Source organism: Cajanus cajan, chromosome 8 (assembly GCF_000230855.2).
Source record: "Cajanus cajan strain Asha chromosome 8, NIPB_CcT2T_4, whole genome shotgun sequence".
NCBI classification, from domain to species: Eukaryota; Viridiplantae; Streptophyta; class Magnoliopsida; order Fabales; family Fabaceae; genus Cajanus; species Cajanus cajan.
The window spans coordinates 590,033-734,211 of record NC_138524.1 but is presented as its reverse complement, the minus strand read 5'-3'; the positions used below and the strand labels follow the sequence as shown (position 1 = coordinate 734,211).

General features: G+C 30.1%; 15 protein-coding genes and 1 pseudogene across 26 annotated transcripts in view; 8 read left to right on the top strand and 8 right to left on the bottom strand.

Annotated features, from left to right (window-relative positions):
* Positions 1-7,427, bottom strand: part of LOC109799155 (lipid transporter) — an 8,603-nt gene extending 1,176 nt beyond the window's left edge. Inside the window, exons 1-12 of one of the 5 annotated variants that reach the window (XM_083062217.1) lie at positions 7,193-7,427; positions 7,003-7,062; positions 6,737-6,816; positions 6,367-6,461; positions 5,419-5,576; positions 5,061-5,212; positions 4,358-4,476; positions 3,545-3,708; positions 3,338-3,412; positions 2,679-2,750; positions 1,627-1,764; positions 625-780 (exon numbers count right to left, since the gene is read on the bottom strand). In XM_083062217.1, coding sequence (XP_082918343.1) covers positions 625-780; positions 1,627-1,764; positions 2,679-2,750; positions 3,338-3,412; positions 3,545-3,708; positions 4,358-4,476; positions 5,061-5,212; positions 5,419-5,576; positions 6,367-6,461; positions 6,737-6,816; positions 7,003-7,057 — 1,264 coding nt within the window. In that variant the 5' untranslated portion in view covers positions 7,058-7,062; positions 7,193-7,427. Of the gene's footprint in view, positions 1-624; positions 781-1,626; positions 1,765-2,678; positions 2,751-3,337; positions 3,413-3,544; positions 3,709-4,357; positions 4,477-5,060; positions 5,213-5,418; positions 5,577-6,335; positions 6,462-6,736; positions 6,817-7,002; positions 7,081-7,170 lie in introns of those variants that run through there. The other 4 variants (XM_083062215.1, XM_020359684.3, XM_083062216.1 and 1 more) reach the window with 4 other exon arrangements.
* Positions 7,428-9,701: 2,274 nt separating this feature from the next.
* Positions 9,702-14,809, bottom strand: LOC109798338 (DNA photolyase). 2 transcript variants are annotated; one of them, XM_020358559.3, is made up of 14 exons: positions 14,361-14,809; positions 14,145-14,278; positions 13,900-14,049; positions 13,628-13,745; positions 13,183-13,486; positions 12,473-12,686; positions 12,215-12,304; positions 11,779-12,034; positions 11,510-11,622; positions 10,681-10,785; positions 10,538-10,585; positions 10,328-10,438; positions 10,156-10,246; positions 9,702-10,065 (listed from the first exon to the last, which is right to left on the bottom strand). In XM_020358559.3, the coding sequence occupies exons 1-14, from the start codon at positions 14,581-14,583 to the stop codon at positions 9,965-9,967; spliced, it is 2,058 nt and encodes a 685-aa protein (XP_020214148.1). In that variant the 5' UTR covers positions 14,584-14,809; the 3' UTR covers positions 9,702-9,964. The 2 variants fall into 2 exon arrangements, with proteins under 2 accessions (XP_020214148.1, XP_020214150.1); XM_020358561.3 differs by having other exon boundaries at positions 13,900-14,059; positions 14,361-14,499.
* A 7,570-nt stretch (positions 14,810-22,379) lies between these two features.
* Positions 22,380-23,048, bottom strand: LOC109798513 (uncharacterized). The gene is made up of 2 exons (XM_020358831.2): positions 23,024-23,048; positions 22,380-22,735 (listed from the first exon to the last, which is right to left on the bottom strand). The coding sequence occupies exons 1-2, from the start codon at positions 23,046-23,048 to the stop codon at positions 22,380-22,382; spliced, it is 381 nt and encodes a 126-aa protein (XP_020214420.2).
* A 134-nt stretch (positions 23,049-23,182) lies between these two features.
* LOC109798848 (uncharacterized) lies at positions 23,183-26,098 on the bottom strand. The gene is made up of 9 exons (XM_020359253.3): positions 25,938-26,098; positions 25,805-25,857; positions 25,659-25,719; positions 25,154-25,193; positions 24,670-24,911; positions 24,521-24,584; positions 24,255-24,346; positions 23,939-24,166; positions 23,183-23,501 (listed from the first exon to the last, which is right to left on the bottom strand). The coding sequence occupies exons 1-9, from the start codon at positions 25,971-25,973 to the stop codon at positions 23,367-23,369; spliced, it is 951 nt and encodes a 316-aa protein (XP_020214842.1). The 5' UTR covers positions 25,974-26,098; the 3' UTR covers positions 23,183-23,366.
* Positions 26,099-31,110: 5,012 nt separating this feature from the next.
* Positions 31,111-35,900, bottom strand: LOC109798351 (splicing factor-like protein). Its single transcript, XM_020358581.3, has 2 exons — positions 33,373-35,900; positions 31,111-32,217 (listed from the first exon to the last, which is right to left on the bottom strand). The coding sequence occupies exon 1, from the start codon at positions 35,787-35,789 to the stop codon at positions 33,405-33,407; it is 2,385 nt and encodes a 794-aa protein (XP_020214170.2). The 5' UTR covers positions 35,790-35,900; the 3' UTR covers positions 31,111-32,217; positions 33,373-33,404.
* A 1,121-nt stretch (positions 35,901-37,021) lies between these two features.
* Positions 37,022-41,592, bottom strand: ATG3 (autophagy 3 (APG3)). Of its 3 annotated transcripts, XR_003804093.2 has the most exons (11): positions 41,269-41,592; positions 41,062-41,132; positions 40,860-40,976; positions 40,539-40,705; positions 39,548-39,633; positions 38,938-38,989; positions 38,487-38,552; positions 38,103-38,230; positions 37,722-37,823; positions 37,560-37,641; positions 37,022-37,286 (listed from the first exon to the last, which is right to left on the bottom strand). XR_003804093.2 is itself a non-coding variant. In XM_020359727.3 (10 exons), the coding sequence occupies exons 1-9, from the start codon at positions 41,427-41,429 to the stop codon at positions 37,727-37,729; spliced, it is 945 nt and encodes a 314-aa protein (XP_020215316.1). In that variant the 5' UTR covers positions 41,430-41,591; the 3' UTR covers positions 37,022-37,286; positions 37,722-37,726. The 3 variants fall into 3 exon arrangements, 2 of the variants coding, with proteins under 2 accessions (XP_020215316.1, XP_020215317.1); XM_020359727.3 differs by lacking the exon at positions 37,560-37,641 and having other exon boundaries at positions 41,269-41,591; XM_020359728.3 differs by lacking the exon at positions 37,560-37,641 and having other exon boundaries at positions 39,548-39,621; positions 41,269-41,588.
* Positions 41,593-45,405: 3,813 nt separating this feature from the next.
* Positions 45,406-51,325, bottom strand: COP8 (Proteasome component (PCI) domain protein). 2 transcript variants are annotated; one of them, XM_020359731.2, is made up of 15 exons: positions 51,145-51,325; positions 50,816-50,996; positions 50,576-50,727; positions 49,731-49,834; positions 49,557-49,617; positions 49,195-49,287; positions 49,011-49,111; positions 47,775-47,883; positions 47,630-47,674; positions 47,481-47,549; positions 47,311-47,402; positions 47,166-47,208; positions 46,602-46,661; positions 46,335-46,394; positions 45,406-45,702 (listed from the first exon to the last, which is right to left on the bottom strand). In XM_020359731.2, the coding sequence occupies exons 2-15, from the start codon at positions 50,943-50,945 to the stop codon at positions 45,628-45,630; spliced, it is 1,194 nt and encodes a 397-aa protein (XP_020215320.1). In that variant the 5' UTR covers positions 50,946-50,996; positions 51,145-51,325; the 3' UTR covers positions 45,406-45,627. The 2 variants fall into 2 exon arrangements, with proteins under 2 accessions (XP_020215320.1, XP_020215319.1); XM_020359730.2 differs by having other exon boundaries at positions 50,816-50,947; positions 51,145-51,324.
* A 4,140-nt stretch (positions 51,326-55,465) lies between these two features.
* Positions 55,466-58,494, top strand: BAG7 (BCL-2-associated athanogene 7). The gene is made up of 3 exons (XM_020359259.3): positions 55,466-56,290; positions 57,154-57,444; positions 57,976-58,494. Exons 1-3 carry the CDS (start codon positions 55,697-55,699, stop codon positions 58,210-58,212), a joined length of 1,122 nt encoding a protein of 373 aa, XP_020214848.1. The 5' UTR covers positions 55,466-55,696; the 3' UTR covers positions 58,213-58,494.
* Positions 58,495-69,821: 11,327 nt separating this feature from the next.
* Positions 69,822-75,561, top strand: LOC109799021 (trehalose-phosphate phosphatase A). Of its 3 annotated transcripts, XM_020359494.3 has the most exons (13): positions 69,822-69,960; positions 70,270-70,351; positions 72,711-73,195; positions 73,288-73,428; positions 73,529-73,600; positions 73,750-73,875; positions 73,983-74,039; positions 74,116-74,217; positions 74,333-74,410; positions 74,524-74,593; positions 74,677-74,747; positions 74,864-74,956; positions 75,100-75,561. In XM_020359494.3, the coding sequence occupies exons 3-13, from the start codon at positions 72,899-72,901 to the stop codon at positions 75,160-75,162; spliced, it is 1,170 nt and encodes a 389-aa protein (XP_020215083.1). In that variant the 5' UTR covers positions 69,822-69,960; positions 70,270-70,351; positions 72,711-72,898; the 3' UTR covers positions 75,163-75,561. The 3 variants fall into 3 exon arrangements, with proteins under 3 accessions (XP_020215083.1, XP_082918209.1, XP_020215084.1); XM_083062083.1 differs by lacking the exon at positions 69,822-69,960 and having other exon boundaries at positions 69,967-70,351; XM_020359495.3 differs by lacking the exons at positions 69,822-69,960; positions 70,270-70,351 and adding an exon at positions 71,292-72,396.
* Positions 75,562-79,956: 4,395 nt separating this feature from the next.
* On the top strand, positions 79,957-84,474 carry LOC109798845 (beta-fructofuranosidase, soluble isoenzyme I). Its single transcript, XM_020359248.3, has 7 exons — positions 79,957-80,534; positions 80,836-80,844; positions 81,719-82,575; positions 83,191-83,352; positions 83,437-83,663; positions 83,754-83,841; positions 84,013-84,474. Exons 1-7 carry the CDS (start codon positions 80,183-80,185, stop codon positions 84,205-84,207), a joined length of 1,890 nt encoding a protein of 629 aa, XP_020214837.1. The 5' UTR covers positions 79,957-80,182; the 3' UTR covers positions 84,208-84,474.
* Positions 84,475-86,121: 1,647 nt separating this feature from the next.
* AGL12 (AGAMOUS-like 12) lies at positions 86,122-92,733 on the top strand. Its single transcript, XM_020359679.3, has 7 exons — positions 86,122-86,464; positions 86,582-86,663; positions 88,837-88,898; positions 89,392-89,491; positions 89,596-89,637; positions 92,263-92,304; positions 92,411-92,733. Exons 1-7 carry the CDS (start codon positions 86,283-86,285, stop codon positions 92,504-92,506), a joined length of 606 nt encoding a protein of 201 aa, XP_020215268.1. The 5' UTR covers positions 86,122-86,282; the 3' UTR covers positions 92,507-92,733.
* Positions 92,734-100,610: 7,877 nt separating this feature from the next.
* Positions 100,611-105,281, bottom strand: LOC109799040 (NAC domain-containing protein 7). The gene is made up of 4 exons (XM_083062578.1): positions 104,541-105,281; positions 102,645-102,819; positions 102,249-102,524; positions 100,611-101,673 (listed from the first exon to the last, which is right to left on the bottom strand). Exons 2-4 carry the CDS (start codon positions 102,802-102,804, stop codon positions 101,057-101,059), a joined length of 1,053 nt encoding a protein of 350 aa, XP_082918704.1. The 5' UTR covers positions 102,805-102,819; positions 104,541-105,281; the 3' UTR covers positions 100,611-101,056.
* Positions 105,282-113,361: 8,080 nt separating this feature from the next.
* On the top strand, positions 113,362-117,992 carry LOC109799133 (endoglucanase 8). The gene is made up of 7 exons (XM_029271417.2): positions 113,362-114,203; positions 115,048-115,455; positions 115,674-115,766; positions 115,858-116,010; positions 116,115-116,223; positions 116,355-116,521; positions 116,622-117,992. Exons 1-7 carry the CDS (start codon positions 113,973-113,975, stop codon positions 116,946-116,948), a joined length of 1,488 nt encoding a protein of 495 aa, XP_029127250.1. The 5' UTR covers positions 113,362-113,972; the 3' UTR covers positions 116,949-117,992.
* Positions 117,993-123,723: 5,731 nt separating this feature from the next.
* Positions 123,724-125,808, top strand: LOC109794420 (cytochrome P450 87A3-like; annotated as a pseudogene). The gene is made up of 3 exons (XR_014428635.1): positions 123,724-124,439; positions 124,544-124,633; positions 124,743-125,808. The product of XR_014428635.1 is annotated as a cytochrome P450 87A3-like (transcript).
* Positions 125,809-135,248: 9,440 nt separating this feature from the next.
* Positions 135,249-138,830, top strand: LOC109799230 (endoglucanase 4). Its single transcript, XM_083062852.1, has 2 exons — positions 135,249-135,634; positions 137,313-138,830. The coding sequence occupies exons 1-2, from the start codon at positions 135,413-135,415 to the stop codon at positions 137,649-137,651; spliced, it is 561 nt and encodes a 186-aa protein (XP_082918978.1). The 5' UTR covers positions 135,249-135,412; the 3' UTR covers positions 137,652-138,830.
* A 3,444-nt stretch (positions 138,831-142,274) lies between these two features.
* Positions 142,275-144,179, top strand: part of LOC109794472 (endoglucanase 8) — a 4,287-nt gene continuing 2,382 nt past the window's right edge. The window contains exon 1 of the mRNA XM_083062765.1: positions 142,275-142,916. Coding sequence (XP_082918891.1) covers positions 142,695-142,916 — 222 coding nt within the window. The 5' untranslated portion in view covers positions 142,275-142,694. The remainder of the gene's footprint in view (positions 142,917-144,179) is intronic.

Here is a 144,179-nt window from a genome sequence, read left to right as displayed (position 1 = left end):
GTCAGCATTACTTGTCTAGGCAAAACATAAGACTCGGGAGCAAGCTATCGGACAATACAGCAGCCATTTGATTTAACGTGTCTATGTCTCCATTATAGAACATAGAGATCATATAAATATGTAGCAACCATAAATTTTCTCATTACCTAGGCACAGTTTTCAAATTTCAATCACCATAATCAAGAGCTGGAAAGCCAATGACAATAACAGAATACACAAATTCCTAATCATTGCTCCTCACAGTCACAAAATCTTCATAGTGATGCTATTGAGCTGCATTTAGATGCAAGATTCAAAAAAGAAAAGGAATTCAATCCAGCACGTTGATAAATATCAATAATTACAGTAGTAAAATACACAATTAAACCAAGAGATAGAATATTTCCTTTATTTGATTCTCCCTTTCAATTTTTTTTTCATCTATTTGGTGATGAATGCCCTTCAATTTCCCTCATAATCTCTTTCGCATTTAGATCATAATTTTCTTTGAACTTTCATTTGGATCAATAGGTTATAAATAATAACTGAAATGTTTGAGCATCCACATGGCTTTCCATAAGGAAAAAACAAATGTAAATTGTGAAACAGCATGAAATAAATAACTGTGAGGGATAGAAAGGATACTGAGAGAATTTGCCATAATCAAGCCAACTGCCCCAGCTAACCTTATTAACAGGACATTCAAAACTATATAGATCAAAGAGAATATAAGTAGTGAATCATTTGAACGCTTGAGTTGGCTCTCTGATGCAACTGCATGCATAAAGGATTCAGAGGTACCTGAAGCAAGGAAAGAAACATTATCATAATGAAAATTTGATCCACTAGCTAGCTAGTCAAGGAAAGCAAGTAAATGTAAAATGAGTATTGGATTAAAACTACTTATTTCAGTCAGACTCTAATGGTTCAGAGAACTTTGCTATCAACAGGTATTAGACATTCAAGTAAATCACACCTACAAGCTGCAGCACTACTAATTGAACAATTTGACTTGGAATAAAAAAATTATAATGCATTATATTGGCTAACTAACGGTCTTCCTTAGTGTATAACATATGTAAGTAGGTTTCTCACTTCACTCCAGCCATACCCACCCAAATTTAAACATACCCCCTAACCCCCTCAAAAAAAAAAAAAAAAACAAAAAGAAACCCCTCTTCCTACATCATGACCCACTTCTCTCCAAGTAACCCACTAATTGACTAAGTAAGGCTTTGTTGATAAATTTCTCCTTAAACACTAATAGGAGAAGAAAATAATAAAGTAAAATAAATTGACCTTCCCACATAAGTTAAAATCAACTTGTGCATTATTTTAACTTCTCCAAAAACTAAGGTGCATAAGTTGATTTTAGTTGGAGAAGTTCAATGAATTTTACCTTTTTATTTTCTTCTCTTACAAGCTTTACGGAGAAATTTATCCAAATAGGATCTGACTACTAATAAAGCTTATCTAACGCATTTACCAATTCCTATTAAATTTTGAAAATAGTGCCCCCATAAAACATTGTATGTAAAATATTTAGATTTTATGAAGAATAATAAACATGAGATGTTATGATTGTAACTGCAAATGATCAATGTACTTATGGAATAAAAAAAATGAGCAAGACGCAAGGTAAATTACCATTCATGGCCAAAACAATGACATAAAAGCAATAATAGCGGAGGGCAGTTGATGCTTCTCCATCACTCCATTTTTCACCATATAACAATCTAATGAGTGAATAAGAATAACTTGGACCAAATGCCATAAAAACCAGGCCTGCAAAACATTAAGTTGGATATGATATCTCAAAAGAAACAATAAAATATACAATTTAAGGCAAAACATGTCCAAAACATCTCTTCCTGAGTGGAAAAAATAAAGCTATTTACACAAAGTCTTGTAGCCACATCTCTTTACAACTGCATAAGTGGCTCAATTTGTGTTCGAGAGGAAACATTATGCAGGCCACCTAAACTCAGATGGAGTCATGAAGCTGAAAATAATTGTTGCTCGTGACTAAAAAAGTGTAGTTGTCATTAAAATTCTCAAAATTGTGCAAACTAGATATATGCCTGGAATAACATCCTCATTATGGGATCATCATCACTGTTTGTATCAAGTTATATGTCCACAAATGTCATTCACCAAGAAGACCACATTTTTTTTCAGTTTCTCATGAAAAGGCTTTAATGCACATTCCGATTCTATCTTGTTAGGTGTGTTCACTCAATACTCATCCAAGGAAAAGGATAACAATCTCATAAAGAGTTAGATTCTAGCTTTCTTTTATTCTTGTTTCTCACTTTTCAAAAAAGAAATTCATACATGGAAAAAAGAGGAACACACAGGTTTAAGTTTTCTTATTTCTGCAGAAGAGAAAAGAATGGTTCAGTACAGCATTTTACACCAAACTGAATATTAGGCAACGACACAACATAGCATCAAATATGGTTATTAAGTAATTTATGTCTAGATACAACTTAAGTGAACAATGCCGAGGAAGATTCAACACCGACATTTCTTAATTTTGCAACCTTTGCAGAACCATTGATCATACATAGTCAAACTAAGATAAAGGTAAATTTCCATCTTTCTTCATATAAGGACCAGAAATAATTTCTTGACTAAATAATAGGAACTAACAAATATGTATCCAGAAAAAAAAAATGAAATTAAATGAAAAGACATACCAATCAACAAAACTAACTTAAGGGATTCTGTCAAGTAGTTTCCCAATTTCTTGCTTTTTCCTGGATATTCTCCTGTCAGGAATGACCAAAACATATTTCAGTTTGTGATATTGAAAACCATTTCTCTATGGTTGTATGCCCAACAAAAAATATTAAATTTATTATTATATGAACAGAACTCTGCATGATATGCTTAGGACAGAAATTAGAAGTCTAGATAAAATATTCTTAACATAGTCATGAAATCATGACCAAGACCTTAATGTGTGTATCTAAAAGAATGTCATACATATGGAAATAGCTATATTTTGCCATGGTATATGATATAAGTTATATACTGCTAGCATATGTTGAGCCCGTCCCACTCTATTGTTTCATTAAGAAATTGACTTTGGTTGATCAATTTCTTAAAGCATTATAATTTATATATCTAAAAATATGAGAGGATTCATAGTTAAACCTAATAGACAAACACAACTACCCTGGCAAATGACGGAGAGAGAAATGGGGCAAATTAAGAATTACACCCTAAAAAGCAATATGCATTATGCAATATGAGGAAACAAAAGGAAGAAGCACAAGTAAAGTAGAAGCAAATAATAGTTAAGACATTCAGGTTTTCTGGTCCAAACATCAAGTAAACAAGAGAGAAATAGAACCTGAAGCAGACCTTGCAAATGTTGCATATGAACTTTCTTCAAAAGGTAAAAAGACAAGTCTCACCACTAAGCTACCTGAAAGGTGGTGATTTTTTACAAAAGACAAATGTGTTTAGGTAAGAAACATTTATCATGTTTCTAATGCAATTATATTTAGGACATAATAATTAAGCTTTCTGACACAAATTACCCAAACCAAATACCAACCTAATTTGTCCACCAGGCCATATACTGCTTGATTATATGGTGTATCCAACCATACAAGTACTATCTTTTCTCCTTCCTGAAGGATCAATTTTCGAAAGGATTGAAAGGTAAACAGTATACACATCTTGGACAGCTGCTGGTCAAAATCAATCACTTTTCCTTCTCTGCAAAATTTGTTACTTATAAATCGTACATTGATGATAAATGAGGAGACATCTAACAAAATTAAGTTGGGATATGATTTCCAGTTTCCAGTTTTCATAGCAAAGCACATTTAATATATCATGTATTACATCAGGAGAAAAACACAGCATCTTAACATGTAAAACAATCAGATGACAAGGTCAGTTGAGAATAGCATTATCTCAGCCGTAACAAAATAGAGGTAATATTATAAACATGAAATTAGACATGGGTCAACCTACAGCAAACTAGAGGCATATATCCACAAGAGAAACAAAAAAAACTTACCATGATCAATAAATTTTACAGGGTGTAGCATCTGGCAAACATTATCCCTCTGCAATTACCTCAGAAGATCAAGCCTATCATATTTCTAATTCTAAGCAAGCTTGTCAAATAACTGCTTAGAGTATCTTAGAGCAGAAAATTAATTTCCATGAAGTTAGCTAGAGCATAACCAACATAACTCCTAAAATATTAATCCTCTCCTTATGTGACTCTACCTAGTTCTAGTTTCATGGACAGTCAGAGTATTTATAATTTGCTTTGTCTTCTTTTGGAAGAGAAAATGATAAAAGTAACAGGTAACAACCATGTAGAGATATTTATGACAAAATAAAATAACTATACCTTAATGGAAAAAGGTATGAAGCCCTAAATTTTTGGAAAAGCAAAAGATAGCCCCAGTAACCGAAAAATATGCAGGCTCCATATGCAGACTGTGACAATGCAAATATGATTGATTTTTCCTGGAAATGGTCAATAAACTCTGAATCAGTTGCATTTACAAGGAGACATCTGTTAGAAATATAAAATATTTTTGGGTCTCCACCTAATAGCATAAGCTTATACACTATTGTCAAGAATCCAAAACATGTGTACATAACAGTCCCTTAGAAATTCTAGAAAAGAAGAAAACATCTATATCCAGACTGATTAATATTTTTAGTTTAGCAGTCTATTTCTCTATTTTCTACAACTTTTACTTTCTGTGATTTTTGTTGGTCATTGTATTACATGTCTGATTCATCTAAACAACCTTCAATTCACGAGATTCAAGAATGTAACAAATTATTTAATCAGCAAAAAAGAATATAGCCCTTGGTCTGATAGTCTCAATGTTCTGATATGTATTAACAAATGTTGGTAAACAAAAAAGAAAATCAACAGTCAACGGTAATTTGCTGAAACCACAAAAACTAGCAACATAGAAGTCAGTCCAAGAATTAATCTGTCATTAGCATGCTACAAGAATAACAGAGAATGCACTGACTATATGCTTGACGAAAAGGAAAGTAAAGATCAAAATCTATTGCTATGACTAAGCACTTACAATTCCAATTTGCTTCACAATTAGAAAATACATTGTCAAGCACCGCGACAAAGTAGCTACAGTCTCAACCATCAGCCGCAATTCAAGCAAGACCAAGTTCTGTGAAAGAATATACGCAGGCTCAGCTAAGAGCTCCAGAATGCATGCAAAACCTGGCATAACAAGTGAACTTCACTTGTAAAATCCCAAATTTTATGTCATCTGATATTTTGAGGAGTTATTTAAGGATATTTGGTTTTATATGTTTAGAAGGGAGATAAGATTATGGAAAAAATACTGAACCCATACAAGAAGAAGAAGAAGAAGAAGAAGAAGAAAAAAAAATGTATATAGATGACAAAAAGCTACATTAAATTACCATTTATCAAGATAGCTTGTCCATGTGGACTACAATAACTTATTTGTTGCCACCAGAAGACAAAAAGGCATACTACAATTGTAATAAATATTCCAAGTGGGAAACTCATCCACACTACTTTCATTAGCTTCACAACATCTCCCATTGAAGTGCCATCACTATAAAAAAAAAATGCATATAACAAATGAAGCTCGCTTGAGTGTAGGAACATCGAATTAAAAAAATCAATGAAAGAAATAAACCCTTTATTCACATTATTTGAATTATAATATTTTTGAAATACATAATATTCTAAACTATCAAAGAATTGAGAGACTCAATTCAACATTTTACTAGATCTTTCAACCAAACTATAAACAGATATGGCACTCACCTATTAAGCTGTAGCTTTAAATCTAACACAAGTCATTTTCTTATTTCTTTTGAAGCATGTTACAAAAAAGTAGCCCACAAACATAGAGCATACAAGCATAATCAAAGGGTGGCCAAAGAACTAGCAAACCCATCTTTATCAAGCACGGAAGAAGCCCAATTATTAAGAAGGATTTGAACGAAGAATTCAAATTAAACCAAAATAACTGTATGATAGGATCAAAAGATAAGAGGATATTATATAGAAAGAATCAAAAGAATAGAACAATATTATTGAAAACAGAACGGAAAATGGAGAGTAGAATTCTCTCCAAAGTTTTCCCCTTCACAAAGGATCTCTCCATTCACTCACAAACATGTCAAATACACTGAATGCCATCTCCCCAATCTGATTTCCCCTATTTATGTGACCAATACCTTCTAACTAACAAACCAGTCTAACTAATGCACTAACTGATAAACTGCTGTCCTTATTCGGTTCTCATTGTATATCTAACACTTGACAAAAAGTGTGGAGCACAATTTCTTTAATTTCTTATTCCTACCTAATAAAATTAGAAAAGCATAAGGGATCACCATTTCAGGTCCATCCGCAAGCATGCTCGTCGAAAGCCCTCCCGGCTAAGAAATAAAATGCATGTGACAAACAGTTGAAACTGCACTGCATAAAGCTGCATCAAAGAAAGGTGTCATGATGGTAAATCAATTTTTATCATAAGGCTTACAATGCAGCTTATAATGACACGAAAAACATAATGTACAAAAACTGACGCCCAAATAAAAAAATTTAAAACTAAAGCAGGAGGCAAAAGAGTAAATCAATTCCAAAAAAAATGAAAGGAGACAACACAACTATAAAACACATCTCTTAAGTTTGAAGTTGCAATTATGCACAGGGAAATAGAGCTAGCAATCAACATTAATCAGAGTCTAGAAAAACAGTTACCGCGTAGTCCTCTTCTGTAAGATGCCTCACAATCCATGTATTGAATATAAATGGAATCCCTCGTGACAAGAACTGAGTAGCTGGATTCATGATATTTGAAAAAACGCAAAATGGAAAGGGAAAATATCAAATCAGCTAACTCACATTGCAGGATATAAAGCTTTCTTAGTGAAAACCCAAATAAATAAACTTAAATTCAACTCCAGCGTAACTGAATTTTGAACGACATGTCAAATATATTTTAAACACGAAAATAATAACCTGACCTAATAGGTATTTGAAGGTGCGTGACAGATTAGTAGCCTCTTTGCCTTTAGACATCGGAACTGCGGAGATGAAAACGATTCTTCGATCAATTAGTCAGACACGTCATACGAGAGATTTGGCAATGTACGCATATTTTGACACTGAATGAAACAGAGTCAAATAAATACCTAGCTGGTTTGGTTTACTTACCGAGAACGCTGATCGTTCGTTCGCCAGACGGTGGAGGATGAAGAAGCGATTCAGTTGAATTCCAGCCACCGTGAGAGCGATAATTTGAACTGCACCTTCGGAACTCCCAAGCGTTTGATTATGGATCAAGTTTTGAGGAATAATATTAAATACTCAAGGTTTTAAAATAATTCAAGCGGCTTCATAGACTAATGCAGGATGAACCTTTTTTTTATTTTTTTTTAGAGAAACCTGCAGGATGAACTTGATTTATTCAGTTCATTATAAAATATCTTCTTATTTTTTTTCATTTTTTAGGAACATTAATATATAATATGATTTAATTTTATATGTCCTTGCCAATAATGAAATTCAAATATTATTATATATATGGAACTTAATTTGAAAAGTTGAGGCAAGGGAAGTGCCATAGAAAAGTTGCATTTCTCTCGTCAAGATGTATCAAAAACTAGAAAGAGAAAAATAAAAATCGTTGCAACTCACAATAGTATTGTTAAAAATAAAATAGTATTTTTCTTATCTTTTTCTTATATACATGAATTTATATAGAGATAGAAATGCTTTATTTTAAATTATTTTTACCTCTCTTTTTTTCTTTTTTCAATTTAAATAAATTATTAAAAAATTATCTATTTTTACTTTTTTTCTTATTTCCTCCTATTCACGTTCTTAGAAATGCTTTATTTTAAATTATTTTTACCTCTCCTTTCTTCCTTTTTCAATCTAAATAAACTATAAAAAAAATCATCATATTTTTACTTTTTTCTTATTTCCTCCTATTCATGTTCTTTTTATGTCTAAACATAACGTAAAAAAAATTACTATGATACTTTCAAAGATCGAGAGGTTTCAGGACATTTCCTTATGTAAACTCATAAAATCTAAAAAAATAACACTAATTTAATTATAAAATAAATAATTCAAATTATATTTATAAAATAAAAAGTAAGACAAAATTATAATGATTAAAATTATAAAATTTCAATAATGCTATAAAACATTAAAAAATTTTTTTAATAAATAATAGAAATAAAAAATTATTATAATATAGAAATTAAAAAATTTAAGGTAAAAAAACAAAAAATATACTTAAAAATTATTAAAATTAAACTATTTAAATATATAATAATATTATTACAAAAAAAAATTAAAACATATAAAATAAAAATAAAATAATTAAATAATTTAAAATAATGAAAGAATAAAATATCATAAATATTATATAAATTAATCTTAAAGTCTAAACATTTCTTGCCATATACTTAAAAAAATTATTAAAATTACAATATAGAAATTCAAAAATTTAAACTGAAAAAGACAAAAATATACTTAAAAAGTTATTAAAATTAAACTATTTAATATATAATAATATTATTACAAGTAAAATTAAAATATATAAAATAAAATGATTAAATAATTTAAAAAATAAAAGAATAAAATATCATAAATATTATTTAAATAAATTATTAAAAATATAAAATATAAAATAAAATTATAATTATAACTATACTGGTACTCCCTCAAATAATATGAATACCATAGATTTTCTCGACCTAAAATGCTATGTAACATTTACATGGACTTCGCAAATAAGTATCGAGTTAACTAATACGTAGTTACGTACAATCGAACAAGTTAAACAGAGGCATTGGATTCAATTTTTATTGGAAACATTCCATTGGTAGTTCGTTTTCGTTTTGAAATAATAGTCATCCCCTTGCTAGTATTGCTAAAGAATGCATAATATCGCATGATCTTCTAACTTTCCGTTTTTTGTAAGCAACGAGTGAACGCAACCTGATAATATAATTCAATTCAATTTATTTGCTTCCAGAGTGCATCTCAATTCTCATGCGGGTTAATTTTAAGTCCATCTTCAATTATATATTTAATCTTTCATTTTAAAAAGTAAAAATCTTTTTATGTATAAAACAGAATAATCTTTTCAGGCAGCTAGAGGTTTTTTATTATTTTATGATGCATATCTTATAAAATTTTAAAAAAATATATTTTCTTTAATTATTTATTCAATAAATAATGATTTTCTTAACTATTTCAATAATATTTATATTTCTTAAATTAACATGGATTATAATATAATATTTAGAAATCGACATTAAAATAATATTTCATTATTTAAACTAATTTTAAATTTTGTTGAACTTACTAATATTTTTTACAACCATTTTATTGGAACGAGTCATCTCTTTCATGAACCTCGCTAGCCAGCTCCCAGCCACATTTGTCTTATAAATTTGGTTATATTGCTGAGTACCCCCAAAAAAGAAATCTATGAAAAGTATATGCAACGGCAGCCCCAGGAAAAAATGAAATCCCAGAAGGAACTAATGTTGAAGGTGTGGGTAGAACGACTGGTTTAGGAGGCAGTGGTGAACATCAGCTTCGTCTGCGAAGACTTGCACTTCATGGCTAATCTGGATATTCACCCCATAATAATAACAGAAGATTATACACAAGGAGGAAACGGCAGGGATGAAGACGACAGAAAGGCACAGAACCAAAAATAAATAAATAAATGGGAGGATCACATAACAAAAATCCAGGAAGGCTAAATCTACAAATTTATAGTGCAACATGTACAGGTACCATGCCTTGTTTACAGTTATATCGACTGTGGGATTAACTTTGTGCAGGATCCGATTACCCATAAATTGCCGAGTAGTATTGCTGTATTAATATGCATTGGACAATTTACCATGCTGGAATGTTTACTATGTGCAGTTGGCGGTTGCTAGATACCAATAAATTTTACTACACTGGACACTCTGCCAAAATGTTACTTTCCACACCAAGTATCCACTCACTAATGATAGTATTCACTCGTTCTGGAACCTCATCGTGCGGACAATGACCTGTAATGTCAAGGAAATAATAGGTCAATTTGAAACAAAGCCAAACGCACCTTGTTATACAAAAGTACAAATATATAAAACTCCAGCTACCAGCATCTAACTCCTTAATCATAACTCCATCACAATGTTCTTTAAGCATAGCCACCTTGGAATTGGAGTCAGAAATTGGATCTTTCATCCCCTGGCAATGAAAATATCAATAATAATAATGAGTATCAGAGTATCTCTTTTTTTCCATAATATTTCATATCCACATTGTTACCTGTATAACTAGGACCTTTTCTTTGACATCTTCAAGGAGAAAGTTAATAGGTAAGGAGAGATTAAAGCTAAAGATGCTTTCCAACACCACAAGCACGCCAGGATCATATGACTTTTAATATGTAAAGGAGATGTCAAAAGGAATTGTGTATCAGAATGTGAAACATGCTGATGAAATACAAATAATTTAGATTCTAAAAGTAGAGGATACAGCTCTTAGTATTTCATTTATGAGCGAACCATCTACTCTTTCAACTCTCTGTAAAGCAAACAAAATCAGCCACCATCAAACCAAATGTATAACAAATATATGAGATTTGAAAATTACTAATTAGCAACAAAAATTACACTTACAGTTGGATAACATTTCTTAAGTATTTCTTGAGTTCTTAGCCTCAAGTAGAATAGAAGAATGCGAGAACCCAACCAGGAAGCCCCTGAAGTTTGTCTATCCTGAATCTTTATAAGTACACAAAAAACAAATTTTAAAATAGAATAAACTAATTAGGTTGTACTCACACAAACAATGCCAAATTATGGCAAGAAATGTTTGAAGAAATTAACAAAATCCCAACCTTTAATATACATTTACCACTATATTATGCATTTTTGGGTGAAGACTAAGATTTTAAGATCTAGGGATCCAATTTCTATTGTAGGGAATGAACAAATTATACATTATTAAAAGGATTTGTAAAAATATAACTATTGCAAAAAATCTAACTGATCCACTTTGTAAAAATGATTTGGTTAACTATAGCAAACTGAATCGGATTTGTAAAAATATAACTATTGCAAAAAATCTAACTGATCCACTTTGTAAAAATGATTTGGTTAACTATAGCAAACTGAATCGGTTCAGTTTTTTGAAAAAGTCGGGTCATGTATGAGTAAAAAAATCTGATCTATTTTTTAAAAAATCAAACCAATCTACTTTATATAAACAATTCGATTAATCAATCCATAATTCGGTTTGAAATTTTCAAAAATCCGTCTCCTGAATAGCCCTACTTATAATGGACACATTTGTTCGGTTCTAACGAGCAGATATTACAAGTCAATAGCAGCAAAACTTTACAATAGCAAGAAGAAGCAAATTTCAGTTTTTCAGGCAAACCCAAAAGAAAAAACACATTATCTTGCAAATGTTGTATGAACTTGAGTTGCTCTCGGTTATACTTACTCCAGACAATGGTATGTAAGAATAACTTGGGATGACATTGCCCGCACTATTGATCAAGACAATGGATTTGATCAAAACACTCCAAATACTAGCAACAATAGCAACAAGATAACCTGGAGTACAGAAAAGTAATAATTAAATGATCGACTCATCAACATGAGCAAGAATAAACAGTTAAAAAGAATTATATACAGGAACCAAGTTACTGCAGTAATGTGTGAAAAGGACAGATTTTTTAGGCAAGGTACCCAATTATGTCTAAATCATACCGCCAATTGAGTTGCCAACAAGGTGGACTGGTTCACCCACAACATCAACAATAAAATCTCTCAATAGTTCAGCCCACAAGAGTTCGGTATAAACAACATTTGGCTTTTCTGATTTGCCAAATCCTAACATAGTAATAGCCCAAACTCTATTTCCAGATTCAGCTAAACCACGTATGTTGTCACGGTAATGCTCCCAGAAGGCACCAAAACCATGCACAAGAAGAACAGCAGGACCATCTTCACCAGCAACTGTATACTGAGAAAATCAATGTAAATGAGAAATTAGTAAGAAAATTTTAAATATTTTACTCGAGTTGTATTACTAAGTATTTCAGGTTCTTAACTCATTTCACTGAGAACAGAAAGCCGAGTGGGCTCTTGAAAAGCGGACTTAATAAGAAATCAAGCATTGACCATCAGTCAATCAATTGAGTACCTGGATAAGAAATCCTTTCCATTTCCATATCCGCGTTGAGTGTATTCCCTCATTATTTATCTGATTTCTCAAGGCCACAAGCCAATACCACTATGACACCAAAAGAATTTATAAATAAATCATTTGATTAAAAAAAAAAAGAATAAGAAAAAGGTTACGACAATTCGGCAAGTACCCTGGTATTACAGATAAGACAACCAAATCAATAAGGTACACAACAATTTTTTATCCATACAGCATAACAATTATAACTAGCACCTCCATTGAGCACACAGCGTCAACTGCTGCTGCAATTGTAGCAGCTGAATATCCAAAGGGTGATAAGAAACCCGCATTTCGTTCTTTCTCATATTTGATAGCTTCATAATGTACTCTTCTTCTAGATATAAGGCCAAGAGATAGGGCAGGACCAAATAGTTCATTGAATGATGCTCCACTCCGACTTTCAGAAGCACGCACTTTTTCGTGTACCCTGCACAAATTTAAGGTGAATCCGTGAAGGTACATTTCATGACATTAATTTTTATTTTTACTTCAATGACAATTTTAGAAACTTAGCCAACAAAACAAAGATTAAACAAGTATTATAGAGAATAATGAGAAAGAACACGTTGTAAGTGTTAATGAATTAATCACTTAGGAGAAACAGACCAAACAGTAGACAAAAAACACTGCTGCATGTGACGTAAACAGAAGCAATGCGTAACACTTCCTATCCCTACTTGCTATACGGAGAAACAGAACGTAATAAAAGAAAGGAGGAAATGTTTACAAAGCAGAAACAGAAAACCAAAAAGGGAAATATTATGAAACTATTTTTTTATATTTGAGAACATTTTTTTTCCTTAAAATGAAGAGAATAATGAGAATCCAACTATAGAAAATAACTTCCAATGACCAAACTTCAAAGAAATTTACCGAAAAACAAAAATAATACAAAATTTTCAAAACGTAAGTTGTCTACATACTCTTGCCAGTCATCACGAGCTGTTCCCTCCAAATATCTTAGATATGCAGCCAATGCATTCAGTACATTGTTTGTACTACCTCCTACAACACTTCCTTTTTGTGTCACAAAAACAGATCCATTACGTTCCCTTGATTGTGTTTGCCTAAAGCCAGAACTTCTTTCAATGCTATCGCCAGACTTCAATACTTTTCTGCGTAAAACAGTTTCAGCTGATGTCTCCTTAATTAAACTCCAATTCTCTCCTGATTTCCGCTGGTTGCTAGTCATAAAGCCCTTTACATCATCATACGAGGGAAGAACACCTAATTCAATGACCAATTATTACATAACCTTTGGCAACATTGTAAAGTACAGGAAATTAATTTGATTAGAGAAAAAAGTAATATATCCAATATCAAAACAAAACATCCTGATAAGAAAAGCCATCCACCACGGGAACTCACCCCAGTCCAGTTCCATTTCTGCACCAGGTAAAGTTGACTCTGACAGCTGAAGTGGTGTAGTCACGGGGAATCGAAGTTTCTTAAACTCGTCATATGAAAGAGGAAGATCTTGTAGATCCTATGTAGCAGTAATAGTAACAATAACAATAATTCAATCAAATTCAAACATGGCAGAATTACTCAAAAATCAAAACAATCACCTGAGTGACACGAGTTCGACATTTTACATAATCAACATAGCAAACACGATTAATCAGTCGCTAACAACCTACCTTTACATCATAAAATGGAGTTTGCCATAATTCAATCCTTGGAGTGCCTTGAGAAACTGTGACGGATTTCAAACGCTGCCTGACCACATCAATAATGAAACGTAGCTCGTACTCGACCTCTTGTTCGGCAAACACGCAAGTGGCTTTGACCTGTTCCGTCCTGGGCGATGAACTAATTTAAGAATAGGAACGGCACGAATGCATTGTAAAGTAAGCAAGCAAATGCTAACTAACAAAGTAACAACCTCCGTCGCAAGCTGCTGAATGACGCTCTCCGCATTGCCGAATCTGATCATCAAATCGGAGCCGCGATCCCTCAACGACTTCCTCAAATCTTGCACGGCAAGCAGAACCAGCTCCAGCGTTTCGTCGGAAAAACCTGCAACGCCAAAAAACCTTCGTCGTTAATATTAAAGTGCGACATAAACGCAAGTCACGGCGCGTTGAGGTTCGTGACTGACGCGAAAGAATGCGGCGATCGAAGACGTAAAGAGGAAGCAGCGATCGAAAAGTGGAGGAGGCAGCGAGAAGCGCAGGGTGATCGTCGGTTCGGAGATCGTGCTTGAACCACAGAATGGCGGTTCCGGTGGCCTTCATGGAACAGTAACGCCGAGTTCGAGAGAAAGAGCGCGTGCTTGGGAAGGAAGAAAGTGAAGGAAAATGAGGGAAAGTGAGAAGAGCCATGAGGCAAAGCAAACCAGAGATGCACAAACCGAGTGCACTTGAGCAAATAGTATTAGTTTTATATTTGTGATATTAAACTCAGAAAAAAAAGGGGAGGAAAAAAAACAGACTATCATGTGGAGACTGGAGAGCTTGGGTTCATAAATTGGAAGCTCTGCGTATTTTGGTTGTGGCGGAAAATTTTGGATAGAAAATTTGTTGACCTGAATACCCCAAAACCAAAAGGGTGCTTGCCACCACTATTTGTTGCAGGGAATTAAAAATCTCGGTATTAACCACTCATACTTCTCTACAACAGTTTTGTGGGACCAGCAAATCTGTCGTATTAAAATTAAAAATAAAATAAATATATATATATATATATATATATATATAAAGGCTTCGATGTGTTTAGTTAAAATAAATAAATATATGGCAAAAATAAATTTAAGTAATTAAAAAAAAATTATACAATGTTATGTGTAGTAAGTTGTTTCGAGATGTGAAAAATATGGTTGTGGAAATGATATCATTCCTCTAGTCAATAAAAGAGTATTAGCTTCAAACTTTTCAAAAATAATTTGTTCGGTTCGAGAAGATTTTAAACCTTTTATTGCTTGAAACATTGGTGATGTTAGAACAATGAAGTTTTAGATTGATTGTTGATTACCCTTTCATCAAATACTTGTTAATGTGACAATAGGTTTGGTTCCCTTATTTGAAAAGAATAAAGTAATGGTTAATTATCTAAATGGGAATGGAGGTTGAAACTTGGATTTAATCCGTGAGCTACTTCTGGACAAACTTTTGCTTGAGATTAAAGGTGTTGGATCTCTTTCCTCTGATAACAATAGAGATATTATGGTATTGGGAGGGTTTCCAGATGGTCGCTTCTCAATTAAATCTGCTTATGAAGGGGCTTGGTCTCAATCAGTCTCTAGACCACGTAATCTTTTTATTTTGATCTGGAATGGAAAGGCCTGAGCATATTAGAAGTTTGTTATAGCGAATTGTTCATGATAGTTTAGTTTCAAATGCATGGAGACTTTCAAGAGGTTTAACGACAAATGCTAGCTGTCCTTTATGCAGTGTAGCTTGTAAAACTTCTCTTCACATCCTTCGTGATTGTACTTTCATTAGTACAATTTGGAATTGGTTATCAAGTGGAACTCTATATAGTGATTTCTATAATATGAACTTGCAATAGTGGCTCGAGGTAAATTTGAATGTTTCAAACCAGGTATGGATTACCATGTTTGCAGTGGCCTTGGATTCAATCTGGAAGGCTAGGAATATGGTTGTTTTTAGTCAAATCCAGTTTAATCCTTGCTAGGTGGTGTATGAGATCTAAGGTCGGGTTAGTACAATTCGTAGGGGAGAAGATTTTAATGTTACAACAATCTATGCTAATAAGCTAGATGCACCTTATATCAGCTGGATTCGGCCAAAGAATGAAGCTTTAAATCTCAATTGTGATGGAGTTGTGTCCACATCTTGTTTGGCAGCTTGTGGAGGTGTACTTAGAGATTATCTTGGTAATTTTATCTTTGCATATTATGAGTGATTAGAGTTTGCTCTGTTCTTCAAGCAAAATTATGGGTTATTTTTCATGGCATTCGGTTAATTAAGGAACACGGAATCAAGACTGGTCTTATTATTGAATTGGATTCAGCTGTAGCGGTCAAATTTTTGAATGATGGGTGCTCTCGAGATAATCCTTGTTATTCCTTAGAGCATCTGCAATATAAGCAACCCCCATTATAGATGCTCTTAGTAAAACATATTGTTAAAATGGTGGGTGACATTCATAATTTAGTTTTTGTTCATATTCTTAGATAAACTAACCACTTGCTAAATTTGGTCTTTCACTATCTAATTGTGTTGTTTGTTTCGACTTTCCACCTAGTTGAATTTATTTTTCTTTGTTTGTAGATAAATTTGCTGTAACTTTTCTTCGTGATTCTTAGTAATTTCATTGGGCTTTAAGCCCCCTATTTAAAAAAAAAAAACTCATTAGTCAAGTTACTGTTTAAGATAGTTACTTGATTATAATCAACATTAAATTTTGAGAAAAAAACATATTAAAAATTTTTAATATGAAAAAATAAATATATTTATTTAATTGTCATTTTAAACAAAATATAAATATTTTTCTTGTGAATAGAATAAAAGGAAATTTTACTAAAATATTTTTAATACACTTTTGATCTTTTTATTCAAAACTTACTTATACTATAATGTAAATTTGCATCTTAAACAACAATATGTCTCGGAATTACATGAAATTACATACTATCTTCGTACTTTTTTAACATTTACAATAAACTTTGTTATAGGGTTTAGTATAATGTATATAGGGTGTGAGTATAGTATTTTCAAACAATATTATGGGGTTAGTATTGTGATGGAAAAAAGAGGGATATGGGGAGAAGTTTCACAAAATCTGAATTGTGTCGGTCCAATTTACTATATATTTACTTACCTTTTAAAAACTTTAAGCATGTTGACGTACATGCAAAGCCTATAAACTTATTGAATTATAAATGAAAAATGATACATCCCCCAAAAGTAATCTCTGAATTATATTTCGATCTAAATGTATTAGATAATAATTTAAATATAAATAAAAAATTTATTATGTACTCGGAGAAACTATTATTTAATCATAAATTATCATGTATGAGAATTTTTAAATTTTTATGATAATTATCTTAAAAATCATACTAGTAATAATTTTTATTAGTTAATAATATATAAATTTTTAAATTGATGGTGTATAATCATTAAACTTTAAACTTATTTTAAAAATCTTATTTCAAAATAAAATTTAAAATAAATTATTATAAATCAACTTCTATACATTAAATCTTAAACTTCTATCTTGTGCAAAAACATATTTAAGAGTTTTTCTTTGATTAAAGAATTTTTTAACTTATCTAATTTTTTAACACATATTATTTATTTATATGTATAAGCCATTAGAATTAGTCTAATGGTTGAAGAGAAGGAATTGAAATAGAAATAAAAGGACCTAGATTAAATATTTATTGTGTTTGTGTGTAATTTTGTCAATAGATAAAAAATCTTATTTATTTATATATATAATTTATTATAAAATTTAATTATATATAATAAATATTTAACATATAAATTATACAAATTAAAATACTAATATTATATTAAATCTCTAAAATAAGCTTATTTCGTAGAAACGTGTTCGATTCAAATCTTAGAATCAAACTAAAATATTTTTGCCTCAAGTCATATATGCTTGAACGTAGTAATTTTATACTTCATAGTTTTTAGTTTGTTTTACATAAAAAAAAATAAAATAAAATCATTTTACTATTAGTCAAATACTTTTTTAAGAACATGTTACGCATTTCTACAAAATATAGTATAAAATAAGTTTTTATGTATACTAATAAAATAAGTTTTTATGCAATAAGACAAATATAACCCGAGAATGTAAAATTTAATAAAATAAAATATGATACACGGTGATATTATGTCTTATTCTTCTTCTTTTTTTTTTTAAGGTGACATTATGTCATCATTGTGTATTTTTAAACTTTTATTTTAAATATTTTTAAAATAAATATTATTTATTTACTTTAAAATGATCGTTAAAACTAATAATTAAAATTTTAAATTTTAAAAGAATAAAAATTAAATAAAAACATTTTCAAAAATCAAAATCAAAATTTAATCATTTTGCAAAGATAAAAATAATGTTTGTGAAATTTAAAATGATGGAAACAAAGGATCTTTTTAGAGATTTAAAACTAAAACTCACTTATTTTATAAAGAATAAAAATATATTTAAATTTATTAAAAATATTTTTAATGACATATTTTATTGATAGATTTTTCATTGGAATTAAGTGATTAATATTAATTACGAAAAATAGATATTGAGTATCAGAAGTTATAAATTATAATAAAATATTATTAATACAAAAATATGATGATGTTTGTACAATAATTTTGTTATTATAATTAATGTAATATGTAAGGTTTATATTTCATGATCTCCAACTTCACATTTATATAATATTGAAAAGGTAGACTGTACATATAAGGCTTGTACTCTGTAGTATAATGCCAATGTCACCAATCAAAGGACAACAATCAGAAACAAATTTTCTGTATTATATATCAAAAGAAGTTTTGACATAAATATGAGAGCAAACATTGTCTCTGTCTTCAGAATTATCATTTTATTTTCATAGAATGTGACTCAATAAAAAATAAAAAAAATAATAATTATTATTATATTCTATATTTGGTATCTCCTGAAAAATATCAACACTGATATCCTTTATTGTAAACACAATAAATGTGATAGATTCTGAGCGGAGTTATGTGTATTCTAATACAAATCTGTGTGGCCTAATTGTTTCATCAGAGGTTGTTTTTCTGTGGTAGGAAGATGTTTGCTAAGTCAGTGTCTGATGTTGATTGCAATGACAATAACAGTGTTTCAATCACTGACACTGCTTCTTCAAAGGATACATGCAATGAGTATCCTTGGTTCAGTCTGGCTTACCCAATTTGCATTTTTTCTGACATGAGTGCTGATGACTCTAACGCACTTTCTATAGATTCTGACTCTAACGCACTTTCTATTGATTCCACTCAACATGATTACTCTCATGCTCTTTTTGGTCCTGTTCCTTCAGAGACTGAGATCGAAAATGCTCTTTCTTTTCTTCAACAGTAAGCAACCTTTGTCATACAATACAGATGTTCATCAGATTTCTTGAAACTGCATATGATCACTTGATTTTTATTTTTTTCAATGTTTACATCAATTTTTAATTCCGATATACAGTATGATTAGTTTATTGGAGTGTAGTGTATTTCAAACAATCAAATTAAAAAATAAAAATAAGAGAGAGAGAGAGAAATATGAAACATTTGGTGAAACCTCCAAATGTTTCTAAATTGCTCTTGTTTGTTTTTACTCGATGCATGCCAAATTATGTGACATCTAGCCGAAATTTAGGATTGATTCTTTCTTTGGACATTTTCCCCCTTACTGTTTAGTTATTTTAATATTTTAACTATTTTAATTCTTTGGACTTTTTTCCCTTTCCTATTTTCCTTATTTCAATATTTGTACTATTTCAATTTCTATAATGCCTTTCTAACAGTTTTGTCTAGCATAAAGAATATAATTCTATTTTCTGTCTTTTTTGATAAATTTATTAAAAAAAATTCTTATTTTTTAAATTAACTAATATTACCAACGTGTATTTTTTTTATTGGAACTGAGTTTGAATCTCTCAAGTAAAATCTTGAGTTTGAACAATAAAGAAAAAAAAATATTGATTGGGAGAGGAATCATAGATTTATCATTATAAAATTGATAGATATTTTGTATTAATAACATAGTGAATCAGTGATACTAAAATATCCAAATAATATTATTATCGAGTAAATTTGACTATTTTATTTATGTGCAGGCTGTATTGGTCTTCTCCACTTGTTACATATAACCCTTCAGTTGATCAAGTTCCCTCAGATGGATTAGAGACAGACTGGACAGAACCCCCCCTGTCTCTATATAATTCAAGAGTGTTACAAGATGATGAATTTGAGAGAAATAACTTTGCAATTCATATATTGCAGAGTGATGCATGTGCTCAGGTGCAGTATATGGTCTATAACTCTATTTTAATTAAGAAACTCAAATGTTTATATAGAATTATTAATAAAATTTTAATTAATTTATTAGTTTTTAAATTTGTAGAAATATTATGATCTGTGTGCAGAGATATTGAACATCAGAACTTTGTATGCTCTGTTAATTTTAGAATTAAGTAAAGTAAAATTAGTTAATGAAAAGTGACATCAGATTCTTTAGGAAATCCTTAATACCGAGTTTGGTCATTCCCTTGCAAGGTTTTTGAGCCTCTTGTAAGCACACCACAAAAGGGTAGAAAAAACAAAAGGAGTGACACAAACTGCTGTTTATTCTTCTTAGTTTCTGGATAGGTCAAACAGTTTCTGGTAGATTATGTGAGAAGCTATTGATCATAATGAACCGAAAAAGTAATGTTTTCCAAAATGTGGTTCTGCTTTATGGATAATTATTTATAAATTAAGCTTTTAGAAGTCATGTTGTTTTGACATGTATTTCACTTAATCTTGTGTGTATATGGGGAACTAAATTAGGAAGGTAGTGAAGTCTTTGAGTAAAGAGCATTTTCATTAATTATTACAGGAATTAAAAAAATTACTGTCTTACTGCAGAGGATGGTAAAATCATTATCATCAGATAAATCTGTTTGGGATGCTGTACAGAATAATGAACTAGTACGGAAGCTAAAGAAGACAATAAGTGGAGGTTAGTTTTTAACTATTGCATACTGAAATAGATTAACTGGTAGAATTGGTTTTGCTTACTTTATTCATATTTACTATTAATGTATATATTTATTAATAACTAAAACATAATTTTAGTTTCCCTTGTTACATGTTGGATGTGTTACGATGACACTATTCCATATTTGTATTGGCATTACGATTTGATTAATTTTGACTTGAAATTTGTAGAGAGTGATGGGAGTTCAAATGGAATGGTTAACAATGATTCCCCTGATACAAAAAACATTATAATGCGGATGTCTGATGCTGTAAAAGCCAAACTCATGGAAGCAATTGAGAAAATTACTAGGATTGTGAAGAAGTTGTTTAAAAGTGAGCATCACTGTAAAACTTCATGTGAAGGAAAGTCAAATTCATTTAAAGATAAGCTGAGAGTTTCTGTCATGTTTTCCATGATGATCTTCCTTACAGTGGTGTTGAACCGTATTTATTATTCTAATACTCAATGTCTATAGTTGGGACATAGGATAGTTTAACAATGCGTCGATAATTCTTTTTCATCTTTGATGTGATTTCCTGTGGGTAAAACTTTGGGATAGAGATGCTTAGTTTTTTTACCCCTCTTTTAACTTAGACGAAATAGTCTATGAGATTTTGCTACATTTTAGACAAAAAAAAAATAGAATAAACTATTATTTGGTATGCAGGATTGTTTACATCTATGTCGTACTCATATTTTGCTGTGAATTTCATTAGTTTGGCTTTTTTTTTTTTTTTTTTGTATATATCAATAGAAATTATTTTCCACTTCTATAAAATAATGTAAAAGGATGAAAAAAATAAAGTTGATCAAAAAATATTTCTTCGAGTAGTTTGATATTTATGTTCTTTAATCAAAAGAATTAAATAAGTTGAGTTGATGAAAATGAATTATATCTCCTTAAAAAAATTAATTGAGGATTTTTAAAAAATTTCAACCTATTGTGAAAAAAAATTATTTGTGATTTTATATTATTGATTGACGGGGCCTTCTAATTCTATTCCCTGCTAAGAATTCTATTTTATTTTTTAATTACCACGATATTTTGTTTTTGGTGAATTAATTAGGATGGAGATTTTGAGAGATTCTCTTGCGGAAACAATTACCTCTAATGTTAGAAGTAGGGATGGCAACGGGGCGGGGCGGGTACGGGTTTCATGATACCCGTCCCCGTCCCCGCGACTAAAATCCATACCCGTTCCCATACCCGTCGGGTATGTAAATTTTGTCCCATCCCCGTCCCCGTCGGGTATCGAGTATACTCGTACCTGTACCCGTAAAAAAATATTCTTTTTAAATTTTTTTTTAACGATCTGGATCCTATTCGAAAAGCAAAACCCCAATTGAAGCTGCAAGGATCTGCCTGAACAGCTCCACACTACAGTCCAAAACTACCTGTTTTTCATATACAAATAGATAAGCATGTGCTTTAAAAGAAGACCCTTTAAAGCATTGTACCCATGTACACGCAGAAGTGAAGCAGAAAGAGTACTCGTGGCTGATGCGGTGGCTCCGTGGCTGACTGGCTGGTGCGGTAGGCGGCCGCGCCGTGGGCCTTGGAGAGGGAGACGGCGACGGCCACGCGGGCGAGGTTAGCGTGGTTGCGGTGCACTGCGACGGCGAAGCGTGAGAGGCAGAGGTCCTGGTATAGCGTGGTGTTGCAGCTTGCTCGGATGAAGTCGATGTTGCCGGAAGCGTCGGGTGCGGTGGTGACGGTGGTGGCAGATAGGGTGAAATGGGAGAAGGTGAATGTGAATGTGAAGAGTAAGAGAGAGAAGCGGAAAGGGATTGTTGTATGGACTGCGAATCACATTTGAAAAATTGAAACAATAACCTAAGTGTTTGCTCATCGTGACGTTTAGATTTTACAATAATATTTAAAATGTTAATTTTTTTAAAATAATTAAACGAGGATGGGTATTTAACCGGGGACGGGGATGGGGACGGGGACGGAGACGGGGCGGGTAAGTATATACCCGACCCCGTACTCGTACCCGATTTTTTTTTATCGGATTTTACCCGTACCCGTACCCGTACTCGGTCAAAGCGGGTATTCCCCGTCAAAGTCGGGACAGATTCGGGTATTACTCACAGGTACGGGTTTATTTGTCATCCCTAATTCCTAGTTAGAAGTGTATCCACAGTCTTGCATACAATTAAAGGACCGAATCCGTTGAGAAGTGAAATATGTCGATACTAGTCAACGATATTTTGTCATAAATAGAATCAAATATTCTAACCAATCAATAACAGAAAAGAATGTCTTCGATTTTCCGCTTGATATTTCGTTAATGTCAAATTGGTAGGTCTAGTATCCAATTTATACTTGCTAATCAACAATGCCTTTTTAGTCACATATATTCACATAAGCCGAAGGTACTCTACTATCTATCTCTGAATTTGGCGCATAGCCATATTTGCCTCGAATGTTTTACAGATCAATTGAATCAAGATCAGGAACCACAACAACCCTTTTATTAATCTTGCTAAGATTGCAACACTGTTTCTGTGCCGCGTTCATTGCCACAATATCTTGAGCAAATACACAATTTGTACCTGAAGAAACCTGCGAGAGAAACGTAATTATATTATAATCAAATGCAATAATTGTAGTTACAAGGTAAAAGAAGTAAAATTTTGATATTTTTACCCAGGATCTACCTACCCTTTTATCATCGGATATTCCACAATTAAATTGGACTCATGAGCGAAAAGTAAACCGACAACGACTTTAGTTTAGTAAATATAATAAATTGAGATGGGCAAAAAGCAAATGAGTGGGGGGTACTTTTAATTGTACACATACCATTTTTAGCAAATAGCAAAGGGTAGCTTTAATTTAAAAGGGCAAGTTTGGGCAAGAATGGCAATTGTTAAATTCAAAACATGGGTAAGAGCACAGCTAGAGCCAACCGAGTGATTAGTGATTCAATAAATATGCACAAGAAACTTTATTATTATCATAGTAATTTCTATAGACAAAAAAAAAAAGGTAGGACTTACATCGAATAGAGTTTCTCCTAGTTTTAGTTTGATTGCTCCACTCTTGTACACCAGCATTTTGCCCATATGTCCCCTTGGCAACTCTTCCAAAGCAATTCCCTTAGACTTTGTGGGCTCTCCCGTTACTGTTGATGTACCAATTTTCTCTTTGCCCTTATTATTCTGCTTCTCCAAAGGCAGAGCAGCAGGAAACTTAAAGAAAAGCATCGTTTGTTGCTCACTCTTCTCCTGTTCAAAAATTATCTATGCATTATATCACAGTTTATGCTGTGTAACTTAGACAAGTACTTTATTATATGTCATTACGACTACTAACCAAGAGCCCGAGTTCTGCAGCAGAATTAACAGCATTCTCATCATACTCCACACTAGCAGCAGCTTCCCCAAATTCTTCCTCATCAAGAATTTCTACCAGATTAAAAAATCAATACATGACTGTCAATGTTATAAAAAAAAATTTGAATACTTTTGCTAAAAAATATCTTCTACATAGTGTAAAAGCTGCCTTCGGGCATTTATCAGTCTAGTTCATGAATATTAATTCTATCAATAGATTATTTGTTGATATATATGAGAACAAACCTGGATCTCCAGAATTTGGCTTCCTCAGTGGAAGAGTAGTAGGATAGTAAGAGTGGTCATAGTCCTGTAGTTCAAGGTTTAGATGCTTAGATGTAATGAGAAAGATAGAGAGATAAAAATAGAATAGAAGAGTGATCACAATTTCTCACCCATAGTTCCTTGTACTCTCCTTTGTTTCTGGTGGCTGATGCATTGGTGGCTGATGCATTGGTGGCATCATCAGTAACATCTATCATACGAAAATCATTTTGATCCTCCTCAGTAGCAGCCGAAGAACGTATTAAAAGAGTTTGCTCATTAGAAAAATGTTTAGATGGTGAGCCATTGCTTGTGCCATATGTCCTGAGGGAAGGAGATGAAACTGCAGGACTAAATGCAACTTCCGCGCTCGCTGCAAGTTTTAAACAACGAAAATAAGCAGCAAACAAGGTGAATAAAATATTTACCTCCATATATAACAGCTATCTTTAATTTAACAAGCTTCAGCATTAACCATAAAACTTTCTAAAAAGCATGCAACTATCATGAAATAGAGTGATTAAATAATGTTCATATTTTCAACGATGTCTTTCGGCATGTAAGATTATGAAAACAAACAAGAAATCATGTTTTGCCAAACAAATGAACATTTACATTTTCTTTCCACTTTAGGCTCCGGTCTTGCAAGACTCTCCTGCAAACGTAGATAAAAAAAACGAATCAGTAACCCTTTAGCATTAAAGGAAAGAAAAAATAACAAAGAAAAGAAAAGAAAAGAAAAAAAAAAAAAAAAACTTCATTTGCTTAACGTAACAATTGCTGCCTAATGGTGAATAGACGTATCATTACTATTTTCCCTAATTATTTTAGTTATAATTTAAAAATAATAATAATTGGGGATTTATTTTTCAAAAATAAAAGCAGTAGTTAAAGAAGCGTGTAGAGTGTGGACAGCTAATTTTGACTAAAAAAATAATGTAAAAAAAAATTGCCTAATGTAGTATTAAATTATAATTTTTCTTTTTCTTCTAAAAGACCCTTCTCATCTTTATAGTTCATTTTTGGCTAACCTTTCTACATTGGAAATTTTCAGAGTTATCTTAACACAACACCACACAACACTGAAGACGAAGAATGAACACGAAAATCCATGACTTACACATCGACGCAAGAGAGATCGAGCCTGTGCGCTATCTTCCTTTTGTTTATCGTTGGCTTCGCTGCACCGTACCAATTTCCAGAATCAGACAACAATGTTTCGATTATTCTATGCGGAATTCAAACATAATTTGCTCAATTCATTACGCTTTGGGCTTTCGGAGTTTGGGCTTCGGCGGAGGTTTGGGAGGGTACTTGAGCTGAACCAACACAACGACACACAACATCAATTTAAACCCTAAAACTTTTAGACAAAGAGGGATTTGGTGTGTGAGAGTACCTTCCGTGTTCTTGAAGAGACCTGATCTGGATCCATGGCTTCGCAGTTCAACCACAACAACACCAAAACGATGAACTCCCAAAAACGCCTATTTTGGCGAAAAAGGGTTTCGAACCGTTGCCCTCACTCTCAAAGCGTTGGGTTCCAACCACTACACTTACGACACAATTTATGACTTCCGCCTCCACTTTATATTACATATTGAAACGTCATAAAATAATTGTTATTTAATTTTATTAAGAAAATTTAAAATATTTGTAAAATTGTAAATCTGAATATAAATAAATTTAATAACTGTTTTAAACTGCCTTGTCATTTATGTAAGTCTATTAACTACTTTAAGCATTTACTTATTTCTCGACTACTGAGCTTTTGATAGTCACATATTTATATTTGATTAATTAAGAGATTATTACTCTTATATAGTTCTACCTCTAAATTATTGTGCAATATTGACAATTGTCTGAGGTATATTCTCTTTTAAATTCAATACTTTTTTCTTATAATTGTTAAATTTTAATGTGATATATATTTTAATCATTCATGGTAAAAATTAATGATTATTATTAGAAAAGAAAGAGTAACAAGAATGAATCATGACTATTTGATCAAATCATGAAAAATTAAAATTTTAAAAAAAGTCATTAGTTTTTGAAATGACGATATAATTATTACTTATATTTTTTTAATAGTTATTTAAGATTGTTATTCACAACGTAATAAATTTTTTTGTTTTTTATAAAATAATTTTGATATTTTTTATTATATCTTCTTTTATTTTTATATTATAATATATATATATATATATATATATATTAATTACCAGTGTATAAATTAATTAAAATTTTGATAGTATAAAAATATATAATTGACAAAAAAAGTAACTAGTGTTATTTTAAATTTTAAAAATGATAAATAAATAAAAATAATTTTACTAAAATAATCTGCGATTAAAAAAGTTCATAGTAAATATTAAATACTTTTAACTTTCACCATTAATATTTATCTCGTTTATAAGGGCACAGGACATTTACACAACATAAAACATTCCTCAATCTTTTTTAAATGAGGTCTAATGTTGACCTTGAGATACTACTTTTAAATCAAGTTACAACACGTGTCTTTTTAAAACTTTTTATTAGAAATAGAATTTAAGTCTAATTTAACTCCAAATACTAACATCCAATACACAAGCATTTTCAGCAAGGGATTTACAAGACTGTGTCAATAAAGTAGTTTCAATAAATCTATTGTGAATTAGTTTTTATTCTTTGAGAGATTGAAAAGATACAAATAAATTAAGTTGTAATCTTAAAAACATGAAAAAAAAATTAATCCAACCATATTTTCAAAATTATTAACTTTATTTTTTAAAACAAATATTATTGAAACGATAACATTTATATATTCAAATCGACGTATAAAATGTTCTAATGTTTATTCGCTACATTTAGTTAATAAAATAAGGTATCAAATAATTTTTAAATTTTTTATAAATTTATAAATTTGGTATATGCATTAAAAACTTCTAACTCAATAATTAGGTTGTTAAAAATTGATGTAAAATGAGTTATTAAGTAGAGTAAGTTTAAGTGAACTTATTCTTTGAGTCATTTGATCATTCCTTTCTCTCTTTCTCTCTCTCTCTCTTTCGCGCGCACACACACACACACATATATATATATATATATAAAGAATGATCTATTTATTATAGGAGTAAGTCTAGATAGACATACTTTATTAAATAACTCATATTTTATATAAAATTTTAACGATTTAACTATTGAATTTAAAGTTCTTAATGCATAGATAAAATCTGCAAATTTTTAAAAATTTTAAAATCATTTAATATTTTATTTCATTGATTCAAATCAACATATAAAATAATTTTATAATTATCCATCAATTTTAATTAGTGAAATAAAGTATTAAATGATTTTGAAATATTTTAAAAATTTATATAATTAATTTATACATTAAGAATTTTAAATTCAACGGTTGGATCGTTGAAATTTGATTATGAACATGAGTCATTAAATAAAATAAGTGTAGATAAATTTATTCCTAAATTAAACTATTACCTCCTCCCTCTCCCCTCCCCCTTTCTCTCTCTCTATATACATATAAACTTGTAGTAATGGCAAAAATAATAGGCAAAGAATAACCAGAGGCACCCCGGTTTAGGAATTCTCTAATTAAAAAAAAAATACAAAAAATAACAATTAATAATATAAAAGGAAGAAGTTTCCTTCAAATCTCCAACTATACTATATACATATATATAATATTAAATTGATATTAAAAATAAATAAATATATTAAAATAAGTAATACTATAATAATTAATAAAAACGTTATAATTTGTACTTCTATAATTAATGAATAAAATTAAATAAAAATAACTATAGATTTTATGTCAACAAATAAAAAATTAACTAATTTTGTTTACTGCTTAATTATTACAGTTTTAAAGTGATTGTAAATGAAAAAATATAATTTGATTAAGATTAATTATTATGTTAAACTCCATGTAAAATATTTATACTAATTATTAATATTTGATGGAAAATAATTATTGAAAAATAATGTTATGTATTTAGATAATACTTTTATAAAAAAAAATTCACCAAATTTTGTTTATAAAACCAACATAAATATATGAAAAATTATTAATATAACAAACTTTAATAACATGACATAATATACAATCAGTTATAATAATAATTAATTATGAAAAGTTTTAAATTAATGCAAATAATTATGTATATTTTTAAATTAATATAAATAAAAAGTTTCATGATTTTTTTCTATCAAATTTACGTAACTAAATTTTTATTTAATATCAATATTAAAAACTATAAAGGTATAATAAAATATACAAAAATTTAATGATATTAATTATTGATTACATCTTTTATAAAAAATTACATATATAAATGTATACAAACATTTTTATTAATAAAATTGTAAAAAGATATTGCATTTTTATATATGTGAGTTTTTGATATTTTTGAATATATATATATATATATAGAGAGAGAGAGAGAGAGAGAGAGAGACAGAGAGAGAGAGAGAAAGAGAGGAGGGTTATAATAATACTGATGTAACTTTTACTAAGTATTACACCGTTCAATAACTTTATATTAAATGTAAAATTTGTAAATCCAACGGTTAGACTGAAAGTTCATTTCACTCTATATGTTTATATCAAATTTTGTTAAAATTGAACAACAAAGTGTTCATGTTTTAATATATTTTAAAATGTATATATTACGTCAATTTTATTTTATAAGAATGAAGTATTAAATCATATTGGATTAATATAAAATTTTGTATATATATAAGAATAAAAAACTTTCAATCTAACAATTAGATTTACAAAATTCACATTTAATATAAAGTTATTCAAGTACCAAAACTTACACATTTTACAAGGACCAAAATATATTGTAAAGACAAATTAATGTTTACTAATTTTAGAAAAATAAAAATAGAGAAAAAAATTCAATAACAAAATTAAAACTCACTCATCTTATAAAGACTAAAAATATATTTATAACTTATTTATATTACAAAATAATAAAAATAAAAACAGTTTACAATTTTTAAAAAAAAAAATCAAAAACAAACATTGAAACTGACTTGTTTTATAAATACTAAATATATTTAAAATTTAATTATATTATTATTTACACACAAAAATCCATGCATACCCCAGATAATATTACTAGATTTTTAAAATTAAAAATAGTAACAAAGTTAACAATCAATGTTAACTTCCAATTTTGAAGAAAAAAATTGTTAGTAATAGCTATCTTGATTTTTTTTTAATTACATAGATTAATAAATGAACGATAGAATAAACTTCCCTCTGTATTCGACAACTCAATTGTCGACTTGCTCTACTTAAGTAAATATTTTTCGAATTATATCGAATACATACACAAAATAATAAATCAACAATAAGAGAATCCACTTCCTACTGAATTTGACAACTCAATTGTTGACTTGGACTGTTTTAGTAAATATTTTTAGATTTATATCGGATACATTCACATACGGTTAAAAAAATCCTTGACAAAGTTTGCATGTACTAAAAATTAATTATAGATGTTTCCAGTAGCAGATTATCAGATATCAATGCACTTTAAAGCCATAACTATCCCATATTACTCATTATGCGAAGGGATTAAACGCGAGGTTTGGTATTCGGTTTTAAATACGCATCCTGTTGAGATGCATGCGTTGCTTTACTTAGGAATGATGCGACGAATCAAAATTTCCAAAAACTGTAAGCGTAATTCTCTCTTTTTGTTTTACTTACCTTCTATTACCCCACAAAAATATATATACTCATTATGTACGCGCCGATATTCGCAAAAGAAATTCATACATTATTATTCAAAGGAATATGAAGTTCGACTTAAAAGTAATGTCGTAATAATATTTTGCATCACCAAAATCGGCATTTTCACTTAATCATTATTATCTCTTTCTGTTGTAGTTCGTACTCGATATATGTATTTGCTGATACGCAAGTCTTTCACCACTTCACCCAATTATTAATGTCCTATTCATTGGATCACATCTTATACAAGGTGAAGAATGAATCACGATTCCACTCTGCTATAACCTAGGCATAGAGAAAAACATGCAAAACCACACGAGAAAGTCACCAATTGCATCGCTTTCAATGTTATCAAAAACTTGTGGCAGGCAAGCAGCACATTGATAACCATAAATCGTGACTTAACTAATAAGAAAATTATAAAAAGCTTGTAACACATGACCTTTATAAATGTAGCACGAGCGACACGGCACTCCATTAACATAAAGTAAACGGACTCAAAGCAGATGTTCAAGATCCATAGGGGTAAGTATCACCCCACAAACCCTAAACCCTAAACATGCAACCTTACAATTGATTTACTACGATAGACTGGTTAGGTTTCAAGTAAAAATGTGGGGTAAAGAGGACCATAACAATTGTGCAAAGACTCTTTCCTTGCAATTCGAGTGTCTAAACTTCCTACTTGTTATCAAACCATGAAAACAACATATCCACTCAATTCTTAACATCTTAAAGTTACTTAAACAACGGGTACTGTCACTTTATGACAGACCGCACCTGAAACGGGAAAAAAAATAAATAAAAAAACAGCACACCAGCGAACTATAAAAGACTCGTGGAATTGATGACCATGACCTAATATTGCAAGATGAATTCGAAAACTTTATGTATCCCTAGTGACAATACAAAGCAGTTTAAAATCAAAAAAGCAAATATAAAGCAGGAAAAATATAGAAAAATTGTCTACAACTCCAATTCTTTGATCATTTACTCTATCTTCGCCCAGCAACACGGCTAAACGAAGCATGTGCAGACAAGTCAAACACTATCAACAATCATTTTCACCTCAGCCTTCACCTTATGCCAAATAACATTGGCCGTGTCAACTCGACCACATGATCACTTCAGAAACAAATGAGAAACTTGATAATTGCCTGTATCATGATACAAGAACTTTGGTGTTCATAACACCATGTCAGCTAAACTTTTAATTTGCGGCAAAAGGTAAAAATGCCACCATCTGACATTTATAATGCCAGTAACAGAAAAAAGTTTCAACTCTTTTACCTGTCACACTGGAACTGTTAAATGCATTTTAAAGTTGCATGATCAAACCATTAAAAAAATCTCTTTTTACCAAACCCAGAATGCCTACAGCAAATAGCAAGGCTTGATTACCTTCATGATGAGATGTTTGATGACTAAAGGCATCTAAAAGGCAGCTTCAGCACCAAGCGATTAAAAGAACTAGAATCCTCAAACAAACAAACAAATTTAAGCTCATCACCAAAACTATGAGTAAGTTAGAATCAGTTTCTGAAGGAATTAAGAGTCTAAAACAACCAAAACTGACAAGAAAAGTATCAATGTGAAACACCAGGAACCAGCTGCCATAAAAGTTCAAACAAACTTTCAAAAGGAAACATTAGCAACCAAACATTACTAATACTGTGTAAATCAAAAAAAATGCCACAGAAAAAATAATTCAGACAGTATTAAGTCCTACATGACAAGAAATGATTAATAATAATCACAACTATAATATGATTTTGCCTTCTGCCGTATGAAGACCGCTATCAACTTCTAGCCCGAATCTCTGCAAATTTCATAACAGTACAGCAAGGTTAAAGAAGTGAGTCCCAAACTTCCAAGAAAGACATGGCAAGAGGTTAAGAAATCAGGTTCACAAGAGCTCCAAGAAACATCAGGCCTGTCACAACGTTACATCATAACAATGAAGAGTTAAGAGAGGTAATATCATGAAAAATATCAAATAAACAAAAAAACAGAAAGGCCATTGTTGATTTTATGCATGATCACAACGGTTGAGAAAGGACACTGTCAAGAGGAAGAAAACGACAGATATTTTTTTAAAACCATGAATGAAATTTAAGGATGAAATATGCAAAACAATACATTGAAGCATATGCATTACTGCATAGATATCAACCAATACATAAAATACGACAGAAATTCCCTTTCTTAATTCATATCAAGATCTGGATTTTATACCTGAAGCATTAAACTGTAACTAGTTTCTGCTCCAATGCACCAAAAAATTATTAAGGAGACCAGACACCATCACATTCATACATGAGCTGGAGAAAATAAATCCAAGAAAATATTTGTGTAGGTATCACATACTTACACAGTCACATTCATACCGGTTTACCCTTTCCTCTGTAAGGGCCCTTCAGTTATACATAAAACCAGGTGGAATTCAAGGGCAAAAAGGTTAACAAAGAACATTGAATACATTATGTTAACTAAAATAGCTTTTTTGAGGGGTCAGAGTGTTTGTAGAGTCTTTTGCAGTGCAGAAAAATAAACTACAGGGAAAATTAATACAAAACAAAATTAAGAAACCTTGGGAACGTTAAAAAACCCCAAAATGCAATAAGAATAAAGCAAAGATGTGCTAACGAAACAAAATGTGCATAGAAAAAGCAATAACCATCAACTTGCAGAAAAAATCCAAACTTGAAAGACGTCCAGCAGCTTTTCACTATGAACATGGTCACATAAAAGTTGATTTTCATAGCATTAATGTAATAAGACCCCCCGAATAAAATATTAAAATAAAATAAATCTTGGTCCCACTTGTCTCTAATTAGGAAAATCAGAAAAAGCTCATGGTTTTCAGGAGATGCTCGTCCGCTGAAATAACTTCCAAAATGGCACTTACATTAGAAAATTTTAAAAAACTTGTGAAACCAACAACTCTAAAAGGGTTCCGTATTTCAAAAGAAATTGAAGCCTTCTTACATTGGCGAAAGCAACTCGGGAATCAAATGCTAAATCATATCAGAGTATAACATGTATAAGGTGAACTATTGAACACAAGAAATCAAGATGACAAACGTACCTTTTGGAGCTCCGAATCATTATTGAACAAAATTACTTCATCTCTGCCATGAACTTCTCATACTCTGAATCAGCAGCATATGAAGTCTTCTCGGCTGATGATGCAGGAGATGGCACTGGTGGATTAGTAGCCCTAGGCACATTAGCAATGCTCTGGGATTGATCTGCACCATATGTTGTCTTCTCTACAGAAGATGCAGGCGGTAACACTAAAGGGTTACTGGCCCAAGGCACATTTGCAATGTTGTGGGATTGGTCTGATGTTGAGACAGGAACGGGGGCAGGAGGGGGAGGTGGTGGAGGAACTGCATTATAGTAAGGTGGATATCCATAAGATGGAGGATATGTAGGTTGAGCTGCAGGTGGCATTGAAGGTACCGAGTTACCATATACATTGACTGGTGGTACAGACTGAGTTGAGGTACTATTGTCGGACTGCACTCCGGGAGGATAACTAGGATGCATTTCACTAGAAGTTGCAGGCTGGGATGGGGCACCAGGGGGGCCAGTCTGCACAGGGGGAGGATATTGAACCCCATAAGGAGGCATAGGTTGACCTTGCATAGGAGGGTACATAGTTGACCCAGGTGGAGGAGGAGCATAAGGAGCATATGGAGGAGGAACAGGGGGTCCCCATGGCACCGGAGTACCACCATAACTCCCAGGAGGAGCACTCCCAAGTGGGCCACCGGCAGCATACTGTTGGGATGGATATGCCCCAAGTGGCTGACTTGGAACAGGATAAGTGGGCACAGCAGATGCTGGTGGGCCGGGAGGTACAACAGGCTGAGGAGGCTTACCAGCAACTCTCACTGCAATGGTTCGACCCTCAAGGCGATAACCATTCATGGCCAAGATTGCATTATTTGCCATTGTTATATCGGCATACTTCACAAAACCATATCCTTTACTTAAACCCGACATCCGATCCTTGATAACTTTTGCCATAACAATCTCACCAAATTGTTGAAACAATTGGATCAGGCCATCATCATCAAGAGTGGGTGGCAAATAACCGATGTACAAATTCGTATCATCGATTTCCTTTTTAACTGCAGCAGCCCCTAAGCCAGCTTGAGGCGCACCACCAGCAGTACCAGCATTGTTAGCCCAAGGAGGATTGCTTCCGGAAGTGCCTGCACCAATCGCCAACGTACTGCTTTGCTTCGTCGCAGATTCAGGAACCGAACCTCCCAACTCTGCTAAGAAATTCTGATACTCATCATCCATCTTCTTCCCAGTAGCACCCTTCACCGGACAATCAATGCTTGGATGACCACCATCCCCACAATGCTTACAAACAACTTCACTCTTAAAAGTTGAAGTCCTGGTAGGACACGCGTATTGCCTATGACCAGGCTCACCACACAACCTACAATACTCCTCATCCCTGATAGTCCCATTCAACGCAGCAAGTTCCCTAAGCTGTTGCCTCTTGTGCTCATTTAAAACCTCATCCACAGGCTGCAAGAGCTTCTCCACCATACCCGCAGCAGCTTCAAGCGACTCCGGCGTCTCCGCCTCCACCAAAACATGCAAATCCTCATTCTCCGAAGGGTCAGGCTTCAAATCCCTCTTCTGCTGTAACCTCCCCTCTTTCACCGAACCTTTACCACGGATCACAATCTTAGCCCCGGTTTCCTTCTCCATTCGCTTCTGGGTGTTACCTCGTGGACCAATAATAAGCCCTATGAAATTGTAACCAGGGTATTCCTTCATCGGAATATAAAGCTTCTTCTGAAGCTTGGGCGGTCTATAATCCGCAGGTGGCTTAAACGCAGGGTTCTTCTTTATAATCTGAGATATAATTTCTTGCCTCTCTTTCTGCAACCTCTCACGCGCACGATATTCCCTAGTGTTAATTCTAATACCCATGTTATCATATATAGGTTCAGGCGAAGGAGATCGTGCACCTTCAGGACGATCGTCTAAGGGCAAACCAGACTGTAACATTCGACTGATCTCAAGAAGCCTACTATTCAAAGCTTGAATCTCGGGATCGAATTCGATACCTCCCATGAAATCAGGAAGCTGAATCACCGGTTTGGGGTCGTCGTCGGCCCAACGAGACTTCCTCTTCTTCGGCCCAGTCCCCGATTCGCCGCCGCTCTGGTCGTTGGACTCCGGCTGCGGGTCCCACCGGCTGCGGCGGCGGCGCTTGCTGGTGGTCTCCTCCTCGCCGCCAGACTGGTCCTTGTCGGTGCCGCTCCGCGTGAAGCCGTTATCGGATAGCAGGGGCTTCGGAATCGAAGGATGCGAACCGCTGTTGTTGTTGTCGCCGTTCTCCGAAGGCTTTCCATAGTTGGTGCCGTTTTGGGCGGTTTCTGACTGATGGTACTCTGGCGGCGCGTGGTCTTGTTGAGATGGGTCGTAGGGAGGGAGGGGAGGGAGGGGAGGGGTTGAATCGACGGCGTCCATGGAGATAGGGTTAGGGTTTTAACCTGAGCGGATGAAGAACTGCACCACGAAGAGTCGAGAGAGAAAGAATGAATGAAAATCGAGATTGTGATGAGTTATGGAGTGTCCACGTGACCCACTCGCTTTATATAGGTCACGCGAGTTGGATTCGGAGTCCGGGTACGGGAAACCCGGATCCGGTATTACGTAACGCAAATCTAAAACCTTCCACCACGAGACTCTTTTGGGAAAGGGGATCATTTGGATTTTGGACAGGGATATAATAAAATTGTATAATATAATTTATTTCATTGCAATATAAGAATATCCGAATGCTATTCAAGTAGACAATAAGAGTTGATAGATAAAAATCATAAAATGGAGGGTATCTCCGGTTGATTACAAATTATTTTTTTTAATTCTCTATCCAAAATTAATATAATAAAAAAATTAATAAAAAAATCATTCTAAAATTCTTCTAAATTTATATATGAATATACTGCCTCCTAGTAATAAATACAAAGCTTGCAATTGGGGCTGATGACCAGCACAAACTAAAATTTGATTATTACATTATACAAGACTGCAAACTGATTTTCTTTTTCTTTCTTCGTTGCCACCACTAAGTCAACATGCAATGAAATTGGCCCTCTTTTTACAATTCACTCATCCAATATTCCTTCCTACTAATAATTTCACGCATCTTTCATTTAAAAGCACATTATAAATTTTCTATAAGTTTGTACCTCTTTGCGACATTAAATTGGCCGTTTCAATTTTCTCCTCTTCCAATCACGCTTTTTAAATGTGATGTAAAAACCAAAATTTGTTCACCATTTGAAGCTTTTGATAATTCCATGATTTGGCATTATTTACAATGAAATATTAAAGTCTATTTAATGATTAAAGTTTTTCTACGAATATTACATTATCTTTTATTTTCTTCTATTTTCACTAATAATTACAAAAAATTACAACATTCTAATTTTAATAATCTATAAAAATGATGAGCACATCGTTTATTATCTAAATCCTTCAAAATAAGTGGTGAAAATGTTATAACATTTTGTAATTACCAATGAGAACACAAATGAAATCTAAATTCGCCCTTTTCTTTTCTCATTTCATTTTCTTTTCTTTTAAGCCCATGCATAAGAATGGCGTATTTTCGCTAACTAGAAAGACTTCATACATATCCCCCAAATTAGCAGAATGCAAAACAGATAATTTAACCATTGACAAGGTCAAAAAACTGAGTCAATCAAGTCTAATTTATAAATTATAGGGACAAACACAACGTTAGATAGTCTTGCGAATGGTATGTCAATTATGTACACATCTTAAAAGGAAATTTGTTCAACATCCTCATAGTCATGACCACAATTTACATGACATGTACACCAACTGTGTAACAATCAAAGATTATACGCAGATAAATACAGAAAGATATGTGCTTGGGATAAACGAAAACCAACAATGGACAACATCCCGAGTTATACTTGAACAAGCAGCTCCCATCTGAAAATTTCAAAGAATACAAATCATCACAATGACTAATGTCTCTCACGAAAAGACCATATTCTGTATGACACGGTTCAACTACCAACGTCCTATTAAAACCACAAAATGTAAAATCACAATGTTCAACTCATTGTGGTAACAAGATGCAAGCTTGTAAAATTTAATCATCATGAATCCCCATTTTGATACCATAATGAGACTTTATTGTAAGAAATAATAAATTAAATGGCATCTATGAATGAAAAAAAGTACTCCTTGAAAGAGCATTACCAATAGTAAGAGAGACATGACTGCAGATAGAAACTAGGTAGAATGTATTGCCATTTACATGACTTGGCATGGGACACCATCACTTTATGAAACATTTATTTAACAATATTAATAATAAGAAATTTAAATGATAAACAAAATATAAATAATAATCACAATTACCTTATTCAATTACTGGTGCTACCAAGATCAAAGTCCATGGTGTAATCATACTCAATTGTTGGAATTACAGAAGCCATAAATTTTAGGAATAAGAACAAGTACCTGCAGAAATAAATATATGAGATTATATCACCTCAGACACACATAGATAGATGAGTTATTAGAAACAGTTATTGCACTTTAGACTCATGAACTAGAAGATGGGGGGGTAAAGTCCATATCCAAAGGCTATGTATTTGTAAAGCAAATTGGTATGAAATATCATTGATGCCACAGCATGAGTTATGGTAGTCATATCTAATCAGAGACAATGTCAATTTATATCATATAGATGAATTGTTTCTCGGAATGAAAGCAATATCTTAGGAAGAAAGAGTTTACTTGTCAACTTCAGGCTCAACTCCACGCGACATCAGTACGTCAATGATTTTCTTCATTACTGCTCCATGCCGACATGGATGAATAGATGCATGCTTCCCAGGCAAGTGAGGATGGTCCTCAATCGTTACCTGCAACATTTTTAGTCAGAAAAAAAAATATATATTTATGAGAATCGGACTAAGAGAGCCTTTTTATGTGAGAATGACTGAGATAAATATTAACTATTAGATATAACCATGAATGGACAAGATTAAAATGCAAAAATTGTGTAGTTTTTTTCTAAAGTCTTATTTAGTTGAATGGTTAAGATCTACATTCTACACCTCCCTCACTAAATACATCTCATATATATATATATATATATATGTCTCTGTCATATCTCACCGTTTTGCGTGCATGGTCTTGACTAACATCTTCAAGGACAAGTTCAGGTTGCAAAAGCATTCTTGACTGCCACAAGATCCAACATGAAATCACTAAATGAGTAACAAGTTTCCAAGGTATAGAAATGGAAATGATGAAAAGCTTAAATGAAAATATAATATAAGAAAAAACTTGTTTTCCAAGTTTGGCAACAATGTCAGAGATGGATTCATTTTTGCAGTGGCAATACTTATTCATAAAACTAGGAAGAAGGAAGAATACATTCACTATCCTTCATCCATGTGTTAACAATCAGTATTTTTTTTTTCTTTTTTTGGTTAGACACATCATGTATTATACGCTAGTTTAAATTCTTAATGCTAATTCTAGTTCTAGTAGCTTTGCCATAGCCCTAAAGACTGATCAAAAGTGACTAAATTATAGTTACAAGGATCAAGTGAATAAAACAAACCTCATCATATCCAGTAAGCCATACTCGTGGTGTTTGATAATATTTATCATAACTGCAAAATGAGCAAGGTTCACTTTTTAAAATCGCTGTCTGAAAACTATTTCTTTCAACTATGAAGTAGATTATTTTATATTTTATGGATGGAGTGGGGAGTGGGGGAGACAGAAAACCACGGCAAAGAAAAGAGGTGAAATACAACAATCAAAGGATAAGATATCGTCCAAAATAGAAAATTATACCACTTCCAGTGGTCCTGTCCACAGAAACTTTTGAAAATGATTACTACGTTTGATGATATGCTTCACTTTTATAATTCATAAAAGTTTATGAATGTCTAAAACTTTCTACATAGCAATTTTGTTGAAGTAGCCATAATCAGGACATCAAACAGAGGCCATAGACATAATCCTATGTTATAACAAGTTTAGGGCAAAAAGAGACACCCTCAAAGATGCAAGAACTACACTTCAACAACTTGCATTATATATATTGGAGTCATAAAAAATTTGCCACATAGAGGGAGAGATCCAATAAACCTAGCCGAGAATTCAAAGTAGAGTAGAATGCATAAAATGACAATCATGGAAATTTCTATTGAAAATCATCTTACGTAATGCTGACATCATAAGTTCGTGTTCGTAGAATATTATCATCATCAGGCTCCTGGGCGACTAGATATGTGGACTGAAGAGTAGCCTCAAATTAGCATGAGAACAAATAAAAGACATGAATAACATTTCTTAAATAAGTATCAAATAAATAGAAGGAATCGGTAGAAGTACATTGCTAAAAATAAATAAATAAAACTAATGGAAAATTTATAAAATATTATTACAAATTATGTAAGCAATAAAAACTAAAACCCTCAGGTGCATTATGGCCTATCTACTTATACATTAGAAGTGGGATGAGAATAGGTCAAACTGCCCGCCAACACCCATGTAGGTCAAACCAGCGTTTTTCTAAGAAATAAACTAGGTCAAGACTTTCCTAAAAGCATATTTGGTTATAAAAAAAATTAAAATTAAAAAAAAAAAAAAAAAAAAAAAAAGTTAAACTTTAGGCTATAAAGTCTTTAATGGTTTATAGTCTGCTTTATAGTGTTTCCTGTTGGCCTATATGTCGATTGGCTTATTTAAGAATAGTCAGACTCAGACCTATCTAAAAATGTGTCTCAACGGTCATTCTAGGTTTCATTATAAATGCTCAAAGGGGTTGCAATGGTGCACACTGATTCAGTTATATTTTATGACCTAATGAATCCTAAAACAACTGGGTTTGGTGCATAACATGCTCAATCAATATACACTAAACCTCCAGTTTGAAGTTTCTGAGTTAGAAAAAGACTTGGACACTCATGTTCACAGAATCAGTTATATTCAGACAGTAAATGGCAACTGAATTTGAATATAAAGGATCTCAGCCATTAGAGAAGTATATACTTCTAAAGGACAACAGAGGGAAAAGCGTAGCTATAATAGTAAATATATAAAAAAAATGATATATATTTTGGTTTCCCCTTGATGTATCCTGAAATGACACTAATATACAGCAGCATAACTGATATTAGCATAACAATGTGGTATCAAGTATCAACTTACAGGATCAGTTTCAATAACGTTGGAAGTATCCTCAAACTCTGCCATATCTGGAATATCTTCTTCCTCGTCAGCTCCCATGTAGGAAGGAATTTGCTTAATAGGACTCTTTCCGCTGATTTCCAGGCTTTCCATGGAAGGTAAATTCTCATCCTCATCAGATTTGGTTTCTTGAATACACACAATAAAAAAAGTAAAGGCAAAATAATATAAAAGGATTAAAGCCAAAGCACAAGATACAAGTCTCAAGTCTGGTCCTTCTCAGCTTGAATAGACAAGAAAAGAAAAAAAAAATTAAAGTCTCCAGTCCAATTGAATATATACCTTTAGGTTTCCCATGAGTTGCTAACCACCCATCATTATCTTCATCATCGAGTAGAACTTCCCCTCCAGCAGCTTCGTATTCCTCTTCAACAGATGCCGCTCTCCGAAGACAAGGCACTGTTAAGTATTAAGCAACTAAAAAATCAGCATAACCATGAAACAGAGAACATGTAAAGGCATTATTCTGAGATCTTAATCTCACCATTTCTAGTAATCAAGAACTGTTTCTCAGGTGGCAAGTATGGCTTCCTCTTGCCTGGCTCACCAGATTCCCTATTGGAAAACAGAACCACACAAATCACTGATAAATTCTAGGTTTACTAAAAAATCATTCAATTGAAGGTGCAAATGAGGAAATCAGTGATATGGAAAAACCCTTTTGAAAAGTTGAATTTATATATGGAATTACCAGGACCAGGTGGGGCATTTGGCGACGAGGTTGTCGCCGGCGGTGACGAACTCGGAGACGCTGAGAACACCTTTTTCTTTGAAGGCGGAAACGGTGCGAGGGCCAGTGATCCTCTCGACGGTGCCTTTGAAAGCTTCGTGAAGCTTCTGAGAGAGAACCATGTTGTTGTTTTGTTCTTCCTCCCTCTATCGATGGATTTTGGGAAATTGCGAAAGAGATTGACAGAGGAAGAAAGGCTTTGGAATTCAATTGCCCCTTCTACGACACGCTCCCTTCCCTTTGTCAACACCACAATCAATCCAAATCAAAACACACTAATTCTATATTGCTTCAAATTCATTCATTCAAATTTCTAATATAAATAAATAATTAATTAATTTATCATCATTTTATCTTTAATTATTATTATTAATATTTTTTATATATGTAAAATAAAAAACATATTCATTGAGCGATTGCTTGTTCAGAGAGCAAAACAGTATTCAGAATCATTTTCTTCGGCTAGACTAATTTTAAAGATCATTTTTTAAAATATATTCTAATGAAAACTATATTATATATTTTAAAACACATTAATTTTATATTTACTAGCAGGAAAAAGGCACTTCGTACCTATATTGTATTAAAAAAAATTTAAAAAAAATTTAAAAAAAATGAGAAATTACTCATAAAAAATAATTATTAAAAAATAAATAAAGGATAAAATAATTTATATAAAAATAAAAATAAAAAATAATTATTATAAAAATTATTTATTAATTTCAAATTCTTAAATTTGATTAAAAAATATATTTTCTAATTTTTTAACATAAAAAGGTATAATGGTCAAAAAAAGTGAAGACCAACATAATTATCAAAAAGGATATCTCCTTTATATATTAGTATAGATTTCAAATTTTTTAACTTCTCGTTTATTAAATATATAAATTTTATATTTATTTTAATTCTTAGCATATGAAAATGTTTTTTATTATATATAAAGTATTATTATTAAAATTTACAATAAATAAATATTTTTAAACTTATAAATTATATTTTAAATTTATAATATATAATTATATTTTAAAATAAAATTATTTTTAATTATTAATAATTTTAAAATATTGGAATAAATATGAAATTGATATATTTAAAGAGATAAGAGGTTAAAAAATATTAAAATAATTATAAAAAAATAAAATAAAAGATATAATATTTACATTTTAAAAATTATATATATATATATATATATATATACTAGCATAAAATATTTTGAATTATTTGAAATTAATTTGTTGATATATATTGAAAAAAATTTAAATCTTAACAATTTGAGATAAGACAGTTATAGAATATATAAATAAAAATAACTTTCATCTTATAAACTGATTTAGTAATATTAAATTAAATTTAAATTCACATTCTAACATAATATCATATTTATCTAAAATTATTTTAATTAGATAATCAATTATTGATACACACTAAATTCAATAATATTATTATATCCTAAATCATTAAAATGACTCATCCTTCCACTTACGAAGTCTAATATTTTTCCTCCACTCACCATCATCATAGATCATGAATGTCACATTCATATGTTACATGTGTATGCACAAACCGTATTACTCCTTCACAAAATTTGTAAAATCTCACCACTAGGCACTAGCAACGGAATAGATAGCAGAGGCACGGAAAGTAACAAGATGAAAATGTGTATACATAAACATGTATTTAAAAAATTAAACTAAAACTAATGTATATATACATCTATACTCAATGCAGTTAATTAAAAAACATTTTTTTATGTATAAAAATTTTTTACTTTATTTTTACAATTACTTCTAAAACACTTTCTCAAGCAACCTCTTATTATTATTTTATTTTATTTTTTAAATTGGAGATATACGGAATGTTGCTTAATATAAGAAATTGCAATAATATATTAAAACTTAGCTCAATATTCAAATATATTAATTTAATAAAAATTGTAACCATTGAATTTGATCATCAAAAAATAAAAAATAGTATCACGAAATTATATTAATGAGGTTGAGTTAGATAAATTAAATTATATATTTTAATATAATAAAAAGTAATGTAATACACTTATTTCTCAAGGAAAAAGTAACATAATTTACTTAAAAAATAATAATACAAAATGAATGCAAATATAATTGATATGTTGCATCATTGTAAATTTTAAAAAAATTGGCACGACAATAACTTTCATTTAAAAAGTGAGAGAGGTATAAAAAAAAGGAGGAAGAATGGAACATGGAGTTTTGTTGGTGGTAGGAAGGTAGAAAACGGTTGAGTAAGTGTTTACATTTACAGTTACTAACTATGAGACAGAACACAATTGTGGAACTGTTTCGACGGAGACAGAAACAGATAAAGAAGATGACAAAGAGTTACAAAAATGTGGAGGCAGAACTGGAAGAACTCCAATCTATGCTAGATGAAGCATTGCTGCTTGGCCCCGAGACTGAGTCCCATGACTCCATCTCTAACGACATAAAGCAGAGATTCGCTTTCATAGGGAACCTGCTATCTGCCGAAGTTGCATCTCATCCATCAAAACCCCATCACTTGCACCACGTGTCAGAGAGGTTAGCCACGATGGAGAGGGAGTTTCATCATTGGGACTCTTTCAGAACACTCCCCTTCCATGATCTTGACAAAGACTCTACTTGCTCTTGCACCGATTCCTGTCTCAACGATGATGGGGATGAAACTGAATTGACTGCTTTTGAAGAGAATAATGGATCTGATAAATTCGCATCTTTGGATTATGAAGACGCTGAGGACTTTTTGGAAGACTTTGGTGGAGATAATGAGCTTGTGGAGTTTGATGGTGGCATACTTATAAAAACAAGGAAGGATAATGGTTTGGAAAGAGAAGAGAGAAGAGAGAGTAGAGTTGGGAACAAGTGTTGTGCAGTGGCTGCTGGGGTTCTCGTTGGCATCATATTCATGGGCTTCATTATGGTAAACATTTCTGATTGCTTTCGTTTTGTGGAACAAGTAAGCTTTGCTGCTCCAACCTAGATACAAATAGGGAGTCATGTCATTAAATTAAATGGTAAAATTTGCATCTCTTTATTGCACACAATTTACTTCAAACACATTCTACAAGATTACTCTTATAGGACGTTTGGTTTGAATTCTGTGACGTGATTTTTCACGTCTCGCGGCTTCCGCATAAATTTGAGATCTGGACGTGAATATTTTGTGCCACAGGACGCTTAGCCAAACACGCATTTAGTTTATGTATACTTTGTAATTCATATTTAGGTCAGTTCAGTAAATATACTGTGTAAATTCAAACCAACCTGTGACTCTAGTGGATGAACTTTCAATGAATTTTCTTTTCCCCAAGAATACTATCCAAGCTATCTGTATTGTTATGAATATGAAGCACTGAAACTGCAAAATAGTGGTACAATATATTTCTTTAATACATTTTTATTACCAGTTAAAATTTATTAAAAACTATAAAATTAGAAATAAAATTCATTAAAGAGATAAAATGTATAAATATTTTTAAAAAAATTTAACCAATAAAACAATATATATATATATATATATATATATATATATATATTACTAGCATTTCTCTCAATCAATTACTGAAAAAAGGCGTACATATTTTCTTACAAACGCGGCTGTAAGAAAAAGAGAAGAAAATGTTATAAATGATATAACAATGCAAAATTAGTATTATATCTTTTATTTTCACTCATATACCAATATAAAAGTAAGAATTAAATATACTAATTAAGTAAATGAAAAAGAAATCGTTATATCAACAGTAATTACATTTAACTTGTGAATATAAAATATTATCTTTATCTTGATATAAGATTTATATTTTTATATTAATATACTAAATATTATTCCTACCATGTCTTACTATAAAAATGAATGCATCATCTTATAGTGGATAACTGGACATCGGTATTCTTGTGTCATAACTATGATACTTCATATTTGAATTGTTTGAAAATAACGAAATGAATAGAATAATTCTTCCAGATTTTTCCCCTTGAATTGCCTACAGATGTTTATTAAAACTAATGAAACACAATCTTATTCGTTAATAAATAAGATTGCTGATCAAATGCAATAGATAAGAAATGAGTAAACATCATCTAATCTCAAAAATGTCTCGAAAGCACAAACAAGTTGTACTTCAGAAACTCATTAAGAATCAGTAATTAAACAATCTCTTGGGTAAACAGAATTTGGAATCTAATATATGAGGAAATTAATGGTATCGTTTGTATAGTAAAGTTCACAAAAAATCAACAAAAGAAAGAAAAAAAAGACGCTTTACTAAGAATGTATAAACAAAGAAATTGTCAATGATCCACGTTAAACAGGAACTGGAAAACCCTTCTTGGCCATGCTATCCAAAACATCGTTCAGGGCCTGACATAGGCCCACAATCTGCAACGCGAATCATCACATTAGTAAAAGGTTGAGGTAATTGAACTATTGAAGGTTTCTAAAGCGAGTGTTCATTTTAAAAGTACATTTAAGCACAAAATGTAGCATAGTTAGCTATTTAGGTTAATGGTGTTGTAGTCCCTGAAAAATGTGTTGTTTTTAGTTTGATTTTTAGTCCTCAACTTCTAAAACCATAAGTTTCTGTTCTTATATTTTTTGAATACCCAAACACCAATCTCTAAAACTAAACTATAAGCGATAAAAAAAAATTGCGGTTATAAAAGACAAGGACTAGACACCATTAACCCTTGTTTTTCCAATTCTCCATTTCTTGATGGACATAGGAATAGACTATATCGAAAACTTTCTCAAAATCAAGTTTTTATTCGAGGCCGAGATTAATTAATCAACAAAAGATTATAATTGAAAGACTGTTCAATTTTTCAGAATTTAAGCTATTCATATTTTTTATGAAAAAAATCAGAAGTGTGCTATATACCAGTACCACTGAAACCCTCACAAATTTTAGGTGGCTGTAGTAGATGTGGGCGGGTAAGATTCCCTGTTTATTTACTTAATCCACCTCTATGGCCGTCGCATCCATAGGTAACAGATATTTATAAGAAAATTACCTGTTGGTCCCATCGCTGCAATTCTTCAGTGTCATCGTCAAAATGTATGACAGCTTCCACCTGCAATAAATCACACAAAAATTAATCATAACTTCTTAAGAGAACCTTGCAATAATGTTTTCCTTGCTCTCAGAACAGCTAATAACTCTCCCCTTCCATCATACCCCTTAGTTCCAATACAGCAGTCCAAGAAGAAGATTCCTTCAATAATTATTTTTATTGCCTTGCAGTACTTTCATAAACAGAGGTCGCAATGGTTATTTATACCTGATCGATAGATCCCCTCATCCTATCCTCGTAAATCATTCTTGATGCAATTTTCTCAGCCTGTGAGAAAAAAGAATCAAACATAAATCAAATCTAACAAATTCTAGGACCATTGAATATTAAAATAAAAAAAAAAGATAACTAGTTATCCCACACTCTTTTAAAGATGTTATTTATTATTGGTTGAAATTTATTGAAAATTACAAAATAGTGGGTCTCACTTATTTAATGTGTCTCATAATTTTGCATTTTAAAGTAGTTTTAATCAATAATATTGTTGCTAGAATTCCAAAACAATCCAAGAGCAATTTCCATGTCTGTAACTTTATTCAGTAATTAACACGAGTTATTATCACCAAGCCACTCCTTGTGATCAATGGACATTTTTCATTATTTAAATCTGATGATTAAACAAAAATAAATATTCACCATGAAAAAGATCCTTCATCAGAAACATGAAATGGTAAATTCAATGGAGAAGAATGTTTCTTTCAATAAAAGGTGCCACTATTATTTTCTCTATACCCAAAAAGAAGTATATCTGTTCAGACAATTTTATTGTACCTTATGAGGTGGGATCCCCAACAGCGTGCCTAGCTCATCAAAGCTGCAAGACAAACAGAGCTTAAAGTGCATGTAACCTAATAGTAACATTGATAAAATGATCTGGTAATAAAGAAGTAATAAACAGACAGACTAATTTACAAACCTGATATTAGTATAAAGTTTGCTTGCACTCAGAAGATTATGCTCAATCATAGCACGGTCCAGCACAGTGAAATTGTCTGGAAGAAGAGCTTTCTGTGGCAAAAGTAAAAGTTGAGGCATACCCACTATTTGACTTCAAAAAATATGAGGATACAATACAAACTTATATACCTGATGTGGTTTCAATTCTTCTGCAAAAGCATCAATTTCTGGTTTTCTGAGAATTCTCTCCAAATACACCTGATATACAAGAGATTCTCGTTATATGATCCTTGTGGAAGGCGATATGCGAGAGTGGGGAGAGAGAGAAAGAGAGAGACCTTCTGCAATATTGGATAGATCTTCAACTTTGAACACCGCTCATCCTAATCAAAACCCACAAACATTTATGTGATGAGATTTGATTTTGCAAACAGGACTTCAAAATTGTATATTGTTTAATGAGTGAATCAGTGAAGCATTCACCTTGTACAAAGTGGCAAGAACACGGGACCGTTGAGGTCCTGCAGCTGCCAATATGGTACATGTAACAGCAGCAGATAAAGCTTGTTCAAGTGCTTCCTCATTAATCTCCCTATATTATTATAAATAAAAACACATTTGTTAACTACCTTAGCCATAGTATTAAAGACATAATTATATGTCATACAGGCTAAACATAAACCACATTGAACAGACGCAAAAAGATATTTTAAAGAATTGATTTATTCCTTGCCAGGGACCAGCCAAGTTACCATCATTAAGCCCTCACTCACATTTTAAGTTCTTCTATTGGTTTAATAAATGCTGAGATACCACATTTGAAACACAGAATGTGAATTACAAGATATAGGTATTGCCGCCTCCCAATATACCGAGGAAATAATAGTGTTTCTGAACCAAACTAGAATGCAGTTTTGGAATTAGATTCATTATGGGCCCAAAAAAATGTGATTGTTACCATAAAAATTAAGGAAGGCAGAAGACCCCAGCTAGCTAATTTCCATGAATGAAATAAACACAAGAAATTCTCATATGTAATGCACAAGATTAACAAATAAATTGCAGTTTGCCAAAACTACATGAAAAAACAGTGCTCGTAAGGGCATTGTTCCACTATCCAATAGAATTAAATGTTAAAGAAAGGAAATGGTGGATTGGCATTGAATGTGGTTTCTAATGGTTTTCCAAACACATACTAAGCAGTTTTGTTTACAATGTAAAGGTTCTAAAATTCTGACACAAATATCACGTAACAAGTATTAAGCATTTGTAAAATTCTGACAAATGCCACCTCTTATTACACTTTATTCCTATTATCAAAAAATTGTGTGGAAAACAATGAAAACAGTAAAGTTTTTTTTCACTGTTTCTTATACAAATGTTTGAAAACAGAGAACAAAATGTATCAGGGTGTCATTTTTGCATTTAAAAGTCAAAACAGAATGGAACATAAACCATTTTCTCATACCAAACAAACAACCCATTATTTTCTCAATAACTGGGCCTCGGAATTTGAATTGTAGTATCAAGCTAAATAATGTGATCGGCAACAATTGTCACTTCAAAAAGAAAATCCATGTTGAAGATTATATAAGCATACAGAAGAGACTATTCCCACTATATAACAAAGAATTCAAGATACATGCAAACAGATTTTCTTCATTCACACAAAAATGAATACAAAAAAACTTATGAAAAAATAACATGCAAGATACATACTCATCTCCTATTTGTCTTTTCTCGATTTGAGATATATCATAATACCGTAATGCTGCTTCCAAAAACTTCCTCTTCAAATCTAAGATCCTCGCATAGCAAACCTGGAAACAAAAAGGAAAAACAGATAAGGCTAAGGCTTCCATCTTTTAGCTCAGCCACCCTTCAGCAGTTATCATTTTCAAACCTTGTACTTCAAATTCAGTACTTCATGCTGACTGTTGCTAACCAAGAATGATGCTTTATTTATAAAAGCTTCAGCATTGACGGCGTCATCATCCTACCAAATAAGCAAAATTTATTTCAAATAAATTTTATGACTCTGGAGTTAATAACAACTATACCAATCATATTAAAAAAAAAATGTTCACATAGTTACATCATTGAATGTATTCCTTATGCATTGCATGGGCATTAGAATATGAGGGACGTGAATGTCTCAATGATATATAGACACTCTTATTCTTGTGTGGCTTGTTATGACTCCCAATATGGTTTTAGCCACTACTTCAATCAAATATGGATTTCATTGCACAAAAGAGTCAATACCTCAAGGTATAAACAAGCAATCTGGACACACTTTGACAACCTGAACGCATCATCAATCACCCTGATAAAATGAATCAAAAAACACATCTGTAACAGAGAGACATTTTCAATTTTTTGCTGAATTATAATAGTTTACTCAAGCAAATAAATTTTGAAGGTAAGAAATTCTGAGACCTCATTCCTGAATCTAGGTCAATACCACTGAGCATTTGAGCTGCTTTTGACCATTGCTTCTCAGATTCATAAAGCTCAGCAAGTTTCTCTCTAATAACTAAAACCTATAATAAGACAATAAGTGGCAATTAGAGTTTTTTTTTTTTTGGGGGGGTGTTAAATTGAGACAACCAAATACAAAAGGAAGGGAAAATGTATACTTAAACATGAATTGGATAATGGATGAATCAAAAAATGCATTATGTGATGAGAGAATTTTTAAAAGTAACCAGTTTCTTCATACAACTCAGCATATTATAATTTAGTTATCTTAGTGTTAACCTTACTTTTTCTTTCAATTTCCTCACACATTAAAAACCTTGACAACTGGCACAGAATCAGAAATACTATTTTGATAGTCTTTAAATGCAACTAAATTTGAGATTCTGATAGAAAAATAATGATTCCTACCTCTCCCATCCACCACCTCACTACAATTAGTACAATTGTGCCAAAGAGCACAACAGTTGTGTTAAAATAAATAAATCATCCTTTATTTTTTCTGCATATATTTTATATCATATAATTTAAAACTTCACCAAGTAAATAAGTAATATCTATGAAACTAAACAAAAAATTGCATTATAATTAATTATTAGCAAAGTGAGGGAAGAGGATTGGTCAACAAATTGACAAGCATATTTACAAAATACAAAGAGGTGTCGTTTTATTTTGATTGTCCATTCTTGTTCTCAAGAGAAAAAAAATCCAATTGCAATTAAGTAGTAACAGCAACACGTTCCTAAATCACTGAAAGAAAACACTACAAGCATGCAGTATTTCAGCTGAATGCACAAAATTTAAACCTGCTCTTCAAACGACACAACACGAGGCTGAATTTGGGCAAGGGTGTAATGAGCAATCTCTTTCTGCGTCTCAGGCTCCAATCTCCCCAACTCCTGAGCAAAAGTCTGCAAAAGCTGCCGCGACACTACTAATGGAACATCATCTGATAACACTGGAATACGAAACACGAAGGTTTGAGAGCTTGACATTGAGGAACACTATCCAGAAAAAAACCCTAAATGAGAAAAAAGAGACTTAACTGTGATCTATAAATTTCCTAGCCTGAACAATGTCATTAGACGAAATGACAGCATAGAGTATGCTCTTATACTGCTCTATCTTTTGCCTCTGGTCTGAAATCGCAGAAGCGCTCGCAAAAGCACTCTCCATCACTGTTCCACGTTAACATTCATCAACACAACGCAAGCAAATCTATAAAACCTAAATTTAAGAAAAGTAGTATAAAATTTCCGATTGATGGAGATTCCTAGCAAGTTGCGACTTCATTCGCTAATAGAAAAGAAGTGAACGCGAGCAAACAAACGGTGAAATGATAGTGATTACGCAGTGGAGAGTGAAATCGGTTTACCTATCGGCGTAGTGCGAGTGTGAGCGTCGCCGACAGCCACAGGGTTCGCCGGTGGAGGTTGTGATTCCTCACTCCTCCGTCGTGAATTGGAATCAACGACACTCTATCGAATTTCAACTCTCAACTCAACCCTCTTCACCTTCGTTTATTGTCCACGGCTCTTAATCTGTAATGAAATTGTCCCACCCGATTCATTTGACCCAATTTTTTTCTAATCAATTTTTTCATTGGGCCTCCTTAATGGACTTCATCTTCTCTTTGGGCCGGGCCTAAATATTAGATATGAAAATCTTGATAGTCGAAATCATTTTCAATTAAAATGTTGTTGTTAATGACTTTTAGGGAGAGTATTAGATTAGGATTTTAAATAACTTTTTTGTTTAAAAAAATTCTGCGAATTTTAAAAGAATTTTTAGGATTTTTATGACTTAAAAAAATTGATAAGAGTAACAAATTCAAGGGAAGGAAAGAGATCACAGATTTTATGCTGAAAGGATTTTTCTCCAATTAAGATTCATTTTCATCTCATTTTACCCCTAACTCAAATTCATCTTATATATATATATATATATATATATATATATATATATATTGTAGAGATCATGATATTAATTTTATTTTTTACCTTTCTCTTTTCTTAACATGTGTTATAAAAACAATTACCACTTAAAAGTTGAAATTTCGAACGTTTTTTGTGTTATATAAAGGAACAAATTCAATTAAAATAAAATAAAATAGAACAAGTCAATTAAAGATAACGAAGAGAAAAATAGAGCAAATCAATGTCACTGTCATTTACATATTGAAATTTCATAAAATAAGGGAATGAAATGCAAACAGTATTACAATATTATATATGAACAATGAACAGTTGTGCAATATTATTAACAGATAAAAAATGGAAAAGACAGAAGGAAAAAAAAAAATAAAATTGACTTGGAAATTCTTGAACTACTTGAAAAATCACTTTAAACAATCCTCCAAAATTTGATAGGTTTGAATGAGGTTATTTTATAAATTTGGTATTTATAAGTAGCACTAGAAAGTCCTTCAAAATCCCTCTAACATAACAATCATTTAAAATTTTTATATTTTTTAATACAAATGAATTATTTTTAAGTTGTAAAAAATTTCAAATGAATATCAATAAATTTTAATAGACTCTTTAAAATTAAAAATATTGAAAATTCAGATTAAATATTACTTGATTGTTTTTAAGTGACATAAAATTATGATTGAATATTAATAGATTTATTTACTAAAAAAAATCTTTTAAAATCCTAAACTAATACACGAAAATGTTGCATTATTTCCGCTGTCATACGTAAATAACATTGCACCATTAAACAGTTGTTTATGCACAAGTTATGTAATGTGCATAATTTCTAAAGATGATAAGACAGATTTCAGATTTGTTGGACGTGTTCAAAAATGGTATTAATATATCTAAGGATGATAAAACAAAATAATTTTCAACATATTTTTACATTTATCTCATTTAAAAGAAATAATAATAAAGTCGTGAGACGAGTTTACAAATTATGAGATTGGTGTTGAGAACCAACTCAACAAAAGATCAAAAGTGTCGTGTATCCGTGATGGTGAATAGTATGCAGGTATAGAGTGATGCTGATGAAAGGGAGGGCAAATTCCATATGATTCATAAAGATGTTTAGTCTTGTAGTATACATTATATGTGAGGCTCACTTATTATGAACAGTGTTGCTGAAACTTATTTCCTTGATGGCATTCCAACCAAAATAACTTAATGAAATAATTGATTATTTTTTTAATCATATTTACACAGATTTTCTCTTTTAGTTTATATTATTATAAATAATATATTTTAGTCATTATACAAACATTTTTTTCAAATTAATTTATATAGTTATTTTGTATTTAACGCCGTAGTCTTGAAATTTATTAATTTTTTTCACGTGGAATATTGCTCCGTGTTGTAAACTCTATATGAATCTTCTCCCCATCACGATATTCATTTGTGCAACCACTGTTGACGCTACCATTATTTGAGGTTTAAGTCTTCAACACATAACATATAATTTTGAAGGTTTGAGTGTTGTATTAACCAACGAGTATCACATCATAACTCATTTTCCAACCTGTCAATGGACAAATATATAAAGTTTGATGAACATTTTCATAGTCACACTAGCAACAAATAAATGACGTTAGATATCAATTAACAATATGGACTAATTTAAAAAAATTTGATATATAAGAATTAAAATATACTATTTTATAAATAGGAACGAAAACGAAAAGTTTGTGTAAATATAGAGATCAAAATAGTCACTAAACCAAAAATTTATAAAGTTTGAATAAGCACAAAAATCAGCATATATCACATGAAAATACAAGGAAAGTGTCTGACTTGTGTTATAATTTAGTCAGACAAAATAAGAATCCTGAAGAGGTTGAAATCATTGTTAAACTATAAAATTTTATGATAACAAATAACATTTTTTACTATTAATTTTGTCAATATATTAATATACTTTTTAATATATTAATATATTTACATTACAATTAAGTAAGTTCTTAATATAACATTACAAAAGAACTGTTATACAGTGTAGGCTACATATTGTTAAACACTGAATACACAATATATTATTTAATTTTATTTAAAATTAATATTAAAATTATGTGTAATTATATATGTAATCCTTTATATGGTGTAATTTTATTAATATTTTTATAATACATATTTATTTAATTTTTTTCAAAAAAATTATTTACATTTTAAATATAATATCAATGGTAATTAATATTATCAGTATTAATAATTACTGATTAATGAAGCTTAAATGTAGCAATTATTAGTATGCATTACTATTAATTTATTTGAATTTTAAATTCAGTGACTATTAATCAATGTGATTTATTACAGGTTTTATATTTTTCGGATATTTATTTAGTTCTAATAATTATTCTGTATTAGCTTATTTTATAATAACATTTATATATAAAAAAGTTTTGGAGGAAAAATATATTACCAAAATTGTTTCTTTTATATTATTTATATAACAATTTATTTTATAAAAATATTTATGAGAGAATTATTGGAGGGAAGATAATTACTAGAAAGAATTTTAGAGGGAAGAAGTTATTTTCTTTATATATACTATATATTTTTGATTAATGATAAGTTAATTTTATCTGATAAAATAAATATCATTTTATATTTTATATTATTTTAAAAGATGATACAATTATATAAACTTAATATAAAAAATTGTACTTGCTATAATATGTGTAAAATGTAGTATTAATTATATATATATATATATTTGGATAAATTAATTATTTTTTTATTAATTTATTTTATTTTTATAAAAGTCATTTATATAATTAAATTTATATATATTTAGTTTTGTTGAAAAAGTTTTTGAAGGAAAGAGAGTTGAGAATTTTGGAGAAAAAATAATATTCCAAAACTTATTTTCTTTGTTATTAATAGATAAATATATACAATATTAATTATCATATTTTAACCGATATCATATATCAATTAAAAAGATGTATGATATATATAATATCAATTAAAATATAACTGATATTAAAAGGATGGGATTATTTTAAAAAAAATTAACTTTGTCCTCTATTACATAAAATGACTTATAAATCGTAACCAATATTAAATATGGACATTTTATTTCATTTTCACTCTAACATACCCATTCTATTATCCATGTCATAATTTTTAAGACAGTGATAAGGAATAAAATATTAGTTCATCCTATAGATGTTATTCCAAATATATATTATTAGTTTTATTAGAATATATGAAAATTAAAATTTTTAATAAATATTGATGAATAAAATATAGTAAAGGAAAAAGTGTGAGCAGTACTTTTCTTTGTTGTTTAAAATTTCCACCACCGTGTGACGTCGAAAATTACTTTCCTCCGAGGTTGAAAAAAAGAGGAAAAAGTAAAGTTTAATTAATGACAGAAAGAAAAGAATTTGGATACTTTCTTGTAATTTGTTCTCTTTAGCCTTTTTTTGTAATATTAATAGTCATTAGATATATTTAATAATTTAAATTTAATTTTATAATTAATATAATTTTTTAAATAATTAAATTTAAATTATTAAATATATTTAATAGTTATTAATATTACAGGAAAGAGGTTAGAGAGAGAAAATTGGCGGAGAGAATCCAAGTAGAAAAGAAAATGGTGAGAGGGAAGGAGAAAAAGGCAAAAAGGGTCACATGGGAAGCAAAATCATCTCCAACGAAACAAAGATTCCGAGTGTCTCCTTATTTAATAATTAATTCCAATCAGTGACCCCACTTTGGTGAATTCAGTACGCGGCGCCCCAAGTTCACACCTAATCCGTCATCGCAAATTCCTGAATTTCCAATTATACCCTCGTCTTCTTCTCCTCGTACCCCTCATTTCCTTGTCGCCATCTCCATTCTCCCTTTAAAGTTTAAACCCATTCCCTTTCAACATCACCACTCACACTCATACTTCACTATTCTACATACACCCAACGAGTTATCGCCGATTCAACTCACCCAACCATGTCCCGATTCAGGCGACTTCACCTCATTCAGCAACCTTCCCCTTTCTGCTACTCCGAAACCCTAGCTTTCCCTTCCTTCGTCCAAGACTCCTTTTCCCTATCCCTCGACTTTCCGCTACTTCCGAGTGCCTTCGAGGGGTTCGCGGATCTGGTGCACGCGCCCGCGCTCTCTTACCGGCGCCTCCAGAGCGACCTGCGCTTGCAGACTCTCGCCGACCGCGTGGCCGAGCTGGAGTCGCGGTTCGAGCGCGTGCTCGGCGGCGACCGGAAGTACACGTGGACGGCGGAGATCAAGGGAGCGGAGAGGAACGGCTTTGATCGGAAGTACAAGTGGGTTGCGGAGATCGTTGAGGAGGAGGAGAAGAAGAAGTTGGCGAAGAACGTGAAATGGACGGCTGAGATCACGGGGAAAGGAGAGGAGAGTGGAAGCTCCAGGAAGTATACGTTTCAGGTGGAGAGTGGTGGTGCTGAGAAGAAGGGGAAGGAAAAGGAGAAGGTGAAAGAGAAGGAGAAGCACAAGAAGAAGGGAAATGGGTTGCGCATTGTGGAGATTCATGAGCCAAGTGATCATAGAGATGTCGTTTTGAGACAGGTTGGTGTACCTTACTAGCTTTCAATTTCATCACTTTTGCCATGTGATCTTCTGCATTTTTAATTGGGAGGCCAATAATTTGGTTGTTGTTGAGCTGAGTGATATGATAGGTAGTGATAATACATTTTCATCTTGATTTTTGACTGGTGGTTTGTTCAAATGCGACGTCGTTTCTGCGGATGTGTTTTGTGTGGCTGGCTACTCGTGTGTCTTCGGCCCTTTACTTTTGTTTGGATTAGATATTTAATATTTAATGTTAGCTTTCTATCGTATTGTATGACTAGATAGGGTTAAATAAAAGTACTCCATTGTATGTGGATGAATCTGGTTAGATCAGCATTACTAGACTACTTGTGACCCATGTACTTGTGAAAAAATAGAAAGAAAAATCATAGTAAATTTCTCCATAAGCTAAAATTGATTCATGTGTATATTAAAAATGAGATTTCAAAGAAGCTAATAGGAGAGAGTTTCTATTAATTAACTTATGCGGAAGCTAATTTTAACTTGTAGAGAAGTTTATTTCATTTTTCATTCCTATTTTTCTCTCTTAGAAGTATTTTTAGAGAAGTTTACCGGATCAGATCCTAAGTGCAAACGGGTAGTATAGTATTAGAATCATAGCTGTGGAGGACTGGGATATATGTTTACAATTCAAATTACATATTCTTCTAATAAAGGATTCTGCATTATCAAATAAACAAGTCTGTAAGCATTGGAGTATTAGCTGCCTTTTACCTTTATCCCAAATGTGTTGTTTCTAATGAAGTGTAGATTCATACTAATAAATGCTACTGTATTTAAAGTTTGGAGGATTTTGAGTATGCTGATTTCTTCTGTTTGTATCTAACTTGTTGAGGAAGGCATTTGCCAAGAGGTTTGGAGCTGTTCAAAATGAGAGGGGCAAAAAGAAGGACGTGTCTCCTCAAGATGCTGCATTGTTGATCCAGATCACTTTTAGAGCTTACTTGATCCGTAGGTCAAAGGCTCTGCGTGCCCTTAGAGAACTGGCCGTTGCAAAATCTAAATTAAAAGAAATCAGAGCCCAATTCAATAACTTTGCTTACCGCCGTCATGTAGCTCGTGATGCAGAGGAGCGCCAGCGGTTTTCTGAGAAAATCATTGTCTTGCTCCTCACTGTTGATGCCATTGAGGTAACGATTTCCATTTCTGGATCTCCCTTCTTGGAATACTATGAGCTTTCTCCACATTTCTGGACTGCTAAACATCATACCAGATGTTAATTTAGTAGTCTGTATATAGGCAAGTTTGAATATTAATAGATAGCTCATTTCGAGTTTATCATAAACTTTACTACCTTGATTATCAATTGTGGAATTATCCTGGATATTGCTTCCCCTCCACATGTTTCTATATTTGGTTTAGGAATTAGGAGTGGAAGTTCTCTTTTTATTTCAAGAAAATTTTAACAGTGATTCTGATGATCTGAATCATGAAAAAATAGAAATTTTGGGTCTGGAGTACTATTGTGCCCATGACTAAAACGACAGTTACTGAAAAGTCAAGTTATTACCAGGTTAACTCATTGTTAACCAGAAAGGCATTTGTACTGTTTAGTCATGGTGAACCAGCCAAAGAAACAGGAAGGAAGTGTATAATAGTTGGAGAGTTAGGAGAAATACTTGACAGTTGTCTAACGGGGTCAGTCATCTTATGTTTCTTAGGGAGCTGATCTGATGGTAAGATCTGCGAAGAGGTCAATGGTGGATGAGCTGGAAGCAATGCTTGATGTGGTAGATCCCCAGCCTGGTGGAAGATCTGCATCAGCATCACTCTCCTTCAAAAGGAGGACATTTGATATGCCTGATGGAGTCATCCGGAAGGAAATTGAAGAAGGCGTTGCACAGGTTGTGCAAATGCTTGAAGAAGCAGAGAATAGCAGCAGCACTTTTGAAGTGTGACTGTGAGATCATGGAAGTAATATTTATCTGTTTGTTTCATGCTTTCCTTCTGCTGTTGTAGTTTGTTTGTAGACGTATTTTTTAGTCTAAGATTTCAAGACTTCTAAATCAGGCTTTTCATTCAATCGTATTTGTTTTCTTGAACTTTTGGGCACATTCTGAATGAAAAGTTTGGCTTGCGTAGAGCTGTGTTATTTAACTATGACCTAGAGAACCTTGTTCATTTGTATCTATCCTTTTGCCTACAACTCAGGTTAATCTACGATGCATCTTATTTCCCTATTGTTCAGGCAGTTCTACCGTTCGTGAATCTATCTATTTAAATGAGGTGTGGGCGGAATAACGTCTAGCTCTATCTTTCGCTACGCCACTGAAATAGGAGACAATAATATGCTAGTGTGTTTTAATTGAAATGAAATGTTCATTAGTGAGTAGAAAGGTTTCTTTTATGTAAATGGTTATATTGTAGATATTAATATAGTCTTTAATTTTTATGAAATTTATTTATTTTAATTATAATTTATCACTCATTTTAATCTTTCTATTAAATAAGTTTTGTTTTATTAAACGAAAATGTCTATGTAGTATGATAATGTTATGTGATATATATATATATATATATATATATATATATATATATATATATATATATATATATATATATATGAAGTTAACACAGTACATATATGGAGTGATGCATTTCACGTGTGACACATGGATATGTGTATCATTTTATGATTATAACATAATATCATTTGAATCTATAAAATGTAATACAATGGTATTTTTGTTCATAAAATTATAATTTAATATTATTTTAGTTCTTGAAATTTTAATTTGATGTCACTTTAGTATTCAAATTTTATTATAATTTTATTTTAATCAATTAATTGTGACTTGAATATTTTTATAATAAAAAAATAATTAAATTAATATTATAAATATGATGATAAATATTAAAAATTGGTATTTAACATTTCAACTCTTATATATAAAGCAAGAATGATTACATGCTATATCTCATATTCTAGTTGTCAGTTTTTCCCTTTTTTATGCAAATTATTTTTTAAACTGCATAAATAAAAACAATTTCTACCTTCTAATTTCTCTATATTTATATTTTATTTACATAATTAATTCTTTTATATAAATTATTTCTTATTTTTCTATTATGAAAATATCTTTTACTTTCATTTTCACAAAATTGCACTTTTTGTCTTTCATATTCTATTTTTATTAAAATAATTAATATATATATATATATAGTATAAATTTTTAATTAGGATTTACCACTTCTGAAATACTGGATTAGATAGGGGTTCAAGCTCTTTGATTTTCCGGCAAATAATAACGGTGTTCCGAGTTGAAGGCTGTGGATTTCGTTTGGGATTCTTAAATTGTTAGTTTAAAAAGGTAAAAGGGGGCTTTTTACTTCTAATAGGAAAAAAAAATTCATATAAGTTAAAATTAACTTGGACAAGTTGTAACAAAAAAAAAACTTGGACAAGTATATTTTACAGAAGTTATGTGAAATTTTCTACAAATTAATTTAAAGAAGTTTATTTTATTCCATTTTATTTTATTCATGTTGCTCTTTGGAGTTGAAAATCTTCATTCATGATGAGTGCCATTGAGCTGTCCTCTAGCTTTAATCCAAACAATTTTGACTAAAAGGAAAAAAGGGACTAAAAGCAAATTCTAACAAGACTTATTTAAATTAATTGAAAAATGTTAATAATATGGTATTTTATTTAAAGTTTTTTTTTTTTAAATATGTAAATTTATTTATTAATTTAATGTATTTAATTTTATTTAGTATCTGAATCTCTCAATACTAGCCTTATGGTAGTGGGTGAAACCTACTTTTTAATTTACTCTCAATATTATCCATATAATATTTTTTTTTGGTAATTATATTATTTAGTAATTCTTTTATGCAAAAAAATGCTACTAATAATACTATTTCTTTTAGATCTGTAGCAAGGGCTTTACCAAGTAAAGTTTGTGCTCGATCCAGGCTTGGTAGTAGGCATGACAATCTAACCCGTCCCTCCTGTAGGTACCTGCTCGATTTGAACGGGAAAACCCGTGTTTATTGGGTTCGGGTTTGGGTTCGAGTTTTTTCCGATTGATAAAATTGAAGGCGGGGGCGGGGACGAGGATGTTAATACCACCCCGCCCCCGCCCCCATACCTGCCACCGCCCCGCCCCCGCCCCGCTTAATAATATAATTAAAAAAATTATTTATATATATAAACCAAATATTTATATGTAAAAATTTATATTATTTATATTATTTTTAATTTTTTTTAAATTATTTATATTTATTTAAAAGAAAAAAAGAAAAAGAATAGGAGCGGAGGCGGGGGTGGGAAGGGGAAACCCGAACCCCGCTGGGAGACTCCCAACATATATTAGAGACAGTTTAAATTTGCGGGAACGAGAACAAGAACGTACAACTTGCCCCTGTCGTGTTGCCATGCCTACCTGGTAAGACTAAAAAGAAACTCGGATAAAAACTTTTTTTGGACATACAAGACACTCAATGCAAAGCCCATGCATGTCAGCCCAATCCGAAATTGGGACCCAAACCTTGAAAAGCAAGCGAAAATATCATTAATCAAATTCAAATCATGAAATTCTCGGATAATCGGTTATTTCATCACTAACTAAAAATTATTTACTATTAAACTTTGTAAAACAAAAAAACAAACTATATATATTACTAACATATATCTTTTTTATTTCAAGTATAAAAATCTCTGTCTAAAAATTTACCCTCAAATTTTGAGTATAATTTCAAGTATAACTCTTTTTCTTTATAACTTTTAAGTATGACTCTTTTATTTATGGGCCGGCCTTTAATCATATGAAGCGAAGAATGCAACATTCATATTATACTTGTGACATTTAGTTGCTAATCACTCACTTAGTTTGTTGTAGCTCTACCCAACACCTTCCTTAACTTTTCATTGTGCCTCTCTTTCAAATACTCAATAGAATCATGCTAAAGTGTGGCTTATTTTGGCCTATCAATCAAGGTGCATATCGTTCGGTGGTAAGATATATTGGTATTAAATATTAATTAGAACAGGTAAAAGAAGAATAAGTTAAAAGGTATATAAATAAAAGAGCAACTAGTACAAAGTGTCAAGACATTTTTAGACAAACAATTCACTTAAACTGAACTTATTAATGCATTCTCCCTCGCTCTTAAACAAAGACTTTCACATAATTTCTAATAAGATATGGGAGCTCATAGTCAAGGAAAGACTTGAGGTCCAAACTAAAAAGTGACAAAATAAAGAAACATTTTACTGAAAAGATTCAAAAAACTAATACACATGATCAAATAATATTTAATTAAATCATAAATCATCTCTTTAATCATTTGAATATATTTTTTATATAAATAAATGTAATTGTCTTCAATGATTATTAAGTCAAAACACAATCATAATTGAAATATACATTTTTTTTTTACATTTTTGAAATTTTAGATATTTTGAAACCGAAAAAATCAAAAGACGAGAAGATGGAAAAAAGAAAAACAAATATATGATAGATGGTGTGACTAAAAAAAGGGATAAATATATATTTAAGAAATATTAAAAATTAAATATAATGAACAATAGTCTTAAATTTTTTTAAATATGAATAAAAAAAATCATGGCATCGAAGTTTTAGATCGGTTCTTATATGTTAGTAAATCATAAAATTAAAATTTTATATAGAAAAAGTCAAGATAGGCGTGGAAAAATGATTAGAAAAATGTTGAATAAAAATATATGGTTGAATTTATTAATTTTGGTATACTTTTTTGGCATTGAAGGCTAGAAGTAGAAGGGGGGTGTGGTTGGAGTTTGTAGTTTCTAGATTGGAAGACTATTGAAGGCATTTAGCAATAGTAAGTATGTGCTCTACCTAATTGCCTATTGCCTGCCCTAGAGTGCTAACTCATTGTGAACTGTATTTATAGTATATGCCTAATATTACGGCGTTTAATTTTGCAAACCAATATTAATTATTATTTTTTTTAAGGGAAAAAAGGGCACTTTGGTTTTGGTTTCATGGTTGAGGTACTTGTCCCAATAGATTAGAGAAAAGTTACTATACCCTAAACCTATAGCTAATAGCCTCACTTTCCATTTTTGATCATTTGGCAACGTAATCACATCGACGTACACACTTCATCACCCTATTCTACTCATCTCACCATTGCTCATTTCCCTTTACACCCCTCTTTTTCTTTTTTCTTTTTTCTTATCATAATTATTTTTTATAGCATAAATGCAATTTTTATTAGAAATAATCTTTATTGATTTAGATCAAATTGTTATGAGTGATAAAAAAAAATACATAACTAACGTAATAATATACTCAAAATTTAATGTTTGACTAGAGAAATAATGTTCTCTCGATACAAATTAGTTATTGATTTTTCAGGTATAATATACTGTTTAGATTCTGTTTTTTTTTTACCTTTTAATAATAATAATAATAATTAAATTATTAATTTAATTATATTTTTTTTAAGTATTGGATTTAATTAAAATTTATATTTAAATTGTATAATTTTATCAAAAAATGTCGAAATTTATTTTCTTACATCTAAATAAATATGTTTGAAATTTACCGAAGAACATGTTTTTATTTAATTATGATTGTCATTATTTAATTGATAAAAATCATTTTAAAATACAAATAAAAATATAATTTATAAATCCTACATTTGGAATTTATTTTACTTAACAAAAAATTCCAAATCAATTTTAAGCACCTCAAATTGTTTTTTTTTTTCCTGCTACAAAATCATACAAAGCACTGAATATACTCAATTTTTATGTCATCTTATAGTCACATTTCCAATATATTAATGAATCTAACATTTGTTATTACTACTATTTCATATAGTTACTTCTTAGTGATGCATGGCAATAAAGACTTCTCAAAGATGTTACTAATTGATTTAAATATGTTTTAAATTCTTAAATGTTAACAAATTTTGAATTAGTTTTTGTTTTTTTTTTCTTTTTAAAGTTCAAACTATAATTTGTAGTCTCTATTTTTTAATGAAATTATTTTTAACTACTTTTTTATTTTTTAAAAAATTAAGTAATCATTATAAATTTTATTCACGATTGTTAATGATATCATATTAGTATTTAATATCTTTTAATTTATTTATGAAACCCTAAAATAAATATTCTTAATTATCTACCTTCACATTAGAGACAAAAGAAATAATGAATTTGAATTTTAGAGAAATTTAAATAAAAAAATTATAAAAATTAAAGTCAAAATTTATTAATTTTATAGACCAAAAATATAAGTTTTATAATGATAAAAAATAAAGAAATAATTACACAAAAGTTATAATAAAAAAAAATCACTCATCTTACATAAACTAAAAACATATTTAATCATTAATAACATTACATATTTTCAAGATTTAAAATAATATACGTATTGTTATCTACAAAATACGATAGAAGGCAACAAGGCAACTAGTTGAATCATTACCCCGGATTATGAAGACGGTATCCATTACATTCAATTCTTAAAATATACAAATATTATTTTTACATCATTAATATATTTATTGTCTTGATTTTCATTAGTTAAAAATGTAAAAAATAAAATAAAAAGTTTTCATATAAACAAAATTAGACATCCAAAAAAAGCCTAAAACACTAATTAATGTATTAATTTTAAAAGAGGAGGAATCAAACGACACTAGTGTAACTTTTACTAAGGGTTACACCGCTCAATAACTTTATATTAATTATGAATTTTGAAAATTCAACCGTTAGATTGAAAGCTCATATCTCTTAGATCATATATATCAAATTTTATATTAATCTAAGATGATTTGATACTTCATTCTCATAAAATAAAATTGACATAATATATACATTTCAAAATATACTAAAATATGAACACTTTGATTACATTCAAGTTGTTGTTCAATTTTAACAAAATTTGACATATATGATCTAAGAGATATAAACTTTCAATCTAACAGTTAAATTTTCAAAATTCACATTTAATATAAAATTATTAAGCGGTGTAATACTTAGTAAAAGTTACACCAGTATCGTTTGAACCCTCCTTATTTTAAAATCGTACTAGTAGTTCTTCTCACATTAATAATATATTTATTGTGTTTTTTTTTTCTCTATAAATGTAAAACGATGAAATATTTTTTTTCCGATTTTTTACCATATATAAAGCCAAGTTTGATCCCCGAACAACCCAAAACATTAAAGTATCTTGTTTACTATTTATTGAATGTGGAGACAATGACTCGTAAGGTTATTTATTGAATATGGATATTATAAACGTATAAATTGACTATAAAAGTGAAACATATTTAAAGTAAATTATATTTAACAAGCATATTTAAAGTTAATTATATTTAAAGCATATATTTTTTATAGGCTAAAAACCTATTTTGGTCCCTTATAATCTTTTTTTGTTTCAATGTAGTCACATTTTTATTTTTGGTCTCAATTTAGTCCCAAACTAATTAATTGGTTTCAATTTAGTCCTAATTTAATTAATTAGTTTCAATGTGGGACTTCCGTCCAAATTTCTTTAACGGTGTTAACTCTTGAGGACGTGGATGCCACGTAGATGCATACGTGAATGCCACGTAGATGAAAATTTTTTAGGCTAAAAACCTATTTTGGTCCCTTATAATCTTTTTTTTGTTTTAATGTAGTCCCACTTTTATTTTTTGTCTCAATTTAGTCCCAAACTAATTAATGGTTCCAATTTAGTCCTAAACTAATTAATTGGTTTCAATTTAGTCCCAAATTAATTAACTAATAATTGGTTTCAATAATAATTTTACTATATTTATAAATAAACTAATAATTTGATAAATATAACTTAATATACTTTTACAAAAATATAAATATATAAGATCAAATATATATTTGTAATTTATATACTTATATTTTTGTAAAAGTATATTAATATATAACAAGTTATATTTATCAAATTATTAGTTAATTTGAATAGATAAATAATTATTTAATTTGAATACATAAATAATTATTTAATTTTAAAACTATATATATATATATATATATTAAAATTATTAATTTTTAATGGGAGAAACTAAAATCATACTATTATGATATTCGAGGGACTAAAATTGTTCAATTGCAGTTCTTTAAGGATTAAAATTACTCAATTAAAATCTTGAGATCAAAACTGCATGATTGTAATATTTGAAGGATAAAAAATGCAATTATACCAATATTTTTTTATTAATTTTATTAAAAAATATAATAATTTTGAAAATATTTTTTAATGGTAAAAAATTTAAAATTACTTATTTTTATAAAATATAATTGTCTTATAAATAGAGTAATAATTTTTTTTTCTCTTTATGTTTGAAGAAATATTTAAATATCACTTTATAATTTTTTGTAACTTATTTAAGATTAGAGGAATAAAATGATAAAAATTGAGAAAATAAATATAATAAAATAATTTGGACGGAAGTCCCACATTGAAACTAATTAATTAAATTAGGACCAAATTGAAACCATTAATTAGTTTGAGACTAAATTGAGACCAAAAATAAAAGTGGGACTACATTGAAACAAAAAAAGATTAAAAGGGACCAAAATAGATTTTTAGCCTAAAAAATTCTCATCTACGTGACATCCACGTATGCATCTACGTGGCATCCACGTCCTCAAGAGTTAACACCGTTAAAGAAATTTGGACGAAAGTCCCACATTGAAACCAATTAATTAAATTAGGACTAAATTGAAACCCATTAATTAGTTTGGGACTAAATTGAGACCAAAAATAAAAATGTGACTACATTGAAACAAAAAAAGATTATAAGGGACCAAAATAAGTTTTTAGCCTTTTTTATATTGTGAAAGTTAAGCATGTATAAAGTTTAGTTTTAATAAAATAATATTTTTTTAAATATAATATTAGATTCATTTAATTAATATTTTTTTTAAAAAAATATGTTATAAATAAATATATAAATTAAATATATTTATATTTAGTTGATATTATGTATAATTTTTTTGAAAAGTTAATTTTTTTATACAATTTTAAAGTATTGTAGAAGAATTTTAAAATAGAATATATGCATTATTAGTATATAAATATTTTCAAATAAACATTGATGCATTTAATTAGTATAGTCATATTTAATTGTATATTTTTTTTTATTATAGTGGTTGAAGTAAATTTAAAGAACATTATTTGTGTTATAAATTTTATTTGGTCATTTAAATTTGTCATGATTTAATAATATTAATATAAGTAATTTTATAATTTAATTTATTTTATGGCTTAAGTATGTCTGACAAATCATTTATCCTAGACTTATTAATAACTTCTTATCGAAGTTGCAACCATATAATGTTTTTGAGTATGTTTGGAATGATATTGAAGATAGGATATTAATGGTTAAAAGAGTCATAAAGAATGAATTTTGTGATGGGACAATCCTTAATGAAATTCAACCTTTTTTTACATCAAGCTAGATTTTTAGGAGTGACACATATAATGTATTTTCCAATTGATCATCACTTAATTTTTGCATTGGTTGAACGTTAGAGATTCGAAACTCATGTTTTACATGACCTTTTATAAGTGTATTATTACGTTGTTAAATGTTACTATTTTAGATAGATAGTGGTGGTACAGGTGATAGGCATAATGATTGTTATAATAAATTGAACACAAAACATTCAAGAACGTTCAAGAGAAAGACATTTTTTGTTCAAAGTCAAAATAAACACAAAACACTCGAGGGGAGGTGTTTTGTGTTTAATTGATTTTTAATGTGAAAATATTTCTTGAACATATAATGTCTTCTCCTTAGATATTTTCTGTTCATCTACTATTTAAATGCATAAGCTCCACCTCAAGAACGTTTTGTTTATATAAGTATTTAAATACGGATTTAATTTACTTATACGGACATCGTAAACTTTTCTATACCATTATTCAATTAAAAAAAGTCTTAGATATTTTTTTTTGTATAATTAAGAATTATAAAAAAAAACACCATCTGTATATTCTAATTAAATTCTGGAACGAGTGATTCATCTCGATTTTAATTTCTTAATATGAGGTATATGCAAACATAAAATAAGGGAGAATTATAGAAATTCTAAAAATCGATGGCTGCTGTATTATCAAAATAATAGTTTTATCTAAATTTATGGAGAACAACAAAAATTAAAAAAATCCTTTATCCCACTAAAACAGGTCGTAAAATACTACTAGACTCAATCACAAAATACATCAATCATGTTTTTTTTCCGCCGTATATAATTGTTTTTTTTCTTCTAATAAAGATAAAAAAAAATCACAAAGGTGATTAATTGAAATGAAAAAAATATAAAACTTATATTTTTAACTACCTTAATCTCTTCACATCAATCATGAAGCTGAGCTTAGTGGTCCATCTTAATTTTTTTTTTACTTTTACTTTTTTTCATTTATTAACATTCACTAGATTTAGAAAGAAATATAACAACTTTTTAAAAAATTATATACCACCTTCTCGTCTTATGGAAAGTTTGCTTTCTAGGTAAATGTTTGCCTTAAAATAACATGCAAACCTTGATACCACACTATCAGTACGTGGTTGATGGAGACAATAAACTAAATTGACGCTAGTAAGCAACTGATTAGGAGAGCTTTCACATGTGTGATGCAAATATATATATACCTTTTTAAATGTTGATGAGTTAAATAATTTTAATTCCAATTTATATATGTATAATATCTCATATATGTTTGTATGGTGTGGGGTACTACATCTCGGTGGGTTTTAAAGGAACCCCCTCCCCCAGTTTCTGATTATAAATAAATGTAATTCTGTACAAGAATTATGTAATTTGTAAGGTTTCCTCATTGCATATATATCTTTTGTTCCAACGATTAAGGATTACTAAGATAATTAAGAGTCACCTTCAATTAGAGTTGTGGTATTAAAGTAAGAAAGAAAACATGGTTGGGATGAGGGAAGGTTACACACATGACACAGTCCTCTCTTTCACAGACTTACTTAGGTTTCTTGAATTTAAGTTGATGGTATTGATGATGTCATGCTTGCGTTGCATGCATGTCTGTGAATGACTCAAAAGGGAAGATTAATGTTAATGTAGCGATATCAGCGGAAGACCATTCATGGGGCCAGACTGACATGCATTTCATTGTTAGGAAAACAACTCACGTAAAGGTGTTCACCACTTCCAATTGTGCCACCAAATTAAGAAGATCTTCATTCAATTCTCATATAGGATTCTAGCTACTTACATTATACTCACATATTTTTAATACTCATGTTTATTGTATTAATTTGTTTCTCTCCTATCCATCTAGTAATGATATTAGGGAATGTATTTGTGTTGAGTTAAGTTTTTGGTTTTTAAACTCCAGCCTCTTAATTTGTAATTTTTTTACCTTATAAATTTAGCTCATTTACTTAAAGAAGTTAAATTTAAAGTTTGAAAATATGACTTAATCTTTTCAGAAATTTAATATTTGAAAGATACACTATAAGTAAAATAAATAGTATTTTATACTCTTAAAAATGACTGAATGTATGACATAAAATATATAACGAAATCAATATATATATATATATAAATATTATGATATATTTAAAACATATCTTGAAAAATAATGTTAGGTATTATCGTACGATTATTTTTGTACGTAAAAGCGACGAATCAGCCTGTATTTGTCTCATTAGTTACATAATAATGTAAACAACGAGACAAAGGAGAGGAGTTGATAGAAATGAACCCATACCCATACTATACTAGTTGTAGTATTTTCATCGAATTCATTTCACACCATCTCGCATTTGTATACAAGATTATATTAGTGTATGATGTAAGAATTTTGCTTATTGTTTATAAGGAGAACATAAATATTTGATTATTTAAATTCGAAGCATATGTTTTTCCAATAATTAGTTGAAAATAATTGTACGATCGATGTAGGCAATGGAGGGGAAAATAGATATGAAGTTTATATAATTAAAATGATTTATGGATACTGTATACAGGTGTGTGTTGGATCATGGATGGTGTTGACAATATCGGGCAAGGCCCATCCCATGCCACTTCACCTCATCATGAGGCCATCATTTCTCCGAAGGTGGACCCCACGGGTGCCACGTGGGACCATCTCACTGGCTGTCCCCGACAACGCCCACCGTCACCGACGACTACCACTCGTTCCCCGAAAGCGACAACTCGCTCACACACGTCGTCCCCACGTACGTGGCGGGCCCCGCCGCCCAACGTGGCCACGTCGACTTCGTCTCATTTACACGTGTCCCCACGCGCTTTCCCTCCGCCACGTGTCTCCACACACTCCGCGGGACCCACTCCGCTCTTTTATTTTAATTTAAACAATAAAAAAAAGAGGTTCGCGAACCAATGACATGAAATCTCGGCTTTTGGTACTTGCGCTATGCGTTAAGCATAAGGAAGGCACGCGCCGTCACTTAGGGTCACGCGCTGCCACGTTGAGCGTTGGGGCGTGCATTGGACGCGTGAGGGCGAGAAGGGGTATATTTGGGGAGTTTTTTTATTGGTGAGTAAGGTGCTTCCAAATTCAACAACCGAGGAAGGTTTCCTTGTAAAGCACGTTTGGTGAGAGGCGAAACGCTATATATACCTGGATTGTTATTTACCTTGTTCTTTCTTCGCCTCCCACCGTTTTCATTATTTTTTCTTTCAGGTGAATATTATTGTGTTTTGGTTTCGGTTTCGTGTTTCTTCCCGAAAGTACGCATAACGAACGAACGCATTGCCTTCCCTATTGTCTCTCTGTCTCTCTGTCCCTCTTTGCCTGCCCATAATTTTACCCCATTTTTGGCTTCTGCCAAACAACAACTTGTGCCTTTTGTCTCCTTTCTGGGTTTTCTACCTTTTTTTTTTAAAATAAAATAAAAATATAATCTTTTTATTTGTTGTTGGCCGCCAAACTAGTCTTTTTAATTCGGGTTTTTCTACTCTTCTGACTGGTGCTCCGTTTACGCTGTTGAAGATTATTTCGACCAGAAACTGCATTCTCAAGATTCATGACCAATCTCGTTTCTTTCTTCCCGTGGTTGGAGCTCGTTTTTTAGGTAAGGGAAACAAACCTATGTTTCGCTTTCTTCTTCTGCTTCTTCTTCTTTTCCCCCTTTCCTCTGTTTATTTTATTTGGTTGGTTTTGTGGCTTGTTTTTGTTTCGGTGCCGTTTGGGTAAAAGTAAAACGCTTGACATTCAAAAGGGTCGGTGTCGTTTTGACTTGTGAATGTTTCGTGTTACCTTCGCTTTTAGTGATTATTCAATCTCGTATTAAGCTGGTCAGCATCTAGGATGATTCTAACCCACCTTTTTATTTTTTTTTTCGGCTCATTTTGATTAAAGAGTGTTTTTTTTTCTTCCTTTTCTTTTTCTAGTTAATCATATTCTACTTTGACCGATCCGCGCGCAATTGGTTAATTCTGTTTTTTCAGTTTTTTTTTCCGACCGCGAGATGGGTGCTGTCGTCTGTTGAATCTGATTTGTCTTCCCTGGAGCTGTTTTTGATTATTCTGATGTGATATTCTTTGTTTACACCCTTGATTTTTTCTAGTCTATTTGTTTATTGTCCTCATCGTGTAAACTATTCTGAACCATTTAAAAGAATGCAAAATATAACCAAAATGAGCAAAAAGTCAATTTCTGAAGTCAACATCACTCCCTGTTCAGTTTCCCGGTCTTGGGTTCTCTTTCGCAGTATTTTAAACTTATACCGTGGAAATACTTGTATTTTACGTTTGATTTTTGAAGGAAATTTTCCTTACAAAGTTTGGGAAATTTTTTATTCTTTCTCGTTGTTTATTGATATGCTATGTCAGTTTGTCTATTTCATCGTAGAATCTTTTGTGTTGGGTCCATTTGTATTATTGAATCCCACTCTTTGTAGGCCCAAGATGTGTGGTTGCATATGGTATTGTTTTCTTTCGTGTCCACTAAGTGGGGCAGTACAACTTTACATTATGCCGAAAATTATCATTTTCTTAATTGTTTCATTAATCATTCACAGCTTAGCACGCTTTAGTTGTTGAAATTTTTTGATCTCCCTTTTCTATGTAGTGTTGGTTCATGGTTGGATTTTTTTCATTCCTGATATTTTTAGTCTAGTCTGGTTTGTCTTCATATTTATTCTGTGTCATGTTGCAGTCATTGTTCTTGGTGATTTCTATCTGAGTTGTCATATTTAATTAGTTGTTACTCTGTTGTTTGTAGTATATATAATATAACTAGCTTGTCCATTCTTGAATAAATATCTATAACATTCATCGCTGTCATATTGAATTCTCTCTGATTGAAACCTTTCCTGGAATGGAGTACCCTTTAGCAATCAAAGTGTGGAAGACTATTTATGTTTTGATTTTCTTAAAATGGATTTTTTTTTATCCCTCTTAGGATGGGGAAATTGAGTTTATATATTATGGAAAGATTCGAATCTGCAAGAGGACTTGACCTTTGATACCAGCTATATGAGTAATAGTAGAGCGACATATGGTGTGGAAATTGTTAATTAACTGTTCTGTTCATTAGCTGCTCTTGCTGTACAAATTTATAAGCAACAATCAACAATAAAGTCCAAAAATTGTTAATTTTCCTTTTCTTGCTGACTAAAATTGTTTCATTTTTTATATTCTAATTACAAAACCAAGCAAGAGTGCAAGTACATACAGTTGTAGTAGATGCTTTTTCTGTTTCACATTTTTCTCATACAAGTACATGAATTTACATGATCCTAACTTGTGTTACTCAACCAGAGTTCAAGGTAAGCGCCAATCATGTTTAGTTGTCAATTAAGGCCAACTTGTGCTTTGTGCATGTATTTAGTTCACTACAAGGGATGGACCCTTTAACGTCTTTATTTGGATTTTAGTGAATTGCATTTTTAGACCAATCATTAATGGGAAGAATCCTTTTATTGAATGAATAAATGATAGGAACAATCAATAACACTTCCTTTTTTATTTTTCGATTTTATTTTTTTTCAATGGTTATTAAAAAAAATCTTGTTATATAATTATGCTTTTGATAACAGTAGTCCTAAGGCTGTCTCCTTCACTTTTCCTCTCTCTGCTCCCTATTCTTGATTCTGCTTGCTTCATGTGTTTCATAGTATAATTTCTATACATCTCAAGCATCTTTGATTTTTTATTGATTTGATGTTGATCATAGCATTTTCATGTCTGCAGTTTTTTCTCACGTCTGACTGACCAACAAGATGTTTCTCCATTTCTATTGGATGTTGCATATAATTTAGAGATTTTTTATTTTAAATCATGTTCTCCAATACATGCCTACAACTGTCTTATCACTTTGATAGTTGATAGGAAGAGAAAAAGTGGACTCAAACTCAAGATTTCCATTTGCTCAAATTATTCCAGTCTCATGATATTAAAGGTAATCAATTATGTGATCATTATTTTCAGGAGCTCTGCAGTTGATGGACTGTTACCCCAAGAGCAGTGACAAGAAAACATTAAAGAGGTGGTTTTTTATTGATAAGAGAGTTGGGTGAAGCGGAAATCTGATAGATACTTGTTTGATTGGTGCTCAATACTTTTTAAAGTTCTTACATTGTTGCTGGACTGTAAGCTGGTTTACAAACCTGGATCCCATGGACTTGAAGTCGAATCATACTCCTGTTCTCACTGATAGTGCACCTGTTACAAAGTCTAGACTGGGTGTGCATTCCAGTTTGTTGCCTTACTCTCATACTGGGGCAACCTTTACACATGGAATGTTATTGACTATCCCGAGGAAGAAGACAGGAATTCTTGAAGATGTTCGTTGTAGTGGTTGGTTGGATGCCATGAAATCATCTTCACCTCCTCCCAGGAAGATAGCAAAGGATGTTAGCCATGGGTTTGCATCTTCCGATGCTGATACTGCTGGTTCTTATTTTAGCTGGCTGGTATTAGATACTTCCCTTGTTAGTTTCTAAATTTCCAAATTTTAAGGGGGTTATTTATGCTCTTTCTTTTTTCATTCGTGTTAATTTCACAGCTTAAATACCCATCAGCTCTTACATCTTTTGATCAAATCACAAACTATGCAAAAGGGAAAAGAATTGCGTTGTTTATGGATTATGATGGCACTCTTTCACCGATTGTAGATAATCCTGACTGCGCTTTCATGTCTGACAATGTATGTGGTACTCTCCTTGGGTTAACTATCCTTAACAGCAATTGGATTTTATTCTTTTGTTACTCTTCTTGAGCTAATTATGATTCTGTAAACTATGCAGATGCGCACCGCCGTTAAAAAGGTGGCAGAATATTTTCCAACAGCAATAATTAGTGGAAGAAGTCGTGACAAGGTAGTTGAACAATTTTTATAAAACACAGACAATTTTCTTTATCTTCTTAATTTCCTTATCTACTTGGACACAACTATTTACACTCATGCTTTCAAGAACCTTTCTTGTCAGTTGCTGGTTCTAACTTTTTATTACCCTTGTTGGCTCAGGTATATCAATTTGTAGGACTAACTGAACTCTATTACGCTGGTAGTCATGGTATGGACATTATTGGCCCTGTTAGACAATCTGTATCTGATAATCACCCAAATTGCATTAGGTCTACAGACAAGCAGGTACTTGTTGAAAATTTGTATCTGTCTTCTATTATACGAATCTCTCACTTTCCATACTCCTCATGTGTTTTATTAAATGGCATCTGTTATGTTTTTTAAATTTACAGGGTACGGAAGTAAATTTATTCCAACCTGCTGCTGAATTTCTGCCCATGATTAATGAGGTAGGCTTTTAAAAAATGGCATCAATGTTTTTTCTTCATTGGAACTTGTTATCCTGATTGGCTCATGTTTGGGCAGGTATTGAAGTCTCTTCAAGAGTGTACGAAAGACATTAAAGGAGCTAAAGTTGAGAACAATAAATTTTGTGTATCTGTTCACTACCGGAATGTAGAAGAAAAGGTATATAAGCTTTTATTCTCATGCTTAATAGTTTTCTTCTAAGTTGGTTTTGCATTTTTCCAAACTTGTTACCTGCAATGTTTGTAACATTTTTGTTTTCAATTTAATAATACAGAGTTGGGATTTGGTGGGGCAACGTGTTCATGATGTTCTTAAAGACTATCCGCGTTTGCGCTTAACTCACGGGCGGAAGGTACTGATTTTAGAGCCAAAGCCAACCTTTTGATGCATTTTTAAGGAGATTCAACGGATGAATTCTTAAAAAAGAGGATTTGTTGTTTATAATTTCTGCTTACTATTTCTCAGGTTTTAGAGGTCCGACCTGTGATTAACTGGGATAAGGGAAAAGCTGTCACCTTTTTACTTGAGTCACTTGGTGAGTTCATTAAAATGGTTACTTTCTTTAAAGATCACGGTTCATTGTTTTGCAGTAATTGACTTTAGAATATTGTGATTTAGGGCTAAACAATTGTGATGATGTGCTTCCTATATATATTGGAGATGATCGGACAGACGAAGATGCATTTAAGGTAATATTTAGCTTTCAGTGATGTTGTGAGTTGCACCTGTTTCCTGTATTCTCACTTTTCTTATTCCTTTTGCTCTGTTGATTTTTTTAATAATGACATCAAACAATGTATTATAGGTTTTGAGAGAGGGAAATAGAGGTTATGGGATCTTGGTGTCTTCAGCACCAAAAGAAAGCAACGCAGTTTACTCTCTTCGTGATCCATCCGAGGTAAATCTCATTTTTAACTGAGTTCATATATTCTGTTTGAAAATTTTCTTGTAGTTACTTGTTCATTAGGTGGTCTAATTCGTTGGTATTATTTGATGTGGACATAAATTTTACCTTAACAAACATTGTCATTGTATTTACAGGTGATGGAATTTCTCAAGTCACTTGTGTTATGGAAGTCAAGCACATTAAAAAGCCTTATATAGTGTATAGAGGAGAATAACTCTGCTATACTATACTATACTACATGATAAAAAAAAACAAAACAGCTTTTTGAATTTCGGAAACATTCCAAGAGGTTTCCTGGATCAGATTTGAGCACAGAAGACCTCTTATGGAAACAAAGCGCTGTCCTCCTGTGGTAGCTGTAAATTCGTGCCTCATAATTATATATATCTTAAAGAAAAATGTGTTAAGAGTTTTTTTTTTTTCCCTCGTTCAAAAAGTGTATTGATATTTAATCATTGCTGCTATTTCAGTTTTGATCACTATATTTAACCACTAAAAAGGGGAATTACAGAAGCGAAATTATTCATTTGTTAATTCTTTTTGCTTTGTAGTTTGACTGTTTGAATAATATATAAAAGTGGCAGCTTTTGATGAGATATCCGTGATGGCCCATTGAAAAATAAAAAAAAGGAAAGAAAGGGTAATAGCTTTTGTTGTACCTCAATAATTTAAATTGTATCCATCGAACTGATCAAAGTTGCCCACGTATGAAGGATCCAATGGCATGGCTTATGAGGGATTGGTAAGGTCATTATCTTATGTATGGCACGAAGAAAGAAATAAGCTGAATGAAAATATGCGAAAAATAAAGGTGTTTAGTTTAAGAAAAAATACAGAAAAGATGAAAGGTTTATATTAGATAATAATAACTAAAGTTCTTATTCCTCAGTTCCAAAGCCGTTATTGGGCCTTTACTAGAGTTTCCCCAATATTGACATAAAATCTACCCTACCCATTTTGAATCACCTAGAACACAAACGAAAGGAGAGCCATTTTAGTGCTGGACGACAGTCTAAGTAAATTTATAAAAATACTCCTAACAACCATGTATACATTCACAATACCTATATTGATACGTAATATTACAACTTAATTTCGTTTTAACCTATAGGGACATTCACAATTCTTTTAATTTCTTTTTGAATTTAAAGAATAACATAAACTTTAAAAATTTTAAATCATAGAAACAAGCGCCAAGGTTTAATTGCTACATAATATATCACGTAAAAATAAAACTGGACATTCCAAGTCAAACGATGGCAAATGTGATTATTTATATCAAGTCACGGCAATTAACCAATGACATAAATATAGAAAGTTTACAAACACATCTAAATCTTGGTGATCAGTGATCACATATTACATTCTCGGAGTGGTTATTAATCCTTACTTGCAATAACCATTAAACATAGTTAAAAAAAAGTCTAAAAATAATAAATAATCTCTTATGATGTTTTTGCCTAATAATAATTCTATGTAAAGTCATGAAGAAAGAGTTATATACTATGACTTACCTATCTTTCACCTCTTCAATGTATTTATTATTTCTGTTATGGACAACGCTAAAAGCCTGAAAAGTGTTTTATTTTTGAAGCACGAGACTCATGCAGAAAATTTACGAGCCAAAGTTCTTAAATCACAAGGATTAGCAGATTGTTATTCACAAAAGAAAAAAAGGATTAGGTTAGGTGATTGGCGTGAAACTTTTGCCTTTACGCCAGTTTTTTCCAGAAGCTCCATATCAAATCCACACGAATATTGTTAATTACTTCTCTAATTTCCCATATCTTGTTTACAATTAGGATTGCACGCGCGTAATTAAGATTTTTCTTCATTAAAGTATTAAATATTTATAATCAAAAGTACTAAACATATTTTAAAAGATATTTTTGTTATTTAAATAGAATTATTTTACTATTTTTATTATTATGTCAACATTAAACTTTTCAGCTACTCTCCTTTTAATATATAATTAATTAATTAATTAAAAGATACTAGTGTTTTATTACAATTCAAAAATAATGATAAATAATATATAATATCTATATATATATATATATAATATTTTAAATTTATAATCATCAATTTAAACTGTAATATAAAGTTAGCTTTAACTATTTAAAATTTGTAGTAAAAGATATTCAAATTTAATTAAGAAAGGGAATTTTTTTTAGCCAATTGCAAAAAATAGAAATAAAAATGTATGAAATAACTTGTAAAAAAAGAAACGAGACATAGTGTTGATAATGTCAAAGTGTGAAAGTACTTGCTGTAGAGATGTTATTGAAAATAAAAGTTTAATTAGCATAAAATGAATCAATTTATCAATGAATGGAAACGGGGTTGCGGTGGAAACTAGTAAGAATGAATGAAAAATCTGTATATCAATTATAGTAAGAAATAAATGAGTACTTTGTAAACTTGTTTGGCATAAATGAAGTACGTACGTATACAGATCGGTAACGACTTGGCGTATTTGTGCAATGTACGACATCTACACTGTAGTTCCCCCAAGACTTTCAAAATTGCAACTTGAAAGAAATGGTATACTGTATTTCTCTTGTAACATTTTTCAAAAATATAGAATGAAGTGTACGTAACTACGTTGATCAGGGACGTAACTAGAAAAGGTGCACAATTTTTTTCACACATGCAAAAAAAATAATAATTTAACACTGTTTATAATTATTTAAAAATATAATTTAATAAATATATAATACTCTATTATATATCCCATGAACATTGTTATGAAAGGAAAACACATTCAAATAATAAAACATTTTCGTTTTCAACTATGTTTTTTTTTCCAGAAACATAAAGAAACAAAAAATATAATAATTTAAGTTTAAATTTAATTGAAATAATTAATACAGCAGACTTAAGAATAAAGACTTATATTGACTTACAACAATTTATCAATAATAACAATGAATATGCATATTCTTTACTCAAATAATTCAAAAGAAGAAGAATAAATAAATACTAGTTAAATTATAGTTTTTTTTAATTTAATTCATTAAACTTATTTATTTATTATTAAAAATTTATTTTAAGACCTTATTATTTTTAAATATAACATAATATGCATCATCATCACTATTATTATTGCATTACCATTATCATCGCTATCATTAGGGATGGACAAAATGAACTTATCTGAATTTATAAAAACTGTACCAAACTTAACAGTAATTCATGTAGACTAAACTTAATTATATATTAGTTTAAACAAATTGAGTTGAACTATTTTTTTTTTTGTTTCATTGAATTAAACTGAATTGTACTATAAATTTTTGAATTAAACTGTAATTTAAATTGCACTAAACTATTATAGTACTTTGAATTGAATAATTTTAATTCGTTGATCTATCAAGACGAAACAATTTATAAACTTTATTTTATATTTTTATTAACATTTTCATATATATATATATATATATATATATATATATATATATATAAATTGAGTGAAACAAATTTGGTGAATTTTAAGTCAAAAAATTAGTTGATCAACATAGCCTGATTGACTTGTCGAGTTTGACAAAATTGACACAATTTTTTTGAATAACTTTTTTTGAAGCCTAGGTCGTTGGACTATCGAACTAATTTATCAAGAAGAAACATAAAAATAAAAATAATTTAATTTTTTATAATAGAGTTCAATTTAATTCTTTAAAATAATTCAGTTTAATTTTTTATACTACAAACTCAGTTCAATTCACCACCAATTTGATTCAATTTTTATTGTCCACTCTTAACCGTCATTACCAACAATGATAGTAGTAATGGTGGTAATTGATTAGTTATGAAACAACAATAATAAGGATGACAATAATGATGCAACAATGGTGATGATAAAAGTGATGTAGTGACAATGATGATAATAATAATTTTTATAGTTGTAATAGTGACAATAATTTTAATGATGATAGTGACAACAACAATAATATAAATAATTACGATGAAGATAATACAAGATAATTTTATTTAAAATCTTTAAATTTAAATTATTTATTTTAATTTAAAAGTTAAGTTTCAACATTTTCATTCTTATATAAAAATAATGTTTATATATATATATATTAAGGAGAATGCAGACCCTTTCATCTTCATGGATTAAATAAACCCTTCTCAACAATATATTAAGGGTAATATATAAAAATTAAGGGGAATACGGATCCCTTTCATGGGTTAAAAAACTTTTCTCAACGGTTTATTTGACCTACATAATTATAGTATTATTTTAATTCTCAATATAGCCGTCAAAGAAATTGAAAAATTCGATTAAGTACGGAGTTACGTGCAGCCTTTGTTTGATCAACGGTCAAAATCAACATTATATGCAACTGTGCGCACCAGGTGAGCAAGTTTTATATCTATATTCATTTATACTTATATGTAATATTAGTATAATTTAATTACCAATGCCAACTCTTTTTCTTGAAAATCCTAGCTGTCATTCTATTTTTCCCATAAAATACTTAGAGGAATGCAACAAATTAAAGCAGAAAATTATTAAAGATGATAAGTCTTAGTAAATATTGTATTTTATTTAATAACTTTATTTTTTAATTTAATGATAGAATTCATAAAAATTTATAATTTTAATAAATAATAACTATATATATTGTATTATAATTAAAATTTGTTATAAATAATTAGTTTTAGTTTTGAATATATAAATTATATTTTAAATTTATGACAAATTATTTATATTGTAATAAATTTTTTGTAATTACAAAATATATTTGTCACAAATATTAAAATTTAATTTCAAAATAAAAAAGATAAATAAAAAGAGATAAAAGATTAAGAAAAATACTTAAATTGCTCTCATTGAAGAAAAAAAAAGGCAAATTCACTTTCATTGAAGATATGGAACGAATTGATTTAAGTCGAAAAGAAAGAGATTATTATTAAAAAGAGAGTATTTCATATTATTTTTCAAATATATATTTATATGTATATGTACACGTATTAAAGAAGCGTACCTGTCCATCCATCGCTTTGGTTCTTTCTTGATCTCTTTCCTCCAATTCGATCGGAGCCACCAATCAAACTTTCCATAACCATATCATCCTTATTATTTATTACTATATCCATATTTCAATTACAAATTTCCTTTGTTTTCTCTCTCTCTCTCTCTCTCTATATAAGTTTCAGTTTTTGGATTTCTGCTGATTAACACTAGGACACCCACCACAGCTAGGGATAGCCATGAAACCTGATGTTGAGAACGCTACACAAAGTCCGTTACTGAATCCTCCAAGTGATAGGGAAATTGGAAGGAGAGCACAAAAGGGTACCCTTGTTTCCATTGCCTCCATCGTTTTCCTAATTTTGTCATTGGTTGCACTTGCACTCATCATCATAAACCATGAACCCTTAGAAAAGGACCAGAAAAACAATGTTAAGTCCCTGCCATTACGTCCTAGAGGGGTTGCTGAGGGGGTTTCAGCAAAGTCAAACCCTTATCTTTCAAACAAAGCTTCTTATAATTGGACAAATGCCATGTTATCTTGGCAAAGAACAGCTTTCCATTTTCAACCTCAAACCAACTGGATGAACGGTACGTAAGCCTATACAATCAATTAATTTAACCCCTTAATTAGGATATATATATGTATTGTATAAATTGGACTCGTGTTATTTAATGAAATTTCTATTTTCTAATAATATATATAGATAAAATTCAATAAAAAAATATATATCTAAGAAGTATATTGTTGTTCAAATTTCAATTTATTCCATTTTTTACTTGATTCGTTTCGTTTTGATTTCTATAACGAAGAGGCTAATTAACAATGTCTTCTTGCATGTCCTATTGGAATTGCTGTGCCTGTGCTCATGTTTGGTCTAATCTGCTTCAGATCCTAATGGTACGTCTTCTCATTTGCGAATTATTCTTTTTTATTTATTTTTGGTTTAGTTCATTGAAATATAAGAGAATTAACTTTCTAACTTAAAAATACATATTGAAGACTATTTTGGTTAACGGAAGTTACATAAACTTAGACATTGAGATTGCATTAATAATGTGGTAAACCATATATAATAATTTAATTTTGTCGATATAAAAAAGGGCATATATTAATAAAATAATTTTAGAAGCTAACATTTTTCGCCTATGAATACTAAATAGATGACATTATTTTTGCAATGCATATTACTTTCAAAAATAGTAATTGGATATATACAGTAAAGAGGCATGTTTCCGAAGCAATGACAATTATTCATAAGCATGAGAAGATTGAAATTATTGGAAAGGGCTTTTCCATGCATTGAACTAGCAATCTAGCATGTATAGAATCTTTCTGGTAAGACAAATTAAAATAATTATTCATAGGAAGCTGTTTCCATTGTGGATAAGTGAACATTGATAAAATTCAATTTATTAACGTAACTAAAACCGTGATCATTTCATTCACTGTTTCTTTGTTACCGTCAAATTCGGAAGCTTGAAATCCATCGTGAATAAAAAATCTTGATTCTTGACAAGTTATGCTTTCATTTTTATGATTAAAATAATGAAATTTGAATTTTATTATATAACTCTGAATTGGGCAACGTTAATGTCAAAGGATAAAACTTCGAAGTTTCAATGAAAAGATAAACAAACTATATTAATGCCTAACACGTTGTTTTCAGCTGAATCTATCATGGGTCCATGATTTTATAAGAAACTTAAAACATAAATATGAAAGTCAATAACATATTAAATTGAGATTAATTAAATACGTTGAATTGTTGCAGGTCCATTGTTTTACAGTGGGTGGTACCATATATTTTACCAATACAATCCTGATTCAGCTGTGTGGGGCAACATAACATGGGGCCACGCTGTATCGAGGGACATGATTCACTGGCTCTACCTTCCCATTGCGTTGGTTCCAGACACGTGGCATGATATCAACGGGGTATGGTCAGGATCAGCCACCCTTTTGCCAGATGGCAAAATCGTAATGCTCTACACGGGTAACACGGCTCAAAACGTGCAGGTCCAAAATCTTGCCTACCCCGCCAACCTATCTGATCCTCTCCTCCTTGATTGGGTCAAATACGCTGATAACCCGGTCTTGGTGCCTCCACCGGGCATTGGGCCAAAAGATTTTCGTGACCCAACCACTGCGTGGATTGGGCCGGATGAGAAATGGAGGGTCACTATTGGGTCAAAGGTCAACAAGACGGGTCTTTCATTGGTTTATAGAACCAAAGATTTCATCCACTACGAGCTCAGTGATCACTATTTGCATGCAGTCCCGGGTACGGGTATGTGGGAGTGCGTGGACTTTTTCCCGGTTTCGGTAAATGGGCCTAACGGTTTGGACTCATCTGTAAATGGGCCTGAAGTGAAACATGTATTGAAGGCTAGTTTGGATGACACTAAGGTGGATCACTATGCAATTGGGACCTACTTCGTTGAAAATGATACATGGGTGCCCGACAACCCGCACGAGGATGTGGGTATCGGGTTGAAGTTGGACTATGGGAGATACTATGCGTCAAAGACATTTTATGACCAACAGAAACAGAGAAGGGTCCTGTGGGGTTGGATTAATGAATCAGATAGTGAAACTGCTGACTTGAAAAAGGGTTGGGCATCTCTCCAGGTATCAACATTTTTCTTCCACCTTATAACCAATAATGTTAGGAGAAATTATTTAATAAATCTAGTGTACTTGATTATTTTTGGTCCAAGATTCTCGACATCAAAAGGTAGATTTGGATTCCAACTTTAATTGATTCGACAGAATTTATTTAAAGCACAACAATTTAAATTGTCTTGTCCATAACTCCAATGTGTAGTTAATGAACTTTTCTTGTTAACTTTAGTGTAACCAATTGCAAGTTGATAGATGTGTTAAGTCTAACAAAGAGTTTACTGACCTAATAGTAATTTGGCAAAAATATCATGATGGAAATCTCACATTGATATGTGATAAGACAAAAATAGTATATATAAATGAGAAGTAATCTTTATCTCACTAATTAATTTATAGGATTGAAATAGGCATAAATCTATATTTTAAGATGGTATTAAAATGTATTGTTGCTCTTTTTAAACTATTTGTTATGAGATCATTATCAAATTATCAAAAATATTTAATTATAAAATTTTTATACTCAAGATATTTAATTCTTACGTGTGTCATAAAATTTGGTTATGATGATTTAATTAAGGTTGTTATGAATTCTCACCCACATTTTTTTTTTATGGAAATCAGACAATTCCTAGAACAGTGTTGTTTGACAAGAAGACTAGAACTAATCTGCTGCAGTGGCCAGTGGAGGAAGTAGACAGCTTAAGACTAAGCAATTTTGAATTTGAAGAAGTTGTGGTTAAACCTGGCTCAGTCGTGCCACTGGACATAGGTCCAGCCACACAGGTTTGCTGATGGCATTAAGTTACTTAGATTTTAACTTTTTGTTGTGAATATAGTGAACTCATACATTTCTTGAAAAAATTTCAGTTGGACATATTTGCTGAATTTGAGATCGAATTTTTGGCATCCAAAGGGATTGGCAAGGGCAATGTAGGCTGTGGAAGTGGAGCTGTTGACAGAAGTGCTTTGGGACCATTTGGCATTCTGGCTATTGCAGATGACCAACTTTCTGAATTAACACCAATTTATTTCCATCTTTCTAGTATTACTAGTGATGCCTCTTTAACCACTTCCTTCTGTGTTGATGAAACAAGGTACTAGCTAGTTTTCATTTGCTGACTTGAATTAAGGACAAAACATCGACATATAATCTCATGAGAATGAAATGTTATTGGATAACGTAGGTCATCAATGGCACCAGATGTTTCAAAGCTCGTTTTTGAAAGCAAAGTTCCAGTTCTCAGTGATGAAAAATTATCAATGAGGGTATTGGTAAGTATGAATGAAATATATAGTACTTAATTGTTCCATTGAAGCTTTTATTTTGACCACTGACTTTAGTTTCTGCACAAAGGAATGCTTACTTGTAGGATAAAACTTGGTTTTGTTGGTACCCATTATTATGTGAATTCACGTGACCATTAAATTTACAAAATGATTCAGGTTGACCATTCAATCATTGAGAGCTTTGCTCAGGGAGGGAGAACTGTGATCTCATCTAGAGTTTATCCAACAGAAGCAATATATGGAGCTGCAAGATTGTTTCTGTTCAACAATGCAACGGATATAAACATCAAGGCCTCGCTCAAGATTTGGCAATTGAACTCTGCTTTTATACGCCCCTTTCCCTTTGACTAGAAGTTCTCAAAGTTATGGATGCAAATTTGCATTCTATATTTTGGAATCAGGTGTTACTATTGCCCCTCCGAAGGTGAAGAAAAACAAAAAAGAACAATGAAAGTCTTGTGGCATCAACCAAGTATAAAGCTGATATGTTTGGTTTGAGTTATTCTACACCTAGTGGCTAGCAGGCATACTCATTATTTGGGGTTTGTCAGAGTAAAAGTTTCCTGTTATCAGTGAAATTCCTAGATTCATATTTATCCATTTTCTCCTATTATGATATTTCTTATCAGCATATATTTATTCTTGAATATAAAGTGTAAACACTATCACGACAATTTTTTCTTTAATTAGCATTAATTTGTTGTGCTTTAACGTAATACTTCTTTTCTTTATAAACTAAGAAGCAAGAACCAATGAATAAGAATTAAAAAAGAATTTTTGTCAATTACATTATACCTAGCTTTCTTTAGAAGCATTTCTTTCTCATGTTTAGTTTAACCTATTTTCCTCATTTCTATTATTTAGTTTTTTTTTCCTCATGATTTTTAATGTATTGAACTAGAAATTAATCTCACTTAACTGTTGTTGATCCTAAATAATTTTGGGATTGAATATGAAATTTTTTACTAAATAAATTGTTTTACGTGGGAGTAAATTATGACTAAAAATTAAATTAACTCATTAGATTTTTTTTTTTTACAACTATAGTATTAGTACAAATTATTTATTAGTTTCATTAATGATTAATCTCTATCAGAGAATTTGGTTAATTATATTTAATGAAATCTTTCATTTTCATTAATTTTTTTCATATACAAAATTCGAACTTCATTTTTAACTATTATTTAGTTTGAATGGCTAGACTGAAATTCCACGCAAGAAAATTCGGATTTTAACTTTATATATTGAAATTAATATGAAATGATTCCTCGTTCTATTTACTGCAGTCATTCAGTGCAAAGGGCACCATAACTAATCTGATCACGAAAATTGAAATCAACCAATCATCAGGGGAGTAGTTCCAAGATTTGATATGATTTAATAATAGTTAAACCCAAGGCCGTTTCATGATTTGCTTTCTTCTACTTTACTCGATTCCTAGTTTTATTCCGACACTGTTCAGTATAAGTTAGTGTTAACAGTACAATTTTTCTACTTAAATAGGCGCTATATAAAAAAACTTCTCCCTCAACAACTAAAAAAGAATATGGATTCCAATATTTCTCTCTTAATGTAAGAGGATCTATCAATCTTGCTACCCAAGTATAGTGGAAGTACAATTCTTTTTTTTTGAAAGAGGGATTATATACTACTACTCATTGGGTTTCTTGAACTGATTGGATGACTGTCATATTTCTCACAACTTTTAATGAAGAATGAGACTTTTCTAAGAGTTAATAGCCAATGACTATTAATGATAAACTTGTAACATGTTTCAACTCGCATTTAATTAGCATCCACTAGGAAAGCCATATATTTCTATGATAATTTAATGTATTGAAACATGGAAAAAGCAGTCGCAAGCTCCCAAGTGCAGAACAGAGTAGCATATATTGTATAATACTATTATTTTGCCCCATTGATGCATGATATAATATGTACAGTTCAGCCTATACCCCTATTATAAGACACAGGAATAAAGCTTGGCAGAAATATTTTAGTAAAATGAACCATATTCTATGGCTTCAGCCGTATTCTATCACCTTTAGTATCACATGCTTTGATGTGATTTATCATGAAATAAAATGGAATCCACACACTACTACGAAGTGATGAATATAAGAGACTAAACAAAAGTTAATGTGGTGTAAAGTTGCCGGTAACATTTGTTATATAATAATAAACTAGTTGCAATTATTATATTTGAATGAGTGATGGCGAAATGTTATAATGGTTGTTGTTATATAAGGGGTCGAATCCCACAAGTTGAAGCAAAATTGGTTGAGAGACTCTGAGAAAAGGGTACTACGTACCTGCCTGCAGCAACCTCGAAGCTAGTTCAAACTAGTGGGAGGTTGTGTGCATAGAAGCACAAACACAAATAGACTCGTCATATTAGTATTATTGATCATTGAACATTGATCAATATGGCTCGTGGAAAGGTTCAGCTGAAGCGAATTGAGAACTCAGTGCACAGACAAGTTACCTTCTGCAAGCGCCGAGCAGGGCTTCTTAAGAAAGCTAAGGAACTCTCTGTGCTGTGCGATGCTGAAATTGGCCTTGTCATTTTCTCCGCCCATGGAAAGCTCTATGAACTAGCCACCAAAGGGTCTCTCTCTCTTTCTCATTACGTATATTAATTTGCTCATTCAAAACTTTAGTATATATTTTGGTCTCTGATTTTTTACTTTGTTTTTTCTGCACTATATGCATGGTATATATTAAGAACCATGCAAGGGCTCATTGAGAGGTACATGAAGTTCACACCAGGGGCTCAGCCTGAAGCAGCACCTGAAGCACATCCTCTGGTACACAACCTCTCTCTCTCTCTCTCTCTCTATGCTATTTCTGAACTTAAAAGATAATAACATAGCTTAGCAAATAAGGCAAGTTAATTTTTATTTATCTGTGCTGTTAAAGAAAAATGGAATAATTATCCTTGTCATTATAATATGTAAAAGAATGTGTGGTTTTGGAAGCTGCTAGCATGATGCATTGTCATCACTGCATATTGAATGATAAAATAATGATATTGTGATGATCACGATGATGATAATAATAATAATATTGCTCGTAATAATATAATCAGTACAATATCACCGAATGTTTTGTTCTCTCTCCACTTTGTTTTGACACATGCAGGGTTAGATTCTGTAAGAGGATTAGTATATCGTGTTTTGTAAGATGTAGAGTAGTTACTGCTCGCTTACAAATTAAGCTAAGGGTTATATAAGTATATCAAATGGTGAGTGGAAACCGAGCGGGTCCTACACCATTTCAACTAGACTATAATATCTCCAACTTAAAAATAGGTTTAACAGTGGATTTGGTTTGTATGGTTTCACAGAATTTTTTTTCCCTTTTACTAAAAAATGATCAGTTTTGGTGTTTATACAAACGTTTCTAATTCTCTTTTAGTTTCTTATGCTAAAAAAAAAAATTAGCGCAGTTAATGATGAATAATGTGATGTTGATGTGTTACTGACATTAATATTTATCCTACTTTATATTTTAATTTCTATAATTATACTGTTTGTACATTTTTAATTATATATTATATAATCTTAAATATTTTATTTTTTAGCTTTCATATTTAAAAAATATTATTTTAATTCTTGCTAGAGCAGTTTTTTTGTTTTTTTTTTTTCAGTCTTTATCAACACATTTCTCATCTTCCTCCAACTAATTTTCTTCTTTCCTTTTCGTTATTGTTTCCATTTTTTTTCCATCAACACCTTCTCCCTCTCCTTGTTTTATAGCTTCTATTTTTTTTTTTTTTAAATCTTCTTATATTAACTAATTTTCATTGACACTAGATCATAATCTCAAAGTTGTAGAGTTCAAATACATCTTTTAGTCAAGATGAGATAGATTTGTGTACTCCTTACCATGTAAGACACTTGTTACATTGTTTTAATTTAAATAATTTCTTTTTCTCCTCTAAATCACATAATGCTTCCACAGTTTTCATTCCACATTGACGCTAAAAGTTGCCTTTGGAGGTGATGCATGATATAATATCTTTTATTTTCAAATGGCGATTTAACATCCATGAAACAAATTTTGATAGTTTTACATTGTGAATTTCATTTTTTTTAATTATGTTAAAGGATCTATACATAACAAAACATGCAAGTTGATGAACATTGAATAAAGCAAAATAAATAAATAAATAAAATGTTCATCGAATAGTGACACAAATAAACATTTTATGTAAAAATACTAAAAAATGAATAAAATGATGCAACAAGTGTCTGACATATTGTATATCCAAGTGTTTTATGTAATAAAATTAAAATAATGCAACAAGCAAAAAGAAGTGTTAACATAAATTACTACTCACATATTACATTATTTTATAATAGAAACATGTGTGAACTGTTGTAACTTCAAAACTTCAAGCTAAAGTCAACGAGAATAAGTTTATGTAAGAAAAAGAAAAAGAATTCACAAAATAATAGGAGAAGGTGTTGATTGACGAGGAAGAAAAAGAAAGGAAAAATTATTAGTAGAGATTGAAACATAAAAGAAAATTATTTGTATGAGGATTAAAGTGAATAATTTCAAAATAAAAAGGACTAAAAGGTAAAATTTGTACAAATATAAAGACAAAAAATATACAAATAATATAAATATAAAAATTAAAATGTAAAACATAATTTATGTCAATACCATCTCAACGTCATATTTATAATAATAAAATCACACGTCTTTAACACTAATCTACATTTCTCATATAAGATATGTTGCAAAAAAGAGAAAAATATAATGTTGTAATGAAAAAATAATTAATGTGAAACATTGATACATCTGTGGTGTGTTGTATGTCGTATGCCAACAACTTTTACATCAATCATATATCCTATTTTGTATTTATTTTTGCTGTTAGTATTAATCATTCACAATTTATTACTATATTATATTATGATGATATTATTTTATTCAACGTTCTACACATTTTGTCCCATAATCATCGTATAGGATGCAAAAGAGGAAACCAACAAGCTAAAACAAGAAATCCAAACACTGCAAAAGGGTATCAGGTACCTAATGTCAAATATTTTTTTATTTTATTATTTTTCTTCCAACAAAATATTACAATGCTATATGTGCAATATAATCATTTTCCGCTTTTTCTAGAGTATATTTGATTTTAACTAGAGAAATAACACTAATGAAATGGTTACATAGCATCTAAGTATTTCTAGTTAGTACTTGGAATAATACAGGTATGTATGAGGTGAAAAAACATATTTACGGTCCCCTAGAAAAATCAAAGAGGAATAATGAAACAGGAGAAGTAATGACAACTAATTAATTATAAGTTTTATGGTATAGACAATTATACCTTCAAAAACGCTAAACACTAAATATAACGTATGTTTATTTTTTAAATAAAAATCTCTTCTATATATAATTGTAATTGTATGATATCTCTATCTCTATAATAGTTTAAATCATTAAGTATGTTTGTAATTTATACGAGTTATCTAAAAATAGCTAGAAAAATTAAATGACTATTATCATCATTCTTAGGTATTTGTTTGGAGGAGGAAATAAGACGATGACAATCGATGAATTACAAATATTAGAAAAGAATCTCGAAATGTGGATATATCATATTCGTTCAATGAAGGTAACAACGAATACTTTGTTATATCACAAAAATATAGATTTATTACAATATTTTATGTTAGACACAAATGAATAACTGGTATGCATATTTATGATGAACAACAGATGAACATCATGTTACAAGAAATTCAAGCTTTGAAAGATAAGGTTAGCACGTAAATTTATTATTACATTATTATTTATTTGTTAAATATTTTACTTGTCATTGCATTATTGATAGTAATTTATTATTGCATTTAAAAAAATAAAAAATTAACATTATATATATATATATATATATATATATATATATTAATAAATAGGTCCTTCAAACTTATAAAATACTCTATCAAATGTAAAAAAGAAATGAAAGAAATAAGAGTATATTTTTTGTAATTATTGGTGAGATCGAAACAATTCATATTTGGTTAAATACCTTTTTTCGTCCGGATAACAATTTTTTGTTTCAATTTAGTCCTACTTTAATTTTAGGTCTCAATTTGGTCCCCAATAATTTAAATCATTACAATTTGGGACTTCCGTCTAAATGATTTAAACGGAGTTAACTGGTAACCACATGGATGCCAGGTGGATGCCACGTAGGTGGATCCCAAAATAGTTAAAGACACCTGGAGCATGAACGACCCGTTTTGAAACTAGAACGGCCCATTCTGGTTACACTATTGGTGTGTAAATTTTGTACCTGGAACAGGCCGTTCCATGTACAAATTTAACACATCAACAGTGTAACCAGAACGGGCCGTTCTGGTTTCAGAACGGGCCGTTCTGGTTCCAGAATTTCGTGCACAAAAAAATCACTATACAAAACATTTCAAACACTAGATTTGGTAATATTGTTAATGAGGATTGATAACTTCAATTGCTAAACATTTTGACTATACAGAGTATCATTAAGGATGATGCAGTGTATCACTAAGGACAATAGTAACAAGTTTTATTTCATTGTTAGTCAAACTAGAGTGAAATAATTTCTTTGAACTTTTTAGTATATGTTATGTTCTGAATTTTTGTTTTCAGTTTCTGAACTATGTTTCTGTCTTTGAATTTATGATATATTATGGATTTTTATTTTCAAATTTTGAATCACATTGCGGTATTTTAGTCAAAATTAAATTTTGAACTGGATAAGTTCAAATCAAAGAAGGATTTTGGAAGGTCTTATCTTATTTAATTTTTTTTTATAGTTTTATTCATAAATGAATATTAATTTATTGTATTTTGTTTATTACATTTTTATTAATATAGATATAATAAAAAAATTACAATAAAAGCATGAAGTTAGCGTTCTGGAACGGGCCGTTCTGAATTCAGAACGGCCTGTTCTAACAGCAGAACGGCCCGTGCTGAATTCAGAACGGCCCGTTCTAACAGCAGAACGACCCTTTAGAACGGCCCATTCTGGTTTCAGAATGACCCGTTCTTTTGCACTCATGTTGTGTTAAATTTGCATTTGGAACGGCCCGTTCCATTTGCAAAATTAACACATAACCTGTGCATGCAGAACGGACCATTCTGGTTTTAAAACGGTCCGTTCTAGTTCCAGGTGTATTCATGCCATTTGACATCCACCTATGTATTTACGTGGCATCCACTTGACATCCACGTCAGAGTTAACCCCGTTTAAATCATTTGGACGGAAGTCCCAAATTGCAATGATTTAAATTATTGGGGACCAAATTGAGACCTAAAATTAAAGTGAGACTAAATTAAAAAAAAAATTTGTTATCAGGGACGAAAAAACGTATTTAACCTTTCATATTTTTATATTTATTTAAAAGTGTTTAAAAATTATTAATATTTATTAAATCAATGATATTGTATTTAATTTTTAAACTTCAAAATCTTAAATTCAACTCTTGAATTTATAAAAATAATTAATTTATCATTTTTTATTATTTAAAAATTTAAAGATAAAATAATTCAAAAATTTAAACGTAAAACAGTTTAAAAATTGTGCATACAAAATATAGAATTGTTTTTATGTATAGGAATGGATAAAAAATAAATACCTATTTTAAGATGTATAAATTAAAAATTTTCTTTTACACTCTCATGCGAGTTAATACATTTATTGATATATTAACCATATAAATTATACTTTTATCAAAAACAATATATAAGTTACAGTGAAAAAACTCTTAAATTAAATGTAGTGTCATTTAATGATATTTTTATTTAAGCCAATCAATTCAAAATTTATTTTTAAATAGAAATTTAATTTCATGATATTAATAACAATAAGTACCCATCTTAATTATTTTTATTATTTTTAATAAATAAATTATTTATTTTTTTATATAAAGGACCGAAAGAGAATTATATGAAATATAGTCTGGCGGTTTCTTCTACTCAAAGTTTATGTATAAGATTAAGTTGGAATTTAGGACAAACAAATTACCACTCACGATAAAGCCAAATAACTCGTTCTTTAACATTAATTGTAGAATAATATCCACTAGCAAATTTTAATCCTTTAGTAATGTAATGACGAGGACCAAAATTTATGGTAACATGATTAATTTATTTTTTTCTGTTCCCGATGAAAATCAAAACACAATTGGTTCATAAAGGCTTAAAAACATAAAATCAAGCGGAACTTTAAGTTTTTGAAATACCTAAACACATAACTAATTAAAGAAATGTGTTTGCATTACAAAATAAACCTTGGTCTGTGTATGTTTTCTTTTGTGCATGTGTAATTCTTCTTCTTATTATTTTTATATAATATTAATGATTAAATAAACTTGTTACCTTTTTTTTTTTGCATTCAAGGAGGGAACTCTTAAAGCGGCAAATAAATATCTGCAGGATAAGGTAATAAGTGGTTTCTATTTATTAAGTAGGTATTTTCTTTAAAAGCATATTGTAATGTTATATGTTGGTCTGATTATTTTTTTTAATATACCATTGCATTTTACAGATTGTGGAGAATACTGTAGTTTATAATGTTGCTCCATATGCTACTGACACTCCATACCCGCTAATTATACAAGATGAGGTTTTTCGACTCTATTAACTGAGTTGTTACTTCAACGTTGTGTTTATACATGATTTAGTTAATAAATGAATATGTTGTGATGCATAAGAATAAATACTGTAATATGGATGGATGAACATAGTTCTTTGGTTACTATTACCAAATTTCATGGTGTGCAAACTTTGCAATAATTTGTAACATTAATAATGTGCTGTTATGATACTATTTAATTATAATGTAAAAGTTAGAAAAAATGTGGTTTTTGACTTGTGATTTTTTTTCTTTTCACGTCATTAATAATAGTAGTGTAAAATATTTTGTCACTACCAATGACTCGTGACAACGATATTATACACAGCATATAATATATTTTTATAATATTTTTTTCCACCACGAATATTTTTATGGTGTTTAGTAGTCGTGAGGTAAACACAAAATAGTAGAAGAATTTGTAACAATTTTAAACCTATATTACTCAATCATTGATTTCATCCATCATTTTGGGAAAAAATAAATCATTACAATAATATTTTATTATTATCGACAATTATTTAGTGGTAATAAATTAATTATCTTTATTTTATTATTTAATAAAAATATTAATAATTAATATATAATGATCACTAAAAATATATTTATATTATACTAAAATTTACTATTAGCGATAATTATTTATTTGGAAAAACTTAAATCTCATATCGACTAGAAATAAGATAATTAAAGAGTATATAAATAGATGATCACTCTCACCTTACAAGATTGTTTTGTAAGGTTAAGTTAGACCTATAACTTACTATTCTAAGTTGATAAAATAATTAATTAGGAGATAAGAAAATTAAAAAATATATAAGTAAAAGATAATCTTCATCTTACAAGTCCCGCATCGAGTAGAAAGTAAAAAAATCACAAAGAGTTATACATTTTTTCCGACCATTATAAGAATTTTTACCAGCATTCAGAATAATTGTCGCTAAATATTTTAGCGATACTGCATACAATGACTATTGTGGAAATGCTGCTAAAAGATTTTGTAGCAATTTTTATTATCACTAAAAACCATATTAAATGGCACTAAAAATTTATTTTGTTATAGTGAATATTAATTGATTAAATTATTCTTTAATTTCTTATTTTTATTTAATTGATTATTTTGGTATCTTTATTATTCAAATGTTAATTTTGATTCTTAATTTTTAAAATTATGCAAATTAAGTTGCTTTTCCCTCTAATTTAGACTATTTTTTTTTCCTTTTAAACATGGTGACATGTGTTATTTTTTTTTTTTTTTATTGTGTCAAGTACACAAAAATTAATGTCGTTAATTTAGATTAGACTAAAATGGAAATAGTGTATTATTTTAAATTAAGATACTAACTCAAATATTTTAATAATAAAATATCAAATTAAATTAATTAAATAAAATAAAAAATAGATTAGCCATATTAATTTATCTCATCTCTGATGGCCCAACACTCACAAAAAAAAAAAAGACGAGCTCATTGTCATGGATCTAAATTCTAATAGACAATTGTCTCCTAATGTCTCTACTTGTTAAGATAGTCCATTAACATAATAATAATAATAATAATAATAAGTTTAGAACCTTATGAAAATTGAAAATTTAATAATAAATTCTATTGCAAGTTTTGTAATGAACATTGAAATCAAGGACCTATATAAAATAAAAACATCTAGGCATTAAGCATTCTAACATAGGAGTTGCTCTACTTATACCACATGCATTTTAATTTATTATTTTACTAATTTAAAAAATTTATTTTACATTTTATTAATCTTAAATCTTATACTCCTCACAAAAGAAAAAAATAGTGGGGGAAACTTCAATCTTATTCAACAAACAATACGTAAGCCACTTATGGTTTAGGGACATGATTGTCTCCTGAGTGGAAGTCCATGAACCTTTTTTTTCTGAACGGCCTTCCTTGCGCATTAGATGGCTAACACTATCATTGCTGCAACTAAACTTTTAACACAGAATTTTATGTAAATCATTGCTTTTTATATATCTTTTACATAGTCTTTGACCCGAAGAAAATGAAAGAATGGGGAGAAACATCATGTTCTTTTTTAAACAACTGTATAATTGTGGGTTATAACTAGTGGCCGTTCCAAGACCTTAACTTATTGGAGGTAATTCTTTTTGAAAGATAAAAATTAATAATTATAATTATAGTTATAATTATCATATATATAAATAACAAAATATTAATATAAAAAATAACCATCCGTGAGTTCAATGTATAAAAATAGGAGAGCAAAATATAATTGTTGCGTCCTTTTTTAGGAAAAGCCATCGGCTCTAATACCATTTATTGTGCCCAGTCTTCACAGTTTTGTTTTTGGATATTATCCAAAAGGTCTTTTTATCAAATGGAGATAATTGTGTATATATAAATCCATGTCCATCATCTTTAAATGATGTAGGAATTTGCTTGTATCGTAACATATACTAATAATTTAATTAAAGTGAGAGAGTACATCTATCCAATCACTATAATATAAGTTTGTCACTGATGATAACTATAAGTAAATAATATGAAAAGTATTAAATATATTTTACAAATGTTTTATAATAATACTTAAAAAAAGTGTTAAATGATTTTTATATTTTAATATACTAAATATTTTTCAATAGATTTTTTTTTACTTATGATATTTATCATGTGTTTAAGAACACCTAATAGAAAATATCTTTAAAAAATAGCTTGTTGAATTTAAATATTTAATGGAGAATATGATAGATTTTACGTACTCTCTTTTGTTATCGGATGAAAATTACAAATTTTTATATATCTTATTGATGAGATTTTGAGACATGTGCACTGCATTACTATAGTATAAAAAATGAGTATGGGTTGTCAAATCTTAGAGATTTATTTGGAAGATACTAGTAATTTTTATTATCCTAATAAAAGCTTGAAATAGAAAGATTTACAAATCTTATAAATATGATGTTCATATTTCAATATTGAAATTATGAAAAGATATCAAACAAAGTAGTAAAATTGAAAGATAACAGTATGTAAAGTTGTTGGAATTGAATTTTTCCTATCTCACCCTTATGTTCTACTAAGACTACATACATATAATTTTTATCATCTAATGTTGTTGAGTTCATTAATATCATTTCAAATCAATTTCTTGCATTTAAAAATTCTAAGTAGTCTAACTTAACAAACGATTCTTTCCTTCATCTAGTTAAAAATCTTGCATTAAGTTTGAGAACTTATTCAACTAACAACTCCAAATCTATTCCTAGTATTTAGAGTTATTAGGTGATTTGATTCAAAATAAGATTCAAAAAATGTTTTTTAATCAAAATTCCAATTAAAAATCAAATATGAGTGATCAAGTCACCTTAACATTAAGAATGAAATCAAAATCACTAATAATGAATAATATTAAATCACATACACACATATATAATCAAAAGGAGTACACGAGAGCCTGATGAATTACATTAAACCCCAACAAAAATTAAAAATCAACTACTCATCAAAAATATCCTAGAACCCCCCGTTCCTAACTAATTCTTAAACTCTTTTCTTGCTTTTTTATTTTTTGCACAAGTCTCTGTGGTAATTTCTCTCTATTTTTGCCTCAAAGTCCTTATATAGGTGCAATAAAATAAAAGTCCTTATCTGCGGTAAATTGCTCAACCATTTTTAAACGGTTGAGCGGTTTGAATGATTCTTCATGGTGAAGAAATTTCAATGGCCGAATCCTTTTGAATCCATTGAGTTTCTAGTAAGCAAAATATTTGCATCCATTTAGAGCTAATTCACTAAGCCCTTTCTAAATAGCTAATCAATTTGGTCTCTACTTAAAATCTTGCTCTTTGTCTTTAAAAGACTCAGTTCTTTTGAAATGACTTAATCCTTTTTAAAAAGTGCAACCCTTTTCCAAACACTTAAGTGGATTGAAGTTTTTTTAGATTTTAGATTTTTATTGAATCTTGTAAGATATAAAACAAAAATTTAAGTAAAAATTTTCATCAACTTTTTATAAACTAACTAATTTACGCACTCTTTTAAATTTTGTAATAATTTAAGAATAAAATACAAATTTCTTTCAATATTAATTAAATAAATATCAAAAGAATTAATTAAGTTACTTACATAAAATTGACACTTATCGCTTACTACTAAATTGGATGCGAAATGTGTATAAATGATATGATAAAAAGAACATAAAAAATGAAATAAAAATATTATAAAACTATAGTAAGAATAATATAATTCTTTTATCATAACTATGCCCATTAGTTTATTGATAAATTACACTATTTTAAAAAAAAATCCATTTTCACATTTATCTATTAACGTTTGTATTATTACTTCTCATTTATGGATTTGACTTAGATCGCATGTGGATTTTGACAAATTTCTGCCTTACTTTTGAATGGGGAAAAGGATTTCAAAATAATAGAGAAGTACAATGCCAGCTGATTGTTGCAGGATATCGGTGTCTAGTGAAAAACTGACAAAATAATGAATGTGTAAACCTTAAGAAATAAATTAGAAGTGATGAAATTGATATTACAAATATGATTATGTCGGATATAAATATTCATCATTTATTTACACATTTTTTAACAAATAATTAAATAGAAACTTAATTCGTGTATTATTTTTCCCCCGCGACGGTTTGTACGTTAAAAGTATATGTTTGTTAATTTACGAAATAATTAATCTCCTATCACACTATTGAGAATTCTGAACTACTAGAAAATAAAGTACAATACATGGATGACTCACTACTAAAATTAGCTAGAATAAACTTTAATATTACATAAATTAAAATTAGCTAGTAAAGGAACAGAGGTACTAGTGATTCATATTTAAAATTTTGAATTTAAGATATCATATTATGATGTAAAAATTAAAAACCATAACCTAAGACTAAAAATCGATTTTTTTTGAAGTTTTAAAGCTTAAAATTGTTGATTATAATAATGGAACAATACATGAGAAAGAAATGGAAACTATATCATTTCTTTTTATATTTAGTATTAAACTCCAAATAGGAAAAATTATTTCATATCATCACGAGTATTTGCGAGTTGAAGAAACTTACGAAAGAAAAAAAAATCTATCCCAATTTTTAAAGAGTTTAATTTTAATAGCACTTTGATTATAATTTTTTTACACTAATAGTTAATCAGACTTTTCTTAATTATCTTTTAGATTAATTACTTAATTATTATTAAAACAATTTATAATTATATGACAATATATAATTGAATAAGAATGTTATACAGCTACACTATTATTGTGTATTATAATTTAATTCAATGTTGTGCTTAATTTGTAAGTAAACAACTTTTTTTTTTCTTTTTTAAGAACTAAAACATTGTTTTTTAATTATGTACGTTCTTGTTTTTCTAGGCAGGTAAACACTTTTTTTAACAATAGACGATGGCTTATAGAGAACCATATAAAAAATAAGGTAACAACCAGAATTGAATTGACCATTGGCAATATACTCTACAGGAAATTAATCATGAGAAAGTCCAAAGCTCCAACATCATGTATTGTATTTGTCGGATGAAAAATACAAAACGGATGCTATTAATCGCAATTTCACATTTATTAATAATGCAGTTCGAAATTAATGTGACAACTCATATAATTTTACGCTTTAAGTAAACATTCCTAATGACTTTACACATCTTCCTCGTAGAAATTTGGTAATATTTACTATGAAACACTATACATATACCATGCGGAGTGGTCGTTGCTTTTACATTTATGCATGCATGGTGATGGTGGGACACAAATTACATTTGTGTATGTAGTGGATGGGAGAACATAATAGCATTCACATGGAGACGTTCCTGTGTGTGAACGAATGATGCATGCTTTATATCATTCCATCCATTACGAATAACATATACTACTAAAAAAATATGTGACACTCTAAAACTCTAATTATTCATTCAGTCTTGTGCGCCCTATGTTATTGCTATGGCATGCCGTTGGTTTTAAACGCATGCACATGCTTTCTCTTTCTGTCACAACTTAATAACAAAGGAAATGCACACGCGAAAGGCTAAGTCAGAAAATACCTTTCACTTTGAACTTCTTTTACTACCTTGGAATCCACAACTTAATCACTGCCTCCATTTTTGTGCATCTTTATCTCCTTCCACCTGGAACATGGTTAATGAGTGTGTCGTCTGGGAACATAATTGCTTAAAAGAGAAGAAGAGTAGAACATCAATCAAGCTTCACTTCACAAGAAATAAATGTCATTGCCATGTATATGTATATAACTATATATATTTAAGTAATGAATAATAGTCTAACATTCTCACCACCTTTGCATAGTTCCCATTAGGTTCCGGTGTGCTTCTTCTCTTGCGTATATATTAAACCCACCATAGGTTGCTATATCAAGCTCAGTAGACTAGTTCTTATATTTTTCACCACTATGCCAATATTTAGTTCTAGGTGGTAGGTAGGTATACCACTATCAGAATTATTTCTAAGTTCCACAGAAGAAAAACAAAGCATTGGTTTCATGCTTCTCTGTGTGTTGTTTTTATGGCATTCATATATAGCTACCCGTTTATCAGTTTTAAAATTGTGCCACACTTTCTTTTTCTTCTTCTTTCTCTCGTGAGCACAGTATTACTTACTCTGTTGCATCGCATTCTTTCATCCAAAACTTACACATGAATTTGCTGTGAAGAGGAGCTATTCTTTAGTTTTTTTTATGCTTAGTAAGATTGTGATGCAATGCAATTCTCTACATTTTTTTTCTGTTTATAGCACACAAGTGGAAGAGTAGCAACTTTCTTTGCTACCCTTACTATTGCTAGACGACAGATGTCTAATTCAGTCGCAGGTAATTATTTAACAAATTTTGCTGACCCAAATATAAGATTGATACCTTTTTCCGAAGCAAAAATATAACCATATTTCTTTTTGGAAAATATATAAGAAAATACACATTTCGTCTTGTTATTTTTGAAAATACAGTTACACTTATCGATCGAACTTCAAACTACTTGTTTCTCAATCCACACTTTGATTAATATGCAAAGTTAATTAGCCTCATCATATATATGCCATCCATTTATTCTATATATTACTTAACCTACGCTATATCATTACACTTCGTGGTTCATTGCTATTATTAGTATAGTGCTATCCCATATTGGCATTTGTTTAAAAACAGTTTGAGTCTTCTACAAGGCGTTGAAGTTACGTATTTGATATGGCACTTGTGATCCCTATCATGGCTATAATCATTTGATTGCATGATTTGGCGCCACTTGGAATAACTAAATAAAGAGTTTACTCATTGTATCCCAATTTCAAATCTAGGCTAGGTATATCTTTTGCTTGCCTTCTAAACTTCAGATAGATTTCAATGCATATGCGGGGTATATATTGCGAGACTTAGGAGCAAAGAATATGTGGCAGTACGTGGTACCATCTGTTGTCTTGTGTTTGTGAACTGCTTTTTTATTTTTATTTTTTTTCATCATCATCAAATATTATCACACAAGCCTAATCAAGATCAGGCCGAGGTGTGGGGTAAATGGATACTTGAATTTGACTTTTAACTTTTGAGAATAAGTAAACCTTAATTAACCCTTGATTTGTCTTAGTATTTAAGACTGACGCTTGATATTGGACCATCACGAATCATTGTATTTTTAATCTTTGTTTCCACGGAAAGAGAACATATGACTATAAGGCTAGGCTAGTAGGATTAAAACAAGTAAACAAATATTTATCAAGATCATACATTTTAATTTCCTTTTTTACTATAAAGTTATAGTTATTAGCAAAAGGCAAAAAAGTTACAAAATTAAGTATTTATTCTCCGTTACATAGACACAAAAACCATACACTAATTCATTAAAAGAGATATAATATTTTCTTAAAAAAAGCATACAACTTATATAACACTCTCTTCTCTTTCTCTGTCCCTCTAAATATGTCACATAATTCACATTACCTATCTTATGTTATGTCTTACTTCTCTCTCTTCTCTTCTTGCTTCCTTTTATTTGTGAAAGAAGTTGTATAATTTTGATTTATAAATATAATTTTGTTAAGAAAACAATGACTTTTTAAACAGATGTTCAAAGTTAAGAAACTGCAGAAAGTAAAAAAGAACAATTTATTCTATAACTATTTCATTAAATTGTAACATAGAGACATACATATGTGTATATCGACCACCCGGTCAATCCAATGAAAAAACAGCGGATGTGGCTGTTGGACCTTGGCCCTTGGCTTACATAGTAGAGCTCATCATGCATGCGTAGTGAACAATTCAACTATATATTAACCCTGCAAAGCTTTCCATCTTCAGGGAAACATAGATGACTTTTTACTATAACTACTTGACCCTTCCATTAAGTTTTTATAATTGAATATGCTAGAAGCTAGATAGAAGTAGTAGTGGAGCCAGAAGCTCCACAATAGTTAAAGTTTTGCCCATTACGTTTATTATGTACAGGCACTTAAACAGTACTTGCAAGTGATGTTTTAGCTAAGTACCCTATTAATTAGTATGTACCCAAAACCCAATTTATAAGATGGCATGGCACTATTTCCACAAATCAATTGGACAGGTGGAGTTTGATATTGGGGCATTTTCTTCAGGCACCATTATAATTTCTTGTTTGTCCAAATGTCTGAACTGTACAACGTTGCCATTGTCCGTGCCTTGAAAGATAATATTGTCTTTGGATGCATCATGACTAAGTTGTGAAGCAACGAACTTGTCAAGCACTCGCCAATCAGTCACTTGATCCACTGCTACTTGTTCATTGGAATTGTTGTTGCCATACTGGAAGTTTTGGTGACCAACTTGTTCTTCTTGAATGAGTGATGAGGGAAGCATAGTAGAGTGGTTTGCATGATCTATAACATATGGTGCCACGGCATTAGGGTTCATGGTAGAAGAGGATTGAAGCAGTTTTGGGCTCTCTAAAAGTGGAAGCTGGAGAAAGTGGTCACGAGGTAACTGGTATGGAAAATCTAGCTCTTTCTTGCAAGGATATGGTATCTGGTATACCAAACTAGATTGAGAGGTTTGCTTTGGTGAGTCCAAGTCTTGCATGAAAGAGACTTGATCTTCATACCAACAGGGAGAGTCGTGTTCACTCGCTTTACGCATGGTTGTTACCCTCTTCTTGAATACTCTACACACAACCCATCCTTCTTCCTGTTTCAGCCACGTCAAGGACAAAACAATTATTAGTTTATGGGAATTAATGTTGAGAAACTCACCTAAAAGAAAGTTGTATATATAGCTAACTAATTACCAAAGCTAATAAAAGTTCATCAATAAGGAATAAGATGAACTGTATATGTTACATGCATGATATGCTCCTTCCTTTTATTGTTGGATTAATGATTTATAATGACGTTTAACTTGCTTGTCAGAGCCTTTGCACCATTGTATATATTAATTTTTCAGTAATTTCTCTTATAAGAAAAAATCCAGTAATTTCTTCTACACGACGTTTAAAATTGAAGATAAATAAAAGGATTGTTTATTTTTTAAAAGAGTCTAACTTTTTTTAATATCAATTTTTATTACACTTTCTTCTTGCACCAACAATAAAACATTATTATTATTTTTTTTTTTACACATTCTCTCTCTCATTCAACAACTTATAACTAAATACCTTTAGGTATATACATCACAATTTGAATTAACATAAAACAAATTTTAGGAAACAGTTTTTCTTTAAAAGCTAGCATTAGTAGCATATAACTTCAGAAATTATAACTTGCCTGTGGTGTGCCATTTTCATCTGTTTCAAGCCTATACTCGTGCATTATCCAATCTGACTTTTGTCCATTTGGAGCTCGACCTTTATAGAAGACTAAGGTTTTCCTCATACCTATCAGGTCATGCTTGGAATATATTGCCTTGTCTCTTCCTGTTGCTTTCCAAAACCCTGCTGCAGTTGCTCTATTTGTGCGAGTTCCAGTTGGATACTTCTTATCTTTATGGCTAAAGAAATACCATTCATTTTGCTCTTCTGTTCCTATTCTGCAAATCTCTATAAAATTCAAAACGAAAAGAAAAAACAATCAATGCAGAAGTTAACGATAATTATATATCTATCACCAATATAATTGCCCCTCTTGAATTTAGATGCTATGAACTGGATCAGTACTACCTTGAAGATCCCATGGTTCAATTTTGTAGAGGTCAACATCTTTTATGACATCTAGGTCAATCCTCCTTGAAGCAACTTTCTTCCTAAGGTAGTAATCAACAAGTTCTTCATCCGTGGGATGGAACCTAAAACCGGGTGGGACATGAGTAAAAGTATTCATGTTATCCCTTGAGTCCTGCAAATTAAATTGGATCAAATAAGATACTTTCATCCCATCATTTGTAATTTACTAGCTTGACCAATTTTTAATATTAGTATGATAGAGCAAATGGCTTTTATCATCATTAGTTCTTCAACAAGTTAATGGTACCAGTACAATACATACAAAAATAATTGTCATATTAAAGAAATAAACAAGCAACTGGAAAGTTATTGATAGTTTTGAAACTGAGCCAATTGATTTTCCAGATATAGTTATATTCTTAAAATTAATTTCCTTTTTCAACCCAGGTGAAAGGATTAATAAATGAACCTCTGGGGATAAGAATTGCAAAAATTTAGCTACTTTTTTTAACATCAAGGTTTACTATTAGCTATATAGGCTTGGACCTCCTCCAAATATCTACACCCACTTGAGCTACTCCAAATTGTCAGAGACAAATAACTGTTATCTACTTCTCTTTTACTTTGATTAGGCGAATTTGATCATTAAATTGAAAAATTCACCCTTCGTGAATAATTAAGAAAATATAGTGGCACTGTTATGTTCTTTTTCTTTCTTTTTTACTTAATAATGTTTTACCTGTAAGTACTGACAATAACCATGATTAGAGTGAGCTAAAAGTAGCTAGTTTTAAACTCATAAGTTTTAAAATTCAATAGTAACTTTTGAAAATTAGGGAATGAGGTTCCAGTAAAGACAAATAAGCTCAACTTAATGCATAACTTCACTACACAGTACTCACTTCGGGACATGATTAAAATATATAATAAACATCAGTTTTATTACCGATCCCAAATTTAAATACTTATTATTATGACCCAAATTTTCACTGCAGAGGAATAATCTAAAACCTAATTTTTATAAGATTTATATTATTTATACTTCCATTTTACAACTCTTTTTTCTCTATATTTAACTATGAAATTACCCATATGTTATGTCACATTTTTTCGCTTTTCTTCCTATCTTTCTCATGTAGTAAGAAAAATTGTATAAATTTAAAATACCACTTTAATTTCTCCAAACGAAAGGTCAGAAAAGAATAAGTCATGTACTTAAATTAACATATATACATCTCATCACAATGTGTATACACAATACATAGATGATATTAAAGAAGGATATTGTCAGATAGTGAAGATATTGGAAAAGAAGAATAAAATGCTATTGAGTATTTGTTTCTTGCTATATAATATAAATGGGGGGGAAAAAAGCACGACCATGATGATTATGCGTGTGAAATGTTCACATAGTCAACACACATGCGATAAGAGACATGCATAACAGTTACTAGTACTAGATGAACATACAAGTGATTGTCACTCATTGTGATTGCCACTAATCTATGACCCATGCTTATAAAGGGATAAAGTTCATGAACCTTCTTATAATGTCTAACAGTATATATGCTTAAGCGTAACCAAGATCATATAGAAAAAGCCTCCCTGGGGATTGGGGAGAGGGGGGTAGGGTGCAAATTAAATAAATGAATGAAAAAGCCCCTTTAAATTTCATCACTTCAAGCATTTGTTGCTGAGTAATTTAAGATCTGAAAAGTGAAAAGTCTCCACTTATATATCTTATAACAAATTGCTCACGTTGATAACTTAGAAGAAATGATCCAGGTATATATATGGTGGTTCAGCATCAGCCTTCAAAGACCCAGCAAAGAAAATTAAAGGAAGAATCGAACATACAAAAAGAATTTAGACAGAAAGTGTAAGAGTGCTTACAGATCAAGCAATAGCAGTCTACACAGATCTGGGTCAGTCACAAAAATCTTCCTTCAAAAATGAGTCGGTGTTGAAACTGAGATGAAAGTGGTGGTGTATGTTTCAACTTCAAAATATATATAGAGAGAGGAAGCTCCTAAACCAGACAAAGATTTTCAACGACAATAAAAGTACTTAAAAAAGGTTCAAAACAGTTACGAACACAAGTCCTCGGGAACAGAACCCGTCAACTTTTTCTGTTTACTTTTTATTCTGTCACACAAGAAGTCACAACCTGTGTGAAGGAACAGAAAGCGGCAACGTCTGAGACGGAGGAACAGAAGTAGGGTTAAGTATGAAGGAGAAAATGAAAATAAAAAACAAAACCCTACTGATAAATGCTTCTCTTTGGTTTATATGGTATATATCATGATTCAAGAACAAGGTCTCACTTTCGGTGGTGGGAAAGGTTTTGGAGTCAGAGAGAGGGATAAAAGGTGGAGGAAAAATGGAAGAGGTAGAGGCAAGGAAATTGCTCTCTTGAGTGCCACCTCTACCCGAAACTGAAAGAGACCCAACCAACAGCGAGTGAACAAGAAAGATTTTTCTCTCAGATCGCTCTCTTTCTATGTATCTATCTGCAAGCTAGCTTTGCATAATATATCATGAGCTAGCTAGCTAGTAGCTAGTGCAGAGAGGAAACGGTGAAGGAATTAGATATAGGAACTAACAACACAGACCAATCACCGATCTTAAAGGGCCACACTCAGAAATTATTAAATACTTGTGCACACATAATCCATAATCACTCTCTCTTATTAATTTCTAAAGTTTAAATTAGATATCTCAAACGTAAAATATATTCAGATAATCTAATTATAATGTGTCTACATTTGAACTTACAACATTAATTTATAAATTAAAAATTATCTTTACCTATATATTTTGATTTTGATCATATTATTATAAACATTTAGTGATGCTAAAATACATAATATAATTTTTGGAACACAAAAAAACTAAAAAGGGAAAACAAAATTCGTAGGGGCGTTGGTGGTGACGTAATGGAACAGCCAACCCCAATAGCTTTTACATAAAAGGCAGACCCTCAGAAACAAAAGAGGCATGGTGGACCCACCTTCATTCTTAGTCCCTACCATTTCCACCATCTTCGATTCTCAACTGTAATTAAATTGTGATGATGTTCTTGGAAGTGACACTGGATCTCATGGATGTTCTACGGGACAATTCACAATTGGCCCCCATATATGCCAAATCTTCAAAAGCTAGCTACCTAGGCTAATGCCTTCTCTTCGTGTCCCTTTTCTTGTTAATTCTGTATCACTAGTGATGGTTGTTTGGCTTATAATTAGGCTAATGATATAATCCTTGCAGGCCTTGCATTAATCTCTAATTAAAATTATAGCGATCTTAATTACCATACTAGTTAGAACATACGTATTCATTCACCTGATTAATTCCAAAGTTGTTGCCCCACGACAATTGGATGGCTGTTTCTCTAATATTATATCAGAATAAATGTGGAAAAGTTAATGTCTTTAAAGAGATAATTATTTCATTTGTCTTGAGCGAGACAAAAGAAAAAAAGAACAAATGAATTGTTTGAAGCAAACATTTTCTTTTTCTGATTAAGCAAATAATTAAAATTGAACTTTTCGTCATATATAGTAACTAAAATTTCTTGAATTAAACTTTATAAAATACTAAGAACTTCATAAATATATATTACTAACTAAAATTAGAGATTATATTGGTCAAATATATGTACAACTCATGACAAGATCTATTTGAAACAAAAAAAAAATTAAAAAAAATTATAAAACATTCTTCTATCAAAACATGAATTATTGTTACAAACACAGGTTTGAAATACATTAGTCTGGTGGGTGGGTGCAATTATTAAAGGGATTTGAATAATTGACCATGCATTTCTTGTGTGTTTTGATTTGAATTCCCAATTCATATATAAGTACTGCTTTATATTGATTATTCATCTCTTTGTATAAGTTTTCATACATGCATCTATTAGCCAGTTAAGTGATTTTATTAAAGTCGCAAAAAAAAAAATTCCTATCAAATAACACTTCGATCAAGGATTTCTCTTAGGTATGCTACTAACAAATTGACCGATAAATATAATGCTACAGTTCCTATTCAGCTTACAATTTTTCCATAAACACTTACTTAAGGAAGAAAGAATAACAAGATAAAATGAATTGTGTTTCTTCTATAGACTAAAATATTTTTATAATGTTAACTAATATAAAATTATTATTGGTATGATTTTTTAGTTATTTATTTTAAAATTTAATATAACTTATCATGATGATTTTTCGTTCTTATATTTTTTCTATAAATATTCATAGAAAAGATTATTCAAATATGATCATAATAATAAAATATGTAGCATTACCTAATTAAACCTACTCTTTAACAAATATATGTGAAATTAATTAACACACACATATATATATATATATATATATATATATATATATATTTTGACATATATATATACATAATTTTAATGTTAATTAATTTTGAATGAAATTTAATATATTATATATTATTATAATCTATAATTACACTTTTTAATAATATAGTAATATACATTATATTTATAATGTAGATAATAATAATTTTCAATAATAAATATTACCTTATTACATAACAAATTTTTTATAAGATATGGAAGAAAGATCGCCAAACACCATATATATCTTGATACAATGGGAAAATACAAAGCTAGAGGATGAAGTGTTAATTTGTTGGGTAGTTATTTATGAATTTATCATTTATGACAAAATATATATATAGTAAACGACCAAAATGAAAACACTAAGTAGTACTCTATATATTGAAGCATCGTACTAATTTGCTTTCTTCCTAGTTGCATAAAGTAGATGATTGATTATACAATGCTAATTACAAGGAATTAAAGTGAAAAGGAAATAGAGGCATCGATCGTACAACATTGCTGTATTCATCACCTGTGCTCCTCAGATTGAGCAATGGAATTTTTATTCAACAACAATATTATTTATCGTTAATTTAGCACATTCGACACAATGATGTTTTTGATTTTAAAAAAATGGTATTAGTGTATAATGAATCCCAATCCCATATTGGTATGGCATGATTTGATTATTATATTTGGATGGAAGTAACTAATTTTGTTGCGACCAATGCGTTTCCATCACACTATCGAGGGGTCATAATTGATTCTACATCTATTGTTGCACGTCTCACTGTCACAGGTGAGGTGGTCGACTCATTACGGAATTCAGACCCCGTCCCAACACTTCCAAATAATTCCGTCCCGTTCTCAGACTTCACATGTTCCTTGTGCTTTGCATTTGGACACTCGATTATTTTCACAGCCCCTCCTTTTCTCGTTTTTACCCATAAAATCATTTTACATCTTTTAAATTAATTGCTTGCACATGTGTGATAATTCTTATTTTCATCTGTATTTAAGAAAATAAAATTTTTAATTTATAATTCGCTATGTTGTGCATATCATCATTTCGGTGATATTTTATTACAAGATCGGTCACGTGTTAGAAAAACTCTTTTAAGTGTGAGTTTTTCTTGTTCTTTTTGATGAAAAAGTGTATGTCAATTAGTCTGGCCTTAATTAGTTGCCAGAAGTAATCACTAATATATAGATTAATACAAAAATACAACCTAAATTTAAAATGCGTATAATCTATCAACAGGTTGTAAAATATGAAAGTATTTTATTTATCTCAAATTATGGATTTCTTAATACCAAAAGTCATTAGTACATGTGGTTTCTCACTCGTCTTCTTTAAATAAAAATTGGGATTTGCTTTATATTGGATATGAAATCGTACATGAAGTACCACTTTATTTTATAGGAGATACGGATACCTCTCTAATAAAAAAAAAATATGAATTTTTTAATATTGTTTGTATAGATTTTCACATTATTTACTCTTATATCTATATGCGAGATTTGTTGTGGTCTTTTAGTAGGTGGCACTTTTAAAGCAATAACGTCATTACTTTTGTAACCACAATATTAAATAATAAATATCAAGTACTACTCTACGAGGGTGCATGGAAAATCAAATAATACTCTTTTAGAAGGTACATTAGGTTATTGGTTTCGGTACATGGATTATAATTACAGATCAATGGCCCATGAGAGAATTAGCTTGAGGAAGTACGTACATCATAAAATTTAAATAGATTATTAGCAAAGAGTAGATAGAGTTATAAATATTGTAGAAGGCATGAGAGATGGGCCCAAATATGAAAGACTAGAAGAAGGCTTTTGTTTTAAAAGTAAAATGATTGGGCCCGTTGCATGAGCCTTTTGCAAAGTGGCTAAGCTAGCCGGCTTGATATAGAAACCGAGCCGAGTGAGTGAGCAGTGAGCAGTGTGGTGGAATGTGGGACCCACCTTCGTTTGATGGCTGTGTACGTAGCGGCTCGTGGTCCGGCGTGAGCTAGCCTACATGATTAGAATTGCAAGTTGGGCTGAGTTGTGCGGAGCCCACTATGGCATGTGGGCCCACGTCGTGGCCCATGTTCGCTTTTTGGTTGGGAATTGGGATATTCATGTTCCACACTCTTTAGAGCAACAACACGTGCAATTTTTTGCGAGTGGGCAGAGCAACTCATAATAACAATACAAACTTATTACTCACAACCTAATTATTATTGTGGGTGTTTTCTTCAACCAAAATATTACTTTGTCTTTATAGTAAGAAAATATTGATATTGGTTGTACACCAATTATATAATTGTGTAAAATTTAAGGGCAAAAAGCGAAGCATTGTTGGTTTGTTTTACTCTTGTGGAAAAGGTTGTCATATAATTGGGTTTTTGTGTGAGCGTGGGTATTATTTGCACCTCACAATAATAATAATAATAATAATAATAATAATAATAATAATAATAAGGATTGAGGGAATCGGGCATTTAATCAAATTTAAAAAAAAAATGAATAGGAAAATGTAGAAAGGTGAGTTGACTTTTGGATGTGGGGGCTGTTACGAAACATGATTGGATGGTGACGTGGCAAAGAAACGAATGGGGATGCGGCTTCTGAAATGCACATGGGGCCCCACTTCTGATATCACTATCTCGTTTGCATCATGGTATTGGTTGCTTATCCTCTACACTTTTTATACTCCACAAAGACAATCTTACCCTTTCCATGCGCCTTTTTCCAATACTACCTGTAACATTCAATTAGGATAAAATGGGAATATAGGATTCAAAAATATCTCAAGAGGACATGAGTATGCATGAAATGCTAAAGCTGTGAGTATATCAATACAGGTATGCAGTATGCTACATGCCTACATGTTTTATAGCAAATGTAATATGCAATCATGGTATATGACATAATATACAGACTCTATGTATCAACTCAGGTACATCTTGTTAATTGGCTCACACGAAATGAGAAATTTACTATTGTCAATCTAGTTATTATTTGCTTCTTAACAACAAATTATATATATATATATATATATATATATATATATATATAATTAAACTTTTATTCTGTTTTATTTTCCGTGGAGAAGCAGAAGGCCATTACTTATTTACACAAAGATGTACACCGCACATGAATGTTTAGAATTAAGTCATGATTTTTATATGATATTACGAGTATTAAATGAGCCGGAGATCAAAGTGAGCCCAGAAAAACATAAGTGAGTTGCCAAAAGAGAACAAGAAATATTATTTATATATGTGTCTGTATACCCAGGATTTGTCAACTTATTTCATCAATGAAACAAAAGGTCGTGGAAATAGCCTCTGGGGTTAATCATTTTAATTATTGTGTTGTTTTTCTAGTTTCCGTTGTGTCATCACCTTGTTTTCACAAAATGGTATTACTACCTAAAGTTAGATGATAACAAATTAAAACAGGGAAATGTACATGATTACATGTGGGTTTGCACCACCTTGTAAATGATAATACCAATTATAACCATAATAATGTGAATAAGATATAGAAAGGATTAGAAGAAGTGTCTTTAGGAATCATATTCACCAACTTTGTAGTGACTCGCAGTTATGCAATAAACTCATACTAAGGTACTTAATAACATACCACTTGTACTTTATTTAATTTATTTTATTTTTCACATTGTGAGCTCTCCAATATGTCATGCTTTCGTAATAAAACGCGTGTTGAAAAATCTTTGAAGTCATAACCTTTCAATTACTGAAAAAACTAGCTATATTCCTTTGTTTTAACCCTCCTTCCTAACTAATTAATTATGTCCAATGTTAGTGTTATTAACCAAATAAAAGACTAGAGACGGCAAATTAAGAAATAGCCGTGTGGGTTATCACTCAATCTTTTCACAGCAAAACATAATTTAACTACGTTTAGGGCTAATCCTATTAAACACTAAGTTTACTTTAGAGCTAGAGATGACTTTTCTCTGACATATAAATGAATAATGACTTATAGGTTAACTTTAAAAGTAAAGATATCCATCATAAATTTAAGGTCAATTTAATTTTATGGTTTACATTTTATTATAACAAAATTGTTATCCAATGATACATATCTTATAGTGATATATTATTTATCATTAAAAACAATTTTTACTTATATTATATATATAATATATACTGGTATATTATTAAAAAAATTTAGGTATAAATTACATGATATATAATATATATTATTGAATTTCATTTAAAATTAACATTAAATACATGTAACTATAAGTCAAATTGATTTATATTTACATATATTATATTTATAGTGATGATTTTTATATATCATTATATATAACATTTTTTGTAGAATCTTTTAAAATCATTTTTACAATAATATTTTTAAAAAAAATAGTAGTGTTTATTGGTTAAGTAATTATAAATAAATACTTTTAAAAAAATTACCCATCTTAAAATTTTATTTCTCTTTACGGTAAAAGCCTATTATATTCTCATTTTTTTGTTTACCGTCATCTTACAATCTCATCTCCACACAATATTTTTTCTTTATTAAATATTTTATCTCGTTGGTAAATTAAAAAACTTTTACCTTTTCATTTAGCATTGAAAAAATGAATGTTGTGGTGATTTAATAAATAATTTATATCTTAAAGAAGTCTGAAAGATAAATTATAAACAATATCATCATAATTTTAATTAAATTATTTTAAAAGGTTTCAATTTAATTTAATTTAAATTTGATAAATAAGTTAACCCTACATAAATCAGAACTCTCTTGATAGTTAGTCAAAGCAAAATAATTATTAAAAAGAAGTGCTTGCAATTTTTATTTTTTATTTTTATTTTTACTCTATTTTAGAATTTAATATATATATATATAATATAGTAAGTTATTCCTTCTCATAATAGTCCTAATCTGATTTAAAAAATATAAACAAACGCTACCTTGAAGTAATTTGGTATTTTTGTTTTATATGGTATCTTTGATGGAGGAATTTTGAGAGTATGAAAGTGTGAGAAACGGTCATGGTTTACGTAGGAGTGTCCTGTAGTTGTAGTGTGGGTTATTGGTGCTGCGTATATGGCCTAGTGCCCTAGTGCGTGTGAGAAAGACTTATTAGTTGCCACCAATGGCTGAAACCAAAATTGATTCCAATACAGGGTTTGGTCATTGGTGTGTTTGGTACATGATGGGTTTCTATTGGGTGAGGACCAGGAGAAAAACTGGGCATTATTTTTAGATGGGCTCAAATATCATAGGATTCTTATTTATTCATTTTTAAATTTGGCCGGTGGGCTTTAGAAGCCCAATTTGTCTTTCTTTTAAGCTAATAAAGATTAAAAAAAAAATACAAAAAAGTATTAAAAGCTATTTTAACTAATAAACATAAATGGATGATTGGTGGTTTTAAAACTAGGATCAAACATCCTACGAACAGCCCTTCTTTACCTATACAAATTTATTATAGGTGTTTATAGGAAATTGATGACTTCTGACTTTTCATAACTTGATCCATGATCATGTTTGAAGTTAAACACGGCAAAAATACATGGATTTATTTAAAGGTTATTCGTTTTAATACTTTAGCTCCTTCAACTAATTAAAAGATTAGAAGAGTTATTTCGAACAATCCTATAAAATTATTTAATTAATTTCCATGCACCATTTACCGCATGCATTATCAATTTATCGAAGTCTAGGGATGATTATATAAACCGTTCGCAACGAGGGTGATGTTTACCTAAAGATGATATTGAAGGTTTTTTTTAATAAGTTCACAGGTCACAAGTTCAAATGCCTCACCAGTTTTTGAGGGATAAACTAAATATAAGTTTAAATTATAAGTGTTTTGAGTTTAAAGTTTTTTCATACATTGAATAGGTCATCATTTTCTTCTCTTAAATTTTTGCTAAAAAAAAAATATGTTAAACTGAGTAGTTTCTTTATGACTGCTCGTTTATACATTGATGTACACGTTTTAAGTCTAACTTGTCGATAACGACATAACGTATTCAGTTTGTTATATTTTCTATTTTCTAGTAAAAGCCTTGAAATATATAAAGTCTTGGAATCTGAGCAACAATGAGCACACAAGAAAACTAAAATCAATAAGGCTTCGATAATAGTTTATGAATTTAATTTTTTAATTATAATCATTTTTGTGTGTGCATTATATTGTATGAATATTTTTAAAATTCAAATAAATTTATAGAAATGAAAGATATTTTTATTATAATTTAATTAGAATATAATGATAATATAACAATTTTGTATACTACGAATCAAGAATTCATTATCTTATTATTAAAAAAAACTTAATATTTTAGTATGTAAATTATATATATAAATAAACATTTTTAAACATATAAATTATATTTTATATTAAAGATAAATAATTTATATTGTGGTATAAGATTATTTTTAATTATTGGTAATTTATTTTAAAATATAAAAATTAATTGATAAATATGATATATAAAAAGTTGAATTAAATAAGAAGTTAAAAAAATCTCTAAAACATTTCCATGAAAAAATAACTTATAAAAACATTCTGGCAAAATAGTATGAATATAATTAATTTTTAAAAAAACAAAGATGTTTTTACAAAAACGTGTATATTGAAGGTGAAAAATGAAGTGAAGCGAAAGTAAGAGTGTATTTAAGCGTAGAGAATGGGCATTTATTCATGGAATGAGAAGCATTGAAATGGTTCTTTGGAACTAACATTGGTAGAGATGCTTCGAAAGTGCCTTGATCCGCTCCTGACTTTTCTCATTCCATCTTCTTTGTTCCCTTTTCTTGCGCAAATGTTTGCTTAGATAAACAAAATCCGTACGCCTCACTTCCTTATCCTTTTCATGAATATACGTACGCTTTTCTTAATTGATGATTATTAAATAGTGGTTTGATTATATATATATAAGTATATAAGGGTCTCCTCTTGGAAAGTGAGAGAGTGAGAGAGGATATATGATATGGGTTTGGCACAAAGGTGGTTGTTGATAGTGGTGGGTAGCATATTGAGTGGGAGAGGGTTGACGTTGAGGCATAACTATGGAGAAGCATTGTCAAAGAGCATATTGTTCTTTGAAGGCCAGAGATCAGGGAAATTGCCACCAACACAGAGGATGAATTGGAGGAAGGATTCTGCACTTCAAGATCTCTATATACTTCCTCCTTCTAATGTCTCTCCTCTCCCTCCTAAAGTAATTCACTTTTCACCTCTTCCTCTCAATTTTCACTACTTTAATTTACCCAAATTTCTATTTCTATCATAATTTTTTTTTTAAAAAAGGTATAATTCCTTCTTATTATGCTTAAGATCAAATTCACGATTTTATGTTTAAAACAAATATTAAATTCTAATTCTTGATTAAACAACACATATGTCGACGAACCACTTGAAAAAATATAATTTATAACTTTCATTCTAATATAAAAAGAATATAATATAATTTTAACTTTCATCCTAATATAAGAAGAATATAATATAATTTTAACTTTCTTTTTATAAATGAAATTTAATTTAAAACTCAGACTCGGTGTATATCATCCCAATTTATTGACATTAAGCTTGACTTTAGTAGTAATATTAATCTCATTTTACTCTAAATTTTATTATAATAAGTTGTGCTAATTAAAAAAATAAAATTGAATCATATTTATAAAGTTAAATAGATATATAAGTCGTATATAAATAAGACGGACAGTGTTTGAAAAAATAATCTAACTTTTTTTTTTAAGTACTCAAAGGATCTTTATAGGTACATGTCGTGTATTTGTAAGGGTAAAAAGTATATATAAACTAGGGAAGTATAATTAATAACAATGAGAAGTATCTTCACTTTCTTTTTTATATAATAAAAATAAAATTATAAAACTATATGTGCATTTGAAAGTAATGGCTCTTTGGTGTCTCATAAGACGAGGGGTTGGGGTTATGAAATTATTTGTTTCAATTTCAATTATTGGCTTTGAAAACTCTGATTTCTTGTATGAAATTAGTTAATTGATTAAGAAGATGATTTGGTCTTATGAACGCAATAATAGGTTGACTTGGTTGGTGGTTACTACGATGCTGGTGACAACATGAAATTCAACTTCCCTATGGCATTTTCAACGACGATGCTGGCGTGGAGTGTAATAGAGTTCGGAAAATTCATGGGTCCAGAGCTGAAACACTCACTAGACGCTATTCGTTGGGGCACGGACTATTTGCTGAAAGCCACTAGCATCCCAGGGTTTGTGTTTGCACAAGTTGGTGACCCTTATGCTGATCACAATTGCTGGGAGAGACCCGAAGACATGGACACACCAAGAACTGCTTTTGCTGTTACCAAGGACTACCCTGCCTCTGAACTTTCTGCAGAGATTGCAGCAGCACTTGCAGCCTCTTCTATTGTATATAGGAAATACCATCTCTCTTATTCTTCAAGACTTCTCAAAAGGGCTACAATGGTATATATACTTGAGTAAATTATTACCATGTTTCGTGAAATTCTACTAACATTCTATGATGTTACTATATAATGTTTTTCAGATAAATAAAGGGTTATTATATAGTATCTAAGAGATATAGGAATACTTATTTAATGTAATTTACTCAATATAGTTTGATTCAATTTATTTATATAAGCTTTAATTTATAGAATTTTCCTTTTTTTCTATGGACTTAGGTTTTTGACTTTGCTGATAAATACAGAGGATCATACAATGACAGCCTCGGACACTGGGTATGCCCATTCTACTGTGATTTTAGTGGCTACCAGGTACGTACGCCTACTGTTCATTCTACAAATTTTATGAGCAATGATATTAGAAAGAAATTACTTAAAGTAATTTGTGAATAATAATATACAGGACGAATTGGTGTGGGGAGCAGCATGGTTGTTGAAGGCTACTAAGCTCCCTTATTACTTGGATTACATTGCCAAAAACATTCATAATGTGAAAAACTATGGTGAATTTGGATGGGACTCAAAGGACGCTGGCATCAACGTGCTACTTTCCAAGGTATGTATCTATATTATGTCTTTTTTTGGCACCTATTTTTTATTATTATTATTATTATGTTATGGCTGATGATTTTTGTCTTTGCTAATCATAATCACTGGCAGCTTCTAATGAATAGTAGCTTTAATTCTAAGCCGTTCAGCCTCAACGCAGACAAGTTTGTCTGTTCAGTGCTACCTGAATCACCTTCAGTATCAGTCTCATACTCTCCAGGTAAATAATTAGCCATAATCTAAAAGTATACCAGGGGTCAACATTAAAGTACGTTCCATCTTATGATTAACAAGTTTGCATTACTAATAGTGGATGACTGAACCTTTTCCAAATTGTGTTTGAGAAATTAGGTGGGCTTCTATTCAAGCCTGGCGGGAGTAATTTGCAGCATGCAACAGCATTCTCATTTCTGTTTCTGGTTTATGCTGGCTATTTGAAAAAGACTAATCAACAGATTGACTGTAGTGGTAATGTTTTGGCTTCTCCAACGCGACTCAAACAAATAGCAAGAAGCCAGGTATATATGCAAATTTTAGATTTAACTATACTTTTAAGTCCATATGGTAACTCAACGATTTGTTTTTATATGTTTACTGTACATGTACACATTTATGCAGGTGGATTACATACTTGGAAGCAATCCAGAGAATATGTCATACATGGTTGGATACGGAGGAAAATATCCTGAAAGAATACATCACCGTGCGTCGTCATTGCCATCCGTAGATGAGCACCGTGGCCACATTGGTTGCAAAGAAGGATCCTTTTATTTTCAAACCCAAAATCCAAACCCCAACTTGCTTTCAGGAGCTGTTGTGGGTGGACCTGATATTAAGGACTCATATGCAGATTCTCGAGCAGATTTTGCACACTCTGAACCTACAACATATATCAATGCACCTCTTGTCGGGGTTTTAGCTTACTTCAAATCTCATCCATCCTAGACCAAACACTTATCATCATCTTTTTCCCCCTCTTTTTACCTTTTTTTTAGAGGTAGCACGACAGGAGAAGATTAATTTGGAAAAACCTGTGTTTCGTGTAGCTTATGTCTAGTTTTATAAGAAATATATAGAAAACAGTGATAAATTTTATAAAATGAAATGTATAATTATGGTATGTTCATAATACATAAAACAATGACTTAATTATCTATACATTACCACTATAAAGTTTTTTTACACTGACAACCAATCAGGTCTTTTAATAGTATTTATTTTATTTTAATTTAATTAAATAAACAAATGACATGACACTATTAAAAAATCTGATTGATTGTCAATGTAAAAAAACTTTACACTGATAGTATATATGGAGGGTGTATTGGTTTAGGATTTCGTAGGATTTTAAAAGACATTTTTTGAGTAAAAAAGTCTATTGATATTCAATCAGGATTTTATGTCACTTAAAAACAATCCAGTGGTATTCAATCTGGATTTTCAATATTTTTTAAAGAGTCCATTAAAATCCACTGGTATTCATTTGAGATTTTCTACAACTTAAAAACAATCCATTGATATTCAAAAATATAAGGATTTTAAAGGATTGTTGTGTGAGAGAGATTTTGAAGGACTTTCTAGTGTTATCTATAAATACCAGATTCATAAAACAATCTCATCCAAACCCATTGGATTTTGAAGGATTGTTTGAAGTGATTTTTCAAGTGTTTCAAGAATTTTTAAGTGAGTTTTTCATCTTTTTTTTTCTATGCTCCTGTCTTCTCCATTTTTTCTCTACTAATAATTACACTATTGTTCATTGCTCATATATAATATTGTAGTACTGTTCTCATCTCATTTCTCTATTTTGTGAAACTCTGATATGTAAATGATAGTGTCATTGACTTGCTCTATTTTTCTGTTCGTTCTCTTTAATTGACTTGCTTTATTTTATTCTATGTAGTTGAATTTGATCCTTTATGTAACACAAAAAAATGCTTGAAATTTCAACTTTTAAGTGATAATTTTTTTTATAACACACGTCAAGAAAAGAAAAAGGTAAAAGATGAAATAAATATCATAATCTCTACAATATATATATATATATATATATATATATATATATATATATATATATATAAGATGAATTTGTTAGGGTTTCTATGAGTAGAATGAGATGAAAATGGATCTTAGTTGGGGGAAGAACCCTTTCAGCATAAAAACTGCGAACTCTCTCCTTCCCTTGAATTTGTTACACTTATCTTTCATCCTTTTATGACTCAACAATTATTTTATTTTTTTACTATGAGTTTTTCTTTTTATTTTTATATTGTGAAATTAATATTTTTTTTATATTTTAAAAAAAGAAAATTAACATAAGACATTGCAGTATCTAATTTTTTAGGGTTTAGGATTTATGCCTTCATTAGCTTATTTCTTAAAAAAGGAAATATTGTTAAAATATTTGTTAGAATAATTTACATATATAAATATCGTTAAAAATTATCATATAATATATAACTAAAATAGTATATATATATATATAATATATTCTCTATATCTAAATATTTTCTCAGTATCGAATATACTGATTTTTTTTATATAAAAAATTATCTTGTGTTTCTATATTTTCGTTTTTACATTTTTTTATAATGACTGAGGTATTTGATCCATTTGGATAACCAAGATATATTCGATCTTGTATGATTGGTGTGCTTCTAAAAATAATAATATAATTTTTATTGATTTTGTCTCTTATCCATAATTATTTATATAACTAGTTTTCAACATATATTGTTTTAGTAATTCAAATGAGAGATTCACAAGGAAATAATAAAGAAAAAGGAAAAGAGAAATAAAACTATGAAACTTGGACCAAGGAGGATTCCGATGAATTGTTACAATTGATAGTGGATGCTATAAAAAGATGATAGGATATTATGGAGAATTATTATTATTATTTATCTAAACATTATTGTTTTTTTTTATTATTTTTGTCTTTGACTCTTTTTAAATTTGAATGTATGAATTATTTTTTAAAATCTTATCAAATGTCAAAACTCCATAAAATCTCACATAATCCATTAAAATCCTGATTTAAAAGTTTTGCAGAATCCATTAAAATCTTAATTTTAAGTCTTGTAGAATCCTGCAAAATCTTAAAAGTCATGAAAATCATGCAAAGTCTTTTAAAATCCGTAGGATTCTTTTTAATTAAAAAAATCCTTTAAAATCCTAATCCAATACACTCCCCTAAGTGATTAACTCTAAAACAATTACCTATAATTTAGAAAGTGTGTGTACTTGGAAGGTAGGAGGTTGGATGGCAAATCGAGCCGCCCGTAGGTTAGTCTTGGCCCATCTTAAATAACTAGTAGATTTGTGGATCAAGACTAATTGCCCATTTCTTTTTACTTGTATTTATATAATTAAAAAAAAAAACAATTCTAGACCAAAATAGGTTCGATTGTGTTTTAATCATTCATTTTATTTAAATTTTGTAGTAAATAAAAGTTAATTTACTACATTATATTCATAAAACAAAAATATAATAACTCAAATTGATATCATATATTTTTTAAAATACTTTCAAATTATATTATTATACTTTTAATTTCCTAACTTTAAAATGTTTTTATAAACTTTAATAATTAAAAATAAATATTTTTCAAGTATATATATTTTTTAAATATTCATAATAGTTAATGACTATTATATATATTCTATACGCAAGGTCAGAATTTGAATCTTTGAAAATTTGATTAAGAGACACAAGTTGTTATTATTTGTATCAATTAATTTTGGTACTTATCAATATATATATATATATATATATATATATATATATATATATATATATATATATATTAGTTATTGTATAAATGTATTTATTCTTTGTATGGGTAACCATGGTATTTGTATAAGGTAAGTATTATCGTTCTAATATTATTTATTCTATGCTCGAGGTCAAGATTTGAACCCTTAAAAATTTGGTTAAAGAACACAAGTTGCTATCACTTGTACCAACAAATATTGGTAATTATCAATATATATATATATATATATATATATAGAGAGAGAGAGAGAGAGAGAAAGAGAGAGAGAGAGAGAAAGAGAGAGAGAAATAAAACTTTGGAGTAATATAAGACTATTTGTAACTTCTTTCTTATTTCTCAACATTTTTGTATTTGGGTTTGGCACCCTGGTGCCTCCTTAATGCATTTCTTTTAGCTAATCAAAAAGAGAGAGAGAGAGAGAGAGTAAGTTTGAATTTAGTAGTTGGATGATTAAAATTTGATGTAAAACACAAGTTATTAATTGAACAAGGTAAATTTATGTAGACTTACTCTTGGAATAAACACATCCTTCTTCATACACACACACTCTCTTTCACACACACACATTTAATAACTCATGTTTTATATCAAAATTTAATGATCCAACCATTAAATTAAAAGTTCTTAATGCATAAATCAAATATACAAAGTTTTAAAAAATTTGAAAACTATATAATACTTCGTTGTATTGATTCAAATTGATGGATAATCATAAAAGCATTTTGTATGCTGATTTCAATCAATTAAACAAAATATCAAATAATTTTTGATTTTTTTATAACTTTGCAGACTTGATCTATATTTTAAGAATTTTTAATTCAACGGTTTGATTGCTAAAAGTTGATGTAGAACATGAATAATTAATAAGTGGAGTTAGTGGATTCTCTCTCTCTCTCTCTCTCTCTCTCTATATATATATATATATATATATATATATATATATATATATATATATATATATATATATTATGAGGAGAGTTCAAACGACACTGGTATAATTTTTACTAAATATTACACCGCTCAATAGTTTTATATTAAATATGAATTTTATAAATCTAACCATTAGATTAAAAGTTTTTTACTCTTAGATCATATATACAAAATTTTATATTAATCCAACATAATTTGCTACTTCATTCTTATAAAACAAAATTAGCATAATATATACATTTTAAGATATAATAAAATATAAACATTTTGATTACCTTCAAGTTGTTCAATTTTAACAAAATTTGATATAAACGTACAAAGTGATATGAAGTTATAATTCAATGGTTGGATTTACAAAATTCACATTTAATATAAAGTTATTGAGCGGTGTAATACTTAGTAATAGTTATATCGATGTTGTTTTAACCCTCCTATATATATATATATGTATATATATATATGTATATATATATATATGTATGGAGGATTCACTTAGTCAAAAAATAAGTATTGGTAGACTTACTTTACTAAATAACTCATGTCTAGCTACGTCAAATATGAATGGTTTAATAATTAAATTAAAATTTTTTAATAGATAAATCAAGTACATAACTTTTTAAAAAATATGAAAAATTATTCATACTTCGTTTCATTAATTCAAATTTATGGATAATCATAAAAATATTTTATACGTTGATTTGAATCTATATATCAAAGTATCATATAATTTTTAAATTTTTTAAAAATTTGTAGACTTGGTCTTTGTATTAAGAAATTTAAATTTATTGGTTGATTCATTGAAATTTAATGTTGAACATGAATTGTTGAATGAAATAAACTTACCAAAATTTATTCTTGATATAAGTGAATCATTTATTAGATTATATATTAATTGTAAATTAAATAATTTTATTGTAAAATAAGTATGCTTATTATATACTTAACTTTTCATTAATATTCAATAATCATATGTGAGTATTATCACACAAGTATTCACTAAAGTTGTTGGTTCGAATGATATTGAACTTAGTCTCTTAATGTAAGGAGAGTCTTTATAGTTGAAGTCTTGTAGATTAAAAAAATGTGTTTAGAAGGGAAAATCTAATTAAAAAAGATAATATATATATATATATATATATATATATATATATATATATAATCTAATAAATACCATAAATAACCATATTATTAAATTTAATTATATAATATACTCTCTCTATTTTATATTATAAATATTTTACGCATATTAAAAAAGTTAGTATTTGTAACACCCCATTTTTCTTATTTTTGTTTTATTTTTGAGGGTATTTTGGTAAATTTTATAAAGGTATAAAGGTGATTTAGTAGCTTGGAACGGGCTGTTCCGGAATTGGAACGGGTCGTTCCAAACTACCAAAATGTATGTGATTTAGTAGCTGGGAATGGGTTGTTCTGGAATTGGAACGGGCCGTTCCAAACTACCAGATTGTATGTTAGTTCGTAGGCCAGAACGGGCCGTTCTCAAGTTGGAACGGGCCGTTCTGGACTATTAAAAATTGCTTTATACTTTAAGTGGGAACGGGCTTGGAACGGGCTACGGCAGTTGTGAGTAATAAATGCAACCAGAACTGGCCGTTCTGGTTTGGGAACGGGCCGTTCTGGGTGTGATTTTTGCCCACGATTTTGGGGTCCAGAACGGGCCGTTCTGAAATTGAAACGAGCCGTTCTGGCGAAGTCTGAGGCCTATAAATTGAGCTGTCTGCCACTCTGAAAAGGCACACCTCTCATTTTCTGATTTCTTTTCTTCTACTCTCTCTTCTTTTCCTTCTACTTTCTGCTTCAGACCGAGGGGAACCCAGCGAGGGAGACCAACCAAATCTTGTATAAATTCAGCTTCTACGTATCCAGGTACGGGGGAAAAAGGGAATTATTTATATGTAGAGTTACATGAGGGAATTGGGTAGAGGAAGAATCCTTTAGGATTATGAGTAATTTTATAATTATTTCTGTTTGAGGAATTAATTATACCATTAGATTCTCTATGTGTTGAGGATTATAAATATGCTAATAATTTGTAAAAATGATGCTCTAGGAGAGAGAATGAAATTATAGAAAAGTGTCTGTAGGTTAGGTTTTGAAAAAATTGGATTATTTCTGTTTGAGGAATTAATTATACCATTAGATTCTGTATGTGTTGAGGATTATAAATATGCTAACAATTTGTAAGAATGATGATCTAGGAGAGAGAACGAAATTATAGAAAAGTGTCTGTTAGGTTTTGAAAAAATTGGATTATTTCTGTTTGAGGAAGTAATTATACCATTAGATTCTGTATGTGTTGAGGATTATAAATATGCTAACAATTTGTAAGAATGATGATCTGTGAGAGAGAACAAAATTGTAGAAAAGTGCCTATGATTTTTGTAGTTCCTTGTATTTCATGATTTGCTTCCTTATGCGTGGGAAGTGAGCCACATAAGAAAACAAAAGGGCATGTGCGTGGGGTCTAGATTTTGGGCACGTAATGTATAATATTATATAAAAAAAATCCCTACAAAACCCATAGATTTGGTAAGCCAGCAAGGATTCCTTGTATCTTTGATCCATGAAACTAACAATAAACATGAACTTTTAGCTTTGCGTCCAGGCCCGTTGAATTGTTTTATTTTTTGGGTTATTAGTTCACTTTTTACTTAAAAGTGAAAGGGCCTTTAAAAGTAGTTGTTATCATTACAATTGCTTAAACAATAATAAAACTAGTTGTAGATTTTATTTTTTTTTTGAAGATTTCTGTGAACAATTAAACTTTTATGTATCAAAAAATATGTATTTCAGAGTTCACTTTATTTACGATCAAAAAAAGAAGATTTATGTGAATAATTGTATAACAGATGCAAGGACATTAATAATTTAATCTTATCTGTCATTCATTTTAGTTTTCCTCCTTTCATCAAGCAGAGAATGAAAAGGTATATATATAAACATTTTAATCTCAACTTAATTAAAAGCATTCTTTTAAGGAAGTAAACTTATTCATGATCATCCATTTTGATTCTTTCAGGTATGGACCAATCTTCAAGACCAACTTGGTTGGACGACCAGTTGTGGTATCAACAGACCCTGATCATAATTACTTCATCTTCCAACAAGAGGGGCAAGTGTTCCAAAGCTGGTATCCAGAAACATTCACTGAGATCTTTGGACGACAAAATGTAGGCTCCTTACATGGGTTTATGTACAAGTACCTTAAGAACATGGTGCTGAATTGTTTGGTCCTGAAAGCCTCAAAAGGATGATCTCAGAAGTTGAACAAACAACGTACAGAACATTACAGCAGTTGTCATGCGAGGACAGTGTTGAATTGAAGGAAGCAACAGCAAGAGTAAAATTATTACACTAACTATTCTTGGTTTCATCTCTCTCTCTCTCTTATTTTTTCCATTCCATGTCTAACATTGAAAAAGAGCATTTGTTTGCTTTCTTTTGTGATCTTTTCCAGGGTATGAAAAGGGCAATGAATATGCTGAAGAACATGCTGCAAGAAAGACAGGGAATGCATAAGAAAGAGCAAACAGATTTCTTTGACTATGTTATTGAAGAACTAAAGAAAGAGGGAACAATCCTCACTGAAGCGATCGCTCTGGACCTCATGTTTGTGCTCCTCTTTGCAAGCTTTGAAACCACTTCTCTCGCTATTACTTATGCTATTAAATTACTCTCGGACCATCCCTTAGTGCTCAAGCAATTACAAGTATGTCAAAAATTAATATTAAAGTCTTTGAACTACTTTTATGGCCTTTTCGTTTTGACTCTATTTATACTAAATAATAAGGCCCTCCGTGTTGTGCCTTTTAGGAAGAACATGAAGCCATCATCAAACGACGTGAAGATCCTAACTCCGGAGTCACGTGGAAAGAATACAAATCAATGACATTTACATTTCAGGTGGATCAATAATTTCTTCATATATTTCTCTTTCTTCTAAAGAGAGACAACATTGTGGGTTAATTCCTACGTATACATATCTCATTTAAAAGTCCGTGATGATTTGCAGGTCATAAATGAAACCGTGAGACTCGCAAATATAGTTCCAGGAATCTTCCGGAAGGCACTGAGGGAAATTAATTTTAAGGGTATGCCATATGTGATTGCTTATTTGCACAAATATCATTCATATTACAAAAAGACAACCCGTTTTTGATAGCTTTGATATTCAACTATGAACCAATTATTGGACTACTAAAGAAAACTGAATTTATTTGGTAGGATTCAAAATTAAATTTAAAATATAGTACAAAGTATATACAAGTCCAGCACACACACATACCTTCTAATTAAAGTAACGGAAAAGCGCAAAGTACGTGACAACATTACCTAATTTGATCAAACAATGAATGTATGCAGGATATACCATAGCAAAAGGTTGGGCAGTTATACAATTTAATGCAAGGAAAAAGCATTGAAAGAGCATATACAACAACATGATGAGCAGATGCAGTATATACTACGTCATCTCAACATTGACCCTTTAAGGCCAACCCCTCCTGCACCGAGTACTACCCCAGATGATCCTGAGCATGGTGTTGATGATGCTCTTGATGAGTTAGCAGAAGACCCTTAATTAAGCTTCTTTATTTTATTTGTTTCAGGATATTTTGTTGTATTTCACTATTACTTTGTTGAAGTTTTAAACGTTTTATGTTGTTATTGTGTTTTTAGCATACCATATTAACTTATTAACATAGTTATATTTTATTTACTTTTCACTATAATAATATAAATTTATATCGATCAAATTATTTCTTTTAAGTATGTTCTAGTTTATTATTATAAATTGTGTAATAAATATATTGTTAATTTCATATTCATTAACAGGTATAAATTTATAATTTTAAAAGAATTTAAAAATACTGGTTAGAAATAGCGATCGAAATGATTAGTAGCAATTTTCAATTTTTAGCGACCGAAATAGCGACCGAAAAAATTCGTAACTATTTCAAATTTTTAGCGACCGAAATAGTTACTGAAATTATTCGTAGCTATTTCAAGTTATTAGCGACCGGAATAGTGACCAAAATAATTCGTAGCTATTTCAATTTTTTAGCGACCGAAATAGCGACCGAATTTATTTGTAGCTATTTCAATTTTTAGCGACCGAAATAGCGATTGAATTTATTCGTAGCTATTTCAGGTTTTTAGCGACCGATTTAGACACTGATTTTTAAAATGTTTATTAAATAAATAAATAAAAATTAGCGACGGAAATTGCAACAAAAAAATTCGGTCGCAAAATTGGTCTCCAAAAGTTAGGAGACCAAAATTTTAGCGACGGATTTTTAATGGCTAGCGACTGATTTTAGGTCGCTAAATTGCGACGGAAAAAATTTCGCGCTATTTAAAATAGCGACCAGGGTTTTAGCGACGGATTTTTTCGGTCGCTATTTCGGTCGCTGAATGTAACAGCGACTGAATTTACCTAAATAGCGACCGATTTTGGTGGTCGCTAAAACTTAATTTTTTTGTAGTGATTATTTGATAAAAATTGATGATTTAAAATGTGAATTGCTTGATATGTATGAAACCCATTATTTTGGACCTATTTGATGTGTGTATGAAATTGAGTTATGAGATGAGACGTTGTATGGATGTTGAGATTTCCGTTGAAACACTTTTGTTAATATTTGTAAATTCGTTTAATTCTATCAACGGTCTCAAACACGGCAAGTATACCGGCCGTTCAAGTAGTAAAAATATCGTATCCACAGGGATTAGAAGGTAATATAAGCATTTATTGACTATTCGTGACTAAAGAATAATTCCAATTTCATAGTTTGTGCAGTGAATTCAAAGTTGTGACTATTGGAATGAAAGCTGTAAATAAATATTGTTTTGTGAGTGGAAAATGTAAGGAATGGTATTGTGGTATTGTGACGTTGTGGGGGTCAGATTTCACCAAACGTAACACTAATGTATCCTTAATCTCTTGTTGAATTCATTGCTTAGTCAACCCAAGAGTTTACTCAAACCTAATCCCTTAGAGAAAGAGCCTAGGTGCGGATATTGAATATCAATCCCTTGAGTACCCAATATCTACACCAGCATTACGGGCTAGGGTTTAAGACTACTAATGGGTCAAGCTCTATCCCTAGATACAATCACCACTAGGCATATGTTTCAGAACTAGTTTCAAAGGTTATTTTCCAATACCCATGGAACCTTAAATCATGCAAAGGGTGATCAATCCAAAGCAAGCATTACGAATAGAAACAAACACAACAAAGAATAAAACAACATGTATATATATCATTAAAACCGTAAAGATTACAATAGAGTACGTTGATTACATCTAACCCCACAAAATGGGTGAAACCACTCACAACAATGAGGGCAAATACAAAATAGAGATGAAAGGAGGATGAAGAACCGAAGGAAAGACCCACACACGAACGGCTCCAAGCTCCGGGAATCCCTTCCACAGCTCCCAAAACGCGCCCAATGTGTGAATGGAGAGAAAGATCCCCGAAAACGGCTTCAAATACGAGCCTGGGAGATCAGATTAGGGTTCCGCGCCCGGCGCACAATTCTTCGCGCCCGGCGCAAGTTCTTCCAGAGAAGTCAAGCACTCTCTGTCTCAACACAAGCCCGGCGCAATTCCTTTTGCGCCCGGCTTAATTCCTTTTGCGCCCGGCTTAATTCCTTTTGCGCCCGGCGCAATATAACTGGCAGAGATGAAATACTCTGTTTTTGTCACGCCCAGCGCAGGTTATATTGAGCCCGGCGCAGAACCTCTTCTCTGCTCCTTAGCTTCTTAGGTTTCCAATCCTAAGAGTCTTCAACTTTCCACTCTTCCTCAATACCTGCACAAAAAATGAGGTGGATTAAGGTATTGTTAGATGAATTTGGGTTAGTTATATCTGCACACAAAATGAACCAAAAAGAGAACAATTATATTGCAATGGTTCAAAGGATGAGTGGAATTTGTTCAATAAGTCTCATCCAAAAAGAGGTAAAATTGAGACTTAACAACTCCCCCAAACTTAGAACCTTGCTTGTCCTCAAGCAAAAGGTAATTAATCTAGCAGATAACAAGCAATGCAAGTGAGTCAATTTCTACATCCTAGTTTACTTGTATCTTCTTTTCGCAAGCATGAACCTCAGATGAATTTCCAATCACAATTATTGCAATAGAACATGACAAGGTGCAAACAAAGGTTTCAAAAGAGATCAAAGAGCTGAGAAGAGTAATGACTATCTGTGTATGCATCCTCACTAGGAAAATGTTTCTCTCTATGCACACTAGTGTATCAGGGTGAGTGTTTCTCTCTAGTCTACTACTCACGCCACATAATTCAACTTTGCTCTTCGTTTCCAAATGAAACCAGTGGTAAAACAAATGCAGACACTTATCACAAGGTCTTTATTAGGGCAATCTGGGTCAAGCAGGGTCAAGCGGTAGCAGTTTTATGGTTTTTCAAGGATTAAAGGTGCTATAGCTTAAGAGAGCAAATAAGATTTACAATGATGTCCCTCTCCATACCCCATTACAACAATTTGGCACATGCCCTTTACCTGATCCAAGCCATTAGCCTTTATGAGATGCATATTTACATTTTTGCATCTTAATATTTTTGTTTTTGTTTTGCTTTGTTTTTTTTTTTTTTTTTTTTTTTTTTTTGTAATGGCTGACCACATACTTTCTTCTTCCCAAAATTCCCCATTCTTCAACTCCCCCAAACTTATTTGATGTCATCAGTTTGCTCTCTTAACCAAAGCAAGGGTTATGGTTAATTTTTCATGGTTTGGGACAAGTGGAAGGTGTGGTGTTTAGGCTTAGAAAGGTATGGGTCAAGTGAAGAGTGGAGATGGCTTTTTGGCTTAGATGGTTACAAAATAGAGGAGTATGAATGCCTTGATCATATAAGTGCACAACATAAGCAAACCACCAGGGAAACTCAAGCAAAGTCTATCATGCAACTTAAGCGTAGTTCACTCATAAGTGTTTTAGGCTCAAACCTCACCCGGCTATGCATCCATAAATTATCGAACTCAACTCAGTTCTATGATCAACATTGAAACCCGTATGCAACTAGTCATGAACTAAAGATCTAATGTGACTTGAAAATGTCTAAGGTACACACACCATAAACATCAAGCAAACTATAATCCAGAATCGATCACAAGCAGAACAAGTATCAACAAGATTAAAAACCATGCTAAGGCAGACTATTCACAAAAGAACCAACAAAGTAATCATCAAAAAGACTATATATAAAAATAGTTAAATACTGAAAATAAAAGACAGAAGAATAAATTGCAATAGACAAAGGTAAACTAAGGTAGGCTTCATCTGCTTCCATCTATGGGGTCTGGTCATCATCATCTCCAAGAGCTGCTCCACCATCATCAACTCCATCAACCTCAGCAGCTCCACTCCCCCAAACTTAGGAGCCTGGTCCCCAGGCCAACCAGTATACGCTTGAAAGTCCTGGTAACCAGAAGTGATTGCAGAGTGTACTCATGAAAGAACATGGTGAGCACAAAAATTATACACAGTGATGACCAAGCAAATATAGCAAAAATGGAGAATATCCTTAGACCAAAATTAAGCACAACATGCATGCACACGGAAATGAACTATAACAATGCAACATAAAGCACACAAACATACAACATACAACAGAACATAAAGAAACATGATTGAAAACAGATAAATATGGGCTGTCAGGAATGTGGTGCGCCGGGCTTAACACAGATGCGCCGGGCTTAATATCAGTAAAAATCAACGAGGTTTCAAAATCTGATATCGCGCCGGGCGTGCGTTAAACGCGCCCGGCGTGGTGGTTCCAGAGACCAAAAATTGAGTATTAGGCCGGGCGCAAAAGAGTCACGCCCGGCGCGTAGTCACTTTAAAAGGTCAATTTGCCCAGGTTTTAAATTAGGATCAGGCCTTATTTCCACCTAGACACAGAATTGCCTCATTCCTCACATTCCAAACAAAATGTACCCTATATTTACCCATTCAAACATGATTCTAACAACTAACACATAACACAAACAACATATACCACAAAACATATAACACAAAACACAACACATAATACAAAACAACACTTATAACACATAACAACATGCAACAAAAATCTAAAACACAGTTCAGATCTCTGGGTTGCCTCCCAGGAAGCGCTTGTTTACTGTCCCGAGCCTGACGGTGACCAACTTGAAGTGCTCTACTCTCCTTCTCCTCCTGTTGCTCTTGTTCCTCCTTGCTTTGTGCTCAATCTGAGGATTGCTCAGCAACTGCTCAGAGGAATTGGTCAATCTAGTTCACAGTTCCTTGCATACAAGAGAAAGCAGAGGACTAGAGCGCACATGTTAGCTTCAACAATTCATTACCAACACACAAATAAAAATAACAATAAAAACAAAGAATAAGTCACAAATAGCTACAAATACTAAATCGCCATTCTAATCCCCGGCAACGGCGCCAAAAACTTGTTGAGATTTCCGTTGAAACACTTTTGTTAATATTTGTAAATTCGTTTAATTCTATCAACGGTCTCAAACACGGCAAGTATACCGGCCGTTCAAGTAGTAAAAATATCGTATCCACAGGGATTAGAAGGTAATATAAGCATTTATTGACTATTCGTGACTAAAGAATAATTCCAATTTCATAGTTTGTGCAGTGAATTCAAAGTTGTGACTATTGGAATGAAAGCTGTAAATAAATATTGTTTTGTGAGTGGAAAAGGTAAGGAATGGTATTGTGGTATTGTGAGGTTGTGGGGGTCAGATTTCACCAAACGTAACACTAATGTATCCTTAATCTCTTGTTGAATTCATTGCTTAGTCAACCCAAGAGTTTACTCAAACCTAATCCCTTAGAGAAAGAGCCTAGGTGCGGATATTGAATATCAATCCCTTGAGTACCCAATATCTACACCCGCATTACGGGCTAGGGTTTAAGACTACTAATGGGTCAAGCTCTATCCCTAGATACAATCACCACTAGGCATATGTTTCAGAACTAGTTTCAAAGGTTATTCTCCAATACCCATGGAACCTTAAATCATGCAAAGGGTGATCAATCCAAAGCAAGCATTACGAATAGAAACAAACACAACAAAGAATAAAACAACATGTATATATATCATTAAAACCGTAAAGATTACAATAGAGTACGTTGGTTACATCTAACCCCACAAAATGGGTGAAACCACTCACAACAATGAGGGCAAATACAAAATAGAGATGAAAGGAGGATGAAGAACCGAAGGAAAGACCCACACACGAACGGCTCCAAGCTCCGGGAATCCCTTCCACAGCTCCCAAAACGCGCCCAATGTGTGAATGGAGAGAAAGATCCCCGAAAACGGCTTCAAATACGAGCCTGGGAGATCAGATTAGGGTTCCGCGCCCGGCGCACAATTCTTCGCGCCCGGCGCAAGTTCTTCCAGAGAAGTCAAGCACTCTCTGTCTCAACACAAGCCCGGCGCAATTCCTTTTGCGCCCGGCTTAATTCCTTTTGCGCCCGGCTTAATTCCTTTTGCGCCCGGCGCAATATAACTGGCAGAGATGAAATACTCTGTTTTTGTCACGCCCAGCGCAGGTTATATTGAGCCCGGCGCAGAACCTCTTCTCTGCTCCTTAGCTTCTTAGGTTTCCAATCCTAAGAGTCTTCAACTTTCCACTCTTCCTCAATACCTGCACAAAAAATGAGGTGGATTAAGGTATTGTTAGATGAATTTGGGTTAGTTATATCTGCACACAAAATGAACCAAAAAGAGAACAATTATATTGCAATGGTTCAAAGGATGAGTGGAATTTGTTCAATAAGTCTCATCCAAAAAGAGGTAAAATTGAGACTTAACAATGGATGTGAATATGATTATGATTGTGGTTCCTCACATCAATGACTAGGGAGGGCGTGACCCTAGCATGGTGTGGGATGAGTAAGACAGTTAACACCACCACTTATGTCGCTTATGGCAGCCCTGACATAGGGTTAATTGCAAGAGATTGTATTGATTGTAATGTGATTGTGGTTCCTCACACCAAATGACTAGGGATGGCACGGCCCCTAGGTAAGTGATGCTACAGGGAGGGCGTGACCCTGGTCTGGTGTGGGTTGAGTGAGGCAATTAACCTGTATCACTTGTGTCAGATGTGGCGAGGTCTTGGCATAGTGTTAATTGTGAGATTGACATGAATTATGGATGTGGAAATAATTGTAAGATTTGTGTGGATGGTGATGGATTGATGTAATTGAGATGTGAAAATGATGCATGATTGATAGAGTTATGATATATGGAAATGCTTGTAAATATTTCGTTAGGTAATGAGATTACATTGTTGTGTATGTGCTTTACATATGGATGTTTTCTTTTCTCACCGTACAAATTGTGGATGTTTTAGGTGAGGAAGATCCTGCTTCGAGTGACATCTAGTATGCCAACAGTTGAATTGTGGGGATGCTCTGATATTGTGACATCGGGGCAGAGGATTTTTTTAGAACATATGTTTTTATTTGGATTTGGAATTGTAAATGTTATTTTTGAAAACAATTTATAAACTCTTGCGTTTCATTTTTATTATTGTGGTTATTGAAGGATAATTTTGAAGATTCTCATGTGAACCCTTTTACCGAAATTGAAAAATTTATTTGTAAGTTTTCATTATTACAATATATGTGTTGGGGTAGTAAGGGAGTCACAATATTTATATTAAATTTTACTACTCTCATAAGATTCTTTCTAAATTATATTTATTATCATAGTATAACTGAAATGTGTCATGTGATATTTATAGTTAAATTTACTTAGATATATATATATATATATATATATATATATATATATATATAAAGAATTACTAATATACTCCCACCTATTTTTTAGTTAGAGTATGTTAGCAACTTACACCAAAATTTTAGGACAAGAAAATCACTCATTTATTTTGATTTGATTAATTTGTATAAAATATATTATAGTAATTTAATTTAATTTTAAAATAAAATAATATTTTTTTTCTCTTTATTAACTTCATTCTCTAACTTAATTCTCTTTTTTTATTAATTATTTTTTTTTTGTTCAGAGGGAGATGGGGGACATCATGAGAGATGAGAGAGAAATGAGTTAGAAAAACAATTTAATAAGAAAGAGAAAAGGGAGTTAGAGAAAGAATTTAATAAGAGAGAGATAAAAGAGTTAGAAAAAGAAATTAATTAATAGGAGAAAAAAATGAGTTGGAGAAGAAATTTAATAGGAGAGAGAAATGAACTAGAGAATGAAGTTAATAATAATAAGAGAAAGAAAATATTTTATTTTTTAAAATTAAATTAAATTATTATAATATCACACACACACACACACATATATATATAGTTAAACACCTATACACTATCAGTGTAAAAATTTTTACACTGACAACCAATCATATCTTTCGATAGTGCCATATTAGTTGCCTATTTAATGAAATAAAAATAAAATAAAATAATTTAAAAATATGATTAGTTGCTAGTATAAAAATCTTTACACTGACAGTGTATGGATGATTAACTCATATATATATATATATATATATATATATATATTTCTCTTATAAAAGAGAACAAAAAATGCATATAATAATTACCATAAATAATACTACTTTAATAATATATGTCTTTAAGGAATTAGTTTAATATTTTTATTGCTTATATAAATATTGATTAATTCCACAAATACATATATTATTATTGCTAGTCAATGAGTTTTGTCACATTAATATTTGAATTAAATAAAGTTACGAAGAAGTTTCTAAAATTGTAATCTGTCACTTACATAAATGACCAAGGCAGTTTAAAATAGTTATTAAATTTATTTAGAGCATCTATAAAACTATAATGAAAGTTGTTTATAAACAACTCTCATTCACTTTAAATGAATTATACATTGTCATGTTACTCATAAGCAACTTATATTACATTTTTATAATTTTTACTCCAATGAAAGTTGTTTATAAGCACCTCCACTTTTTAATCACTCATACTTTATTTTTAATAAATTTTAAAAATTTAATTATTATAGTTGTTGGCATCAGTCAAAGAAGGAAATATTAAATTATTTTTTTATTCTTAAGCAACCGTCTCTTATATAAGCAACGATGCTTAAATTTTAGCAATTTGACCTGTCATGTTAGCATGCTCCAATGCAGATTTCTTATAAGTAATGAAAACTTAAACTTAAAAATCGGATAAGAACTTAACATTGAAAATGCTCTAAGTGATAATATTTATATATAATTATGAAATAATAAGATTTATTTATTTTAAAATGAGAGAATGTACTTTAAAGGATAAAATATACATACAAATCTTAATTAAAAAATCACTGATCGAGAATTGTGAGAAAACTAATTTTTGCGGAATAAAATATAAAATTAATTATATTATTAACCATTATTTTTTAATTAATGGTTATTATATAAAATTAAGTGTAATTCTCTAATTTTAGAAGAGTCAAATCTAAAATTATTGAAATTGTATATTTAATAATTTGATTTATAATATAAATTTAATTGATTCAATTATTGTATATGTTTTTACTTGTATCAAGTATACAAAATTTCATATAATTTTAAAATTAATTTGATAGTTCATCACATCATGTTATTTTAGCATATAATATAATATAATATTTAAAAATAACATATAATATAATATAATATTTAAAATATATGTGTGTACACATATGTGTTAGTTATATTTATCAAAGTAAAATATCAGTAATCCGAGCTAGGTGAAGTACTTAAAAAAATAACACCTTAATAAGTATTTGAAAATTAGTTATGATCTCAATTTTCAAATTAAAAATGAAAATATATAAACAGTTAAATACATAATTACATAAAAAATAATTAAACATCATGCCTATTTGTACGATACCAGATAATTCTTAGAGACAATTATGTAATAGAGATATGAATTAATATAAATAATATATCACAAAAAAGTTCGTAAGAAAAGTGAAGATTTATAATTTAATTTTAAAATTTCAACAAAGTAAAATAAATTATAATTTAAAAAATAGAAAGAAATTAATGTTAAAGAAAAAATAAATAAAGTAATTTTTATTTATAATTTTATGTTAATATTTATATAAGTTTACACACGCAAAAAATTAATAACATATCACGTTTTCTTCTTTATATATAATATTATCAGTTTATTTTTTTAATTATTGGTAAATCTTGTTGACTGATAAAAAGTTGATTATTAACTAATTAGTTGTATTTAATTTATTTTTTCTAATGATTTTTTAATTATTTAAGTGTATAAAAGTGATATATTAGATATTTCATATTAATAACATGTTATATATATAATTTATAAATAGTATTATATAGATTTATCTTCTGTATTTGTGTTTACGATCAGCCTTTGTATAAACGATTTATAATTAATAGAGAATCTTATGTTTAATCTGTATCATGATGTGTAAAAAATATTGCATCTCAGTTATTTTAGTGAAGTGAGATACTAGTGATAGGATAAAATTAAAATTGTTTATTTGTCCAAACGTGGATTTAGGTTTGGTTTCCATTAATATTTTTCCTTATGTATACAAAACATTACGCTAATTGTACAACACGTTTCGGTATGTGTATGGCTATTTATAGGTGTTGCAGAGGTGAGTGAAAGCACAGTTAACGTTGTGATTGAGAAAATAGATAAGTTGGTAAAATATGAGAGGAAAGAGCGTAACTATGATGTCAAAAACAACATTGTTAGTGACAATGATTATGATGTTGATGAGCAGAGTGACAAGTGCAGTGTCAATTAACTATGCAGAGGCATTAGGAAAGAGCATTTTGTTTTTTGAAGGCCAGAGGTCCGGCAAGTTGCCACCTTCTCAACGCATGACATGGCGGAAAGACTCTGCACTTTCTGATGGCTCCGATATTCGAGTAATTTTATTCCCTCTCCATATATGCCAAATTTTTCAACAACTATTTTTTTTAACTTTTATGTCATTTTTTTTTAATTTATCATAATCATTTATAAATTAATTTAAATATTTTTAAATAAATAAAAGTAATATCATGGTATAATATAAATGATTTATTATAAATTTTAAATATAATTTATACATATTCAAATATATATATATATATATATATATATATATATAATTTATTATAAATTTCGTTATATATAATAATATTTTGAATTTGTATTAGAAAAACTAAAATACTAATTTATATATAACTCGTAATTTATCATTAATATATCTTGCTATTTATAGTCGCATCAATTTCCAAATGGAGAAACTAAATCTCCTAATATTTCATGAATTAGTTTTTATTTTATTTTATTTTTATTATTTTAAATTTCATGTTAAACTTAAATCTATTTAGTTCTTAAAGAAACAAGGTTAATTAAGAATACATTCTATAACGCCTTTTTTAATATATATTTTATTATTGATTAAAATTTATTAAAAATTACAAAAATATTATGAGAGACTTGTTAAATAAAAACACAAAGAAAATTCTAATAAATTTTAGCTAAAAGATTTTGGTTCTTCTTTTTTTAATAAAAATCAATATAAAATGAGTCATTTCATTAATTTTTTTATTATAAAAATACTTTTAATTAGGAGTTTTTTTTTTTTGTAAAGATAGGAAAGATTACAAAGATGGTCGCAATGAGAATTGAACTTAGCTCCTTATGCTTCTAACTATCACAGTCCTTCCTCACCCAACCACTAGGCTAATCCTAGTAATTCTTTAATTATGAGTTTAATAAATAATAGGTGAAATATATTAATAACTAAAAAAAAATAGAGGTAGAATATATTAATGTCACGGACTCTTTTTGGAATAAAGGAAAATTAAATCTAACTTTGTCACTTTGTATGAAAAGTATTTTGAAAATACCATTTTATTGTTTCATATAACAATCAATAAAAATTAAAGTAATAAGTATATTAATAACAAGAGATTAAAATAACCAAATCAAATCCAATTAAAAAAAAGGTATGACTTATTAGTAATAGAGATAATTTTACACAAATATATAAATTTAAGGAAAATTTAGGAAAAGTTCAGTATCTTTTTTCTCCGTAGAAGAACATTTTTTTCTTTTTAGTTTTGTAGTTGCTCACCTTTTAAAAATAACTAGCATTTTAGTCACTGTACATGCATATTTATTTATATGATTAAAATTTATAATAAATTATATATAAATAAATACTATTTTAAAAATTATATAAATAGATATATTTTTAAATATATAAATTATATTTTAAATTTATTATTAATAATTATATAATATTAATTAGATTTATAGTGTTAATTAGATTTAATGTTATGTTCTACATTAATAAATAAATTTTATACGATAATATTAGACATATTCTAAAAAAAATTGAATATGACAAGTAAAACAAATTTTTTTAAGTTACGTAGACTTAAAATACAAAATTTAAATTCAAGGAAGTAAAAATAAATTTAGTTTAAATTTAATCTCTAAAATATAATTGCTAAATTATTTAACTTTTTTTTTAATTTATAGTAAACTGGTCCTTAATATTAGCAAGTAGATTAATTGGTAATTGACATGTATGTGGCATTGGAAACTCAGATGGACATGACAGGTGGATACTACGACGCCGGCGACAATGTAAAATTCCATTTTCCGATGGCATTCTCAACGACGATGCTAGGATGGAGTGTGATAGAATTCGGAGATTCGATGGGTCCAGAGCTGCAACATGCATTGGATGCAATTCATTGGGGAAGTGATTATTTTCTGAAAGCAACAAAAATTGCTAACATAGTTGTGGCACAAGTGGGCGATCCTTATTCCGATCACGGGTGTTGGGAGAGACCAGAAGACATGGGCGATCCTTCCTTCTTGAGATTGAAGCCAATCTGGTATTTGTGTTTGTTGTTGCCACTTGAGAAGGATTCCTTGAGTTAAAGGATTTTTTCTTTCTCTTCACAATCATCCAAGGGCCATATTGATCCTTAGACTCAGGTTCATTTTGATTGGGAATAATCTCCTCCACATGTTTAGGAATCTCGTTATGGCTGCTGTCTTGATTAGCTATTTTTGTTGTAGCATTATCAACGTCCATTAGCGTCTGATTCTTGCTCTCTTCCTTGTCATCACCATTTTGAAATTGTGGGCATGAAGATTGTTTGTGGCCATACTTCCCACACTTGAAGCAGATGGAATGCAGACCTTCATATTCTAACTTGAGAATATGGCCTAAAACATCTATCTGCGGGACTAGTTTTTTCTTTAGATCAATCTCCACACAGATTCTTGCAAATCGTCCACGGGACTGTATAGATGTTAGCTTATCAATTTTTAACATCGTTCCTAGTTTACTCCCCACTCGCCAAAGAAATCTATCGTTGAAAAGTTCAATTGGCAACCCTGGGATACGGATCCGAGCAGCAATCTTGCGCGTCTGTTTGGCAGTCACTGTAAAGAAGGGTCTCCACCTTTGAACGACTATGTAGTGGTCAGCAATAAGCCAAGGCCCTTCAAATAATGCATGCTTGTAATCCTCTTCAGAAGCAAATTGGACCAGGTAATAATCCTGTGATAGGTCTATCAATCTCACTGACCCCGTTTTAGCCCATTCTCGCTGGATTTTGTTGTCCAACATTCGGAATGCCACACGCTTACCTAGTACGTGAATGACAAGAGAGCTTTTCCACGGAGCACACCACTCCTCAAATTCTTCTTGAGTAACATGGATCTTGGGGCAAGGATCCAGATTAGAATCATCATCAACAATATCATCTTGATCATTATAATAGTCGTCTTCCGGGCATTCCATCTCTCTGATCAGGCTAGAAAAGTCGTTAAAAATTTTCCCTCTACTTTCCGAGAGAAGACTCTCCATATAGGATTTAGAAGGATCTGAGGCAGATCCTGAAGCGGAAACCTTCTCTTCCATACTCACGTCTTTTCCACCAAAACCCTCTGAACCATCAGCCTTCGTTTTCACCTTCTTCGTACTCCTGATAGCGGGATCGTTGCCGGCAGAGCCTTCATGCTCACAGACCCAGCCTTCATCGCACCGCAGAAAAACGTGATTAAAGTGTTTTTTTTATTTTTATTTTTTTTATAGCATATAATATAATATGATATTTAAAATATATGTGTGTACACATATGTGTTAGTTATATTTATCAAAGTAAATTAAGAGTAATCCGAGCTAGGTGAAGTACTGAAAAAGTAACATCTTAATAAGTATTTGAAAATTAGTTATAATCTCTATTTTCAAATTAAAAAATGAATAAATATAAATAATATATCACAAAATAGTTTGCAAGAAAAGTGAAGATTTATAATTTAATTTTAAAATTTCAACAAAATAAGATAAATTATAATTTAAAAAATAGAAAGAAATTAATGTTAAATAAAAAATTAATTAATTAATTTTTATTTATAATTTTATGTTAATATTTATATAAGTTTATAACGCAAAAAATTAATAACATGTCACGTTTTCTTCTTTATATATAATATTATCAGTTTATTTTTTAATTATTGGTAAATATTGTTGACTGATAAAAAATTGATTGTTAACTAATTAGTTGTATTTAATTTATTTTTTATAATGATTTTTTAATTATTTAAGTATATAATTTTATTTATATTATTCAGACTAAATATTTTTTTTGGTACTCTTTCGAAAATAGCGCCATGGACTGACGTCATATCGGCTTGTGCTTAATTAGGCCGTCATTGAATGATCGTAATTAGTTGAATATATTATATGTATCAATAATAAATTTAAAGTAAATTATGAGTAATATACTTCAACTTTATTCAATAAATTATATTTTACATCAAATTTTTAAATTTAAACTTCTTAATATATATATATATATATATATATATATATATATATATATCAAGATTGTAAATTTTTAAAAAATTTAAAAATTATTTGATATTTCATTTCATTAATTCAAATTAATAAATAATTATAAAATTATTTTATATATTGATTTGAATTAATAAAATGAAATATCAAATGATTTTTAATTTTTTTAAAAATTTGCAGACTTGATTTGTATATTAAAAATTTTAAATTCAATAGTTGAATCATTAAAATTTTATGTAGAATATGAGTTATTGAACGGATAGACTTACTCCTGGAGTAAAAGAATCCTTCTTCATATTAATAATATGAATAATTTTTATATTGTTATTCATTTACAAATTATTGTATATGTTAAATTTATTGATTTTTATGATAATTATTTTAAAAATTATAATTATTCTCCTTTAATAAAGTTACAAATATAAGCAATAAAAATCACATGTTTATTGGTTTAAAATAGAAACAAATTTCAACTTCTTTTGCAAGGATAAATTTCAATTAATATATTACTTTAATTAGTTTCATTTTCAATACCAAGTTTCATTAAAGAGTAATTTACAAAAAAATATTTCTTAAATAAAATTAATATAATTAAATAATGTTATCTTTTTTTAATTTATATGAATTAATTTATATAAATATTTATGGATACCACCTAAAATTTTTAATTAACCTTAAATAAACACAATTAGTTAAAGAAAATCACATAATAATAAGGAAAAAAATTAATTTAAAGTTTTATAAAAATAAATATATTTTTTCAAACTACAATTAAAACTTAATCATTTTATTGAAGAATGAAATTAATAAGAGAGAGAAAATACTTTATTTTCTTTTAAAATTTAATTAAATTACTATAATATCCTTTATACAAATTAACCAAATCAAAAGAAATGAGTGATTTTCTGGTCTTAAAATTTTTTGTATAAGTTACTAACATACTCCAACTAAAAAATAGGTGAGAATATATTAACAATAAAAATCACATGTTTATTGGTTTAAAATAGAAACAAATCTCAACTTTTTTTTTTGCAAGGATAAATTTCAATTAATATATTACTTCAATTAATTATATCATCTCCAGAAATAAACTTCATTTAATCTAGGTTTTATTTTCAATACCAAGTTTCATTAAAGAGTAATTTACAAAAATATTTATTAAATAAAATTAATATAATTAAATAATGTTATCTTTTTTAATTTATATACATATTTATGGATACCACCTAAAATTGTTAATTAACCTTAAAAATAAACACAATTAGTTAAAGAAAATCACATAATAATAAGAAGAAGAAAAAAACATTCATTTCAAGTTTTATAAAAATAAAAAATAAATATTTTTTCAAACTAAAATTAAAACTTAATCATTTTATAGAATATACTATATTACATTATATTATATATATATATATATAAAGATAAGACATCAATTAAACTATTATATAAAGACCGATGTTGAAATATATTTAATATTTTTTAACCAATGATTTAGTGGTTATATATCTTTATTTGTAAGTTCCCTAATTAATGATATTTTAATTTTTGTATCATCTTCCCAATAATAACATAATAATTTATATAATAAAAAAATCAGTATAATAAATATTGTACTTGCCTCACAATAGCAGCACGGACAAAGGAAATCCGATGTAATCAATAACTTGTGCAAATTATAATAAGAAATAGAGGTGTCAAATGACTAATTAATTCTGCTCATCATGGGTCCGAAATAAGTTAGGTTAGAAAAAAAAATTGTTGATTTTAACTAAATTTTAATTGGGGTTACTTAATTTATGAATCAAATGGATTCGAGTTTAAGTGAATTAGGTTGATCATTTGATCCATTATTAAAATATATATATATATATATATATTTAAGTTTTATATAATTTTTATATAAAATTTTGATTGATATTTTTTTTATGTATTTGTATTTGAATCAATAATAAACTTGATTTCTTGATATAAAATATTATAATTTTTTTATTTTATTTATTAAAAATAAAACTCATGTAATTAATTTTTTAATTTTAAAAAGAATTGGTAAACCAATTCAACTAATCCAATAACCTGTGATGTGTCAAGTTGGATTGAAATTTTTTTATCACATTAAAAAGTGCGCTGAATTGAATTGACTCATTTAAAACATCATCTTATGATGAGTCATGAATCAAATTAACTTACTTTAATATCTCTAGACAAAAATATAAGTATAAAACTCACCATTGAAATTTTCATCGCATTCAATAATTTATTAATATAATATATTAATATTATAAAATAGTAATATAATTTAATAAAATTGAGGGTGAGATTTAATATGAAGATCTCTCTTTTTTTTATGTGAGAACTCTTTCTGTAATAATATTTTGATATTATAAATATTTATTTAATATATTTTTTTATTATTTTTTTATATGTCTCTTTATCTTAATCTTTTCATCTAAAATTAATTATAAAGTTAACATTTAAAAAGTATCTTCAAATAACCGATCTTTTCACTTTTTAATGCAATATTGATTTTTTAATTTTTTTTTATAAATTATTCAACCACCACTTTTAAAAATAATGTATTTTTTAGAGAATAAGATTTTTTTTTTTGGTTCGGCTGCATACACAAGGCAGGATTCGAACACCTGACATTGCTTAATGTGTAGATCAACCCCTACCGCTGAACCACACGCTTGAAGTTTTATATAAAATACTATATTATAATTTTAAATACTAAAATTATATAAAAGTGATATATTAGATATTTCATATTAATAACATATTATATATATAATTTATAAATATTATTATATAGATTTGTATAAACGATTTATAATTAATAGAGAATCTTATGTTTAATCTGTATCATGATGTGTAAAAAATATTGCATCTCAGTTATTTTAGTGAAGTGAGATACTAGTGATAGGATAAAATTAAAATTGTTTATTTGTCCAAACGTGGATTTAGGTTTGGTTTCCATTAATATTTTTCCTTATGTATACAAAACATTACGCTAATTGTACAACACGTTTCGGTATGTGTATGGCTATTTATAGGTGTTGCAGAGGTGAGTGAAAGCACAGTTAACGTTGTGATTGAGAAAATAGATAAGTTGGTAAAATATGAGAGGAAAGAGCGTAACTATGATGTCAAAAACAACATTGTTAGTGACAATGATTATGATGTTGATGAGCAGAGTGACAAGTGCAGTGTCAATTAACTATGCAGAGGCATTAGGAAAGAGCATTTTGTTTTTTGAAGGCCAGAGGTCCGGCAAGTTGCCACCTTCTCAACGCATGACATGGCGGAAAGACTCTGCACTTTCTGATGGCTCCGATATTCGAGTAATTTTATTCCCTCTCCATATATGCCAAATTTTTCAACAACTATTTTTTTAACTTTTATGTCATTTTTTATTTATTTATTATAATCATTTATAAATTAATTTTTATATTTTTAAATAAATAAAAATAATATCATGGTATAATATAAATGATTTATTATAAATTTTAAATATAATTTATACATATTCAAATATATATATATATATATATATATATAATTTATTATAAATTTCGTTATATATAATAATATTTTGAATATGTATTAGAAAAACTAAAATACTAATTTATATACAATTCGTAATTTGTCATTAATATATCTTGCTATTTATAGTCGCATCAATTTCAAAATGGAGAAACTAAATCTCCTAATATTTCATGAATTAGTTTTTATTTTATTTTATTTTTATTATTTTAAATTTTATGTTAAACTTAAATCCATTTAGTTCTTAAAGAAACAAGGTTAATTAAGAATACATTCTATAACGCCTTTTTTAATATATATTTTATTATTGATTAAAATTTATCAAAAATTACAAAAATATTATGAGAGACTTGTTAAATAAAAACACAAAGAAAATTCTAATAAATTTTAGCTAAAAGATTTTGGTTCTTCTTTTTTTAATAAAAATCAATATAAAATGAGTCATTTCATTAATTTTTTTATTATAAAAATACTTTTAATTATAAGTTTTTTTTTTTTTAAAGATAGGAAAGATTACAAAGATGGTCGCAATGAGAATTGAACTTAGCTCCTTATGCTTATAACTATCACAGTCCTTCCTCACCCAACCACTAGACTAATCCTAGTAATTCTTTAATTATGAGTTTAATAAATAATAGGTGAAATATATTAATAACTAAAAAAAAAATAGAGGTAGAATATATTAATGTCACGGACTCTTTTTTGAATAAAGGAAAATTAAATCTAACTTTGTCACTTTGTATGAAAAGTATTTTGAAAATACCATTTTATTGTTTCATATAACAATCAATAAAAATTAAAGTAATAAGTATATTAATAACAAGAGATTAAAATAACCAAATCAAATCCAATTAAAAAAAAGGTATGACTTATTAGTAATAGAGATAATTTTACACAAATATATAAATTTAAGGAAAATTTAGGAAAAGTTCAGTATCTTTTTTCTCCGTAGAAGAACATTTTTTTCTTTTTAGTTTTGTAGTTGCTCACCTTTTAAAAATAACTAGCATTTTAGTCACTGTACATGCATATTTATTTATATGATTAAAATTTATAATAAA

Bases quoted from the DNA above. Each gene is read 5' to 3' on its own strand.
- LOC109798338 (XM_020358559.3), bottom strand. From the start codon at position 14,583: ATGGCTCTTCTCACTTTCCCTCATTTTCCTTCACTTTCTTCCTTCCCA. The intron at 14,279-14,360 runs GTCAGTCACGAA...TTGGCGTTGCAG, and splicing joins CGATCGCCGCATTCTTTCGC to GTTTTTCCGACGAAACGCTG. The intron at 10,247-10,327 runs GTAACAATGTGG...TTTCATTGCCAG, and splicing joins AAAAGGTCCTAGTTATACAG to GGGATGAAAGATCCAATTTC.
- LOC109798513 (XM_020358831.2), bottom strand. From the start codon at position 23,048: ATGACAAATAAACCCGTACCTGTGA. The intron at 22,736-23,023 runs GTAATACCCGAA...TGTGATTCGCAG, and splicing joins AAATAAACCCGTACCTGTGA to TCCATACAACAATCCCTTTC.
- LOC109798848 (XM_020359253.3), bottom strand. From the start codon at position 25,973: ATGGATCCAGATCAGGTCTCTTCAAGAACACGGAAG. The intron at 24,585-24,669 runs GTGAGAAATTGT...CTTGAACTACAG, and splicing joins GAGAGTACAAGGAACTATGG to GACTATGACCACTCTTACTA. The intron at 24,167-24,254 runs GTTAGTAGTCGT...ATTTTTGAACAG, and splicing joins CTGCAGAACTCGGGCTCTTG to GAGAAGAGTGAGCAACAAAC.
- LOC109798351 (XM_020358581.3), bottom strand. From the start codon at position 35,789: ATGGACGCCGTCGATTCAACCCCTCCCCTCCCTCCCCTCCCTCCCTAC.
- ATG3 (XM_020359727.3), bottom strand. From the start codon at position 41,429: ATGGTTCTCTCTCAGAAGCTTCACGAAGCTTTCAAAGGCACCGTCGAG. The intron at 40,706-40,859 runs GTATATATTCAA...TGTGTATTCAAG, and splicing joins AACTCATGGGAAACCTAAAG to AAACCAAATCTGATGAGGAT. The intron at 39,634-40,538 runs GTAAGTTGATAC...TGCTAATTTGAG, and splicing joins ACGTTATTGAAACTGATCCT to GCTACTCTTCAGTCCACATA.
- COP8 (XM_020359731.2), bottom strand. From the start codon at position 50,945: ATGGAGAGTGCTTTTGCGAGCGCTTCTGCGATTTCAGACCAGAGGCAA. The intron at 49,835-50,575 runs GTTTAAATTTTG...GTCTTATTATAG, and splicing joins TTGTGTCGTTTGAAGAGCAG to GTTTTAGTTATTAGAGAGAA. The intron at 47,403-47,480 runs GTATATAAGTTT...CTTTTGCCACAG, and splicing joins AAGAATTGAAACCACATCAG to AAAGCTCTTCTTCCAGACAA.
- BAG7 (XM_020359259.3), top strand. From the start codon at position 55,697: ATGTCCCGATTCAGGCGACTTCACCTCATTCAGCAACCTTCCCCTTTC. The intron at 56,291-57,153 runs GTTGGTGTACCT...TTGTTGAGGAAG, and splicing joins GAGATGTCGTTTTGAGACAG to GCATTTGCCAAGAGGTTTGG. The intron at 57,445-57,975 runs GTAACGATTTCC...TATGTTTCTTAG, and splicing joins TCACTGTTGATGCCATTGAG to GGAGCTGATCTGATGGTAAG.
- LOC109799021 (XM_020359494.3), top strand. From the start codon at position 72,899: ATGGACTTGAAGTCGAATCATACTCCTGTTCTCACTGATAGTGCACCT. The intron at 74,040-74,115 runs GTAGGCTTTTAA...ATGTTTGGGCAG, and splicing joins TTCTGCCCATGATTAATGAG to GTATTGAAGTCTCTTCAAGA. The intron at 74,748-74,863 runs GTAATATTTAGC...AATGTATTATAG, and splicing joins CAGACGAAGATGCATTTAAG to GTTTTGAGAGAGGGAAATAG.
- LOC109798845 (XM_020359248.3), top strand. From the start codon at position 80,183: ATGAAACCTGATGTTGAGAACGCTACACAAAGTCCGTTACTGAATCCT. The intron at 82,576-83,190 runs GTATCAACATTT...TATGGAAATCAG, and splicing joins AGGGTTGGGCATCTCTCCAG to ACAATTCCTAGAACAGTGTT. The intron at 83,842-84,012 runs GTAAGTATGAAT...AAAATGATTCAG, and splicing joins AATTATCAATGAGGGTATTG to GTTGACCATTCAATCATTGA.
- AGL12 (XM_020359679.3), top strand. From the start codon at position 86,283: ATGGCTCGTGGAAAGGTTCAGCTGAAGCGAATTGAGAACTCAGTGCAC. The intron at 86,465-86,581 runs GTCTCTCTCTCT...GTATATATTAAG, and splicing joins TATGAACTAGCCACCAAAGG to AACCATGCAAGGGCTCATTG. The intron at 89,492-89,595 runs GTAACAACGAAT...GATGAACAACAG, and splicing joins ATCATATTCGTTCAATGAAG to ATGAACATCATGTTACAAGA.
- LOC109799040 (XM_083062578.1), bottom strand. From the start codon at position 102,804: ATGAATACTTTTACTCATGTCCCACCCGGTTTTAGGTTCCATCCCACG. The intron at 102,525-102,644 runs GTAGTACTGATC...TGAATTTTATAG, and splicing joins TGAACCATGGGATCTTCAAG to AGATTTGCAGAATAGGAACA. The intron at 101,674-102,248 runs GTTATAATTTCT...TGAAACAGGAAG, and splicing joins AAATGGCACACCACAGGCAA to AAGGATGGGTTGTGTGTAGA.
- LOC109799133 (XM_029271417.2), top strand. From the start codon at position 113,973: ATGGGTTTGGCACAAAGGTGGTTGTTGATAGTGGTGGGTAGCATATTG. The intron at 114,204-115,047 runs GTAATTCACTTT...ACGCAATAATAG, and splicing joins TCTCTCCTCTCCCTCCTAAA to GTTGACTTGGTTGGTGGTTA. The intron at 116,011-116,114 runs GTATGTATCTAT...AATCACTGGCAG, and splicing joins TCAACGTGCTACTTTCCAAG to CTTCTAATGAATAGTAGCTT.
- LOC109799230 (XM_083062852.1), top strand. From the start codon at position 135,413: ATGAGAGGAAAGAGCGTAACTATGATGTCAAAAACAACATTGTTAGTG. The intron at 135,635-137,312 runs GTAATTTTATTC...TTGGAAACTCAG, and splicing joins CTGATGGCTCCGATATTCGA to ATGGACATGACAGGTGGATA.